The sequence below is a fragment of the Falco rusticolus genome, chromosome W (genome assembly GCF_015220075.1).
Source record: "Falco rusticolus isolate bFalRus1 chromosome W, bFalRus1.pri, whole genome shotgun sequence".
Classification (NCBI taxonomy): Eukaryota; Metazoa; Chordata; class Aves; order Falconiformes; family Falconidae; genus Falco; species Falco rusticolus.
The window spans coordinates 11,778,991-11,923,169 of record NC_051209.1 but is presented as its reverse complement, the minus strand read 5'-3'; the positions used below and the strand labels follow the sequence as shown (position 1 = coordinate 11,923,169).

At 41.7% G+C, this 144,179-nt stretch overlaps 1 protein-coding gene across 1 annotated transcript; it reads right to left on the bottom strand.

The window, feature by feature from the left end:
* Positions 1-39,753: 39,753 nt before the first annotated feature.
* Positions 39,754-136,277, bottom strand: LOC119140611 (microtubule-associated protein 1B-like). Its single transcript, XM_037372093.1, has 7 exons — positions 135,475-136,277; positions 129,778-129,879; positions 60,587-60,669; positions 56,109-56,249; positions 44,825-51,068; positions 42,346-42,584; positions 39,754-41,622 (listed from the first exon to the last, which is right to left on the bottom strand). Exons 1-7 carry the CDS (start codon positions 136,124-136,126, stop codon positions 41,467-41,469), a joined length of 7,617 nt encoding a protein of 2,538 aa, XP_037227990.1. The 5' UTR covers positions 136,127-136,277; the 3' UTR covers positions 39,754-41,466.
* Positions 136,278-144,179: the final 7,902 nt, after the last annotated feature.

The following is a 144,179-nucleotide window of genomic DNA, read 5'->3' as shown; positions in this document are numbered from 1 at the left end:
CTACTTTTTTTTCCACCTTCATAGTTTCCAGAGTGTTAATTATAGACCACCACGTAGCTCCTAATGCTTTAGCTTCTTTTCCTTCTTTACCTCCCTCGATCGTAGTACCCCAGAGGCAATTTCCCACTTCTCTCCATTCCGTAATACTAAACAATAACGCGGGCTCGAGGATCTTATTCTTTTTTCGAGCCCAGCGAACTAAAGCCTCCACTTCTGTTTCTTTAGTGCTCTCACCTCTCTTAAAGAGGGTACTAGTTAAGAGCTTAATTGCCGCGTCTAATTCCATTGCGGTCTTCCTGAGTGCTCTCCCCTCTCACAGAGGGTATTGGCGGAGAGCCCTGCCGAGGTTTTTTTTTCATCGTGGTCTTCCTTAGTGCTCCCCCCTCTCTCAGAGAGGGTATCGGCGGAGATCCATGCTGCGTTTTATTCATCACAGTCTTCGTTAGTGCCCTCCCCTCTCTCAGAGAGGATATCAGTGGAGATCCCTGCTGCGATTTATTCGTCACTGTCTTAACTCTGGCGGGGTGCGATCTGCAGCTCTACACCGAACTCTGGACTCCGCTTTTCGCCTTCCAGGTTCCGCCCACCTCCGACCTCCAGCTCCCTAATCGGACAACGTCCCTTCGGGTCCAATGCACAGAGACTTCTGCATTTAAGCGAACAACATTTAAGCTAAACCGCATTTAAGCGAATAAATGGGTTCCTGTTCGGGTGCCAGACGAAGAGGGTCCCCCGTGGAGAGTCGGCCAAGTCACGACGATCACACCAATATGGCTACATATTCTCTTTCACAAGTCATATACTTGGGTATGCAAGGAAAAGTGTGGATTTGCTCCAGACATACAGTTCCTGCCTAAAACTGTAGCTTGTTCTGCATGACTTTTTTACACATACTTGAACTTCATGTCTAATACCAACCTACAGAACAGCCATTTGTAGAAGTACTTGAAAAAAACACAGTAGCCTGATTGACAGATATGATGTGTGAGAGGCAGCATGTCCTTCACTTCCACAAAAACTAACAGGACTTAAGGGCATTTGTGCCTTTCCAGATAAAGCCTTTAGAGCTGTAATTTAGACTGTGTCTAACACTGTCATTCATGTTGTAATTACCTGTTTTCAGATCCTGTATACTGATGCCTACTAAGTAGTGTTCCTCAGGAAATTCCTTCCATCTGTGTCAATGATCAGTGGGAAAACATTTTATGACATAAATGCTAGGAACACCCTCTCTAAAAGCAGTGCTCCTTCTCTGGCTGTCTTCATGCAGAGCCATGGAGACTGCTAAAAAAATAATCAATGATTTAGCCACTTTGTGCCCTTTTGGTACCTGCAGGACATAGAGCCTGCTACTTTCCTAAATTAGTTTCACTGATCTATCACAGCAGAGCAGGGAAGATTCCAAGAGTTCAGTGGTATCAGTAATGGGTCCTGCTAGTTTCCAGTTTGTTGTATTTCTTCTGGTTCAATTTCATCCTGCTTAGGTTCAGTGCACAAATCCCCTTTTGAGCACATCCTTGGTAGTGGGTAGTAGAGAGAGTCTGAATGATCTAAAATAGTTATAAACTGAACACCTAATCTGTAAATGTGAGAATAGTTGTCAGGAATTACATTCCTTCCCAGGACCCTGACTATACTGTCTCTTCATATTTCTCACTGATGCACTGTACACTTTTTGACATCTCAAACAAAACAGAGATTAATATACCTAAATATTGTAAAGTTTGGTTTTAGTCCAGTAGCTTCAAAGCCATTTGTGGTGGGTTGACCCTGGCTGGACACCAGGTGCCCACCAAAGCCACTCTATCTCTCCCCTCCTCAGCTGGACGGGAGAGAGAAAATATAACAAAAGGCTCATGGGTCAAGATAAGGACAGGGAGAGATCACTCACCAATTACCATCAGAGGCAAAATAGACTCAACTTGGGGAAATTAATTGATTACCAATCAAATCAGAGTAGGATAACGAGAAATAACACCAAATCTTAAAAACACCTTCCCCCTACCCCTCCCTTCTTCCTGGGCTCAATTTTATTCCCTATTTTCTCTACACATACACACAGAGTGGCACAGGGGGATGGGGAATAGGGGTTGCGGTCAATTCATCACACATCTCTGCCTCTCCTTCCTCCTCAGGGGGAAGGCTCCTCACACTCTGCCCCTGCTCCAGTGTGGGGTCCCTCCCACAGGAGACAGTCCTCCATGATCTTCTCCAATGTGAGTTCTTCCCATGGGCTATGGTTCTTCACAAACTGCTCCAGCATGGGTCTACCCACAGGGTCACAAGCCCTGCCAGCAAACCTGCTCCAGTGTGGGTTCCTCTCTCCATGGGCCCACAGGTCCTGACAGGAGCCTGCTCCAGCACGGGCTTCCCATGGGTTTACAGCCTTTCAGGCATCCACCTGCTCCAGTGTGGGGTCCTCCATGGGCTGCAGGTGGATATCTGCTCCACTGTTAACCTCCATGGGCTGAGGGGGACAGCCTGCCTCACCATGGTCTTCACCACAGGCTGCAGGGGAATCTCTTCTCTGGCACATGGAGCACCTCCTCCCCCTCCTTCTGCACTGACCTTGGAGTCTGCAGAGTTTTTCTCTCAGATATTTTCACTCCTCTTTCTGGCTGCAATTGCTTTTGTGCAGTAACTTTTTTCCCCTTCTTATATATGTTATCACAGAGGCACTACCATGGTCACTGATTGGCTTGGCCTCAGCCAGCAATGGGTCCATCTTGGAGCTGGCTGGCACTGGCTCCATCAGACATAGGGGAAGCTTCTAGCAGACTCTCACATAAGCCACACCTGTAGCCCCCCCTGCTATCAAAACCTTGCCACACAAACCCAATATACCATTGGGTTTGTTTTCATTCTTTATCATAAAATCAAAAAGCTAACACCACCAGATATCCAAGCCCCTCAGACCTGAATGCCTATAATTTTAAAGAGCCTTTAACCTTCTGTCTGTCCAGTTCAGACCTTCAAAGGTCTGGCAAAGCACAGCAAAGCCTTTGCAGTTGTGTTGGCTAAGGCAGGGAGAAGTGGAAAGGCCTCAGAGGGGACATCACAGTTTCCTGTGTGAGAACAAGGCAGAACCTCCAGGCAGGAGCTGAGGGGCAGTGCTTTTGGAGAGTATTGTGAGCGTGGGCTGGGGTAAGAGGAACACTGTGGGCCAGCAGCACAGCATGTAAGCTTCCAGTGATAACTGGGAGTGGAAGTCCAGATATCTGTGTGATCCCAGAATTGCCATTTTCTTTGGAGGTGAATGATCCCTACATCTTTCCATCTTCCCTGCTGTTACTCTGGATAAGAGAAGAACCGCTGCGACACGTTCCCATCATAGCCTCCTACTACATTAGCATCTACAGAAAGACAATTATCAACATTCAAAGTGTAAACAATATCAACTTCTTTTGGATTAACATTATGCATAGGTGGAAGGGCACACCAAACAAGAACTGGTTCAGTCAAAAAGTTCGAAACATCCCATGCCTTCTCTGAACATACCTCTGGGGTCATTCCCTTCATTCCCTCTCTTTTTTATGCAAAGAGAAACACTTTTACCATAACAGAGAAGCCCATATTTACATCTCTGAGCCCAGACACAAACCACAGCTGTATGCTCCACCAGGCTCAGGGCAGAAATCATTCATGTAGTTACATAGCTACACCTATTAAACACTAGATAATCATGTTTATCTTTCCTATTCTCCTTCACAATACATAGCTGTTCTCTCATCTCTTGTTAGGTCAAATATTCTCCAGTTTCCTCTCCTATCTCTCTCTTCAGACATTCTCTATCCTCTTTTTTGCTTAATTGCGACAAGGCAAAGGGGGTGTGTAGCTGGGTGACCATGACCTGCTTTATGTTACAATCAACTAAACACTGAATACAGGGAAAAAAAAAGCATGGGAGACATAAGGCAAACATCAATAAAGTGGTTAAAGATAATTATAATAAATCCTGTAATACTTTTGAGTCATGGCCCAAAGTTTCCCAGCCGTGAGAAGAGACCAAAGGCATCCCGCCCCTGGCTCTGTTGCAGATCTTTGTTTTAAGGCTTTTGAGTTTTGTATACTATTGTAAATTAATTCACAGTGGTCACTCAGATTCACGTAACACATCCTATCAAAGTCTTCACACTTGTGTCCCTGTGCCAATAATAAAAATCAATAGCAACTCGGTTCTGTAGCAACATATGATGGACAGAATCAACATCTGTTAATAAGCCAGAAAAAAAAAGAACAGTATTTGTAGTATTACTTTGTTTAGCAAGCTAGCAGCCTAATTTACTAAGCAAGTTAAAAGCGTGTACTATTCTTACAGAAGAGATTAGAGAAGCAAAAATGTGTTATGCTGCATTCCAGAACTCAGCCTGAGAATTACAGTCTGCTGTGAGTTCTGCGTTACAATCATTTGACACATGTTGGGGTTGCGATTGTGAAAGTTGCCCGTTTACAATTTTCATTGGCATTATCACAGCCAGTTGTTTTAAAAGCAACCCTTGAGCTTCCTGATGTTCGACTTGTTGCAAAATATTCTGAAGCCAATCAATCAAGTTAGTATTAAAGTTAGTGACTCTCTAGGACCCTGCAAGACTGTGGCAAGACTCCCGCATCCGGACTGCCTTAATAGCCATCTCATTCATTTGCAAACAGTTGTCCCTGGGATACCTTGCCTGAGTCACAGAATCGGCACAGTTAATTGCTCCAGCCAACTGCTCATAGTTAACAGCAATTCCCCGATCAAGGTTTTCAATCAAGGCCACTACACATAGCTCACAAAAATCAAATAACCACATCATATAATGTATCAGTTAGTACCATACAAAGCAATAACTTCCAGTCACGCAGTGTGAGTGTATAAGGCTCTGCCATCACTTCAAGAAGGGACATAGCAAATGTATTATGAATCCTCCCTTCCTGCACTGCTTTGCTTAACCCTTTAACAGCCTCGTATAGCACAGGCTGCCACTCTGCAGGTTGATTTGTCTGACAAAATACTGAACATGCCCTAGCGACTCCCAAAACCCATCACTTAAGTGTTTCCCACTTGCATTCCTGCCACCAGTCCTTCAGACCCCCTTTCACCCTCCCCAAAAATACAATCAATGCATCAGGAGAGACGAGGGGGTGGGGGAAAGGTCTAGCTCCTTTTCCAGATCTATAGGACCTGGATCAAAAGGTTTATCAGTGTCAATGGAATCATTGTCCGAGTTGTCCTGTTCCTGTGCTTGGTCCTGTGTTGTGAGGGTCGCTGCAATCAGTGACAGAAGCTTTGGGGGCAGAGGAGGTGTGGACAGAATCGCCATCGCTGACGGTGTCTTGAGAAGAGTCGCGCTGTCGGTGGAATTTACAGCTTCCTCTGGTTTAGCACCGCTAGTAGAATTAGTCCACACTTGGCAAAGAGTAGTCAGAATTTGCCACCAAGATGCTAAATGCATTCCCGACACGGAGTTCCCCTCCGCGGCAGCATCATACAATTGGCTGCTGTATGTACACACTTTCATTCTTTCAAAGTCTCTAAAGTTTCTTGGCTGCTCACCTGTCTCGATAAATACAGGTGTTATCCTCGGGGTTTAGGTTGTCCGCCTGGTCCAGACAGCAAGACTATCGTTCAGCCAAGACGTCTCCTCCGGAACGCAGTCCTCTTCCACGAGCTGTCTTTTTTCCGTCCTTATTCTTCCAAGGCTTCGGAACACCACCATAGGGGTCACCATTTGAGGAGATTGAGGCATGGACTCCCTGATCTGACTAGAAGACCCTTCATGAGTCCATATACGTCTCTTTCTGGGGACGAAGCCTGATTCCCCATTACGGATTTCCCACAGCTCACCTCTCAACTCCGGAGGGATTTCTGGCCGGCTCCTGCTTCCTTTCAGCAGATCATTCAAAGTTCTGTGGGATTCGCTGCATGTCGCTCAGATAGGCGATTCGAGAGCCCTTCACGTTAGATCCTTAAACGCATCACGTCGGGGTCACCAATTTGCGGCGAATGAAGAGACGGGACGCAGCTTGATGCAAGCAAGATGTCGATTTATTGTATGCAATCACGAGTTTATATATGTTTTCAGAAGCTGCGTGCTTTAAACAGATTGGTTCTTTAAGCTAAGAATTACATACTAGGCAATCCCTGATTGGTGGTTAACTACAAAGGACACTTTCATCAATTAACAGCAAGGTGTTGCCTTTCCTTGGCGCCATCCTTGGCGCCATCCGTCTCCCACTCCCCTGTGCTCTGCAAACATGCCTCATCATGTTAATTGTTGTCTAGACCAGCTCGAGCACATTCCCCTCAGCTAACTGATTGCCGCGAATGGTCCTAGTTTCCAGCCCGCTCCTGCTTCATCCTGCAATGCAAAACAATAGACTTTATTCAAAGGCCCCATGAAAGAAGCATAGGTGTACCTTTCTTTAGTATACCTATTTACTTTAAATATTTCTGCAAGTGCTCTGCTCAATAAAACATTTATTTAAAAGAACAATCAGGAAAATGTGTTACTATCTAATGAATAAGCACGGGTTAAAGAATCTGTCAGTGCCACGTCATCTTCCTCCTCCAGGAAACTCCTCCCTGGTTGTCTGTGTATCTATACTTTTAAGGCAATTAATCAGCTTTTAGTGAGCCATCAGGCTAGAGTCCAGAAAGCCAGAAAGAGTGTGATTCATCTTAAGTGAATTAATATTTTTATGCTGCATGGAATCTAGATAAGTAAAGCTCAAGAAAGAAATACTGCACAGTTTCTTACTGAAACTCTGCTCTTGGTTACAGCTTAGAATATCCCTGAAGAAGTATTACATGCTTTAGCACTATTCCACAGTCTGTGTAAGTATAGTCAAGCCTCAGATAACAGTAATTAACTGTTTGGGGAAAAAATCATGGGAGTTACTTAGTATGCCATTAGTAAGAGATCATTTAAAGTGATTTGCATCTGTTGAGAGGGATGCTAATACAGGTAGTGTGGAGCAAATTGTTCAATTGTTTTGAGTTAAGACACAAAACCAAGGTGTTTAGATTGTATTTGTTGTAGTTGATTGGTCAGCTGATCTTTGTTTATATCAGATAACTGAACTTAGAAAAATAAAGAGAATTTCAATCCCTAATGAAAATGAAATGTCATTGTTTCACTTTTACCGCTCAAAAAATTACTCCAGAGGTTAGCATTTCAAGAAATTATACCAGCTACCACAGTCATAACGCTTTACTAGGGTAAAATAGTTACCTGGTATGTATAGCCCAGATAATAGATTCAAACAGCTATGTACTGGTGGTTATAGGGAAGCATTTTGTGGCTGATTATTTTATGACTGACTGGCTATGTCCTCACTTCCCACCTAATCTCTTTTTATGACAGGAGCTGTACTCTAAGCTGCATTCATTTGACAGGGTTGAATCTGAAAGCCTGTTAACCCTGACCACCCAACTTGTCAAGGAAAAGCTGCCAGCATGTGAATTGCAAGGCACTGCAAAACATGAGCAGAAGCTAAATGAGTGGGAGCAAGAACAAGCACTTCTCCCTGAGAGAGAGATATGAGAGAAAAGGCTAAGCAGGAACTGAAAGCTAGGAAGCTAGATAAAGCATCTGTTTAATACTGGAACTCAAAGACTACCATAATGGTATGCATTCCTCTGTCAGTGAACTGAAGCGCTCACCATTATTAATATTTCACTTTAATACTGCTGCAAGTGTGACTATATGTGACTATTATATTCAAATTATTTCTATTTTACCTGTTTCCTGAAGGACATGTAGTTTGGAAATCATCATCCTGTATATGATATATTTTCCTCCTATCATCAGACAGGCAGGAGGTGGAATAGAGACAACACAAAGAAACAAAGGCATAAGACAGGGGTCCTCAAACTTTTTAAACAGGGGGCTGTCGCGCAGATGAGGTGGCAGGCAGTCATCTGCGGCTGCTTGGTTTCCCCCCCAACCTCCGGCAGGGTGGGGGGTGGGGGGGTGGTGTTCTGTAAATACCGGGGGCCGGATTGAGGACCCTGGGGGGCAGTATCTGGCCCATGGGCCGTAGTTTGAGGACCCCTGGCATAAGAAGTAGCTTGCCTGCAATGAAAAGTATAGAGAGCGGAAGAAACAAAAGAAGAGAGAATTTCAAACGCAAGTTGTTTCAATAGAAGTTTCTCACAGGAAAGAATGCCTTGGCTACTCTGAACTTCAGACACTAAGAGGATTAACGTATATTGATTGCTTTTTTTTTTCCCCAAGCCATTTGAAAAATGCAGGGTACTATACATGGAATTGGAAGCCTAACTTTAGACTGTTTTAAAAATTATTTTTAAGGAGATTTAGCCTAGTGCATTAGCACTTGCACAGGCACTTAGATGTGCCTTCCCTGTAAGGAAGTTAGGAATTTCTGACTTCACTAGCACTATGCTCCACTTTTAGGGTCAATAGAGAAATGCAATATCACCTCAGCAAACACCAAGGAGCCTCATACTGCAGTGCAGTTTCCTTTTATATTCTGGGCACAGTTTCATGGGGGTTTTGACCTAATTCCCTTCTTGCCTCAGCTGCATACATGGTCCCATGCTCCATCCTTCAGATTGGTAAAACAACGTAGCTATTCACAGAGAGCACAAGGAAGTGGCAAGGGAGGAAGGGATCATAGCGTATTGGTTGTGAGGTGCATCAGCATCCATCGTGGCTTACGTTCCCTGTCACCATGGAATTCAATCACATACAGCCAGCAACTTTCTACAGCTCCTGGCAGGGCAAGTTCCTTTAAAACAAGGAGAACCTAGCAACAGCCCTGCTGTATTGCAGCTTGTTATGGCAATGACAGTGTTGTCTCATTGTGCTTTACCACAGGGGCTGATAAGCATTTCCAGTTTTATCATGCACCTGTCTAGTCTAATCCTACAGCTATAAAACTCACATCACAAACTCACTGTAAATCCAGTCAGAACACACTGCAAATCTGTGAACTTTTTTTAAGTGTAGGAAAGCATCTTATCCACATCCACCAAATACATCTCTTATTCCCAGTGAACACACTAATAGTCTGATTGCTCTTTCACATCCAAGAACACAGCATTAAAGTCCTTCATCTTGTAAGCAAGTCCCATGGTTTATCCCATACTTCAGTAAGAATGTGCTATCTCCAGGTAAGTGGATGATTTTGCAGCTTGGCCTAACTAAACCAACAGCGAACTTTCCCAAGCAACTTTTCTCTCAGGTCTCCTGAAGTTTTTTCCTCTTTCTTGGTCTAAATGCTTTCTCACTGCTAGGAGGAGTAGTCAGGGAGCCTTAAAGGACAGTGGGAGGCCAAATACACTCTTAACAATTTCCTTAAAATTGGTGGCTTCAAAGAGATTATCAATTCTAGCCCAGCCGCAAGAGACTGAAGTGTCCCTCCCCTGCCCACACATTTCAGGTTTTTTGTATCAGTGTTACAGATTTGCTAGTAAGTTAGAATTAATTGACTTTATTTGATTTTATAAAATCATTTTTAATAGAAATATAGAGGGATAAGAAATATATTTTAATGAAACTTATAGTTGCACAGTAAAAGCTGCTATGAAATCCTTTGTACTGTCCTGTACCAAGGCCAGAAGAATGGGCTAGAATCATTGTATAAAACTTAGGTAATAATTTAGGGTTTGAAAGGTTTCTTTGTATCTGACCAGTCTTCTGTATGTAGAAAGTGTATTGAAATGCCAGAATATAGAATTAATGGGAACTGGGGAGAGTCGACTGGAACAACTTGTAGTTACCTGCCAAGAAACCGTGAACTTTAGTAAAAGGTAATTCCAGCAGGGGGAGATCGCGACCACCGACTCATATACCACCTACCCAAATCGTACCCCAGACCCATTTCTAGACTTTTCCAACCTTTACTGTGCAGAATCAGATATGGGAGGAGGGTATGTTAATGATTTATGGGAAATATTATGATTATGCATGAATATTTAATGAATATGTATGAATAAGTTCTATATATGGTGTATGATTCTGAAGCTTGGTGTGCGTTGATCGTGAGAGGACTCACTCACGCACCCGGCCGTCAATAAAGAAGTGTCTGCTTATCTGCATCACATTGGTGTCGATAAGTTCTTCATTCCGAGATTTTGGTAACAGTTTTTGGCGACCCAGATGGGACCTCGCTGAAGGAGACCGGAGGAGTCGGGGACCTGATCGGTTCCAGCTGGCACCGAGGATTTCTCGGGGATACCCATCGATCCCCGATCCGTAAGGCTCTTCGCGTCGTTCCCTGGATTTTGGTAAGACACTTCTTTTTCTAATTGTAGTAAGTGGGTTAGAGTCCCACTAAAGTAAGTGCACTAGAAGAAGTGGGTTAGAGTCCCACTGTATTTGTCTGCCTGTCAGACGCAGCAAAAGCTGCGCAGGGTTGGACTAAAAGAATCCTTGTGGAAATGGAAGTTTAAGCGTCTTCCCGTAAGACATAAGCGAAAGCTATTGCAGGGTTGGACTAAAAGGATCCTTGTGGAAGTGGAAGCCTAGGCGTCTGCCCGTAAGACATAAGCGAAAGCTATTGCAAGGTTGGACAACAGTGGAAACAAGCGAACCTATATGCTATAGTGTTCTCTAAGGTAGTGCCTCTAACAAGAAGTTAGAAGGGGTTATTCTTTTGTTACGGAATTGTTTATTGTGTCTGTATATTGAGAAGAAAATTAAGAAGTGTATAATATTGTGGTTTATGTCTTTGTTTAAAGTAACTGTGGAAAAGTGTGAGTGTGGCTGTAAGGGTGAGACGTGCAATTGAGCACGAAAGCGAGTGTGGAGTGTGGATCTGCGGATCGGAGTGACAGAGTTGAATAATTGTGTATTGTACTGTAAAGTGATTATACCATGGCATCTAAGTTAACTCGGTTGTTTAAAAGTAAAAGCATGGGTAATCTTGCCGTAAATGACAAAATCCCAAAAAATTCTTTGTTGGGATGTTTATTGGCACATTGGGGAGATTTACATGATGATTTGCGAAAGAACCAGATGATTGAGTATTGTAATACTTTGAGTATTGTAATAATTAGTGGCCTTTGTATATATTGGATGATCAGGAAAAGTGGCCCATGAATGGGACACTGAATTATAACACTATTCTGCAGTTAATGCTGTACTGTAAAAGAGAAGGGAATTGGAGTGAAATGCCATATGTAGATTTGTTCTTTTACTTAAGATAGAGAAAAGACTGGCAGGATGAATGGAAGTTAACTGTTGGAGATAATTTGGTGATGGCTATAACTGCTGATAATAAGAAAGTGGAAAAAAAAAAGTTGCTCAACCTGTGAGATTGGGAGTGGATACAGGAGCAACATTTTTTTTATTAAATACCTGTAAACAAAAACAGGCCATTCCTGCAACCCCTGGATTTGAAATTTGGAAATAAGATAATTACACATGAATTCTTGTATGTACCAGAATGTCTGATACCCTTGTTAGGAAGAGATTTGTTATCCAAATTAAATGCACAAATTGTTTTTGATGAAGAACTTTTCTTGAAAATACCTGAGTCAAAAACGGGAGAAATCCTGATGATACAAGAAAAAGTAAAGGAACAAGAAATTCCACCGGAGGTGGATTTGGCAGTGATCCCTTCTATATGGGAAACAAATATTCCTGGTAAATCGAAACTAGCAGAACCTGTTAAAATAGATTTGAAGGAAGGCGCAGGAACAGTGAGAATTAAACAATATCCAATCAAATCAGAAGTGAGATGGGAATTGAAGAAATTGATTGATAAATTTCTGGAGTATAAAATTTTGGAAGAATGTGAATCTGAGTATAATACTCCTATTTTACCAGTCAGAAAACCCTCGGGTGAATATAGGCTGGTGCAAGACTTGAGAGCAGTAAAACAAATAGTCAAGGATATTTATCCTGTAGTAGCAAACCCTTATACACTGTTAACAGCGTTAAAGGAGACTTATCAGTGGTTCACAGTGCTTGATTTGAAAGATGCTTTCTTTTGTATACCTTTGGAAAAGGAAAGTAGAAAACTTTGCTTTTGAATGGGAAAATCCTCAAACCGGGCGAGGGATGCAGCTGACATGGACTAGAATACCCCAAGGATTTAAAAACAGTCCAACTATTTTTGGAAATCAGTTAGCAAAGGAGCTTGAAATCTGGAAACAGGACAAACCAAGACCTGGACATTTACTTTTACAATATGTGGATGACATACTGATTGCTACAGAAGAAAGATTTACTTGTATACAGGTGACTATTGACCTCTTGAATTTCCTGGGACTAAATGGGTACAAGGTATCCAGGAAGAAAGCCCAAATAGCCTACCAGACTGTGATATATCTGGGCTTTGAGATTTCAAAAGGACAACAACAATTAGGAAAAGATCGCAAAGAAGCTATTTGTGGTATACCTGAGCCGAGAAATATTCATGAACTCAGAGCGTTTTTGGGAATGAGTGGGTGGTGTCGCCTTTGGATTATGAACTATGGGCTAATAGCTAAACCACTGTATGAGGCCCCAAAGAATTCTCCCTTTGTATGGGGCCCACAACAACAAAAGGCTTTTGTAGAGTTGAAACGTGCCTTAATGTCTGCACCTGCTTTGGGACTGCCGGATCTAACCAAAGATTTCCAGTTGCTTGTTCATGAAAAGCAATACCTTGCACTGGGTGTGTTAACCCAGAGGATAGGAAGCTGGAAACGACCAGTCGGATATTCCTCTAAACAACTGGACACAGTGAGTAAAGGGTGGCCAAACTGCCTTCGAGCAGTGGCAGCAACAGTGATGCTCATACAAGAAGCTCAGAAATTGACTTTGGGAAGAACAATAACAGTCAATGTCCCACACATGGTGATAACTGTCTTAGAACAGAAGGGGGGACATTGGTTGTCCCCCAGTTGAATGATGAAGTACCAGGTGGTAGTGACTGAACAGGATGATGTGATTCTAAAGACAACTAACCTGGTAAATCCTGCAGTGTTTTTAAGTTCCATACAGGAAGAAGGACAACTGGAACATGACTGCTTGGCTACCATCGAGTATGTTTATTCCAGTCGTGAAGATCTGAAGGATGTACCATTGGAGCGATCAGACTGGGAATTGTATACTGATGGAAGCAGCTTTATGGAACAAGGAGTCCGATATGCCGGATATGCGGTAACAACAGAGACTACAGTTATAGAAGCAGGAGCATTGGCGAGTACCACATCAGCCCCAAAAGTGGAACTCATCGCTTTAATTCGAGCCCTAGAATTAGGTAAAGACAAGAAAGTAAATATCTGGACTGATTCAAAATATGCCTTTGGGGTGGTGCATGTCCATGGAGCTTTGTGGAAAGAGAGGGGGTTATTGTCCTCTCAAGGATCAAACATTAAGCATCAAACAGAAATTTTACGATTATTGCAAGCAGTTCAAAAGCCAGAACAAGTAGCAATCATGCACTGTAAGGCACATCAGATTGGGAATACAAAAATAATAGCTGGGAATAATTTAGATGATAAAATGGCAAGAAAGGTAGCAAAGAAACAAGCATTACAAATGGCAATAATTCCTTCTAAAACAGTAACCCTTCCTAGGGAAAAACCAAGATATTCAGAAGAACATGACAAATTGGGTCAGTTATTAAATGCTAAGAAAAACTTAGCTGGATGGTGGATAACTCCTAATGGACAGGTAGTAATTCCACCTCTTCTGATGAGAGAGATAATTCAAACGAGACACCAAGAATATCACTGGGGGGCGGAAGCCTTAGTAACATCTTTACGAAAACAAGTAATATCATTTAAAATGTTGGGAATAGTTAAAATGGTAACTGCAAAGTGTGAAGTATGTTTGAAAAATAATCCAGTGATTAAGAAAAAGGTTCAAATGGGTAGACTGAAATCTGGTACAGAACCTGGAGATTATTGGCAAGTAGATTTTTCAGAGCTGCCTAGACAAAATGGGTACCGGTACATCCTGGTAGGGGTTGATACTTTTACAGGATGGCCAGAAGCCCTTCCCTGTCGCACCACAGAAGCAAAAAGAGGTTGTGAAGTGGTTATTACAAGAAATAATTCCGAGATTTGGAGTTCCTATTGGAATTTCCTCTGACAGAGGTCCACACTTTGTGGCTGAAGTAGTCCAAAGTGTTAGCAAAGTATTGGGTATTAATTGGGATTTGCATGCGTCTTGGAGACCACAATCTAGTGGGAAAGTGGAAAGGATGAATCAAACTTTGAAACGACAAATAAGTAAAATTTGTCAAGAAACCAGTCTAAAGTGGCCTCAGGCACTTCCATTGGCATTATTATGAATCAGGGTACAGCCAAAGAGTGGAACCTCAGTCAGTCCTTATGAATTATCATATGGAAAACCATATGAGTCTCCAGAACCAAATCCAAATATACATGTAAAAGGATAACAGAATGTGTATAACTATTTGCTTTCTCTAGGGAAAACTTTGGCTGCAATTCGGAGTGCAGTAATTTGGAATAGACCCTTATCCCTGGAGAATCTAGTGCATGATTTCCAACCGGGAGACTATGTCTATGTGAAGATGTGGACCTCCGAACCTTTACAGGAATGTTGGAGAGGACCTTTCCAGATACTGTTAACCACTTTTACAGCTATCAAGATTGCAGAATCAGATGCTTGGATACATTATACTCGGGTGAAGAAAGCACCTACTCCGTGGAAGATTGTTAACCGTGACCCAGAGACTTTAAAACTGACTCTGAAACACGTCTAATTTCTCATATCAGGTTTTGATTGTTTTTCGGATTTTATTTTGTTTGGTAGTGCTGGTAGGATCATGGACTGACTTGGTGGATAGGAACAAAAGACAACTAGAAACAGAACAAGTGATTGACATTCCCAAACAAATGGCTGAGGAAAATCTGATGTTGGGATTGATTAAAGGATTTGCCAATTTGCAAAATGTTACGCAGATTACTGCTTGTTTACCAATACTGAGGGCAGTAGGTGAATCTGTTCCATGGGGAATTTTAACTATGAATCTGACCAAATTAGAATATGAAAATGGGACAATGACTTGCAAACAGGAACCTAGGGAAACTTGGGAATTACAAAAGGTTAAAGTTGGAGAAGAATCACCAGTATATTCAACTGTTTGGGAATGTAAAGGACGATTTGTAGCAAAACCGGGATTATATGGAGGTTTAGGAAACAAGGGATGGTGTTATTCCCCTAAGATGGCTACAACAAACACCAGTGTATGGATAACTGAGACAAAATGTGAAAAAAATAATCAAACTCTACAGGAAAAGGAAGTAGTTTGGGATTCAGTTTGGTCTATGACCATATTTTCCCAATTTCGGTACATGGCAAGAACTCCTTGGCGTTTTACCTGGGATGGAAAAGTTTTTGCAGTGTTACCCTGGATCAATGATAAAACAACTTCATTGAGAGAGAAGGAAAATAAAATAGTGCCATGGTGGAAATGTGAAAAAGTGTACGATTGCAGCAATGCAGACTTAATAATTCAAAAAATTCCTCCTTTGGCCGCTGCTTTAAAATATGGTTGTTTTTGTCGAGATCTTAAAAATACTCTCAGTTTAACTAGTGCCTTTACACCCAGAAGAGGAACTCTGTTTAGTTGCAGAAAATCTGCTATTCAAAGTCCAGGACATCTAATTTGGGCATTAAGTGATGGAACCTGGACAACTCATTTACCATTAGATGGTAAGGTGAAACTTTAGGCATGCCAACATTGTGTCCAATTTGGAAAAAAATCACCATTTAAAGGACCCTTGGAAAGTTTAAAATTAAAATGAACCAGGAGGTCTGAGACAGATGATGATACTTGGAATGAACCCTCAACAGGAGTAAAAACTGGCTGGGCACTTGAATCATTTTGAATCCTATAGCGTCATGTAGAAATAGAGAATGGCTTTATCAGTTAAAAGGTCAGGTAGAAAAGTTAGCAAATGTCACCAAGAAAGGGTTTAAGGAATTGAATATACAGTTACAGGCAGCTTCCAAGATGACTTTACAAAATAGAATGGCATTAGATATGCTCCTACTTAAAGAACATGGGGTATGTGGATATCTCAAGGATAGACTGGACCACTGATGCATTCACATTCCAAATGTCATTCAAGATGTGGAACTGTTGCGACGGAGGGAAGACACAGTCACTCAATATGAGTGATCAGCAGACTTTGTTTATTGTCCCTTACAGTCACCTTTTATGCCTTGTCATAATTAACTCATACATATTACAAAAGTTAAGCTCATTATTGCTTAGTTGCCTAAATACCAAGTCCGCCCCTAGTTTCTCTTCTGTAGTTATCTGTTCCCACCTGCAACATTCTTTTCCCACCGAAATTTTCCTGTTATTGTGTAACAAGGACAGCCAAAGACAGTGTATTTTGCTTTACTTCAGATAAGCTGAGAGCGATGTGCATTTTTGTCCAGCCAGCTGGACTATGTCTATGTGACCCTTTTCAGCTAGCCAGTTATCCACAATTCCCCCGTTTTTATTTTGGGCGACATAGGCTTGGTTGACCATTTTCAATAACGGCGTTTTAACACAGGAAAATACACAGCCAACTTATAAAATCTCAGTTCAGAAGTATAATTCCAGAAATACTTGAAAAATAAAGTTAGCTTGAAGCTTTAATTTAGATGCTCTTTCTGTTCCAGTGATATAAAAAGTTTAAAAACTTCAAAGGTAATTTTAAAGTTCTGAACATGGACTAATGCAAGCTCAAAACCCAAAAAGAAACCAATCTGATGTTTGACTAGGAATATTTGCAAATATTTTAGTGGAAAATCCCTGACCATTAACAATTTTCTGTCCAAATAACAACTGCCCTTATGCAACCAACCAGTCCATACATTTTCTGAAGAATACCTCATTGATATCAAAGAATTAACAAAGGGAAAAAATTAGTTCTGAGCTATATACATTCATAAGTGGATTTTTCAATAGTTACATACAGATTTACACACTAAGCCATAATGGCTTGTAGGTGATACACACAAGAAGAGTACGTTGCTTATCTGTCTGAATGTATATGCTAAATTTGACAACTATGCCACAAGCCAAGCCTACATGGGTGCTGTATGTTATGCACGTTCCTTAACAAACAGAAGTATAATAGACAAATTCCCAAGATCTAGTCCCCAACCTAATTATATTATTTTGTAGCCAATTAAGGAAAATAACAAAAATGTGCATATCTACATGTGCACGCACCTTTTAGTTCAGAACCAATCTGTGATAAAAGGCCTTAGCCTTATGGCATCATCGAATCTTAACGAGTACAGTAATTAAAAATGCAGTCTTACTGTAAGTGCGATTTATGCTGACATTCCCTCAAATGCTACACGTGAGTATTTCTCACTCAACTGCCTCAAGTTAAAATAGTAGTATTTGTTAATATGTATTAAAAAATCATTAATTCTCTACAATAGCAGTTGACTTCCATAACACTATGTAAGCAAAAGAGGCTTAAGATGGGTTTTCTGAATACTAACAATTTATTTTAGACTGTCTAAACTCAGGTCTTGAAAGATTTCACTCTGCCAGACGTAGAAACACTGTTGCACTCCAGTTGTGATATCCCTTTTCCCAAGTTGTCACATGCACATCTCGCTCAAGCAACATTATTGTCAAAGTTTCTCTCTGCTACATAAAAGCATATTGCACTTGTAGATATAAAAGACAGCACCCTTACTTAGATTATTACCTTACTACCTCATAACTCTTAGTATCTCTGGTTTCATCACTTCAAAAATTCACCAGAAGCAGATAAAACCACAGCATCAGACTAAACTACACCTTAACTGCTGATTCAAATAAAGGCATTCTCTTCAGATATGCCTAATGCTTACAAATAATTTTGGCTGGTTTTGATCAAAAACCTATTATTACAATAATGATCAAAAATAATAATCCCGTTTGCAAAATGCCTTTAAGCCAGCCTCCTAGTCCCAACCAATTTCCACATCCAGAATACAGCATAAATCCAGAATACAGAATAAATTATCTCCATCAAGGCAAAAAGGCTTCTTTTTAAACACAGAGATGTTTGCTAGTTCAAAGCAGAAACCCATTTCTTCTAGGTGACATCTGAAGCACTTTGTTTGTTTGTTTTGGTGAGTTTGTAATCAAGTCCGTATTTTTCCTTGAGAAGCTTAAGCTGTTCCTCTTGTTTCAGGAGTGTTTCCAACTCTGAGTTGTCGAATAGGTCCGTATTTCCCAAAAATATCATACATTTCCTCCGCTGTGGTTTTATACGGCAGGTTCCGAATATAAAGGATCCGATTGATCTCTGGGGGCAGCCGGATGTTAGCTCGCTTGGCCGCTTCCATCGCCATGGCGCCGATCGGAGCGGGAGGGTGCCGCCTTGGAGAGAAACCGCGGCCGGGAAGGGGCCTGCCGGGCTGCGCGCCGCCGCTCGCCGCTGCCGCGGGGGTCCCGGATGCTATCCCATACGCTAATAACCCGAGTAATTCCTTTTTACAATCTATGTCCTGAACGCTCCGCTTTTCTAAAAAGCATATGAGCGAATCATACGTCGCTTGTCTCCCCATACCTTCATCAGCGCTGTTGCAGCCTTTGCGAGACTTCGGTGACGCGTGGCCGGCGGGACCCTCTGTAGGTGCTCCCGGGCTCGGGGACTGTGCCCTTCCGCCTCCTGTGCTGCTTTCAGGACCGGTACCCGAATCTCCGTCGAACCGTGGCTCGCAGGTTCAGCCCTCTCTAGGGTCCCTGTTCGGGGCGCCATTTGTCGCGACGGAGGGAAGACACAGTCACTCAATATGAGTGATCAGCAGACTTCGTTTATTGTCTCTTACAGTCACCTTTTATGCCTTGTTATAATTAGCTCATACATATTACAAAAGTTAAGCTCATTATTGGTTAGTTGCCTAAATGCCAAGCCCGCCCCTAGTTTCTCTTCTGTAGTTATCTGTTCCCACCTGCAACATTCTTTTCCCACCGAAATCTTCCTGTTATTGTGTAACAAGGACAGCCAAAGACTGTATTTTGCTTTACTTCAGATAAGCTGAGAGCGATGTGCATTTTTGTCTAGCCAGCTGGACTATGTCTATGTGACCCTTTTCAGCTAGCCAGTTATCCACATGGAACATGATCTGGACCTATTAGGTAAAATTGAAAAAGATACAGAATCAATTTGAGAAGATATGTCAGAAGACTGGCTGGGGAAAATTTTTAGCAAACTGGGATGGAATGTGAGCTCTTGGATACAATCCATAATCAAAACTTTGTTTCTGTTACTAATTGTCTTTCTGATGATCATGCTAGTATATGCTTGTTTGAAGAAACAGTTTACCAATAGAATTGCAGTCAATTGTATGATCATGAGAGAAGTACCAACTATTCCACCAAGACATAGTCCACCACCAAAAGATGCTGAAACAAATGTTATGTAAATAATGTGAAAGTATTGAAATAATAATTTTCAACACTTTCAAAGGGGGGAAATGTTACAGATTTGCTAATAAGTTAGAATTAGTTGACTTTATTTGATTTTATAAAATCATTTTTAATAGAAATATAGAGGGATAAGAAATATATTTTAATGAATCTTATAGTTGCACAGTAAAAGCTGCTATGAAATCCTTTGTACTGTCCTGTACCAAGGTCAGAAGAATGAGTTAGAATCGTTGTTTAAAACTCAGGTAACGGATTTGGGGTTTTACAGATTTCTTTGTATTTGACTAGTCTTCTGTATGTAGAAAGTGTATTGAAATGTCAGAATATGAGATTAATGGGAACTGTGAAGAGTCGACTGGAACAGCTTGTAGTTACCTGCCAAGAAACCGTGAACTTTAGTAAAAGGTAATTCCAGCAGGGGGAGATCGCGACAACCACCTACCCAAATTGTACCCCAGACCCATTTCTAGACTTTTCCAACCTTTACTGCGCAGAATCGGATATGGGAGGAGGGTATGTTAATGATTTTTGGGAAATATTATGATTATGCATGAATATTTAATGAATATATATGAATAAGTTCTGTATATGGTGTATGATTCTGAAGCTTGGTGTTCGTTGATCGTGAGGAGACTCACTCACGCACCCGGCCGTCAATAAAGAAGTGTCTGCTTATCTGCATCACATTGGTGTCGATAAGTTCTTCATTCCGAGATTTCGGTAACATCAGGCAGGACATGGGTTGTTCCTCCAAAGGTTCTCAATTACTCCTGCAGCTTCCAATTTCTTTCTCAGCTTCTTACTACAGGCACCACCTCCGAGGATCTTCTCTACCCCACCATAATTTAAGACCCTCCTTGCTGGCCTCTAGCCACTACAGCTGTTGATCCTGTTGCTTATGAGACACTGTTTCGCTAGGCCACAGTGGGCACTGCCACATTTCTCCTTGTTTCTTTTTAGCATATGTTTCTTGGCAGCACAAGGAGCCTGTTTCTGGCCCTACCTCCACCCTCCCTCACCCTGCTCAGTAGATATGCCAGGCTGCTAATGCTAATTGAGCTCCAGCAAACTGCCAGCTGCTATATCCCCCACTCTCTCACAGAACATGCTTCACTTCTCTCACAAGTAACCCCCCTTTCCATTTATTTAGAATTAACTATTTTAGCAATAGAAAAAAAAATAATCCTGCTCTAAGCCCTGAGAAACTTATTAATTTATATTACAAGTTGCTAACTTGTTTGACTCCAAGCATTTTGGGTTTGTTATGCTCTGAGCCCAGCCTGAAGCCGAAACTCAAACACCATAGATACAACCTTTCACTCAGGCATAGGCTTTAAATGAATGGCGAAGAACAAGTTCTGTGCATTTTTGTCCTTCAGGAAAGATTTTTCCTGCACCAAGGTAAACCAGATACTCTGCATTCAGCTCAAATCTCCTCCATCTGTCCACCCTGACCTTGCGAGAGGGGGGTTTCCCTGCCAAATGCTTTGCAGGCAGCAAAGCAGATTCCTGGTGTCAGATGAAGGACATCAAACCCAAGACCTAGGGCAGTGGCCCCGGAACATTTGTGGCTTAAGGAGCCAAAAGTTTTGCCAAGTCCTCTTGTATCTCTGTATGTATTGGGTCTGGCTGGGATGGAGTTAATTCTCCCCATAGCAGCCCTCACAGTACTGTGTTTGCATTGGTAGCTAGAAAGGTGGCGATAACACACCAGTGCTTTGGCTACTGCTGAGCATCGCTCCCACAGTATCAAGACTGTCTCTCCAAACTTCCCCCCATGTCACCAGTAGGCTGGGGGTGGGCAAGATCTTGGGAGGGGACTTAGCCAGGACAGCTGACCCAAAGTGACCAAAGGTATATTCCATACCATATAATGTCTGCTCAGATATAAAAAGCTAAGAAAAAGGAGGAGGAAAGGGGGGCATTCATTATTTATGACGTTTGTATTCTGGAGCAGCCACTACACGTACTGAAGCCCTGCTCTTCCTGGGAAGTGGCTGGTCATCACCTGCTGATGGGAAGTAGAGAATACCATTTTTTGGTTTCCTTCATTTCCACACATGGTGGGCACCTGGCATGCAGCCAGGTCAACCCACCACACTGTCCCCTCAGTATTAGCCTGAGCATGAAACCATTTCTGACACTTCCACCAGCTGGACCAGCCCCAAAACAGGGTCCCTCTTGGATTCATAGAATCATCTAGGTTGGAAAACACCTTTAAGATCAAGTCCAGCTGTTAACCTAGCACTGCCAAGTCCATCACTAAACCATGTCCCTAAGTGCCACATCTATATGTTTTTTGAACACTTCTAGGGACGGTGATTACACCACCTCCCTGGGAAGCCTGTTCCAATGCTTGACCACCCTTTTGGTGAAATAAATTTGCCTAATATCCAATCTAAATCCCCCCTGGTGTAACTTGAGGCTGTTTCCTCGTGTTCTATTGCTTATTACATGGGAAAAGAGACTGACAACTACCCTTCAGGTAGTTGTAGAGAACAATAAGGTTTTCCCTCAGCCTCCTTTTCTCCTGAATAAACAACCCCAGTTCCCTCAGCCACTCCTCAGAAGTCTTGTTCTCTAGACCCTTCACCACTTTCGTTGCCCTTCTCTGGACATGCTCCAGCACCTATGTCTTTCTTGTAGTGTGGGGCCGAAACTTCAACACAGTATTTGAGGTGCAGCCTCATGAGTGCTGAGTACAGGGAGGTGATCACTTCTTTAGTCCTGCTGGTCAAACTATTTCTCATACAAGCCAGGATGCTATTTGCCTTCTTGGGCACCTGGGCACATTGCTGGCTCACATTTAGCTGGCTGTCAACCAACAGCAACAGGTCATTTTTCCACCAGGCAGCTTTCCAGCCACTGTTCCCCAAGCCTGTAGCATTGCATGGGGTTGTTGTGACCCAAGTGCAGGACCCGGTACTTGCCGTCGTTGAACCTCATACCATTACCCTTGGCCTATCAGTCCAGCCCGTCCAGATCCCTCTACAGAGCCTTCCTACCCTCAAGCAGATCAACACTCCCCCAACGTGATGTCATCTGCAAACTTACTGAGGGTGCACTCAATCCCCTGGTCCAAATCATTGATAAAGATATTAAACAGGACTGGGGTCTTCCCTCTCCTTCATGTCTCAGCCAAGTATTTCTCCATGGTACAGCAGCCTCCAATCTTGCCTGCTTTTCCCAACCCCAGGTCTTGCCACCATCTCGCTTGATAGCAACCATCTTCTGCCAAAACAGTGTTTTATCACCTAGAAAATTCTCACATTTCCCACAAGCCTATATGCACCTTCTTGAGCTTGCCAGCAATCCCCTTTACCAGCTTTCCCTGCTTCCTCTTTGACCTCCCCCTTGATCCCCTTCATTTCACATTTATTTCTTCCACCTCTCCAAGGAGGATGACCATGTATTTTTGCCCCTCCCCCCCCCCAATCTCAGACAGCAATGCGCTCCCAGCTCTGCAGACTGGGGCACCTAGCACTCAGGTGCCCTAAGGTTTCAGGTCGCTGGATGCAGCTCTCTGTCCACAGCTTTGCATGCAGTCCTGTGATAGCCATCACCTTCTATGAGGCAGCCAGCTGCATTTAGAACTGGGGCACAGATGCCATACAGTAGCTTTTGATCTGCTGCTGCTTAAACGTGAGATCTGATGCTAAGGCAAGAATGTGGATTTGTATATACATGCATATATAAAAAAATATTTGTATGCTCTACAAACACAAAAAGCTTCTGGGTTCATCTAGTCCTGTGCCCTGGTACTCATTTGATGCAAGCTCACAACCCAGTTAGCACTTACTCACTAGGACATTCTCAAACTTTTTTAAATGTTGGTGTTTCTTGCTGCAACATTACAGACAGCTGCCTAGACCTTTCTACACATGGATGGGACTATCAAAATATTTTCTGGAAGGGACAGACCAAAATCTTTCTTGGTAGTAACATTATCTCCTTTTTTTGGATCACCTCTCCTAGAAATGTTCCTTCACATCCTGTTTTCTTTTGTGACTACAGCTGTGATTTGGATTAAAGCTATTGCAGTTTCTCCCTTGTCAGTATATTTCTAAATCACAGGAGTGTATCTTTCTTAGTGAAAGTTTTTGAACAAGTTCCCTAGTCATTATCCTGGTATCTGTATAGCTAAAGGCACAGGAAATCTTCCAGTGCTAGAAGCAATGCATTTGCATGCACAGTTACAGAGTTGTGCATGCAAACAAGGTGACTACCAGTCTAAATAATACCTGTCTGCACTAACACTTATGGTACAAGTATAACTAGACTTGCACATGTTTGGCAGTGTTAACAGCTTCCCCATGTTTACCCAGGTGTGGGAGAGACACTTCTCTTGACAATACTAGTCAAAAGAAACAGAAACCAGTAGAAATGCAAAGCCTGCTTGGTATGTTGGCATGAATTTGGCTGCTGTTAGGAGAAATGCCAGCACTTTAAGGGTTAAAGCTCTTTCTTTTAATTCTAAAAGCAGTTTCTCAACTCAAATCCATGGCAGACTAAAAATATGTTGCTGATTAGGTAAGTGTCATGGTTTAACCTTAGCTGGTAATTAAGTACCATGCAGCCACTTGCTCACTGCCCCCTCACCCAGAGGGGTAAGGAGGAGAATCGGAAAGGAATGTAAAACTCAAGGTTTGAGATAAAAACAATTTAATAATTGAAATAGAATAAAAATGAAAGAACAATAATAACAATTATGACAATAACAGTTATAATGAAAAGGAGGGAGGGGGGGAAGAATAAAATTCAGAGGGAAAGGAAGAAACATGATACACAATGCAACTGCTCACCACCTGCCAACCGATGCCCAGTCCCTGAGCAATGATCTGTCTGCCCCGGCCAACCCCCCAGGTATATATACCAAGCATGACATCCCATGGTATGGAATACTTCTTTGGGTAGTTTGGGTCAGCTGGCCTGGCTGTGTCCCCTCCCAATTTCCTGTGCCCCTCCAGCCTTCTTGCTGGCAGGGCCTGAGAAACTGAAAAGTCCTTGGCTTAGTGTAAACATCACCCAGCAACAACTAAAAACATCAGCGTGTTATCAACATTGTTCTCACATCAGAGACAAAACACAGCACCTACTGGCTCTTAAGAAGATAATTAACTCCATCCCAGCTGAAACCAGGACAGTAAGCAAATGTATAACTCTTCCTCCCACAAGTGTCACTGGCAGAACACTTCCAGTGAAGCACTGAAGTTCATTACCCATTATTCACAAGAAGAAAATTACATATTTATTGCCTTGCAACTCAAATAAAAGTTGCCCAAAGCCTTGCACAGATGGACTGTATCTATGGTAACACCCAACCTTGTCAAAATAAGGTTACTAGATGCACTCGGGCCTGGTCAGACCCTGTGTTCTATGCACAGCGCTGGTATAGAGTCTCTTCCTGCAGCTTTGAGCACCTGCCCCTGTAGCCTCTCCTATCTGACTCCCTGGCTGTACTCTCTGGTCAGCCTAAAACTGTGGGACCAGGACCGTGACCTACCCCAGCTGCAGATGAAGGTTGACTGGTGCAAGGGGGTTTCTGACCTGAGCAGCCATTGCTGTGCTGCCAAGACAGGTAGAAGACAGCCTGGGGACAGGTTATCAAGTGTCCTTTCTTCCCCCACCTCCTCAGAAAGCTGGAGTCATATGTACAAAAAGAGTTGCACCACTGACTTCAAGGGATACAAGATCTGTTCCACTGAACAGCATCTGATTCTGCAAGTACTATTGCTGGTTTTACTGGGGCTGTTTATGTAAAAACTATAACTGAACCTTGAAAAATGTATTTCTAGTGAATATTTGAGCACATTTGTGGAAATTAAAGTTAAATTTAACTTCCCCAATATATAATTATAGGAAATGTTAATATGAGGACAAGGTTCTTCCACTGCAGAAGAGAAGCTACTGACAGAAGTGCCAACCTGAACCTGGGATAGCGACTATTTCTAAATAAAACTGTCGAGAATGAATTATAGGCCAAGAATTAGTCACAAAGCATTAATTCAGGAGTAATTTAAGATAATAAATGTGATAGAAAACTGTGTAATCTACTCTGGGTCAATGTCCTCATAGAAATATATAACACCTTTCAGTAATTACAAAGTTGTTACTGAATTCAGCTAGCAATTGCATAGTACTAACTCTGTTGGTGCTCTTAAAACTTTCTGATAAACTCAAGTCCACCCAAACTATTCTAAATTGCAGGTACCCCAGGCACAGAAATAACATTAGAGCCCCATTGACAAGCACATTAGATTGTTAAGACAAAATTTAGCTTTCAGTATATCTTGTTTGTTGCAAATCCTGGCAATTCCTCCCTTAAATGAACTAGGAAAGAAACTTTCAAGCCTATTCTGCTCTAATATACATGGTAACTGTTGCTATAATTACATCTTTGGAATAAGGCCCCAAAGGACTGCTGTCTGAGGACAAAGGAAATTCCATAGGGCTACTGCTTCTCCTGGGAGTGAGCACTCCTTGCTCCATGCTGCCCCAGCCTTTATCTACTTTCACAAAATTACCATCTCCCACTGGCTCACTGTTCATCAAGGAGAAAACCAAAAGCCTTGACTGTTGCACCTCGCTACAGCAGGCATCACAGTGTCAAGAATAACTACAAAGGCAGAAAGCCTGCTTTTACAGAGTCCCTTTAGCAGGAGTAGAGCACAAGTTTGCTGTTTATAAAGAAAAAAGCTAAACTGAGAGCCCAGCTCCTCCCAAATGTCCCGTGCCCTCTCACCAGGATTACTGGGCAATGGCAGTAAAGAAGGGTCTATGTCCATTGGAGACAAGTCGTGCACTCTGGTTAAACTGCAACAGCTTTGGAAAATACCTCTTTTCCAAACCAGGGTGAGCTCAATTTCATACAATCATAGAATCATTTAGGTTGGAAAAGACCCTTAAGATCACTGAGTCCAACCGCTAACCTAGCACTGCCAAGTCCACCACTAAACCATATCCCTAACTGCCACCTCTGCACGTCTTTTAAATACTCCAGGGATGGTGACTCAACCACTTCTCTAGACAGCCTGTTCCAAGGCTTTGCAACCCTTTCAGTGAAGAATTTTTTCCTAATATCCAATCTAAACCTCCCCGGCACAACTTGAGGCTGTTTCTTATCATCCTACCTCTTGTTACATCAGAAAAGAGACCAACACCCAGCTCGCTACAACCTCCTATCAAGAAGTTGTAGAGAGCAATAAGGTCGACCCTGATATTCCTTTTCTCCAGACTAAACAACCCCAGTTCCCTCAGCCACTCCTCATCAGACTTGTGCTCTAGACCCTTCACCAGCTTCGTTGCCCTTCTCTGGATATGCTCCAGCACCTCAATATCTGTCTTGTAGTGTGGGGCCCAAACTTCAACACAGTATTTGAGGTGCAGCCTCACCAGTGCCAAGTACAGGGGGACGATTGCTTCCCTAGTCCTGCTGGCCACACTATTTCTCATACAAGCCAGGATGCTATTGGTTTTCTTGGCAACCTAGGCAGACTGCTGGCTCACATTCATCTGGCTGTCAACCAACAGCAACAGGTCATTTTTCTCCCAGGCAGCTTTCCAGCCACTCTTCTCCAAGCCTGTAGCATTGTATGGAGTTGTTGTGACCTGTGGCATACAAGGCATGGACTTTGCAAGGATGGTGAAGCAAAGACCTTTATTGTTAGTTAGTTACAGCTTTTATAAGTAAATACTCTGTATATGTGCTGCCAAAAGTTTTGTTATTGGTCAAACTCTACTGTCCACATGCCCAGCTGCTGTTCACTATAGGCTACTCTCTGCTGTTCATGCTGTTTCCTTATCTTCTAGAGGTGAGATCACATTCCTCCTTTGTTTCTGTCTCACCCGGGTTTCTTCTCATACTCCCTCAAAGTTATTTACCTCTTTGCTGCAGGATTACAGCTGCACATAGTCAAAGCAAGGCCACAGCTGCACATTATCAATGTCAACCAACCCACTACTTCTGTTCCCTACAGTGACTCAAGTGCAGGACCCAGTACTTGCCCTTGTTGAACCTCATACCATTACCCTTGGCCTATCAATCCAGCCTGTCCAGATCCCTCTGCAGAGCCTTCCTACCCTCAAGGAGATCAACACCCCCCCAACGTGGTGTTAACTGCAAACTTACTGAGGGTGCACTCAATCCCCTTGTCCAAATCATTGATAAAGATATTAAACAGAACTGGCCCCAATACTGAGCCCTGGGGAACACCACTTGTGACCAGTTGCCAGCTGGATATAACTGCATTCACCACCACTCTTTGAGTTCAGCCATCCAGCCAGGTTTTTTGCCCAGCAAAGAGTGTGCCTGTCCAAGCCATGAGTAGCTAGTTTTTCCAGGAGAATGCTGTGGGAGATGGTGTCAAAGGCTTTAGTAAGGTCCAGGTAGACAACATCCACAGTCTTTCCGTCATCAGAGGGTCACCTTGTCATCAAAGGAGACATCTATCTGGACTTGTGCAAAGCATTTGACACTGTCTCCCATGACATCCTTGTCTCTAAACTGGAGAGACATGGATTTGATGGATGGACGACTCAGTGGATAAGGAATTGGCTGGATGTTCACACTCAAAGAGTTGTGGTCAATGGCTCAATGTCCAAGTGGAGACCAGTGATGAGGGGCATTCCTCTGTACTGGGACTGGTGCTGTTCAATATCCTTGTTGGCAACATGGACACTGGGATTGAGTCCACCCTCAGCAAGTTTGCAAATGGCACCAAGTTGTGTGGTGTGATCAACATGCTGGACGGGAGGGATGCCATCCAGAGGGACCTTGACAGGCTTGAGACATGGGCCCGTGTGAATCTCATGAAGTTCAACAAGGGCAAGTGTAAGCTCCTGCATATGGGTTGGGGCAATCCCAAGCACAAATACAGGCTAGGCAGAGAGTGGATTTAGAATAGCCCTAAGGAGAAAGACTTGGGGGTGTTGGTGGATGAGAAGCTCCACATGTGTTGGCAATGTGCACTTGCAGCCCAGAAAGTCAACTACATCCTGGGCTGCATCAAAAGAAGCGTGGACAGCAGGTCGAGGGAGGGGATTCTCCCCCTCTGCTCTGGTGAGACCCTACCTGGAGTAGTGTGTTCAGCTCTGGGGCCCTGTGGTGGTTCAACCCTGGCCAGCAACCAAGCACCATGCAGCCACTTGATCACTCCCCCTCGCCCAGGGGGATGGGGAGGAGAATCAGAAAGGAATGTAAAACTCTAGGGTTGATATAAGAACAATTTAATAGCTAAAGCAAAAGCCATGCATGCAAGCAAAGCAAAGCAAGGAATTAATTCACTACTTCCCATGGGCAGGCAGCTGTTCGGCCATCTTCAAGAAAGCAGGGCTCCATCACGCATAATGGTTACTTGGGAAAACAAACGCCATAATGCCATATGTCCCCCCCTTCCTTCTTCTTCCCCCAGTTTATGTAATCAGCATTACATCCCATGATATAGAATACCTCTTTGACTAGTTTGGGTCACCTGTCCTGGCTGTCCCCCCTCCCAATTTCCTGTGCCTCTCCATCCCTCTAGCTGACAGGGCCCGAGAAACTGAAAAGTCCTTGATTTAGTATAAACATCACCTAGCAACAACTAAAAACATCAGTGTGCTATCAACATTGTTCTCACACCAAATCCAAAACAGCACTGTACTAGCTACTAAGAAGAAAACTAACTCTATCCCAGCTGAAACCAGGACAGGCCCCCAACATAAGAAGGACATGGATCTGTTGAAGCAGGTCCAGAGGAGGGCCACGAAGATGATCAGAGGGATGGAATATATCTCCTATGAAGACAGGCTGAGAGAGTTGGGGTTGTCCAGCGTGGAGAAGAGAAGGCTCTGGGGAGAACTAGGAGCCTCCCAGTACCTAAAAAGGGCCAACAAGAAAGCTGGAGAGGGACATTTTACAAGGGTATGTAGTGATAGGACAAGGGAGAATGGTTTTAAACTGAAAGAGGGTAGATTTAGATTATATATTAGGAAGAAATTCTTTACTGTGAGGGTGGTGAGACTGGAACAGGTTGCACAGGGAAACTGTGGATACCCCATCCCTGGAAGTGTTCAAGGTCAGGTTGGATGGGGTTTTGAGTAACCTTTCTAGTGGGAGGTGTCCTTGCCCATGGCGGGGGTGTTTGAACTAGATGATCTTTAAGGTTCCTTCCAATCCAAACCGTTCTATGATTCAATGTTTCCATGACTGCAACTATATCATAGTTTTCCAGCTGAACAATGGCTTTCAGCTCATCCTTTTTGTTGCCTGTGCTGCACACTGGTGTAGATTAACTTTAGTTGGGCTGTTGAACTCACCACTTTTTTTGGGGTGTATTGGGTCTGGCTGAGCCTAACAGAAGCCCACATACTGCTGTGCTTGTATTGGTAGCTAGAAAGGTGGTGATAACACACCAGTGCTTTGGCTACTGCTGAGCATTGCTCCCACAGTATCAAGACTGTCTCTCCAAACTTCCCCCCACGTCACCAGTAGGCTGGGGGTGGGCAAGATCTTGGGAGGGGACTTAGCCAGGACAGCTGACCCAAAGTGACCAAAGGTATATTCCATACCATATAATGTCTGCTCAGATATAAAAAGCTAAGAAAAAGGAGGAGGAAAGGGGGGCATTCATTATTTATGACATTTGTCTTCTGGAGCAGCCACTACACGTACTGAAGCCCTGCTTCCTGGGAAGTGGCTGGTCATCACCTGCTGATGGAAAGTAGAGAATAACATCTTTTGTTTCCCTTCACTTCTGTGCGTGTGACCTTTTACTATTGTTTTCATTAAACTCCCTTTATCTTGACCCACAAGGATTTTTTTCATCTTATTCTCCCCCACATACACACAATTTTCTGCTGAGGAGGAAAGTGATATAGTGACTTGGTGGGCACCTGGCATCCAGCCAAGGTCAACCCACCACAGGGTGAGAAGCCCTAATTCCTATGTGACTGTTCTCAGGTGCTTCTGTGGTTTCTAAGACATCAATAACCCTTGTGTCTTTGCTGCCACATGGATCTCCATCCTTTACCTCCACTGGTACTGACGTACAGAATTAAACTCTATAACTCAAAAGTTATAAAGTAGGTATGTTTATTGCGCTCAGATGCACAGGGGATCGCTCCTCCACAAGCGTGCATGCCCAAAGTGATGAACCATCTCACATTTATACAATAAAACAAATGAATATTCAATTAACGCCTATACATATTCGTTACCTAAACCCACTTACTCTGGCTTCGTATGTTAATTAGCTTATCAGTCCTGTGCCTGGAATGTGGTGGTCTTGCAGGTTTGTAGGTGATTCATGTTCTTGTGACAATCCGATCTTCTTCAGCAAGGAGACTTAGCACTCCCTCCCTCTAGATAGCATTGGAATATCTTTCATCCTTTTCTCATCCTTTTTTAAAATAGCCCCTTTGTTAGGGGAAGAAGGGCAGGCGTCTCCTCAAAACTGTAGTCGTCTCCTCAAGGCTGTGTGCCTATGTGACCATACACCGCACCCATGACTAGTCACCATACCCGCATTCCTTGAGCGGACACATACAATCACAATCGATGTCCATTGTCCCTATTTCACACTATTTCTCCATATCAATCCCCCCTTTTCTATCAAACTAAGTAAATTCTTTTACTTAAGCAGTCTTCCCGAATGATATAAAGCATCATACATAAGTGTTACCCTTTTAAACATTCTCCAAACCCACAAATATAACATAATGGTTAGTATTAAGGAAATTCCTATACTGATCAATAAGATCACAATGGGGTGTACCATAGCGTTAAGAATTCCTGTTGCAGAAGGTGACCAGCCAAAGAGAGTATCCCACCAATTATGGTTTCCATCAGGAAATCATTTACATATTCATTACAATTCCGGGAATTCATTTATATATTTTGCTCCTGCGCAATGTCTTTGAGGAGTGGTCGTCTGGGGGTCTTCAGGATGAAGATCAGGAGTCTTCCTCCAGTGAACCTTTTTTACTTTTTTGTTTCTGCGCAGACTCTGTTCCTCGATAGACTAATGAGCATGATTCAAATTCCTTGTTTAGGTAGCATTATATACACAACAGAAACTTAGGACCAGATGGCCCTTATAAAGACAACGAATCCAAGGACCTTGTGTCTAGTACATCCGTGGTGCTGACACTTAAGGGTCTTGGTGTATTCATCATGTTGACAATAAGCGTCCTTGAACACCTCCCAACTTTGGATAATTATATATAAGCACATCATTTTCTAAAAAAGTAGTGTACCATTCATCACTCATGGTACGTAGCTCATTATTCAATCCCCCCTGTTCTAAAAACTATCATTATGCTCTCTGATCATTCTTCGACAGCACCAAACAGAACACTGAAGTAATAAGGAGTATGTAATTGCCAATCTATGCCCAATACTGTACTCACTTGTTGTACTATTTTGGCACAAAAGTGTGAGTCTCTATTGGAAGAGATTGTTGCTGGAACCCCAAAGCAGGGGATAATCTCATTTAACAATCCCTTTGTTACCTCTCTTGCTTTATTTGTTCTACAAGGAAAGGTTTTTGGCCAACCTGAAAACATATCAGACATAACTAATAAATATTGGTACCCCCCTTTTCTTGGGAGTTTGGAAAATCAGCTTGCCACTGTTGTCCTGGATAATTTCATCCACTAAAGTTCCCTAGTTTTATTTTATTTGCTGTATTGGGATTATTGCGTAAACACATTTCACATTGCTGAGTCACCCGTTTTATTACAGTAGACAAGTTTCCCCCTATCAATTTCTGATTTAGACTTTTATATAAAGTATCAGCTCCCCAATGCTTCTTATTAAATATAGGGCTGTGGTCCATATTAAATTGGATGGTACCATAATACGACCATCCCTTAAATAAGTCCACTTATTTATTTTTATTTTATCATTCATGTCCTGAATTACCTTTAAGTTTTCTTTAGAATAGTTTGGCTCCTGATCTGTACTTACAGTTTGGACTTTATCGTCTGGTATTAAGGATAATTCCTCTTTTCCTACCTCCTCTGTTACTCGTCTGGCCTCATGGTTGGCCAGGCGGTTTCCAATTTCCAAATCAGTGCCCCAGTGTGTCATCTTATGTTCTTCCTTCCTGGATGACCCTCTTATAACAGAGGGGGCCATTCCTCACACCAAGGTCTGGCATGGCATATGTTCCCACCGCTCAACGCCTACTGGGTTGCAGCCAACAGCGGAGCTCAAGATTCTTCTTGGTGGCAAACACAGAGGCCAACACAGTCTTGCCCTTGACTATGGTAGGAGGCACCTGACCAACCTTATTCCTTGTACTTCGTTGTCAATGCAGAGTTTCATCTGCACATCCCATAACAAGTCACTGTCATGGCAAAACACACAGATTTACATGAGTAGATCTACTACAGAGTGTATTTTATTTCACTTTTTCTGCCAATATCCCCCACAGCCTTGCTGACCAAGGGATATTGTTTTTATCTGAACTGAGCAAGCCTCCCCCTTATCATTTTACTGTAACAGGTAAAGCATTTTTCACCTTTCCTGGAATTTATTTTCAGATACACCTGGTTAAAAATTTCTTTTACTTCAGGGAGGTCCTCTTTTCCTCTTTTCTGTTGAATTAATGATAAGCTCAATATTTCAATTACTTGATCATTTTTAACTTTTAGTTTCATTTCTCCTTCTTTAAACGTCTAGATGTTCTAATAAATCTCATCCCAACAAAGATTTTGGTGAATTTGGCCTTCTTATTTGTTTTCTTAGTTTGTACTTTAAAGGTTTCAGGATGTTTTCCTGGTGGCCAGCAGCTCCCACAACTGTAACAATTTTTTTTATTTTATTTTATTTTTTTTTTACTGAAGTTTAACAAATAAGTTGGTTTTGTATTCACTAAAATTCCACCTCATACCCATTCCCTGCCCTAAAGGGGCCTTTACCGGTCCTGTTGCACTGCAAATGCTGCAGCAATTGGGGTGACATTGTCAAGTCCTTCTGCTCAATTGTCAGCAACAGCAACCCCCTCCTCCTCACCAGCAGAAGGGTTCGGGGCAGGAGATGCTCTTCCTGCTCTGCAGGTTACACAAGCCTGCCTCTGCAACAGCACTTCTGTTTTAACTCCTTCTTACCCTGAATGCAAATCTGCTACTTGTTGCTTTAATTCTGTGTTCTTACATATCATGCCTTTGCAGGCAAACAGAAAACCTCCTGCCATGCATCCCAGCACGATTCAGTCGCACCTTCGAGGGGTTACGGGGGTTTGTACAGACTCACTCCAATACTTCAACACTTTCACAAGGTCTCTGATTCTCCACACACACACACACCCGCCTCAGGTTTTACATACATCAGTACAAGTTTTTATATCTTTAACATGTTTCATTCTGGTTGCTCCACAGAAGGAACCGGAACCTGAGCTTTTAAACACAAAAATTTCAACAGGAACATCTTTCTAGTTTAGGTCTTAGTTTTTTTTCCTATCCTTTTCTAGAGCCATAATCAAAGATCAGGTGATGTTAATCCCTCACTCTTTCTAGTGCTAGTACCATAGGATCCCAAGGAGGTACTAATCCACAGTCCTTTTGCCACTCAGGTTTGTCCTGGAGGACGAAGAACATGTCTGCATATGATACTTTGTCCAATTTTCCTTCTCTTCTCAGAAACAACATTAATTGCAGGAGAGTGTTATAATCTAACGTTCCTCCCTCCTGAGGCCATTTCGCATCACTCTCCAATTTATACAAAGGCCGCCACTGATTACAATATTTATCCAATTTCCTTCTATTTTCCGTACCACCCTGTCCTACGATATCCCTCCAATGTTTTAATATACAACCCAAGGGCGATTTTTCACAGGGCTTACTCCTTCCATTTCCTATTTCGCAATTTGAATTACTTTGGTTTTATCCAGCTGCCTTAGCCACCTGATATGGAGAAATAGTGTGAAATGGGGACAATGGACATCGACTGTGATTGTATATGTCCGCTCAAGGAATGCGGGTATGGTGACTAGTCATGGGTGCGGTGTCTGGTCACATAGGCACACAGCCTTGAGGAGACGACTACAGTTTTGAGGAGACACCTGCCCTTCTTCCCCTAACAAAGGGGCTATTTTAAAAAAGGATGAGAAAAGGATGAAAGATATTCCAATGCTATCTAGAGGGAGGGAGTGCTAAGTCTCCTTGCTGAAGAAGATCGGATTGTCACAAGAACATGAATCACCTACAAACCTGCAAGACCACCACATTCCAGGCACAGGACTGATAAGCTAATTAACATACGAAGCCAGAGTAAGTGGGTTTAGGTAACGAATATGTATAGGCGTTAATTGAATATTCATTTGTTTTATTGTATAAATGTGAGATGGTTCATCACTTTGGGCATGCACGCTTGTGGAGGAGCGATCCCCTGTGCATCTGCGCGCAATAAACATACCTACTTAAACATACCTACTTTATAACTTTCGAGTTATAGAGTCTAATTCCGTACGTCAGAGAGAGGATAGGGAAACCTTTGTATCATGTGTCCTGTCTGCCTGTTGGGCCTGTCTTCAGGGAAGGTAGAGTGCAATTCCAGTATCTCTCTTGTACTCCCTGATACTCCTCAGCCTAGTCACCTCCTCCTGAAGCTCTGTCACTAAGCAGAGGAATTGCTCTACCTGGGTGTGCTTTCCACAGGTGTGCTCACTACTGCTGTCTGGTACTGGCATATGAGCAGAGCAAAGCCTGCAGCCTGGCACCTGGGTAGCAGCATGTTCCCACTGGACCTATGTCTGGGCAGCTGAATCAGTCCCGGTGGGTGCAGAGTTAGAGTGGACATAGCCTGCAGGAGGGGGCCTGTAAATCAGAACCATAAGTAACAATCAGTTAGCTGAATGTGCCCGAGCTTGTAGACCACAAAGGAGGACAAGGAATGTGAAGAGATAACAATCAATCGGATGAGTCATGCCGAGAAAAGATAAGGGAATGAGGAACAGATGGCGCCAAGGAGAAGTAACACCTTGCTGTTAATTGATGACTGTAAAAACTTACTTAAAGTTGTGAGAAACTATGGACTAGGGTATTGTTTATTAAGATTTATGTTAAGCCCAATGTAAAGGTCAGACAGTGTGAGAAACTATGGACTAGGGTATTGTTTATAAAGATTTATGTTAGGCCCAATGTAAAGGTCAGACAGCAAAAGATATAAACAGCCACAAGATACCGCTTGTGCAAGATAAGATAACCACCAGATGTCCAGGAACCTACAGAAACAGGACAAACTACCCCATATAAGGACATATGAGTGAGGGGTCAACTATGGGACAAAGGAGGAAGACTTCTTACTTCGGCCTCAACGACCACCAGAAGGCAGAAAACGACCCCCTAACAACAACTGAAGCATGCGCAGAGTACCTCCACTACCTCATGAACACGGGAGTAAAGATGTATAAAAAGGGACTGTTTGAACTGCTCAGGACGGCAGTTGGTAGAGCGCAGACTCCCCTGTCGTCCAGCGCTGTTTTTGCTCATATTCTACTTGCTATAATTAATAAAATTTTAATTGGATTATGATCCGTTGTGGTCTCAATTTATAACAAAGTGTCCTTTGTTTGTAGTTAACCAGTCAGGGATTGCCTAGTATGTAATGCTTAGCTTAAAGAAACAATCTGTTTAAAGCGCGCAGCTTCTGAAAACATATATAAACTCGTGATTGCGTACAATAAATCGACATTTTGCTTGCATCAAGCTACGTCCCGTCTCTTCATTCGCCGCAATAGCCTTCTGCTGGGTGGAAATCATTGCTCCTAGATCGAGGCGGCAGAGCTACAGCACCCTAGCTGCCACGCCACGCCATGGTCGCTAACGCTCCCCAGCGGCTTCTTTCATACATGGGGGGTCTTGGCCGCCGTTGCTCCTGGCCCCGCCTAGGTTTCGTCAGCCGCTGTGGCGCGAGCTACGGGCTCCGGACGGCTCTCGGCTCCCCCTGAGTTTTCCCCGGTTTGTGAACCTTCCCCTTTCCTCCCCCTCCCCCCCGTGCACCGCGCTAGAGCACTCTGCTGCCGATCCAGTCGGCACCGGAACTGCCCGCCTCGGCGATCTAGCTTTATTGGGTATCATTTCTGATACAGCTCCTTGAACGTGTACTTACTGAAAATGAGGTGTTTTCTCATGCTGCTGAGGGATACAGAAATGAGAACAAAAGGAAGCCACGGTTACAGGCTGCCCAGAGAGGTTGTGGAGTTGCCTTCTCTAGAGACATTCAAAACCCACACAGAGCCGATTCCGTGCAACTTGCTCTAGGTGAACCTGCTTTAGCAGGGGGTTGGGCTAGGTGATCTCCAGAGGTCCCTTCCAACCCTAACCATTCTGTGATCATGGTAATGTTTTACACCACAAGAGATAAAAGTAATCTTCAGCATTTATTTTTAAGTTTCTAAATAAAGATTGGTTCTTATCTAGCATTTAAATAGTCGTTGATCTTTTGAGGAAAAAGCCCATATTCAGGGCTTCAGAGGGGACCTTATCGATCTCTACAACTACTTGAAAGGAGGGTAGGTCTCTTCTCCCAGATAACTAGCAACAGGACAAGAGGAAACAGCCTCAAGTTACACCAGGGGAGGTTTAGACTGAATATTAGGAAAAATTTCTTCACTGAAAGGGTGGTGAAGCATTGGAACAGGCTGCCCAGGGAGGTGGTGGAATCACCATCCCTGGAGGTGTTTAAAAAACATGTAGATGCAGTGTTTAGTGACATGGTTTAGTAAAGGACTTGGCAGTCCTGGGTTAACAGTTGGACTCAATGATCTCAAAGGTCTTTTCCAACCTAAATATTTCTATGATTGTATGATATTCAGGTAATCATCACTGAAGGAAAGGGAAAACTTACAAATATGTACATAGGCAAAGACAAAAAATGTCAACACCACTTTTGTATTTTATTGTGGAACTGAGTTTGTTTCCTTTACATCAAATATCCTCAATGGAAGAGGGGACATTGCACACAAATATCATAAAAGCACTACATATTACTTTCACTGGAAACTAGTTTTCTATATTAGATATGACTGGATAGAAGTGATGCAGGATTATAAGACATAATACCATACACAGCTGCAGACTGACACAAACACCATTCAGAACAAGAGAGAGGAGGTGTGTGAGATGCTTCTCAGCCAGCAACAAGACTATTTCTTTCCATAGTTTGGAAGATGATGGCTGCATGCAAATGCATGAAAGCATATTTCAGATTTCCTCTTTTACAGTTGTGATCACAGCCCAGTCTTGAAGAGGTAGCTCTGCCATCTGGAGCTCCTAGCTAGTCTAGTGCAGAGAAGCTTCTTTTTTTTTTTATTTCAATATTTTTATGGCATTGTTTTATTTAGTTACTTATTTTTTTTAGATTTTTTGTAAAGTCACAACAAATACTTTTTTTATTTTAAATAGCAAACATTTTTAAGCCAAGTGAATAATATAATTGCATTCTAAGAAATTCTTACCCCTAGTTGCTTTTAGTGTTTTGTTCAATTAAGTGAAAAGATGAAAGCTTACAGTTTCTTACAAGTGTAAACATTATACTTTTTCTCTTGCTAATAAATCCAGACCAACAAAATTACTATTTCCCCTCAAAACATCATTACTGAGCAAGTAACCTCTTGCAACAGATGAACAAAAAGAAGCATATGACAGAAATGTCCTAAATGCACAGTAAGTGCTCTTTGGAGCTGACTTGCTTGTGGTGGGAGGGATTGAAAATTCAATTAATAAATTCATTAAATCTTAGTAAATGAGTACCAGAACTCTCATAAAATTCATATGAACCCATTCATATACACAGTTAGCTCCACTCACCACATTATGTAAGATAATAAAAAAATCAAAAGTGGATTCTATGAAAGATGGGGTGAAAAGTAGAGGTCAATGAAGTCAGGCCCACCACAGGGCATTGAAAAGACATGCAAGAGAGGCCCTGTCCAAGTTCAGGAGTGGGGTGTGATCTCTAAAGTTAATTCTTCATTGAATTTTATGAAGCAATATAGTAATAGCATAAAGATCATGACTGGGGATGCTGTTATGGGTAATACCATCATTTGAGTGTCCTGTTGAATCTTTATAAATAATCAATAACAAACCATGCTCCTAGAAATCTATGCTGATCAACAGCACTCATCGTTAATGTATGCGGTATGTTTTGATGACTGTTACTAAGCTAATTGTGTAGTATTAAGATTAGTATAGTTAGATTAGTTCCACAGGCAAGAAAGACATTAAGGGCATGAGGAGCTAATGGAGGAGTTCATGCTTTGTTACACACAGGCATGATTACCATTGAAAAGGGAATGGATAGAACAGGCTTTACAATACCTCAGGATAGCCAGACTGGGTTTTTAATATTCTTGTAGCAGCAAAAAATGAATGAACATTTTAAGATTGGCTGTAACTGCCTAATTATTATTATTTTTAAAGTAAAACAAATACTTGAGCTGTCACAAATTTACTTGGGGAGATTTAACGTTTAATTCTGATCTCATTTACAGTAGGACCAAATGACTGTAACTTCCCTGACTGTAGTGAAATTGCTCCTGATTCACAAAAGTGGCATAAGTGACATTAGTCTCAAGACCACTGCCATACTTAGATTTTCTACCAAAGCAGAGGTACAAACCATTTCAGATATCGTCAGAAAATCTGTTCCCACCCACTCAAAAAGTATGAAGACTGACCTATAAGTAGACAGTTGTAGAAATAGTACAACTGTTCTGCAAAATATTTTGCCTATAACTTTGAAGATTATGTATTACAAAAGCAATTTTAAGTGCATGATTATGAGCCCAGCAAACACGCTTGTTTTCACAATACATTTCCATCTGCCTTTTCTGCCATAGTCATTCTAAGTTATTCTTAACGACTTAAAAAGGTATAGCATAAACATAAATAAAACAGCATTGCTAGACATACCTAAAAAAAGAAGACATTAAAAATAAATACCCCCCCCACACAATTGACAAACAGTAATTCACAGCATTAAATAGGCCACAGGAGCCCACATTTAAAGGGCCCTAAAGCAGCATAACCACCCCCCCCATAAAAATTAGGAGTGTAAACATATATCTATTACACAAAAATATCCTAACAATGTAAAATTGAAATAAATTATAAGTAAAGAAAATAAAATGAGGTCATAGTTCACTATATTGTGAAACCTAATACTGGCCATAATGGTGAATCAAACAGACCAGCACATATCTTCATTTTGGAGGCCTTTACACCTTATTTAAATTCAGATTTGCAAACCTTCTATAATGTAACAAGATTTTTTTATTGGGATAAAAGTTCTGAGACTAAAAAATCCAAACTGTCTTAAATAATGGAACTGTTCTACATGCTGTTCTGCTGCAAGCAATCTAGAGAAGGAAGGGGGAAAGGAAAGGAAAGGAAAGGAAAGGAAAGGAAAGGAAAGGAAAGGAAAGGAAAGGAAAGGAAAGGAAAGGAAAGGAAAGGAAAGGAAAGGAAAGGAAAGGAAAGGAAAGGAAAGGAAAGGAAAGGAAGGCAAGGATAAAGGAAAGGAACTTATTTTAGCTTATTGCTTATTCTATCTTTTTTTTCAAGTTCTTGTGAGGATTGAGAATGTAGGCTACACCCTTGTAAATATTAGGCAATCAAAATTTCAAATCCCATTTTCTGTCATCATCAATAGGTTAATTTTACCATCAGGGTGGCCCTCCCCCACCCCCAAAAAGGTATTGGCAGTTGAGTATTTTTAATAAATCTTAAGTCAATATCCATTCTCACTGGAACCTTAAACAACCTTATTAATCTTACAAAATTACTAAAAATATTGCCTTCACCTTTCTTTGCATTTTCCTGTAAAAGAAAACTTGTTAAAAATCTATTAAAAGTTTATACAGCACTAAAATAATTAAAAAGTTCCTGTACATTTTTTCCCATATTTACTCTTAAATTAAACAAATAAGGTAAGACAAAGGAAGGTTGAATACTGTACAGACCTTTTTCATCATCCTGAATGTTTCACTAAGTTTTGTAACTCTGATACTGGACACCACTTCAATCTTGCTTCCACAGTACAAAAGAAGCTTTCCAAAAAATGATCTTGCCTTGTTGATCTGTCCTGGTGCATCAATGAATTGTTCACGGAACTAAGATATGTAATTCATAGCACCAAGGTGTTTGACCAGTCAGATAAGCTTCTAGTACCACACATGCACACTCACACTTCTTTACTGGTGTAACTATGGTCCTGCACAGATGTTTTATAAATTTTCTGTCTCAACATTAAAAAATAAGTGCATCGATTTTCTTTGTACATTCAAGTCACTTTCTAAGGCAAATTGTCTACTGTATGTACTCCCAACTGCTTTGGTATTTTGCTTCAATTAATTGACAGTGGACATGGGTGTTTAAGCATGTGGACTGGTCAGTTCTGACTGGAGTGAGTGGATTTTTAATGGGAGCATGCCTTATACCAACAATTCTGCATGATGAAAGAAAGGTTTTAGAATTCTGAATGGGTTTCAGACCATGTGCATATTTGGCCTACAATTGTTATGGTATGTCAGTATGCGGAGTTCAAATGAAAGTGGAAATCTGCTAATGAGTGTTTAGGTTGTACATCCCTTCCTAGCCACATTCTACTGCTTATTTTCTAGCTAACTTAATTCTGTAAAGTAAGGACCTCCTTTATGATAGCTTAGATGATTGATACAAATTTAGAAACCTTTTCATGTGAGTGCATAAACAAATTGCAGTAAGCAATACAGCTATTTATTGCCATGAGACTATTGGAGATCTAACTATTTATTACTTTCTCCTCCTATCCCCCTCTCTCTTTCTCTCTCTGTGTTTCTTTAGAGGGCAAATGCCTCTACCTGGCAGAAGTCAGTTGGGGTTGCTAGTACATGGTTTCCAAATGTTCATCGGAGATGAAACTGGATCTGTATTTTCGCAGTAATTTGAAACCTACTATGGGAACACTTATTTCCTTTAGCAATCAGAAAAGACTGAAAAATATTAGACTTGCATCACCATGATACAGTATAGCATTTTGCAGGTATACAGTTCAGCAGTTGAACTAGATGGGTTGAATTTTTAGAAAAGGTGTTTTAAAACTGAAGAATTTCTGGAAACAAAGGTTAAATCTTGTGGTGCATGGTCTTGTTCTTACAGTTCAATCTTGCATGCGGGAAAAGATTCATCTTGCATAACAACAGTGCTGCTGCTTGCTAAAACCATGATGTTGAGGTCCTGCTGTTTCTCATGGGTCTCTTGGTACCATTCCCTCATCACTTCTGAGTCATGGGTTGGGATTAAGGTCACCTGCAACACAAAATAGGAGAACTCCTGAGGTACGGACAACAGAAAAAAATTATAAGAAAAATGTCTTTGTAAGAGGTCTTGGCCAACAAGTATGACTCCCTTTTAGAAAGAATGGATCTTCATGCAATAAATACTTAAATAAATGGATGGATAAAAGGAAATAAATAAACATGTTGATAAGATAAAATAACTGTAATCAAAAAGACCGTTTATGAAAATAAAACCTTGGTTCTTTAAGATGCTGAGATGTAATTTTCCTGAGAAGTAGCAGTCTATAGTTTACACCGATAGCTCTTCAGATTATGGCCAAATATTTTGTTTACTTATTTATCATGTTGGAAAGGCACATGAAGTTTACAAGTGTATGTGATTACCATATAAACCATGAAACATTTACTTTTCTTTCCTACTTACAAACTGCAAGGTTTCCAAACATGGATCATATATGGTATAGCAACAAGATGAAATAGACAAATGGCCCTGTAAACCAGTTCCCAACTGGTTTATTCTCCAGAGACAGATCATAAGGGCCAGAAATGGGGGAGCAGATGAGTATGGTGCAGCTCTGTGCTTCCCTTGGGTGTCCTCTCACATCACAATGTGCCCAGGTTGGGAACTCCTGTCCCCAGCAGCCACTGTCCACTCCAGAGGCGTTCTGGCTTCCTGTAGTTGCTTCCCAGAGAAGATTAAATTTCCAGGTAGAAATACTAGTGAAGAGTTTACCTGCATGTTACTCTCCCACTGGGCCTTGCCCTCCAGTAGGGAGTCCAGAACAGCCCTGCTTGGCTCCTCGGCTGCAGAATCATTCCCGCTCACCACATAGTAGGATGACCGCACTCTCTTGAAAAACTCAACATCAACATTCTTGCTATTGCTGTGGTTGGGAATGTATACCAGATCCAAATACACTGGAGGTCCTGGAGGCACCGCTATAGATTTTGCTGACTTATTATTTCCAGGTCCTTTGGAAATCAAACATCAAAAGAATGTATCACAGGCTGTTTTAAAACATGCATTTATTAATTACCATTATAACTGCTGAGATTATATTCTTAAAATTGCTCGTGTTGGTTAAGCATTACATAGCTACAGTTGTAGTACTATGTCCCCTGAAACACTTATGGCATTACCCTCCTACATCTAATGACACATTCCAGCTTTGTTGTATGCCAGTTATGATTGTACTGGGAGGAAAATAATGGAATAAAGGTAACTATGTATATAATACAATAAAAACTCACTACCACATAATCAACATTTGACTGAACTTTTCCCAGTAATATACTACTATTATCCAACAATTACTACACAGGGCTGTGATTACTGAATTACCATTCAATAAATGGCAGTATTATTTACTAAGTTAAGAAGTATAGCTTTTTGAAAGTGTCAGGTATACATGATTATAAAAGCTAGGGTCACACAGGAAGCCATGCAGAAGTGGTCCTGAGATTTGAGGTATCAGCACATACCAAGACATAGTAGCTGTTGATATGCTCAGACTGTTTTACAGGTGCATCAGGAAGCTACTACATGTGAGCAGAAAGAGGGGCAAAGAGGAACTTAGGAAAACCTAAAATTCCTAAAGCAATTACTTCAGGAAACTGAGAACAAGTGTTTGTTTACCTGCTGGATCCTTATTTGCATACACAAACTAGCCACTTATCACAAAAAGTAAAGGGAAGCATGTTTTTGCTGTGATACATAGTGTAGTATCTGTTCTATGAAGAGGTTCAGCCAAAAGGAAGTTCAAAGTTTAAACACATTAAAAATACTACCAAAAAAAGCTTATTTTGCTACACACTGGATCATGGTCTGAACTGACCTGACAAGGACTCAACCAGTAATTGTATCCAGATGATCACCATTTATGTTTTATTTGCCTTCTCATGATGAAAGAGGATGAAGTTTGGTAAACTAAATTATCTGAGCAATACACTTTATTTAGGATCAGATAATGTAAAGCCAGGAAAGTCCATAAAGTTATCTAGTGTGACTTGCTGTTCATCATAGGGCAATATGTCAAATAAACATCATAATATGATAAGATTTCCTGAATTAGAGTGTTTTTAACTATTGGGTATGTTACAAAATCTTTTATCATCTTTCATCATAAAAAATCTGTGATATATCTTTCTGAGTTGTGGATACCAACATTGGATAAAATATTAGACATTACATTTTACACTTAAATGTCGTTATCAAATAGAGCCTTGTCTTCAGCTCTAGCATATACCTGAAAAGTATGCTTCAAGGAAGAAGTCGTCAATATAAAGCTAAAGTGCTGGAGAAATTTACAGCATGAGGAACTGTACTGCTTTGAAAAGCATCTACTAACAGAGACATGCTAATGGTGGTGTAAGAAAGGAACAGTGGACTGCTTAAAATGGGGAAGCTACAGATAGTTGAATGCTGGTTTGCTTGTACTGAATCCTAGACTTGCTCCTTGTAAAAAGCTTTCACTAGAACATCAATCCTGAAAACAGCAAAATCAAAGTAGCCTCAAAATACTCTCTAACAAGATCTGCCAGAAACAACATATTAGCACAATACCTCCTTCAGTAATCTAATTCATATTTTATTATTACTTAGAATGCACAAGAGTAATTCAAAATGACATTAATTTTCTGTATGTTTAGTCATCACTGATGGCATATGACTTTAACTGGATTATGTGCTATACATGCTCAGCTCACTGAAAGTGCTCTTACTTTAAAAGTATTTATTACTTTTAAATATTTTTTAAAACACTCTTTTTAAAATTAATCCAGCAAAGTAATAAAAGCACTGAATGTCTGATAGTACCTTTGCCTCTTACAATATTAAATTGCATTATTTTATGTTAAGAGCATTGTGCCTACATGATTCTTACAGTGAATAAAGTGATTCATTTTACTACTGATTTCATTTCACCTACAAAAGTGGTACTTTTAATTCTACTGGTTAACAGTACAGACAGCTAGTATTAAGTTCTTTATATTGGACATACTCTCTAATTCTTTACATCTTAGCAAACTGACACATCAAGTTTCTCAGATTCATTCATTTAAATGTGGCCCCAACACACTAGATTTATATTTAAAACATGGACTTTCTTTGGGGGTTTGCTACAAACTACATTCTCAGATGATATAAAGACAACCTAACTTCACTTCAACAATTAAGAAAATCTTATAATTAGGGAACTCCTATCTGTCTTTACCTGTGGTTGCAGTCTTTGCTGACTTGAACGTTGTATTTGCTGTATTCTTGGTGTCCTTATCTTTCTCTTCGACTTGAGACTTTACTTCTGGATAAGAGATATTTTTGGTTGCCTTCTCCACAGACTCCTTCTTTTTTGGAGAAGCTGTTTTGGAAATTTTGTCTAAAGATTCTTTTACAGCTGGCTTTGGTGAAGCCACTTGTTTTGATTTACCATCACTTCTTTTAACAGGAGAAGATGACTTGGTTTTAATACCCTGTTTTTTTGTCTTTGTCTTTTCTTTAAGGTCCTTCTTCAAAGATTTACCCAAATTCTGATCGGTAGGCAAAGTCTCTGGATCAACCATAGAGACATCAGGGTGCCTAGGGGAAGGGCTGTGATCCTGCATTGGGACAGGTGGCGGGTCAATTTGTTTGTACGCAATTGTCTTGTCTGTCGGAATGGTTTCTGACTCATCTTCTGAGTCAATGTTAGCATCTGCAGTGATGGAAGGGCATTCCTCAGTCTCAGGAGGAACATCTGAATCAGTCTGAGATGGGGCAGACTCACTCATGGATGTGGGAGGGGTTTCGTCACACTGCCGCCCTTGCTGCTTTCCCCCAGAAGGTGGCTGGGCTCCTCCGGATTGAGTTAATGGCTTCTCTTGATCTTGAAACTGTTCTTCACTTGCAAACCACTCAAGGGGATTTGGGTTGATAAATGAGGGTGAAAGTTCAGTTTTAGGATGTTTATATTCACAGGAGGACACAAAGCATAAGTCAACATCTTGACAGTATTCTGCTAACGATTTTCCTGGAGTAAAATGTGCACTTTCTTCATAGGGATAGCTAGTAGCTTCAGATGACCTGGTAGTTTTCCCAGTTGTCTCAAATGAGTAATCTGTGGCTTCAGGTGAGCTGGTGGCTTTCCCTGTTGTCTCATAGGAGTGATCCATAGCATTGGGTGATCTGGTAGCTTTCCTAATTCTCTCATAGGAATAATCTGTGACCTCAAGTGATTTGGTGGTTTTTCCAGTTATCTCATAGGAATAATCTGTGACTCCTGGTGACCTCATGGTTTTCCTGGTCATCTCATAAGAATAATCTGTGGCCTCAGGTGATCTAGATTTTGCAACTGCCTTATAGGAGTAGCTAATCACCTCTGGTGACCTAGTAGTTTTCCCTGTGGCCTTGTAAGAATAACTAAGTTCTTCTGGTGATCTGCTGATTTTCTCTGAATATTCTTTTTCCGGGCTGATTAAAGGTTCTGGACTGTGCTTTGTTAGGGACTCTTGGTAACCAAATGCTTTGACAGAGGACACTTGCAGTGACAACAGAGATTTGTGACTAGCTGATAGTGCTTCTGTGATTCCGGGAGGTGAATCTGGAAAACTAGGAGAGTACAGAGAAGATTCCCTTGGAGTTAATGGAGATAGGTCAGACTTTGGTGACATCTTTTGTCCTAGGCTCTGCACCTTTTCTGAGGTAAAAGAAGAATGTAGTGACATATCTCTGGGTTGAACAGCACCTGAAAAAGTTTCTTCTGGCAGTGGTGAAGTTAACTGGGAAGGTGTATGAGCTGATGAAGTTGAGGATGAAGCTTCGGTTTGAGAAACTGAAATAATTTCAGAAATATCCTTCTCCTGAGAGTAAGATGACTGTTCCACAGGGGAAATCTGTGCAAAAATAGGCTGATGTATTTCTGAAGGGCTATAATCTACTTCTGTTGGTCCATTTACAGATATGTGGTGCATACTAGTGCCTATGGTAGGATATTCTGGAGATTGCCTGCTAAAGTCCATTGCTAAAGACTGCTTGAGGGACTCCTCACCAAATTCTACCGACATAATTGACTGCTCAGGAGATCTGTGATTGTGCACCGGGGTTCTTGATTTTGCGGTTTTAGGTGAGAAATCTGGTGGAGAAATTGACATAGGCCTTGGGCACTCTTCCTTAGATGGAGACATGTCTGTTTCCTGAAATGTTGTTGGTGTTTGTACAACTGACACTGAAAGGGAATCATCAACTTCAGTAGAGTGGGGAGATCCAACCTCAGCATGCAAAGAAGGAGAAACATCATCAGTAGTTGGTTCTGGAAATGAACTAGTAGCAACAGATGCTGTAGAGACAGAAACTACTCCTTCTATATGGGAATAGGTGTCTTCTGCTACAACCTCATCAACTGGAGTTGCAGACTTGTCAGAAACAGTACCTTCAGAAATTGACATTTTGGTGTCGTCTTTTAAGGAACCAAACAGACCAATATCTATTTGATTAGGTGAGAGTTCTGCTATTTTTCGCTCATCCATGACCAGTGAAGACTGGGAGCTGCTGGGTTCTTTATCCTCTGTTTTCCTTTCTAGGCTGAAGCCTTCCTTAATTACCATAAACTCCATGTTTTTTTCATCTTGTTTTTCATGGAAAAGGCCCACAGAGCTGGCTTCAGAAGCTGGGCTCATCTGAACAGGTGATTTTTCTTTTTCAGGTTTTCCCCCAGAAGGACTTCCATAATCTTTGGTGGGAGACTTTATATCAGCACTCAAAAATGTATCATAAGTTGTCTCTGGACCTATCAGTGGTGAGCTCCGTAGAGGTGAGAGAACCTTTTCAATAGGAGATTCTGAATCTGGCACAGGCTCATCCATAGGGCTTATTCTGGGTTTTGCAGACTCATCTTTGACTTCACTGAGTTCAAAGCTAAAAGGAGTTTCTGTTGACTTTTCACTGGTTTCAGAGGGAAGCTGACTGGATTTTTCATCAGTGGGAGACTGATAATAAGGTGTGTGGCCAGCACTACCAGCAGCAGACTGAGAGGGAGATGCTACTTCTAACATTTTATCTTCAGGGCTTGCACAGTGCTCTTCAGAAACTTCTTGTTGTACATCAGGCAATGTAGCAATGGGGACAGGCTCAGCCGAGACCTTAATCTCATTGGGAGTGAGCAAAAAATTCACACTACGTTCACTCAGTGGTGTTCTGGCAATGGGTGATGGAGGGGACAAACTCTCAGCTGGACTCTTGACTGGGCTACATTCTCCACCATCTTCTGGATAGGGTTCTTCAATTTCTAATTTGGCAGTGCCTTGGATTTCACTTCCCTTTTGCCAATATGCATCTTGGAATGCAGATTTGCAGAATTTGTCTTCCTCTAATGAAGAAGGTGGTGAGATGGTAGAAGCTGAGGCATTATAGTCTTTACCTTCTGTGGCCTCTGTTTTGGATCCTTCTGATAATCCATTAAAAGCATCTGGAAGTGGAGAAATTTTAGGTCTAGCAAATTCTTGAGAGTACAGTGATGTCTCATACTTGGTAATGTTCATATACTCTTGAGAAGGTGACTCACTTTCCCCATTGTTAGTTTCATCACTCATGACATCTCGGGGCGTAGACATTTCATCCATTGGAGTTGGTTCACTGGATATTTCAATGGTAGAATGTGTATAACCTGAAGTAACAGTGAATTCCTCAGGTTGATCTTCTGTATCTTCATCAGAAACAGTGGCTTCACTTTCTGAACCACCAGGTAATGTTTCCTTATGGATAGAAGAGGCCAGTTCAACTGCTGGACACTGAGGCTCTGAGTTTTTTGTTGGTGTAATTATGAGTAGGCCATATTTATCTTCAACTTTACCAGCTTCTGCAGCTTTGTCTACCACAGCCATCACATAATCTTCTTCAGCTTCTAATTTTTCAGTCTCCTCTTCATCTCTGTCTTCTGTTTTGTCTTCCTCCTCTTCAGTCTCTTCAGTTTTTACCTTTTCTACTGCTTCTTCCCTGTCTTCCTTAGCCTGTTCATCTGATGCCACATCATCTGCCTTTTCAATATATTTTTCAGCTTTAATGTTAGCATCTACTTCAGCCATTATTTCTTCTGAACTCTCTTCCATTTTTCTTGCTTCCTCCATATATGGTTTTGTGGTGTCTAGTGGTGTCTTTACTTCCTCATCTTCACCTGGTTCTTCAGCTTCTTCTGTTTCTGCCTTTTCCTCATAATCTCCTGCTTCATATGATTCTTCCAAGCCAGTTCCCTCATCTTCAAACTTTTCGTTGTCATCAACCCTGTGCTTTTCCACAGGTTCCAATTCTTCTGGTGTTTGTTCACACTCTCCCTCAGCCTCTGTGGTAGTTATACCTTCATCAGAGGACTCAGCAGGTCCTTCATTATCTAATTTTTCTTTTTGGACTTCAAAGGCCTCTTTTTGTTCTGTGCCAGTGAGTTTCAGTTCATCCTCTATAAGTGCAGCTTGAGGTTTTGTTTCTTTTATTGTTTCTACTTCTTCAGCTTTTAATTCCTCAAAATCCTTTGTTAAATCCTCTGGTGAAGACATAAGGGATCGCTCCGCTTCAAGTTCTTTTCCACTAGCTGTAATTTCTGCAGCTGCTAGAGTTGTGGCAGTGGCTCCAACTGCTGCAAGGGCAGCTTGCACTCCACTAACTTTGATCTCCTTCTTCACAGTCTTAACTTTTCCTTTTTCCTTTGGTTTTCCAGCAGGTACTGCTTCTTTTTTAACAGGTTCCTCCTTCTTTTGTGATTTGGGCTTTGCTGCTGGCTTTTTTACTTCAGTTGAAGGAGCAGCTGTCTTCTTTGTTTCTTTAGGAACCTTTCTGATGTCCTTTTTGGCTCCTTTTTCTTCCTTCTTAATTTCCTTCTTCTCTTCTTTTTTACCTTCTTTCTTTACTTCCTTTGGTGGAGAGTCTTTCTTTACTTCCTTCTTAGTTTCCTTCTTCTCTTCCTTTTTCACCTCTTTTTTAACTTCTTGCTTGATCTCTTCTTTTTTGGGTTTCTCCTCTTTTTTGATGGGTGTTTTCTCCTCTTTTTTAAAAACCTCTTTCTTTTCTTCAGGTTTTGTTTTGACTTCCTTTTTCACTGGCTTCTCCTTTGCCACTTTTGGTTTTACATCTGTAGATTGTTTTTCAGGAGTTTCAGATTTTACTAATTGTTCTTCTTTATTTGTTACATCTTTTTCTGCCACTATAGGTTTGGTCTCCACTTTTGCTGTTTTCTCTTTTTTAACTGGAACTTTTTCTTTGCTTTCCAATTTATGAAGCTTTTCTGGTCCTGGACTAGGCTTTGCCGGCTCTGGTGTTTCTTCTTTAGGTTCTGTTCTAACAGGCTTGCTTGATGTCTTTGCAGCAGGCTTCAGACTCTCCTTGCTGTCTGTTCGTTGTTTCAACTTTGTTTGTTTCACAGCTGGACTAGCAGTGTTGCCAGTTAGATCTTTTTGTGTAACCATTGGTTGTTTAAGGAAGTCTAAGTGTTTGAGTTTTTCTAGTCCTTCTAGAATGTTATATTGGGTGCTGTTTCCAGGAAACAGAACTCGTATTATTTTTTCTGCGGGATTCGCTGGATGCCACACAATCAGGGATGAGACAGAGGTGAAATAGGATAATGGAATGTCTAGTTCTTGGCCATTGGGTAGCAGGAATTCAGCTTTATCTTTGTTAGTACCACTCCACTGTTGCATAAAATATTGCATCTCTTTGCTATTTTTGACAGGATTAAGCACATACATCTCAAGTTTGCCAACTCCCATTTTCTGAAATAAAATGATGGGGTCAATGGTATTTCCTACATTTCTGAAAAGAGGTTCTGGTTTCATAGACAATTTATTTAAATATTGGAGAGTAAAACAAGCTTCTTCTATGCTCCTTTTAACTCTAAAGTTAGGATCCATGTTCTTCAGGTTCTCAGGTACATTAAGGAATACAACTCCTAAATCGGGTGAGATCAGATTTTTCATCCAGTCACTGTTGGTAGTAGATCCTTGGGACTGTTCCTCTTCTAATTCAGCTATCTTTCGCTGAAGCATGCTATTTATTCCTGGCAGGTTATCATCTCCGATGTGAGTGAGTAGAATGGAATCTACCCTGTCCAAGTGCCGGATAAGTTTCCAAAAGCAAGAATTTCTTTCAGATCCTCCATTGATAAGCATGTTGAATCCATTCACTGCAAACAACGCAGAGTCTCCTCTTCCACCTGGGAAAATATAACAGCAGGGTTTGGAGAGTTTCAGGAAGCCGCTTGAAGTTGGAGGTTCCAAAATGTCAAAGGGTGATGGCACTTCTACTGATTCTGACAGATACTCTGTGAATTCAGAGAGTCCTTCCATTTCAGGCAGCATGGAAGCTGAGTTGAGTTTAATGTTAATAAATTCTTGAAGGTTGTGTCTGTCAAGATTGGAATTTTTCCAATCTCCTTCCTCAGGGCAGAAAAGAGTTAAGCTGGCTTTGTTGGCAGGGTGTGTGGTGCTCAATAATTCACCAATCTAGGGTTGCAAAACAAAAACACAAGAAGATGCATGTAAATTATTTTTTTTAATGGCAATTAATGTCAGAACATAATATTTTCTGATCAGATAGATAAAACCTTTTTCATTTGCTTCTGCACTATTGAGTACCCATCCTAGAAGCTAAAGGAACGTGTTAGCACAATTATTTTACTACTGTATTTTTTTTTTTTTAATACAAAGGGGCAGCTTATGAGGAAAGGTCCCTTCCACATTGCCCAAAGGAGGAAAGTACCTCAAGTTTCTCCCTTCCCTCCTCCACCCTTTATAGGAGGACAGTACAAGCTTTTATAGAGGGGATGAGGACTACAAGGCTAATGCTGACAGAGCTGCAACTATGTCTGCCATTGACTCATGAGTCTCCCTGCTGCCCCTGCCCATCCAGAAGAGCCAGCCAAATATATAAGGGAAACAGCACATCTGTTTAGCAGGCAGAGAATAACTGCAGCCCAGAGGTAGTCAGCATCCTCCTGGGGCAGCTGTATTCCTGACCCTTTCCTCACACAGGATGTATTCCATAACACCAGTATTACTACAGCTCTTTTTGCAGGCTGGCTCCTGACTCCCAGACTGCAGGATAGTTTTCCAGAATACAAAGAAATGATTTATTGCATCAAAAATCCAAACAGTTTCAAGTTTTGTATTTGTGAGATTGAGATATATATTTATCTATGTTCTATTGTGCTGGTTTTGGCTGGGATAGAGTTAAATTTCTTCACAGTAGCTAGTATGGGACTATGTTTTGGATTTGTGCTGGAAAGTGTTGATAACACAGGGATGTTTTAGTTACTGCTCAGCTGTGCTTACACAGTGTCAAGGCCTTTTCTGCTTCACACCCCACCCCACCAGTGAGTAGACTGGGGATGCACAAGAAGTTAGGAGGGGACACAGTTGGGACAGCTGACCCCAACTGACCAAAGGGCTATTCCAGACCATATGACATCAGGCTCAGCAATAAAAGCTGGGGGAAGAAGGAAGGAAGGAAGGGGGGGATGACATTCAGAGTAATGGCATTTGTCTTCCCAAGTCACGATTACTCATGATGGAGCCCTGCTTTCCTGGCGATGGCTGAACACCTGCCTGATGATGGGCAGTAGTGAATGAATTTCTTGATTTGCTTTGCTTGGGTGCATGGCTTTTGCTTTCCCTATTAAACTGTCTTTTATCTCAAGCCACGAGTTTTCTTGCTTTTACCCTTCCAATTCTCTCCCTCATCCCACTGGAAGGGGAAGTGAGCAAGTGTCTGTGTAGGGCTTAGTTGATGGCTGGGGTTAAACCACAACAAATAAATATATAAATATATATTATAACATATTATGCAATATATGATATATTTATAAAGTTTTTGATATACATATATATAAAAATCAAAATATAAACTCAGAGCTAAAGAAAGAGCCAGAAAAAAGTGTTAAGGTTAACAATGGTCATGTCCTTATTTTGATTTTAAACTCATGGACTACAAAAGTGAAAATCTAGAATAACTCCATTAATTTTGACAGTTTGTGATAATATGCTAGTACCAAAAACAGCTACTGAAATATAGGCACAGAAAACAAATGTACTATGCCATAGTAAAAGAGCTGTTGTTCTCTTCCAGTCTGAAGTAAAAACCAATATTTTGTGGTCCCAAACATGAAAAAGTATGATATAGTTTATACCTTCTCCTAGTTCCACGGATACTTTCATTTGACTTTTTTTTTTTAACAGGAATTTAGGTTAAATGTAGCCCATTTCTCTTCTATTTGCTCTTAACAAAGAGACCACCAAATTATGTGAACTTTAAAGAAATAATTCAGACATAAAATGTCAGTGCAAAATATGCCCACAAAGGATCATGCAAAATACCACAACTTCTTTGCAGAGACTCAATTGTTAGTTCAAGCTATAGGAACAGTTTTTATAAAGATGATATAAATTAGGCTACAGCTGATTAATTTGAAAGCCTTGGACCACAAGCAGAGTCAGAAGAAGAAATTGATATATAAAAAATTAATGATGTTTGATTGCAGTAGATCTCTGTGGGCTTCTGTGTGTGTATGTGTCGCCTCCTTTCTTTGTATTACATAATTTATTTTCAGCATTTACCAAAAATAAAATGTAACAAAGATACAGTGGCTGTTATCTAAACAAAAATAATCCAGCCAATACCTAAATAAAGCAGAAAATATATATTTTCTATCTTTCTTTCAGTATTTGGCATATGGAATTGTTAAATTTCATGCCATTGATGATTGCCTAATTCTCCAATCTATTTAGATATCTCTGCAAGGATTCTTGTCCCTCAACAGAGTCAACAGCACCTCCCAGTTTGGTATTGTCAGCAAATTTACTAACGGTGCATTCCATTCCTGCATCCAGATCATTAATAAATACATTGAACAGAAATGGTACTAGAATTGAATGCTGAGGAACACCACTGGTGACCTGTCACCAGCCAGGTGTAGCCTCATTCACTACAACCCTTTGAGCCCTGCTGTTTGGCCAGTTCTCCACCCAGTGCAGTGTGTACCTGCTCATCCCACAGTTGGACAACTTGTCCAAAAGTATGCTGTGAGGGACAGTATGAAAAGCCTTACTAAAATCCAGAAAAACTCCATTCACTACTCTTCCCTTCATCCACTAGGCAGGTGACTTTGAAGGATATAAATTTTTCCAGGTACGGCGGTTAGACTAACAGGTCTGTAGTTTCCTCGGTCTTCCCTCACACCCTTCTTGTAAACTGGAATAACACTGGCTAGCATTCAGTCAGCAGGGACCTCCCCAGACTCCCAAGACCTTTGGTAAAGGATCAAGATGGATCCTGCTATAACATCCAGAAGCTCCAGTACGCTGGGATGAATCCCATCCGGCCCCATGGACTTATGAACATTCAACTGATACAGTCAATCCTTTACAATTTCAGTGTCCACAAATGGGAAGTCATTGTTCCCACACTCATGGTTTTCCAATACAGAGGACTGGGCAGCCCAAGGTCTATCAGTATTATTAAAGACTGAATTTTTTTCTAATCCTTTTTCCAATTTGTAGGCCACCTAAAAATTTCCCATTAATGGGACCCTTTAAAAAATGTTACATACACAGACTGCATTATGGCAAATATGGTCTTTCTTTGCTTTTGTGAAATATTTTAGAAGCACTGGGAGCCCAAGATTTCAGAGACAATAAGCTGGAAGCCAGCACTTTAAAACAGCAATACTGGCTGGCTCGTGAGCATGCTGCCAGAGCAGAGAGAAGTCAAGTGAGCTTTACTCAAAGAGCATGGGAGTACACCCTGCACGCCCACCACTGTGGCAATCCCTCAGCAGCTGTAACTCATAGCCAACCACCACTGCTCTGCTTTCTAGCCATGGTTTGGCTTCCTAACTGTAACAGTAGGATTTGGCCCTAGTTTTGCATGTAGTCATAAAGTAATTGTGTCACTAATTAGCCAGTGATGCAAGGAGATCAGGTTTGTAATTTCACAGAAAAGTAACTGCGAACTCACAGTAACTTGTGGTGAATGATTTCATGGACCCCAATCTGTGCTCAATCAGAATCATTTTATTGCTCAAGTGAACACCTTATACACTAACGCAATGGTTACTAGAGCCAATCAGCTTTGGATTTGTGGCTTTACGGATGCCAGTAATACTGCTTGCCAAGCACATTCATGGTTTCTGTTTTTCAGGTTCTTTTGCAGCTGCATGCATGATAAAAAGCTCATAATTCTGAGTTCATGCACAAAACCACAGCCCTCGGCTGGCCCCATGCCATGTCCAACTAATCTGTAGTTTAAGTTTCCCATGTGAACAGCAAAGGGAGGAACAGGATGAAGCGTGGTTCTGTCTCGAGCTGTACCATCTCCCAAAGTAATTTTTAGGCATCACATGTGTTTCAGAGAGCAGGAATCCAGTTCTTTCCCCAACCCAATATGTTGAACAAAGAAGCTTTGAGAAAAGGTTCATAGAATCAGAATGGTTTGGGATGGAAGGGACCTTTAAAGGTCATCTAGTCCAACCTTCCTGCAATGAGCATTTCCAACTAGATCAGGTTGCTCAGAGCCCCATCCAACCCGATCTTGAATGTTTCCAGGGATGGGGCATCTACCACCTCTCTGGGTAACTTGTTCCAGTGTTTCACCACCCTCATTGTAAAAAATGTCTTCCCTATATCTAGTCTGAATCTACCCTCCTTTAGTTTGAAAACCATTACTGCTTGTACTACCACTACAGGCCCTGCTAAAAATTTTGTCCCCAAATGGATACTGGAGCTCATGCAAACTTCACTTTTTCAGTGCTGAACTTTCAAATCTTACTCCCCTGAAATGCTCCTAATTAATTTTGGAAACTAAATGTCTAGGGGTGCAGCCACATGATTTATTTAAATATATATTTTAAAAAGTTGCCAAATTAACAGCTTATTTACAATGGGTCCTGGCCCTATGGGAGTTTTCAGACACAGTACATTAAGCTAGACATAAAAATAACAAGTCATGAAAGAAACAACATTAAATATTGGTATACTTCATTCTTATATTTTTGGTATGTAAAAATCACAAACTTTACAGATTTCGCTAGCAAAATTTTAAACACTAAAGTAAAGTAGCCAAGCAGGTAGATGCAAAAAACTACAGCCATTCCAACAGATAGCCTCTGTCTTATTTAATGTCACCTATTAGCTGCCACCAGGCAAGAACCTGATTTCAAAGTCAATTTGACTGCTTTGTATGTGCACCTTCAATAAACAAGCTATATATTTTAAACACAACAGTATCTCCTTCCATTGTCAAAGTGTTCCTTGGTTTTCTATTTCTTGAAGTTACAATTCAATTCTCCAAATAAAAATGTAATTTTTTTGTTAAGCAATTTACATCAAATGTAAATTAAATAAATGTCTTGAAAGAAAGTCTATAATGAAGAGTAAAGAGCATCAGAATTAGTTGTTGGCTAACTCTAACAACACAGAGGACCATTTTTAGTTTTCTAAAAACCTGTGCCATCACATGACAATGTATGGAAGACACATTTCTGAACACACCTCTTGATCCGTGAAGATCTCAATGAAGTTCTGGAATGAAAAGGTTCCTGACTGAAGAATGAGTTCTCCTGTGTTTTCAAAGCACTGTCCAGTTAGTATAAGGAGCTTGTGTCTTGCGGCATCTGTTATCATTAAGCGCACCTAGAGTGAAAGAGAGAAACACATCAATAATGCGAGTTACCACATGTTTGCACATTCCTCTGAGAACATACAGTTTACTTTGTCTAATTTAAAACATATTTTACACCAGAGTCTCCCAGAACTGTCAAAACATTTTCAAGTTATAGTGCTGTTTACAAAAGAGAACAAGAAAGGAGCAAAAGGGAAAAAAGGAGGCACAAGAAGCAATTAAAAAGAAAGTCTGATGAATAAACCTAACTAATGATATGGGGGAAAAAAGAGCAAGGAGTAGAAGAGAAAAAAATTTGAATGAAAAAATAATATTTTCAATGAACAAATACATTCCTTGTATAATTCTTGTTGAATTTTAATAGCACTGTATCAGTACAGCCTTGGCCAACTGTGTCTCACATGCTAATGAGGGACAACTACATGAGTCAGACTTTTTAGACGGATGATCTTCTTTTCCCAGTGTACAGCATTACTTGCCATTCAGTTGCAAAAATGTCACTAAAAGGTAACAGCCACAAATCAAATGTAAAAATGGCAGACTGTCATTCTGTTGAATCATCTACAAAGTTAAAGGATGTTTCTGTTTCACCATAATCATAATCAAGCACTCAGATACAGGCATGTGCACCATTTACATCTCATGATGTCACTATGGACACAATAACATTTTTAAGCATGCCAGCCCAAGACCTTTTTCAATACACAGTAATAAATTATGTAGATATCTGATGGCTCAAAGGAGCTTGTTACTGAGAAATAAACTTCTGCATTTTGAAATAACTGTTACCTATTTTAAACTAGATCCACATTACTTTACTTGACCCTTACTACAGCTAGTAATAATTCCTGTTTCCTCTTCAGGGGAGACATGCTAAGAAAAATCCATATATTCAGTATACTCCTGTTGGTTGAATTCAACTTAAACTGAAGAAAAAAAACTAAACAAAATATTTTTAAGATTCTGTACTGTTCAGTAAACTTTTTGCAAATGTGGTGGGTTGACCTTGGCTGGCCGCCAGGTGCTCACCAAGGCACTCTATCACTCCCCTCCTCAGCAGGACAGGGGGAAGAAAATAAGATTAAAAAACTCATGGGTTGAGATAAAGGCAGTTTAATAAAGCAAAAGCAAAGGCCATGTGTAGAAGCAAAGGAAAACAAAAAAAGATTAATTCTCTACTTCCCATCAGCAGGTGATGTCCAGCCACTTCTTGGGAAGCAGGGTCTCAGTACGCATAGCAGTTGCTCCAGAAGATAAACACTGTAATAACAAATGCCCTCCCTCCTTCTCCTTTATCTTAGCTTTTATTGTTGAGCATGATATCATATGGTATGGAATACCCCTTTGGTCACTTTGGGTCCTGGCTATGTCCCCTCCTAACCTCTTGTCCACTCCCAGCCTATTGGTGAGGTGGAGGGAAGGTTGGAGAGACAGCCTTGATGCTGTGCAAGCGCTGCTCAGCAGTAGCCAAAACACTGGTGTGTTATCACCACTTTTCTAGCTACAAAAAGAAAGCACAGCACTATGAGGGCTGCTATGGGGAAAGTTAATCAACCCAGCCAGATTCAATACAAAAATATTTCAAAAATCTTGTCCAACACTGAAAAATCAATTCAAATTAAGGTTAAGAATGAATTTCAAGTGCACTAATTCCTCTGTTCAGGGGAATTAAGTTAAACCAGAATAGTGATCCCAGAATAAGGCTATCCATGTATTAAACTAAATGAGCAGACTCCATATGGAACTACTCCACATGTAGATATTTCATCCAAACTCCATCTCCATGGAAATGACATAATCACCTCAGCTGTCCTAGCAAGCCATTCTTTCAAATTTTTATATTAATTGTTAAGCAATCAGTTGTTCTAAACAATTCCCGCTCATGCCAGGGAGGTTGAGCCAGGAAGACTTGACCTAAATCTCTGCTGAACAACTCATGTTTTCAGTACGATTAGAAAAGAACCACTGAAGAGTATTTATCTGAAAGAAGATCCCAACTCTACCACATCTTCATTGTTATTTTATTAAATAAGTGGCCTTGACTTTGAGCAGCAGAAAGTTCCTTTCAGTAAATGCAGGACTAATGCTGGTCTGTCACTAATTGCACTAAATGATAAATTCAGCAATATTCAGCTGGATCAAGTGTATTCATTTTTATTTCAGACAAAAATATAGAAACGTGAAACTGGCTGTATGATGTTTGGATGAAATCTTATCTGGTTTAGTTGTATTAAAATCATAAAAGAACTAGCTTACTCTTCTATGTTTTCTCTCATTGTTGGCAGCAGTTCTGGGCAGTCTGTCAACTTATGTATAAACTCACCAAGTTTTCTAACAATAAAATTTCCTGACTTGTGAATCACTGATATGAAACTGTCACATAATTCCCCTTCAATCTGTTTTATTAATTGATGGTGAAATAGGTTCTGCAGAGCTAGAAAACTATGACAGGAAAAAAAGTAAATAAATGCTTGCAGATTACAGAGCATAATGCATGATACACATGAAAACTTCAAGGAACACATAAATTCTGTGTCTGAGTATAATCAAGGCTTTCTGAGTGGCTGCCAAAATTTTGTCTGCTGATTTCAAGACCACTACAGAAATATTGCAAGGTGATGATTCTGTTCAGTTTTACCCTTGGCTGAAGTCCCAAATTGTTTGAAGAAAGTGAACAGCAAGACAGCCTCAGTCAAAATGGAGTTAAAGACAGAGTGTGAACTAAGACAGGAGTGTAAGCAGCTCAGCAGTTCCAAAGATTTAAGGTACAGATGCAGGAGTGTTCAAGCAATGTAGTGGGACCTTCTTAAGAAGGAAGTAACTGCTCATGGGGTTTTCAGAAACTTGTTTTCTTTGGGCAAGTCCAGTCCCTCTCCCTTTGGGCTTCTCTCTTTTGGGAGGTATTTGGGATCTGACAGAACACGATAGGAGTTTTGAGCAGAACTATGCTCAGACTACCACCAGTATGGCTGTTACCAGCCAGATTAGCAAGAATTTGTTTTAATATCTTTTGCCGTTGTTCTTCCTGAACTGATAGATGAAATTTCCTCTTTTAGTGAAAGTCAGAGCTCCATGGTGTATCACTGTCTCCCCAGATGCAACCTGGAAATCTCTTGATATGTAGAACTAAGTTTTCTATTTGCCATAATGGACAAAGCATGTCTATTCCAACCTCTGATTTAATTCTTCTGCCTCTTTCTTATAATCTTGTTCTGGTTTCTGTCCAGTGAGAGTCTTGCTTAGCCAGCCAAGGTAAATCTCAGTTTGTAACTTTTGGTTGTGACCAGCCTGGCAAGATGAAAGTGAAAAAAAGATTGCCTCTCACAGTCTAGTGAGAGGAAATTGACAGAAGCAGCATTTCCCTACTTTTGGCAGTTCCTTCAGATCTTCCCCTCCCCCATTCTTTATAGCTTTTTACTCTGAAAGCTTGAGTGTAAAGACAACCCTAAGAGTTGCTACCCAGCTGACACCCTTGCTCCTCCTTACCAAGTACCTCTAACACAATGTAAGAGCTTTTCACACATTTTTTTAGTGCATGAGCTGCCATTAACTAAGGTTACTTACTTTTAAAAACTTTTTAAACCTCAGAAATTTCATTTGTTTTGGTGTTTCCTCCTGTTTGTGTTTAATATCACTTAAGGTTGGTAACAAAATAGATTTTCCACAAAGTACTGCAAGCAGAGCCACTTAATTTACTAAAAGAACTTGTACTACGTGAGTGCTTCCCAGCACTGGCTAGCAATGTAATTATCCCTATTTTTTACAACCTTCAGTCTCACTAGCTAAATCTGTCAATTTTGTCTTTGAACTACATGCTCAGTTCTTTACTCTAGGGAGTTCATGAGGAATTGGCAGTGCTCTTCTGGGACACTCTCCAGAGTCCATTGATCACGTCACGTGCTTTTTGAAGGACAGATCACATAGATCAACCTAGAGTCACCACCACGTTGATGGTAATTCTTCTTGAAGACCTAAATTTATCTCAGGGCACCTCATTTCTTTTCAGGCACTTTTAAATATGTAAAATAGGCATCGAGAGCTACCAAACAATGGAAGAGCAGAAGAAAAGCAGATGCAGTTTCACCACAGCTGCCTTCATTTCATTAAGAAGGGAATTTGGTGTGTTATGAGGGAATGAATGCTGGGATAAGTGGTGTGATTCCATCCTATGCCTTTGATGCTTTATCAGGAGTCTGGGAAACCAGGAAGAAAATCAAGGGATGGCTAATGTTTTTGATGATATTTGCTCCTAACATGTCCTTTTGTCCACTATTAGGAGCTGCTCTCAACCTGTCCACTTAATGGAGCTTTTATGACCTATCCAGTGAAGTATTCCCGACTGACATACCTCAGTACTAACTGCTTCATCTGAGGGATTGATTAGGACTACAGTTTCTAAGACATCACTTCTGTGGTGAAGAATCTTCTGACCTGCAAGCACAGAGAGAAAAAAAAAAAGACATTAAATTCAACCAGCATGGTTTAAAACAGTGCTTTCCCTAAACGAGTTATATGTTCCACTGTATGACAGCCCTTTGGTTACACAGGACAGCACACACCAGCCACAGCAACTACTGTGCTGGCTCATGTCTTCAGAAATACCCATGCCATGTGGTCCTATGGGCCAGAAACACCACTCCAGAATGTTCAAGGTAATAAAAACAAACTAGCAACAGAACTGGGACCTGTCCCTTCCACCTGGCAGGAGGAGTCCCTGTTACTCACCTTGGTCTTTCTGAGCTGGTGTGGATCAAGGACTGGAGTAACTGTCACCAGCTGAGCATCTGGCCCTGGATTTTCATGGACATATCTACACCACAGATATAGCTGATGTTACACAGTCCTTTAACATGCCTAGGTGGTTTTAAATGAGTTTTTCCAGGAGCTATTGGTAGCTTAGCCACAGCAGGAGGAAAGTCAGCATGAGCTGCAAATTTCCCCTGCAAGCAGCAAAGTGAATATTTGGGCCATATGCCAGCACTGCCCATCATGGCTAACAAGTACAATCTGTGAGACAAGCAAAGGAGCCCAAGGATGTCCCTGCTCCCCACCACCAGCAGCACCATCCTGCACAGCACACACATGCTCCCTGTCACACACTGTGGGAGCGCTCTCAAGCAAGGCAGCACCCCACACAGACCACAGGTCCACAGCTGCACCAAATGGACCAGGTAAAAGCTGGGACCTGCCCTGCCAAAACTCTCCATTCAGCTTTCTGCTAATATTGATTAACACTGTGACTGTGAGAAATTCCCTATTGGGATGGTTGAACACTTGCCATGCTGCCCTGGTTCATCTTTTTCCTGCTTACAAAAACTATAGCAATCAATGTTTGGCAACAGGAGTGAACAGATGTACAAAATACAGCTAGTTCCTGAATGAATAATGTCTGGGCAATTTTGGAGCAGCCTCACAGTCCACTGGCTTTCATATTTAGTAGTTAGTCTGTTCTCTGTATTTAATAGTGATCTGACTGGGAGTGGTTACCAGAAAAACACAACAGGACTCCAGGTTATTTCCTATGGCAATTAGCAAGTTCTTATCAGCATCTCTTTCTGTAAGAACTACAGTGAGATTAATTAGCAGCTGTATTGTCATTCAGAAATCCTGACTGGTAATTAGTCCAAAAAACAGAACTGTCCCTTCTGAGAAAACTGTAACATTAACCAATTAAAATAATTCATTAAGCTTAAAAGGAAGTATGAACAACACAGAACAAGTCACCTATTTGCCAACTTAGAAAAATTCCCCTGTAAAGAGACAAGGACGAGAACTGCAATGGTGAAAAGAGCTCTGCATTCCTGAAAACACGAGTGGCATGGAGGCAGTCTGGGAGGGTGGGTAGCCAGCCTTTCCCACACTGTCCTGGCCTCAGGCCAGGCTCACTGCTGCCCCAAGCCCTTTCTCCAGCAGGCTGTCCCTCAGGCAGTGGGCCCCAGGAAGTATAAGAGGTTTTAATCAAATGATAGAAAATGAAGGAGAAGGAAAAAAAAAATGTTCTCAGGCAAAATGAGAAATGGAGTTGTAGTTTACTCTGCTGTACATGAAAATGTCTAGAGAGTTGTGGATAATAATCTAATTCATTTGAAGAAACCTAGTTTTCTTAACACATATTCTTTTTGCTGTACTTACTTGAAAGGAGACAGACTATATCAGGGGTCCTCAAACTTTTTAAACAAGGGGCCGGCACGCGGATGAAGTGGCAGGCAGTCATCTGCGGCTGCTTGGTTTTCCCCCCCTCCAACCTCCGGCAGGGGGTGGGTGGGGGGGTGGTGTTCTGTAAATACCGGGGGCCGGATTGAGGACCCTGGGGGGCCGTATCCGGCCCGTGGGCCGTAGTTTGAGGACCCCTGGACTATATTATGAAAGGAGAGGAGGGCAAGTCTCCTTCTGCAGCATTTAGTTCTGGCATTACCCTTTGTAATTCAATTTAATAGCTCTGCTTCCTTGCCTAACAGGAATGCATATATAAGACTATATTCAATAAAACATCCAGATGGCTCTGTTTCCTTTCAGAAGATGCCCTGTGATCTGATATTTCAGTTATTCTTCAGGTTTACCTCAGATGAAGACATTAGGCAGAGTTTATTGAATCTAGTCTTTAGCATTGAGAAGGAAACAAAAGAAATTATTGCCCTTCAGCTGCCACAAATTTCTCACTTAATAGTTGGTGACAAAGAACACACACTTTGCTTAAGGCCAGACGAAGCCTCCTATATGATTAGATATTAACAGTTATTAGATATTAACGAACCAAGTCTTCCCAGGAGACAAAATCAGTGATGGGCCTTACTTTTGTGACTCATTTCTATTCTGTAACCCTGTGCTCTCCACTACATGGGATCAAGCTGCCGCTTCAGCATTTTTTTGTGCCTGTAGGGAGCTGGGTTTTCTGACTTGTTTCCTCCCTGATCTCACCCTGCACAGCACAGTGCTCTGTCATCTACTGGTGCTCAGGCAAGTAGTAGACTGGACTAATTTTTCTCTTGCTATTTGATCCTGGCTATGATAATGACATCTACACATTTCTAATGTTTAGAGGAGGAGCACTGGTGACTAAACCCTCACATTTCCCTAGGTCTAGGGTCTGCTTCTTTCCATACCAGATAATGCCTCACCCACTGTGTTTTCACATCTTTCATGCTTTATTTTGCAAGTACAAGTGCTTGTTTCCAATGAGATCTCACTTGTTTCCATGCTGCCCCATCCCTGGAAACATTCAAGGTCAGGTTGGATGGGGCTCTGAGCAACCTGATCTAGTTGAAAATGTCCCTGCCCAAGGCAGAGGGCTTGGACTAGATGACCTTTGAAGGTCCCTTCCAACCCAAACCATTTTATGATTCTATGATTCTATGAAATATAGAACCAAATGTTGTGGCTGGCCCATCAATGGGAGTGTAGGAAGTGGCATATAGGACCAGCCTGCAGGTACAGGTACCCAAAGATATGTCCCAAAGCTCTTTTTCCTGAGTATTATAAGAAACTCTGATACATCCAGTATTAAAGAAGTACCCATTATTATAAGAAACTACTTCCAATGCATTTGCATCATGCAGGTTGTTATCATACTCAGTCCACAAGAATAGTTAATTTTTGGCATTGGAAAATTGTCTTCTCTCACAGAAGAAAGCAGAAGTATTTCTCTTGGATTAGATGGAAAGATGCAGTAGCTGGAAATATCCTGGTATCAAATGAGGGAGTTCCCAAATTTTTAATGAGACATTTGTCTCAGCCTATAATGCTTTAAAAAATTGTTTACACACTGAATTAGCAAGGAAGTAGTATAACTCTGGCTATCTTTATTAATAATGAAACAATATTGTTCTCTGTTGTTAGACATATTCAAAAACCAGCTGGACATGCTCTAGGGCAACCTTCTGTACCTGACCCTGCTTGAGCAGGGGGGTGGGACTAGAGGATGTCCAGAGGTGCCAGCCAGCCTCCATGATTTTGTGATTCTTTTTTTCCTAGTGCTAAAGCTGCTACTGATTCCCCCCCCCCGAAATGAATAGATTTGAAAGGTGCATCTGTCATGTTTTTAATGAGCAATTCTCAATTTAATAGAAAACTTAAAAACAGACAAATAGTATTTTAAACTTAACATAGGGACTAGAAAGAAAACTGAGGCTTAAAATAGCAGGTTAAAGCAAAAAGACCTGAAATAAGCTTATTCATTCCTTAAAAAAACCCATCAGAATATTCTAACTGTAAGTCAAAGGAAACAGTAGAGTTCAGACACCTGAATCAGTGATTTCACCCTGTCCAATCTCTCTGTAAGGCCATCAATTTCTTTATCATTTTCCAGTTATCCAGGATACTTTGGCTACAATGACCACGTAAGAAACATCTTTATGTGAATCCTCTGTATGGTGAAAAGCAGAACTGTAGTAGCTGTAGTAACTGTAGTGAAACTTCATCTCCACTTGTTGCAAATAGATCCAAGCCCTGGAATAAATGCTGCATGGGATGAAATTTCTATGACGAGCTGTCTTGAAACAAGATTTTGTTGTGACCAGATGTCCACGGTAGTGATTTTTATAATGACAAATACGCAGGAAGAGGACAAAAATCGAAATTGCACTCTGTTGTTCTTGATGTCTGAAGGATATTTGCAAGGAAAAAAAAATCTTTTTGTGGGAATTAAATTAGAAAACACTGGCATGCATCATTAAATTTTAACACTCGACCCTAATAAAAAGGAAAATGCTAAAGGTAATCCAACAAATGATTGATGTAGGCCTGGTACACCTCAGTACTAATAAGGCAGCAAGATGACTGGTAAGCCTGAAATGCTCTCACAGTGCTACTTGAATTAACTTGCCAAGCCTAGTTGCTCTTGCAACTATGCCGAGTCTAGTAGCCGGAGTGTGGATGCTGCTGCCATGGGAAGAAGCAACACTGGCAGGTGCTCTGAGGACTTGTTTTGTGACCATTCCTCCTGTGCGGTGAGATGTCCTGTTTTCCTCTGAAGAGGGAGGTGGAAAGGGGGTAGCAGTGACAACCCTCTTCAGTTCAGAAAGCAAGATTTATTCATTCTTGACAATATTGCATTTTAGAGTAATCTACCTTTTCTGGTTACTGCAACTTGAATCTGAACCTGGAAAATTCATGATAGCTTTTTAGATCAATACAAACATGTCGTTTATGTAGTGACCAAAAAAGGGAGAGAGGACAAAATTAGGCATTTGAGCTGCAGAGCGAGGAACAATAAATATACTTTGGAGATGAAGCCTAATTTCACTACAAAATGATCCAACTGTTTGAGACTCCAACAAGAGATCACAAAATATGCCACAGCCTGCAATTATTCTTGTTTAAAAGCAAACAAAAATAGTTGGTGACAAAGAACACACATTTTGCTTCAGGCCAGACTAAGCCTCCTATATGATTAGATATTAACAGATAAAACATAGAAAAGAAATGCAATTACTCGCATGCAAAATTAGACAAAGATACATAGTGTCCACCTGACTCAAAGCATCGACTTTGGACTTTACTGAAGCTGCTCCAAGTCGTGTATCTCTGTAGCTGGGAGGAATTTGACCTGTGGAGTTGCAATCCTTGCTGACCAGCACTGATGGTGGTTTCTTACATCCTATGCTCCTGTGGGCCAGACACCCAGCTTCAGTGGTTGCATGGTTCAATGCAACTTGAGATTGATTTCCAGAGGAAAGTGTAGCGGTCTGCACCACATACATGTGCCTGTTTAGAGCTGCTTGTATGACTGCCTCCCTCTTTGACTCCTTGGCATCAACAAGTGTTACTGCTTATTTTACAGGGTGGGGACCCAGCACTGGTAGGGTGTGAGTCACAACGAGTACTCCCATCCCTTGTAAAACTTCAGAAAGGTCTCTACTTGCTGGCATCAGTAACATGGTCCTATGTCAACTGCTTGAAACGAAAACCACCAACCCTCATTTATTAAAACTGTTGACAATTTTGTAAGAGCAACACAGACTTACTGCTCAGGTTGATACTCAGATCTCAGCTGGAATGAAGGAAAGTCTTCCACAGGAAGATTTTTATCAAACAGCAATGAAGTATCACAGTGTGGGGGCAGAAAGCAGCAACAGCATTTCACAAACTGGTGAGAGACTGCGACTTAATAAACTACAGATGAAGTGGGAGAATCTGAGACTTGCATAGAAGATCTGGGGTTGCTTTAAATTAACTCTACCAGTTTTTTACAGCATATCTCTACACATTGGACAGATTTTTTTTTGTGACATGTCAGAGGAAGAAAGGAATAAATTTCCAGGTTGCACAGAAGTGGTTGGGTAGCTAGATTTTTACCCCCTTCTAGTTTCTGGAAAGTAGGTCAAAATCCTATCTAAAGACTTCTGGAAATAAATGTTTATCCTGTTTGGAAGGAATCTAAGTATCTGCTCATCCTCGATTTTATTAAGTAAAGCTTCAAATTAAAAACAGATTTAATTAAGGAGGCTTGGCAGCTGCTTAATTCAGAATCAGTCCAATAGAGAGAAGTAAACACCACGTGACAGCTTAAAGGGTGATTTCCATGTGCATCATCCTAGTTCCCACGACTATAGAATCCCATTGCTCACTTACTCAATTAAATATTGATGACATTTAATGGTAGAATTATTGAGATCAGGATGGTGTCAGTAACATTTTCTAGAGAATTGACTGAACAAGTTTCTAACTTACTGTAAGAGTTGGTCTAAAGAGAACAATATTGTCTCAACATTGCCAACAGAGACCTGGAGATGGAATGTGGTCCTCGTGGACACCAAGACCCTGGGAAAGAGAACTGCACGGTACGACGAGTACTATGCCGTTCCCTGCCACCTGGGATTGAATAAGGCCGCATAACAGCTGTCCAGAAGATGGATCACAACCGTGGTCATAACAACGAACCAGAAAACAATACAAAAACACACCTCCTGGTCTGAAGCTACCCGCCTCTGGGGCAAGATAACCTGGCTCGAGAGGGCGGAGACTGGCGGCAGTCCATGGACCAGAGGAGGAGCAAGGTGTGTTGCTTGGCATAAAAAGATGCCTTCTTAGCAACTGAACTTTGGAGATCTTCCCCACCAAGGATCACGACGATCAGAAGGACCGGCGGGACGCTGCCTGGACCTGGGACCATAGGGATGCCTTGGACCCGTGGTGGTAGCTATAATCCTCTTTCCTTTTCTTTTTACTTTACCTTTTATTCACTTTCTGTCTTTCTACCTATTGCACGCCGCTTTACGGGCAAACAATAAAATTGTGCTGTTTAATTGAAGCATAACCCCTTGGCGTGGTTGCCTTGATTTTTGCGCTTCGAGATCATAGTTAACGAACCATCACAAGTCCACAAAATATAAATGAATAGCAAAGGAAAGAAAGCAAGCCCTGCTTTATGTATTGTTTAACCAAGGATCACTACTGATACCCATCTCCTTACTAGGTATGCTTGTGCAACACCAGCCCATGGAGGTGTATGCTGTAGGCAACAAGCTACCCAACAGCAGGGTTCCCATCAGCCGTTCCCGCCACCCTGGATGGACACAAGCACTCACTCCCTCCCCATCAATGCCATTCCCACACAAATTAAATTCAGAATAACCTATCTGCAGAGGAAGTAGATGGTGTGGTGTGATGTGATGATTCTGGCAGAAAGGGTGAAGGGACAATACCTCCTTTCTGAAGACTGAAGGGGAAATTCAAACAACCTGTGTGGTTTTCTAATGGAAGACTAGCATTGGCCCTAAATAGCACAGGTGAGCTCTGAGGATGAATTTTCCACATAAACATGCAGTTTACACATTTTAGAAATCCTGTCGACTTCTGAGATCTCAGTCCTCTGCCAATAGGCCAATCTAGGTGACTTGTCTCGGTCTCCACCAGACTGCCTTTCTTCCTTGTGGCTGCATCTCAGGTTCTGAGAGGTAAGAATACATGACCCTTTAAGGCAGATTAGATCATAATAGTCTATTATGGGGCTTTACTGGGGCCTTTTTTTTGGTGGTGTTTGTTTTAGATCAGACATTGTCGGAGATAACCTGGTGAGGCAAATGAGAACTCACATAAACAGCTAGGAGAGTCCTGAGTGCTCTGTACATTTTTGAGTTCAATTATTTTGTTTCAACATCATACCATATTGAAGCCATAAAAATAAATGCACTACAATGAGGGAATACTCCAGTATAGGAGTCGTGATTATGTATGGTAGCCCTCTCCATGGTATCTCATACCAGATATAGTTGCTTGCACAATGGTGTGTGATCAACAAATGGTTGAGCAGTGGTTTAATTTTCAATTTTTTCCTCTTCCTTTCATAGCCCTAATGATGGGCATCCAAATTCTGTATATCTCTTATCAAGGGCGTGGAATAAAGTGACATGCCCCTACCCCAGCTTAATCTTGATGAAATGGTGTTGCTCTGAGCCTCCAATAAACTCTGGTAAGCATGAATTGCAGGTTTTACTGGGATGTAACCTTAACTCTCAGTTGTATGGACCACACATAAACGCCACCGTCAATTTCTTCACTGTGGTTGTTGATTACTTTTTTATAATTATTTTTTATGTTTTCAGAAACATGTTCCAGACACATCTGAATCTCAAAGCCCTCCAACTCCAAGCCTTCAGGTTCAGTAAAGATGCTATTGTTTTTCTGACTGGTGCCAAGGCCATTAGAACTTGTATGAGTTGTCAATAGCTAGCAGGAGAACATAAGCACCAGCTCAGTAGCCAGGTAAATAAGCAAAGGCCTGCTCTGCTGATCTCATTGCTCTTTTTTCATGTTTCAGCCCTTTGCCACTCTGAAGTCTGTGCCCATTTAGGGGAAGCTGCCATGGGGTTTCCTTTCTGCTGCACCCAGAGGAGTGAAGATATCCAGCAGTGGCCTCCAATGCAAGCAACTGCACACTGGCCTTGCCACTGCACACAGAAGAGCATTACCAGTGGGGTGGAGGACAGCAGGCAGAAGATTGGTTTTACCTGTGGTCGCCCTCCACAAATTACTTAATACAGTGTCAGTTTCCACCTAAAACCCTGGGAAACTGCACAGTCTCCTAAAAGGCACTCTCAGGTAGGGCTTGCTTAGCTCCAAGTCTGGGTGTGAAGAGATTTTTGTTAGGGGCATACCTGCAGCAACAGCATACATACACAAGCAGTCTCATACCTATCCCATCCTCCTGCCCTTGTCAGGGGCACTGGTGCAGAGCTCACCCTGCTCTACTGTGAACATAAAGATGCATGCTGAATATGCATTTCTTAAACTGAGAGCATCCTTTAAGCTGCTGGGAAACAATGCAGATGTTGTAAGAACATGAGTGGTTAGGTTTTAGTGAATTGTTGAAATAAAGGCAAAATGGCTTTTTTCCTCTGTTTTGTAACATGTGATGTCCCGGCACTGCTGTCAGGTCCCCACTGCCAAACACTGCTGAGTTCTGGAATTCACCCAGTCCCCTTTTGGCTTCTGAAATGCTTTGTGCAAGCACCTAGGCTCCACTAAGGAGGACTGCGAGTTGCATGAGCAGTAAAGGTATGAAGAAAAGGACAGCAATGCTTTGAAAAGACTGAAAAGTCAATAATGAAATCCATTAGGGGAGCATCAAAATGTCTGTTTCCAATAGGCCTTTGTTTTTATTTTGGTGAGGGTTTGAAGTGTGCTTGGACTTCCAAAGGAAAGTTGGGATCCTCCAGAATAAACTTCTAAGCTCAGGCAGTTTATGGTTTTCCATCACTGCTTTCCTGATACAGCTGCAGTGGATTGCAAAGCATTTCACAGATGCCAAGCCCCTGTGATTCAACCCTTTTGCCTGACAGTACACAGACAAATACATTCATTTTCAATAAAGGTCATAAGTTAAAGGGAAGCAGGAGAGCTATAAAATGAAAATGTACACTATCTGAAACACTGTGGTAGAAACAATGTAGAGCAGATACTGATAATGCAATGTAAACGTTGAATGCAAGCCCACGAACAAAGCTGGAAAAGCAGCATTTCAGTTAGCACAACTGTCCTGGTTTCAGTGATGAATGAATTCCTTGCTTTGCTTTGCTTTGCTTGCTTTTGCTTTCCCTATTAAATTGCTCTTATCTCAACCCTCGAGGTTTACATTCCTTTCCAATCCTTCTTCCCATCCCTCTGGGTGGGGGGGAGTAAGCAAGCAGCTGCCTGGTGCTTGGTTGCCGGCCGGGGTTAAACCACAACAACAACTCTGAAAGAAGAACTGGAAAAGTTTCTATGGGAAAGAGTTTTAAGCTTGTCAGCCTCTGTTTTGCCCCACTGACTTGAAATTGTAGCAGCAGGGTTTCTTGCTGAGAAAGGACATCTTTCATCTCCATGCTGCCAGGGACAGTGAAAGGCATCTGTCATGGTTGAACTCCAGCCAGCAACTAAGCCCCGTGAAGCCACTCGCTCACTCCCCCCAGGTGGGATGGGAAGAGAATCAGAAGAGTAAAATTGAGAAACCATGTGGGTTGAGATAAAGATAGTTTAATAAGGAAAGCAAAAGCTGTGCGTGCAAGCAAAGCAAAGCAAGGAATTCATTCACTGCTGCCCATCGGCAGGCAAGTGTTCAGCCGTCACCAGGAAAGCAGGGCTCCATCACATGTAACAGTGGTGTGGGAAGACCAACGCCATCACTCCAAACATCCCTCCTTCCTTCTTCTTCCCCCAGCTTTATATGCTGAGCGTGATGCCATATGGTGTGGAATAGCCCTTTGGTCAGTCGGGGTCAGCTGTTCCAGCTGTGTCCCCTCCTGACTTCTTGTGCACCCCCAGCCTACTTGCTGGTGGGGCGACGTGAGGAGCAGAGAAGGCCTTGACACTGTGTAAGCACAGCTGAGCAGTAACTAAAACATCCCTGTGTTATCAACACTGTTTCCAGTACAAATCCAAAACGTAGCCCTATACCAGCTACTGTGAAGAAATTTAGCTCTACCCCAGTCAAAGCCAGTCCAGCATCACACGTATTTTTTTCCATGGATGTTTTGAGCAGTGAGGCAAATCAGAAGAGAAGGTGTAGCAAGGACCTTTGTGAAAGTAAGGGTGAAATGATGCGGGATATTAGGTAGTGAGCTGGAAATGGGCTTGCAGGCCACTCTGCAGAGCCAGACCTGCTTTCACTTGTTGCTGCTTTGTACTGGAGGGGCATTTCCCTGGGGAAATGTCACATGTATGCATGTACGGCCTTGCTTTTCTTATTCGACTTTCCCAGGAGTAGCCCACAGATGACAGCTGAAAGCCCCTGGTGGAGGTCCTGGTTAACAGCCCCAATTTTGATTGGGAATGCTCACTTGTCAAGATTAGAGTTTATTTAAAGTTTGTTCTAAAAGTTCTTTGCTGCTTAAGGGTTAGGCACTATGATGTGAGTATTTGGACTCAGTTGCAAAACCTCAGTGTAGAATCTTAACTGTCCTTGGTTTGTAGAAAAATATTGGTAAATTTTTAATTTTATCTCTCCAAATGAATGGCAATTGTGTCTGCTGTGTTTCAGTTGGGATTAGTGACACTGCTTTCATCCAAAATAAAACTGAAATAGCTTCAGTCTGTGGGTGCTTAAATGATTGCCCAATTTCAGTAGTGTCACTTATTGTTCATATTTTGGATGAAAACAGCGCCTTCCCTTTGAAGAGGAAATTAAAATTCTAACTGCTCAGCAGTGGTAGTTTGTGACCAAGGAATGATCTGGCAAGGAGGGCAAGAAGGCCCACCTGCAGAAGCTGTTAAACTGGATGGAAGCAGGGATACCAGAGACAGCAGGACTCCCTGCAAAGGAGTGAAGTTTCCCTTGGTGATGAGATAAGGAAGAGCTGAAGCATTGTCTTGTAGCCATCTTGAAATGGGAGTGCTCAGGGGCCAAGCTCAGAGGCTGCCTTTGGGCAGCAGAGCTGGGTGGGGGGATGGTTCCAGTGCCAGGCTGAGGTGCCCCATGCAACTGCTCACTGGATTGGTGCTGGTGCAAAAGGATATAAGGCATCAGCTTGTGATGCATCTTTTCAGACTCCTTGTAGAACTGCTTATGGTGGTAGGATCCTGCCCAATGTAGTGTTCTTACATATATATATATATATAAGTACAAACGTATGTTTAATTCTTCTCAAAGGGTACAATAAAAATTCCCCAACACTCTCTTCTTATTTTTGCACATTTCTGCCTCTGAATTTGTGGTAAAGGTTCAAATGCCCATGAGATTCAAAGTGGTATTTGAGTTCATGTGTACATCTGCTGAACCTTCCTTTATTTCTGCTTTCAGAATTAGCATTTGTGTATGTGTGCAAAGGTCAAGTAATAAGTATCTAACAATTAATGTAAGAATTTGAATGAATGCATGCCTGCTTGCATACAAATATGTGTGCCTTGCATCAGTTTCACATACATTTTTAGAGGCAAGAGTTTAAAAACCAGTACTGGAAAGAAAACCTTTAAGTAGGCAGAAGTGGCTAGAGGCTGGAGACAACTTGATTTAATGAATATAAAGAACTACAGAACTGTCATGAAACAACATCTATGGTACCAAAGTTGACTTGCATAATGGTGAGTGATAGTAAAATTACTATGGGTGGTTCAGTAGGTAATGGATTTCAAGTTCTGAATGCTGTGTCAGTCATGGAATATATTATTACATGGTCAAAGGGGGTTGATAGGAACAGTGATTAAATCTTGGGACCCTTGAAGCAAATTCAGTATTAGAGATGCAAAGTGCCAAGTCTGTCAATGAGTGTTATGCTAATCTCTCACTGATTTTTGTGGCAGTTCCCCTTTCAGGGTCATGGCAAATGCAATCTTCACATAGGCTGGTCTTCTTGAGTTACCATATGATCAGCTTCACCTAGTACTTTCTAAAAGTAAAATTGCTGCAAGGGGTGATTTTAAGTACTCTTCAAGAGAGCAATCTGAGAAAATAAAGACATCTGTAAAGGAGAAAAAGAGTACACTGAAAACCATAGGAAATGTCTCTTTTGCCAGTCAGTATTGTCTTGTCTATAGAGGCTATCCATACTATTCTTAAATATATATGGAAATATTTTAACTAGGTTGACTTAGTGCATACCAATCAGCAGAATCATGCTGACTTACACCAGTGAGTGACCTAGCCCACAAATCACAGTTTTACTGAAGATTTGAACAGAAAGGCTACCAATCACTAATCAACCATTTTCAGCCATCAACTGAGTAATTAAAGCAAATTTCATCATACAAATTTCATCATGTCATGAAAAAAATTTAACATTGGCAACCCCTGTTTTTCTGTCTGAAACCTAGAAATTTACAAAATGTAAACTTAAGTAAGAGACTCATTCGCGCTAGGCTAAGTATTAGAATTACTTCCTCTGGCTTGCATCCAGTTGAAATGCTTTAGGGTACAACCAGGAAGAATGATGATCACCAACTTTTTAAAGAAATTTCATCTTTCTAATTACTTTTGGCAATTGACACCAATTAGCCTTCAGCAATGGATGGCCAAGATAAGATTTTAAAGCTAATTAGAGAGGAAGATGCACTTACAAATGTGTCAAATTTAAATCTAGAGATGTGCTGACAGAATATTATTAAAGGAGCTGATGTGTTGATATGGAAATAGGGAAATGAGGGCTCCAATTAAAGTGGAAACACTGAAGAAATAAATGTGTGGTATTATTATTTTGTATAATTTAAAAATGTGTTGTATCCATATTCCACTTTAGAATTTCATAATGATTCACACTGATAATTTATCTAAAGTGGTAGCTCTTGAGCAATACTGGGTAGATCTTAGAGATTTAAAGGTTGTTTAAATCAGAAGATCTAGAACAGTTTGGATTTTCAAAGAGAGCCAGCCCACATTCTCTTTTATAGAAGTGGTCCCTCCTGTATTGGGTCTGGCTGAGCCCCATAGCAGCCCTCATAGTGCTGTGCTTGTATTGGTAGCTAGAAAGGTGGTGATAACACACCAGTGCTTTGGCTACTGCTGAGCATCGTTCCCACAGTATCAAGGCTGTCTCTCCAACCTTCCCCCCACGTCACCAGTAGGCTGGGGGTGGGCAAGATCTTGGGAAGGGACATAGCCAGGACAGCTGACCCAAAGTGACCGAAGGTATATTCCATACCATATGACATCTGCTCAGATATAAAAAGCTAAGAGAAAGGAGGAGGAAGGGAGGGCATTTGTTATTTACAACTTTTGTCTTCTGGAGCAACCACTATGTGTACTGAAGCCCTGCTTCCTGGGAAGTGGCTGGTCATCACCTGCTGACGGGAAGTAGAGAATAACATCTTTGGTTTTCCTTTGCTTCCACGTGCATGACCTTTGCTATTGCTTTATTAATCTGCCTTTATCTTGACCAAAAAGTTTCTTTTCATCTTATTTTTTCCCCCTTGTTCTGCTGAGGAGGGGAGTGATAGAGTGCCCTGGTGGGCACCTGGCATCCAGGAAAGGTCAACCCACCATACCTCCATCTCTCTGGATCCTCTCCCCAGCAGTCTCCAGGCTTTGCCATTATCTCTGTGCACTGATTGCCCCTGGAAACATGCTACAGGAGTCCTCAAGTCTGGAGGCTCTTAGCTGTAGCCCCAAAAGAAGGCCCATTCCAAGATGGCTTGAAAAAAACCACTGGAAAAATCAAAAGAAAAAAAATTTTCCCAATTCAGACATGATGGTGTAATGCTGTGTGTTGTCTAAGAATGTATATCTACAAAGTAAATTAAAAAAGTCAAGTGCAAAAGTTCAGTACCATTAAAACAGTCAAGTGCTGTAGAAATTCAGACTAAATGTGCCTCTTAAACCACATCTGCCTTACTGCAAACAGCATGCATTAGGTCTGCACATGCGGCATTAGGTCTGCACATGCGGCACAAAGCAAGGCAATATCACCTTTGCACAGAGCAAGATTTCACTTTGTTCTCATAAGAAAAAAAAGCATTCTATTTTACTCGCATTTCTTAGGGTAACTTCTGAAGACATCCTTTTCAAAGAATAGCTAGTTTGCTGTTTGTTTCTGTTTGTTGGTTTTTTTTTCCAGCTCATACATAAAAATGAGACTCTTATTCAACTTGTAGCCTACACAGTGATGCAGGATGTGCTCCGTATACCACATTCCTCATTACCACGCAGTCCAATCTAGACTGATGAAAACCTCACCCAATCCTGAGAAATGTGTACCTTCCTTATTTGAAACAGAACTGGCATGACTCAACACTGAAATAGCCTTTGAGACTGTTTTATAAGCACCTGGAAAAAATAAATACCCAGTGATTATAAAAAGAGCTATTGGTTACCGACACAAGCCTAATAGTGCAGGCTATCCCATATGTTGCTACTCAATTTTTAATAGGTCATTGGACAACAATTCATTCATTTTTTATGAATGCTTAAGAAAGAACTGGATATGACTTCTGGTAGGCATGGGGTATGCAATTGTATCTTTACATACAGAGGTTATTTATTCTTTTCATATAGCTAAGAAACATAAAAAGAAAAACATATATGTTTGTAGTTATCCCTACTGACTGAGGAGTATATATCCTGAAGTTGCTCGTATCTATCCAGTTAAAGGAGAGAACCAGAAGATGCATTTACTGATCTGCTAGGCTTGAGGGTTTTAGAAACAAACCAAGGTCACCCTCGAGGACAACAGATATCACCCAGACATGAGAGGGCCTTGTCACAACCTCTGCATAGTTCATCAGAAATCCACAGGGAGATTAGATCCCAGTTTTAGGACTCATCCTCTCAGGGCTGCAATGATGGGCACCGGGCTTAGCTGTGTGTAAGCATCGGAGATTTGCTGAGGTCAGTAAACATGCTTCCCCATCACTTTCAGGAAAATCCTGGTGAGTCAAAGCCATGCATTCCAGTGCTTTAAGTAATGACCAACAGCATAGGAATAAATCAGATTTAGATTTCAAAACAATGTCTCTGGCCCCCTCCCTAGCATCCCAACTTGAAGGCCTCAGCAAGACACCAGGGTTTCCAACAGGTCGCCCTTTCCGTTTTCCTCAAATATTGTGAGACAGTACATATGCTTTTCTTTTAATTTAGAAGACAACGAAACATGGGGTATAGTCCAATCAAATTCTAGGCACAGATATTGTCTGGTATTAATATTAGACCCTGACAATAATATTTCATATGTTCAACAGTAAAACCCTCATGATAGTTACAATTGAGGGAAATATTTTCTCTTTCATATACCAAAGAATAGAAAAATAATCAAAGAATCCCAAGAAAATTGGAAAATTTATTTACAAACTGTCCTTGGCTCAGTTGCTATAAAATTAAAAACACAAGTTCTTTGGCACAGTTCTCACTGTACAGAGATTTAATCTATTTGCTGTTAGTGAATATTAAATCTTGATATGCAACTGTAAACACATCTCTGCTGTTCCCTCATGTCAAAGCATGTGGACTTATATTTCATAGATGTATCGTCAGACCACAGCATATTTGCTGTTATTTTAACATATTTATAAAATGTCCCCTGCTACTCTCCCTTGAATGCTATAAATCACTTTTATTATCTGCTATGGGATACTGAGAATTCAGTTGGCATTGTGACATTTCATTTAATGTATGAAACTCTCAGAAACATTTTATAACATTCAATTATGTCATACCAGACAGTCCTCTAAAAATATTAAGGGCTAATTTATATCTTCAGAGTATGGGTCATTTTTCAAGCCACATGAGCTGTGTATGCAAACTATGTTTGGAGAAGGATGTATTCATGAGCATAAAATCAGTTATGCTCCATTATGGATTGAGAGCAGCCCTGAAGAAAAGGATTTGGGGGTACTGGTGGATGAAAAGTTGGACATGACCCAGCAACGTGCACTTGTAGCCCAGAAGACCACCTTCAGTACTGTGTCCAGCTCTGAAGGCCTCAGCACAGGAAAGACATGGACCTGTTGGAGTGGGTCCAGAGGAGGGCCAGAACAATGATCAGAGGGCTGGAGCACCTCCCCTATGAAGAAAGGCTGAGAGAGTTGGGGTTCTTCAACCTGGAGAAGAGAAGGCCCCAAGGAGACCTTACTGTGGCCTTTCAATACTTAAAGGGGCTTATAAGAAAGATGGAGAAAGACCTTTTTTGTAGGGCCTGTAGTGATAGGACAAGGGCTAATGGTTTAACACTAAGAGGCTAGATTTAGACTAGATATAAGGAAGAAATTTTTTATGATGAGGGTGGTGAAACACTGGAACAGGTTGCCCAGAGAGGTGGTAGATGCCCCATCTCTGGAAACATTCAAGGTCAGGTTGGATGGGGCTCTGAGCAACCTGATCTAGTCGAAGATGTCACTGCTCATTGCAGGCAGGTTGAACTAGATGACCTTTAAAGGTCCCTCCCAACCCAAACTGTTCTATGATTCTATGAATTAGTAGGTCTGAATTGAAGTTTTAATTACACTGATACAGTTCTATGCATCTTACATCAGAATTTCTTTTCTCCCACTTGATGACTTCTATATATTAACAATCTTATATATTAACATACCTATGAGATGGTACTTCATTCTCATTTCTGAAAATTGATCTATGCCAACATTAATATGCTCACATCTTCCATATCCACTGCAAATATCTGAGCACTTATCACCCCACAATTGTCAGACTTGATATACATGCTATTCTATATCCATGTACATAATCACAGTCCCTATAGTGCCTTCCTTTATGTCATTTTAATCTCCAAGAAAAATATTAATTGCCCATCTTAGCATCAGATAATATATTAGCTAATATGTCCATTTCAATTTTGAACTGCAGTACATCTACAAAGGTTTTATGGCAATAAATTCTAGAGAAAGGTCTTAATTCTGGTTCTGAAGAATGTATTCCAGTGTTTGCCTCTTTCTGTTTGTAAACTGAATCCCCAAGGTCTGAACACCCACCAGAGGAATCGCCAGTCAGGCAGAGTCTGGTGGCTTGTAAGGATCTGTCTTCACTGGCCAAATCCATGGCAGTGCTGGCTACCTGCAGCTCCTGGTGACTTGGAAGGAAATAGGAAAGTGGTAAGAAACCAGATTCCCTGGGAAGGTTTGTCACGCTCACCTTACTACGAGGCTGTAGTGGGTCCCTCACTTGACACCATGGAATTTTATTTCCTTTGCACCACCAGCATCACAAAATGTTGAAAACTTTAGTGCTAATCAGTTATCAAAACTTTCATCTTTCTCCACTCATCCCTTGTCTCCTTTCTGTCTTCTGAGAAGTATGTGAACCAACACAGATGTGCAATATAAATAAGAAACACAAGGGCAGCACATGCTGCCCATGAACCCAGCGTGTATTAGGTGAGTCAAGGCAATGTAGACATCCAGGACATCCACTGATTGCAGGTTCCCTAGGGGAGTGGACATGAGCAGTATCAGCACATCAGGTCCTAGCTCTCACTATTGCTTATGACCTAAGTGCGTGCCCATACCTCAGCTGTGCAGACCTGAGTCCTCCTTCACCTCCCTCCCTGAACAGAGTGGGGGAAAGAATGACTTTGTACAAATATGTCCCTAATAATGTCAATCTTACACTGACTGGAAAGCAATGCTTTTCTGGTAATATTTTTTACATGGAATGGAAATTTTATACCATGGTCAATTTGGAAATTGTGGGGGCAGCAAAAGGAAGATAAGATTTGACACATTTTGCTTATATATTGTCCTGGTTTTGGCTGGGAGTTAATTTTCTTCCCAGTAGCTGGTATAGTGCTGTGTTTTGGATTTAGGATGAGAATAATGTTGATAACACACTGATGCTTTAGTTGTTGCTAGGCAGTGTTTACACTAAGTTAAGGACTTTTCAGCTTTTCACCCCACCCCACCCGAGAGTAGGCTGGGATGCACAGGAAGCTAGAAGATAAAGCCAGGGCAGCTGACCCAAACTGGCCAAAAGGATATTCCAGACCATATGATGTCATGCTCAGTAAACTAAGAGGAAAGCTGGCCAGGGGCTACTGCTTGGGAACTGACTGAGCATCAGTTGGCAGGTGGTGAGCAATTGCATTGTGCATCACTTGTTTTGTATATTCTGATTCTTTTATTATTATTGTTGTTGTTATTATTATTATTTTCCCTTCCTTTTCTGTCCTATTAAAGTGTCTTTATCTCAACCCATGAATTTTACTTCCCCCCCCCATTCTCTCCCCTATCCCACTTGGTGGGGGGGAGGGGAGTGAGCGAGCAGCTGTGTGTTTTTTAGCTGCCTACTGGGTTAAACCAAGACATGAAAAAGACTTTATCTAAGGAAAAATAAAAAAGACACTTTAGCAGAACGTGAATTTTGATGAAAGTGTATTTTCCATTAAAATATGCTTAGCTAAAATCTTTGACCAACTTTGTAATCTTTATTTTTAGTTATAGAGCTCAAAATTATCATTTTGGTTTCCTTTTAGTGCTCCTTCCAGCTCACTCTCCTAGCTCTTGGAAGCACTTGCTTGCTTTATACCTGAGAAATTTGGAGTGAGTATCATATTTCACAGCTGCATCTGTTGACCTACTGTTTCTGCCATTATTTGCATTCCAAACAGAATGAATGGAAATTAACTACAAAATAAATTGAAGTTCTGCATAGAAAACAAATGCCTTTTATTAATCCGACTCAGCTGCTGAAGTACTGAAACATGGAAAACTTGATAAGATTGCACAGTCCCTAATGTTGAATACCTTTTCAGGTGAGATCAAGAGTATTTATATGTCAAAAACTAATTTTAAAAGGAAATTTTTCTATAACTGATGGTAACCTAGTTTTCAATAGGTAATCACCTCTGTTGCCCAGCTTAAACACATTAAGATATGATTCCAAAACCAGTGTAATAGAAAAGAAATTGAGGCTTCATAACTCTTCCTCTTCTTTTCTTCCCCCAAGTGTCTTCTGCTGCTCTACCAAATGTTTCACATGCTGTAAAACTCTGCATTTGCTAGCTGGAAGTTTGTTTTGAAATTCACAGATCACTACCTGTCTCAGCCCTAGTCTCATGTCCTTTAGGTAATTTCTCACTCACACTGATCCAGAATTTGGAAACTTATTTTGGAGGATAGTGTGAGATATAAGAAGTAACTGCAGGTGGTGTTGTAAATCAAGATTCTAAGGGGAAATAAAAAAGGGAGCAAAGTCAGAAGCTGCAACATACTTATGAAAACTCTGTGGATGTTTTCTATAACAATGGTTGAACACAACCCCAGTTTAAATGCTTCATTGTGACATGGTACCACAACTGCAAGGTTTTCCTACTGTGCTAGCACATCCACAAGTGGGCAGATCTTTTGCAGGGAGCGGAATGAAGGAGCACTCTCCCATCTTTACCACAACTAACCACTCCAGCCACTCCAACTGCAAAGACAGCATTCAGTCATGATTCTCATAACAGCCTTGAATGTCATTTAATCCAGTTTGTTCTCCCCACTGTCATCCATGCTGCGCTGTACCTCCAAAGGATATACATCATTGCCTCTGAGTACTAAAGAACATTTCTGGTAAAAAAACTATTCCCTGGGGAGCAGGGCACTGGGGGAGCACTGGGATTTGAAATAGCCATACTGAGTCTGTGGCTATGACATCAGACCTCTTAAGCTGATGGCTGGGACACTAATAACAAGAGTACTTTGTTTCTTAATGGACCTCTGGTTTCCTCAGTGTACCCTCAGCGTGAATATTTAGGCACTAGTACTCCTCCAACTCGTCTTCTTCCTTCCCGCCCCCCCCCCCCCCCCCCCCCCCCCCCGAGTTCTGGTAGACCCAAACAAATCATCTTTGCAAAGCAGTGACAGAATCAGGGTTACTATTCTGCCTTCCAGCCTGGGATGAGGAATGTTCAAAGGATAGCTAGATCCTAGATCCTGCAGGGACATATCTCATCTTTTTGTAGATATCAGGATGCACTTGCAGCTGTGGTGACTCAGCTAGACACAAAGCATCCCTTGGCATCTTGCAGAATAGTTTGTGTGTCACAACCAAATACCTACCTAGAAGTAGTTTGTATTCCATGTACTAGTATCTCCCTGGCTAATTGTCATTTTTTTGTGATGAATTCCTGGGTGCTGTTAATAAAGTTGTCACACATTTTGTTCCACAGATGCACTTCAAATAAAGCAACATCTATTTGAACAAGCCAAGTGACCTCAGCCGCTCCTCATAAGTCTTGTTCTTAAGACCTTTCACCATCTTGGTCACCTTCCTCTGGATACACCCTAACAGTTTGATGTCCTTCTTATATTGAGGTGCCCAAGGCTGCACTCAGTATTTGAGGTGGGACTGCACCAGAGCAGTGCAGAGTAGGACAATCGCCTCCCTCACCTGCCTAGCTATGCTGTGCTTGATGCACTGCAGGACATGGCTGGCCCTTTTGGCTGCCTGGGGACACTGCTGACTCATATTCAACTTGCCATCTTCCCAAACCCCCAGAGCTCTTTCCACGGGGCTGCTCTCCAGCCTCTTGTCCCCCAATTTGTACATATACCCAGGATTACACCATCCCAGATGCAGAATCCAGCGCTTGCTCTTGTCTAGTCTAGTCTATCCAGATCTATCTGTAAGGCCTCTCTACCCTCAAGGGACTCCACAGCTCCTCCTAGTTTAGTATCATTGGCAAACTTCCTTAATGTACATTTGATTCCTGCATCCAGATAATTTATAAAAACATTGAAGAGAACTGGCCATAAAACTGAGCCCTGTGGAACCCCACTGGTGGCTGGCTGCCAGACTGATGTAATCCCATTTACTACAACTCTCTGAGTTCAACCCATCAGCCAATTCCTCACCCAATGTATTATAGACTTATCTAGTTGTGTGCTGGACATCTTGTCCAGAAGGATACTGTGAGAGACAGTATTAAAAGCTTTGCTAAAATCCAAAAAACCCACATCTACTGGCTTCCCTTGGTCAACTAGATGGGTGACCTTGTCACAAAAGGAAATTAAGTTGGTTAAGCAGGACTTTCCCCTCGTGAACCCATGCCGGCTATGACCAATGACTGCACTGTCTCTTGAGTGTTTTTTAATAACTCTCAGAATAACCTTTTCCATAATTTTATCAGGCACTGAAGTAAGACTGACAGGCCTGTAATTACCAGGATCTTCCTTTCTTACCCTTCTTGAAAATTGGGACAGCATGTGCCAGCTTTCAGTCAACTGGGAGCTCTCCAGACTCCCAGGACTGTTGAAAAATAATGGAGAGAGGTCCTGTGATGACATTAGCCAGCTCTTTTAGTACCCTGGGATGAATCCTATCAGGCCCCATAGACTTACATGCATCCAGCTGGAGCAGCAAGTCTTGAACAAGTTCAGTTGGCTGGGAGTTCATCATCTCCTCAGTCACAGTCTTCCAACACAGGGCTCCAGGGGTCCCAGGGCTCATAATTGGTGTTAAAGACAGGCGAAGAAGGCATTAAATGTCTCCGCTTTATCTATGCCCCTATTTGTGAGGTGACCAACCTCATAATGCAATAGACCAATGTTATCTCTGATCCTCATTTTGTTGTTAGCATATTTTAAAAAGCCCTTTTTGTTACCCTTCACAGTGCTGGCCAGCTTGAACTCTAAGCTTTGATCACAATAATTTTCTCCCTACAGTGGCAAACAGCATCTCTATAGTCCTCCTGTGTTGCCTGTCCTTGCTTCAAATGTCCATACACTTTCCTTTTCTGACTAAATTCTAGAAGATCCCTGCTCAGCCAAGCTGACTGTCTTCCTCGCTTGCTTGACTACTGACATTTTGGAATTGACTGTTCCTGCACTCTGAAGAGATGGTTCTTAAAAAGTGACCGGCATTCAGGGACCCCAATACCTTCAAAAGCAGATTCCCAGGGGATCTTGCTAATAGCTCCTTTGGCTGCCCAAAGTCGGTTCTTCCCATATCCAGGGACAAAGTTTTGCTGGCAGTTTTTCTCCTATTGCCAACGATATGAAACAACTACTTTGTGGTAACTGTGACCAAGACAGCCACCAATCACCACTTCACCCATGAGTCCCTCTCTGTTTACAGATAGATAAGAAATCCAGGAGGGCATATTTTCTAGTTGGCTTCATTAGTACCTGCACCAAGAATCATAGAATGGTTTGGGTTGGAAGGGACCTTTAAAATCATCTAGTTCCAACCCTCCTGGCTATGGGCAGGGACACTTCCCACTAGACCAGGTTGCTCAAAGCCCTGTCCAACCTGGCCTTGAACGCTTCCAGGGATGGGGCATCCACACCTATGGGCAACCTGTGCTGGTGTCTCACCACCCTCACAGTAAAGAATTTCTTCCTAATATCTAATCTAAAGCTACCCTCTTTTAGTTTAAAGCCGTTCCCTCTTGTCCTATCGCTACATGCCCTTGTAAAAAGTCCCTCTCCAGCTTTCCTGTAGGCATCCTTTAGATAGAGGAAGCCTCTGCTTCACAGGCTGAACAAAGATGTTGAACAGCGCCGTTCCCATTACTGACCCCTGAGGAACACCACTCATCATTGATCTTCACTTGGACATTGAGCCATGGACTGCAACTCTTGGAGTGTGACCATCCAGCCAATTTCTTATCCACCAAGTGGTCCACCTGTCAAATCCATGTCTCTCCAGTTTAGAGACAAGGATGTTGTGCAGGACAGTGTAAATGCTTTGTACAAGTCCAGGTAGATGACATCAGTTGCTCTTCCCTCATCTGTCAGCGCTGTAACCCCATTGTAGAAGGCTACCAGATTTGTCAAGCACAACTTGCCCTTAGCGAAGCCATGTTGGCTGTCACCAATCACCTCCTTATTTTCCATGTGCCTTAGCATAGTTTCCAGGAGGATCTGCTCCATGATCTTGCTGGGCACAGAGGTGAGACTGTCTGGCCTGTAGTTCCTTGGGTCTTCCTTATTTCCATTTTTAAAAATGGACGCTATGTTTCCCCTTTCCCAGTCAGTGGGAACTTAACTGGACTGTCATGACTTCTCAAATGTGATGGATAGTGGCTTAGCCACGTCATCTGCCAGTTCCCTCAGGACCCATGGATGCATCTCATCAGGTCCCATGGACTTGTGATGCTTCAGATTCCTTAGATGGTCTTGAACCTGATTTCCTATGGTGGGCAGTTCTTTGTTCTCCCAGTCCCTGCCTTTGCTGCCTTCCCTTCTGGAGAGGGGCCACATTTCCTTTGCCTTCCTTCTAACACTGACATATCTACAGAAGATTTTCTTGTTACCCTGACATCCCTGCCAGATTTAATTCTGTCAGGGCTTTAGCTTTTCTAACCCAGTCCCTGGATGCTCGGACAGTTTCTTTGTATTCCTCCAAGACTACCTGTCCATGCTTCCACCCTCTATAGGCTTCCTTTCTGTGTTTGAATTTGTCCAGGAGCTCCTTGTTAGTCCATGCGGGCCTCCTGGCATTTTTGCCTGACACATCACTCCTGAGCTTGGAGGAGGTGATCCTTGAATATCAACCGGCTTTCTTTGGTCTGTTGGAAGCACCATAGAGCAAGTCCTGACCCTATTGCTAGGAATACTGAATGTGGTTTTCACCTCCTGGACATGGTGGAGCTTAAAGCGACTAATTGTAACTACTCTAACCTCCGTGGTGGAAACAAAAGCTGCTCCAGCCCCCATGGCAGGCACTGAAGCTATTCCAACCCCTGTGGTGGGCACTGCAGCTACCTTGGCCCCAAAAATGAGTGATGCAGAAGACCAGCCTGTGTCAGTGTCAGTAGCCCCTGTAGATAAGTAGAGATGAAAATGGAAAGTAACTCATTTGGTAAAGGAGGATGAAGGCCCATCACAGGATCAGGATGAAGAAGGCTGACGCAGAAGGCTCAGACACAACTTACACAACCAGTGTGATCAAGTTAGTGCCACTTTATTAATGGATGCACAGAAATTTATACTCTAGCACAAAGCACACGCACTACTTCTTATTTGCTAATAGGCTAAAGTTGCTTGTCTATTCACTCTCCTGCACTCTTATGATTGGTCACGGCATGGTATCCATGCTCCTCACCTACGTTCTGTTTTGACATTCTATTTTCTTATTTTTCAGTCCAACTCCTTTATCTCTTTCCCACGTACACACTTCCTTAATAGTCCAATGTAGAGGGATTTTTAAAGGACCGAGGACATATGTTACCATTATCCAGGTTGGAACACCCAGGCCTGTTAGTTGAAGCTGCAGAGCAACTTTAAATTGTCCTGGGAACAAGCAGGGTGAGAAAGAAAACAAGCTATGCCCAAACAAGAAGCCAGGTGCACAGCAAGTCCTGGGAACCGCGAAATCAACACACTCTCATCGGCACACTCTGATCAGGCGCCTGCAGCATGCTCACCAATCAGCGACACAGACGCCCGCGTGACCAGAAACATTTATCCAATCACCTGTGTGTAAAGTTGTGTGAGCGGTTGGTTTAAGTTATAAATATGACCTATTTGTTTAATAAAGTGAGCACGGCATGTAGCCATATTGGTGTGATTGTCATGACTTGGCTGACTCTCCACGGGGGACCCTCTTCATCTGGTGCCTGAACACGGACCCATTTAGTCGCTTAAATGCGGTTTAGCTTAAATGCTGTTCGCTTAAATGCAGAAGTCTCTGTGCATCGGACCCGAAGGGAAGTTGTCCGATTAAAGAGCTGGAGGTCGGAGGTGGGCAGAACCTGGAAGGCAAAAATCGGAGTCCAGAGTTCGGTATAGAGCTGCAGATAACACCCCCGCCGGAAATAAGACCACAACGAATAAATTGCGGCAGGGCTCTCCACTGATATCCTCTCTGAGAGAGGGGAGGGCACTAACGAAGACTGCGACAAATAAAACGCAGCAGGGCTCTCTGCCAATACCCTCTCTGTGATAGGGGAGAGCACTCAGGAAGACCACGATGGAATTAGACACGGCAATTAAGCTCTTAACTAGTACCCTCTTTAAGAGAGGTGAGAGCACTAAAGAAACAGAAGTGGAGGCTTTAGTTCGCTGGGCTCGAAAAAAGAATAAGATCCTCGAGCCCGCGTTATTGTTTAGTATTACGGAATGGAGAGAAGTGGGAAATTGCCTCTGGGGTACTACGATCGAGGAAGGCAAAGAAGGAAAAGAAGCTAAAGTGTTAGGAGCTACATGGCGGTCTATAATTAACACTCTGGAAACTATGAAGGCGGAAAAAAAAGTAGCGGCAGCAGCTATAGAATCGTTGGGAGGAGATGTGGTAGAAAAGCCAATAGAGCAGAAGGGTGATTCACCTAAGCCTTCTTTCTTGGCTACATTTTTCGGAGTTGGGCATACTCGTCCTATGAAGGGTATGTCAGCCTCTGCGTGCTCAACAGTACAGGAGTTTTTAGATAAGACAGCAGACAAACCGGAAATTACTCCTCAGGGGTCTGTTGTAACTGAACCGAAACCGGAAGAGGCTGTTGAGCCTCCCCAGGAAGGAGGAGCAGCGAGTCATGCTACACCAATCGAAGCTGTGGGTGGAGCAAGACCAAAAAGGAGGGTGGCTACAGCTCGTAAATCAAATCAGGGGGGGCAAAAGCGCCATCCGATGTCCTGTTCTCCTCTTCCTGAAACATCATTGGACGGATTTGAGGAGGAAGGCGGGGAGAAGCTTTGTGATAACAATACAGAGAAATCCTTACAGGAGGTAATAGGTAAATTAAGAAAACTGGAAAAGTGAGTTGAAATGAACCTGCCTACTACTTCAAAACCTGCAGTTCCTCCTGTTAGCCCAACTACCCCTCCGATGCTGAACTCGAGAAAAGATCCAGTTCTAAAGCGTTGGTCCGGTGTTGTTCGCGATGCTATTTTGGAAGGTGACTGGCAGGTGACCAGCTTGTTAGCCTGTCCAGTAGTGGTTAATAATCTTGATGCAGATAACTGGGACATGATTTATGGAAGGTTAATGATCAGATTTTAGCGATGGGAGCATTGCAACCTGGTCTTCCAACTCCTAAGATGATCCCTCAGAACTGGCAAATTGTTGTGATAGACTTGAAAGACTGTTTCTTTTAAATCCAACCCCAGAAGGTAACTCTTAATACACAAATAACTAATCTGCATGATGCTCAAAGGCTTTTAGGAGACCTGCAGTGGGTTTGTAATATAGTTGGCCGCACTAACGATGATTTGCAACCATTCCAATCCTGGTTGCATGGCACTGAAGCCAACAGTCCTCGAACTTGTTCACCAGAACAGCGGGCTGCCCTAGAAGTTGTGTCCCGCAGGATTCAGACTAGCTGGTGTGGTCACCAAATGGCGAACCATCCGTTATCTTTTTTGGTTTGTAATGTTGCCACTTCACCTTTTGCCCTTATTTTGCAATGGCAAAAGAAAAAGGGGGAAAATACGGCGATCATTATAGAGTGGTTGTTTTTGCCATTGCAACCCAGACATTGTATTTTAAGTCGCCCTGAAGCAGTAGCAGCCTTGGTGAGAAAAGGAAGAGACAGGATTCTTGAAACTGATGGGATTGAACCAGCAGATATCAGTATTCCAGTCCGTGGTGATGATTATGAGTGGTTCCTGAGACATTCATCAGCCATACAGGAAGCCTTGATGGGCTATACAGGTGTTGTACACAATAACCGGCCAAAAGGACCTCTCTGGAAGATGTTAGAACATTACCAGTGGATTGCGAGACCGTTATGCTCAAAAAGACCAGCTGAAGGGCCAACGGTGTTTACAGATGCAGGACGAAAGATGAAGAAGGCTGCATGTGTTTGGCAATCCGATAATCAGTGGCAGAAACAAGTCATCACTGGTGAAGCACGGGACAACCTTCAAACCTTAGAACTGAAAGCAGTGTGTTGGGCATTGGGAAGCTGGAACAATACACCTGTAAACATAGTATCAGACTCATTGTACATAGATGGTGTAGTACAGCATATTGAAGATGCCTTGTTGAGAGAGACAAAGAACCAACATCTTGGCTAAATGTTTATACAACTGCGTAGTACTCTTCGACAGAGAAAACGTGAATTTTGTATTATGCATATTAGAAGTCATCAGTGGACCGTTGGTTTGGGCGAAGGTAATGCTAGAGCTGGTGAAGCAGTCAGCTGTCTGGCAATAACTCCTCCAACAAATAAGTTTGAAGAAGCTCGTAACAGCCATGAGACGTTTCATCAGAATGCAAAGTCTTTACATCGACAGTATCAAATAACAATAGCAGATGCAAAGGGTATTGTCCGCTCCTGTCCTCAATGTAGTCATCATGGACCTGGTTTAGGGGTGGGCACTAACCCAAAAGGTCTGAAGGCACTTCAGGTTTGGCAAATGGATGTAACACATGTACCTGACTTTGGGAAGCTTAAGTATGTGCATGTCACAATTGACACCTATTCTCATTTTATATGGGCCACTGCACAAACCGGTGAAAAGGCATTACATGTGGAGAGACACTTAATGTCTTGTTTTGCTGTCATGGGAGTACCTGTAGAAATAAAAACAGACAATGGTCCAGCGTATAGTAATCAACGAGTCGCTAGGTCTATGACAACTTGGGGAATTAAAAACGTTAAAGGGATTCCTCACTCCCCAACAGGGCAAGCAGTTGTTGAAAGGGCAAACTGTACCCTGAAGGATTATCTTCAGAGACAGAAAGTATGGCAGGACATAGATGTAACTAAAGGGTTGACTAAGGTGTTGTTTACCTTAAACTATCTTTCCCTTACGGAGGATAGAGAGGGACCACCTGTTGTTATACATCACCAAACAGCGCAAGGGAACCAAACAATTACAGTTCCTGGTTTGAATGTTCTGTATAAAAATATGGCTTCAGGTGTATGGGAAGGACCTAATCCGGTGTTCTTTATCGGTAGAGGCTATTTTTGTATCTCCACAGATAAAGGACCTATATGGGTCCCTAGCAAGTTTGTGCGACCTGTATGTCAAGATCAGAAGACGGAAGAGAAGACTCAGAGCGAGCAGACGGAATAAACTGTCTATGTTGTAAGGGATGTAAACTGTGGGTATTATGCCAATGTATGCTATGTGGGGTAAAACGGTTCTGTAAGCCAAAGCTTAAATGTAAATGGTGTAAAGAGTGTATGTGTTTGATTAGTAACTGGGCATGAAGCAAGAGAAAGCATACGACTAGTGTAATACCATGCTGATTGGAGACAGCATACATCATCAGAATCTGTGAAAGCACAGATTTGTGGGGTGGAACGTAAAAAAAAAAAAAAAAAAAAAAAAAAGAGAGAGAGAGAAAAAATTGTGGAAATTGTAAGATTAAACATGTTTGAGTGGTGGACTTGGTTTACGGTCTTGATGAATTTTTTTCCCATTGGCCAAAATATTTTTGACATCTTGCCTAGGACAAACATATGGGTGACATGGGCAAATATCACGGGAGTAACAGACTTTTGTTTAAGTCTGCAACAGGCAGACAACCCCTTTAGAACTTGTTTAATTGGTATTCCCCTGCAAGAGAATGAGAAAAATTTTGATGGTTTTTGGAATGTTAAAGCAGTGGATCTGACTTCCAATCAGAATGGTACATGTATGAGTCCAAATGGGCAATATGTTTGTCCTTCTATGCGTTATGCAGCGTGGCAGAATACGGTTATTGAGAATTTAAATCGGCCACATCATTTACCTTGGCAGGAGTTAGACCTATTGGCTAGCGTTGTACCTGTTGAATGTGTTAATGTTACTGCAACTGGTATGGCAGACTGTACCCACATGTCATCACCAGTTCAGCCTGTGAATGGCACTGGAGTAATTTGGTTTGGTGACCCATGGCAGTTATGGCTAACACGTCAAAGTGAACGGGAGTTTTATACAGGGTTTCAAAATCTAACCAGTTCACCCATTTGGGGTGAATTGAAAACCGGGGGTTTCCATATAGATGTATCAGGGGGTTATCAGTTGCCACCGGGAGTCTTTTTGATATGTGGGGACAGAGCATGGCCAGGGGTTCCTTTGTATCCTGTCGGTGGACCATGTTATTTAGGGTGTTTGACTTTGTTTGCTCCACGTATGAAAGACTTATTAAAAATGACTCAACAACCTCATAGGTCACGGAGGGCACAGCGCACCTTTGATGAAACATGTAATGACCGAGTCGATCTACATCTAGCGTCCATATTTATGCCGGGGGCAATGGCAGCATTAAATGTTAAGAATATACGAAGGTTAGCGGGCTGGGGAGAGAAACAATTTAATCTTACATCGCAGATTTTAAGTTCGTTATTGCTTGATGTAGATAGTGTTAGGCATGCTACGATACAAAATAGAGCTGCAATAGATTTTTTTGTTATTAGCACATGGACACGGTTGTGAGGATTTTGAAGGGATGTGTTGTATGAACCTTTCCGATCATTCCATATCGATGCACAAGAAGTTGTCACAACTGCAGGGAAATATGAAGCATATTCTTGCTGATGATAATCCTTTTGATGAATGGTTGAGAGGACTGGGGATAAAAGGTTGGTTAAAGACGTTATTGATGGAAGGAATACGCTTTGTTATAATTATTGTTGTAATGTTTTTAGTTTTTAGTTGTTTATTTTCTTGTTTGAAGAAAGGTTTAACATCTATTGTGAAAAAGACATGAGTTGTCCAAAATGAAAAAATGGGATATGTAGAGGGATTTTTAAAGGACCGAGGACATATGTTACCATTGTCCAGGTTGGACAACCCAGGCCTGTTAGTTAAAGCTGCAGAGCAGCTTTAAATTGTCCTGGGAACAAGCAGGATGAGAAAGAAGACAAGCTATGCCCAAACAAGAAGCCAGGTGCACAGCAAGTCCTGGGAACCGCGAAATCAGCACACTCTCATCGGCACACTCTGATCAGGTGCCTGCAGCATGCTCACCAATCAGCGACACGGATGCCCGCGTGACCAGAAACATTTATCCAATCACCTGTGTGTAAAGTCGTGTGAGCGGTTGGTTTAAGTTATAAATATGACCTATTTGTTTAATAAAGTGAGCACAGCATGTAGCCATATTGGTGTGATTGTCGTGACTTGGCTGACTCTACATGGGAGACCCTGTTTGGTCCAACTTTCTTATCTCTCTGCCAGTACACAGTTTCTTTGTCTCTTGGCCTTGCATATGTCCTTCACAACAGCTGCGGCCTGCTGTTACGAGGCCACTCGGTCTGGATTGCTCATAATATGTCCGTTCTCATCCAGCCACTCCACAAAATCCCCCTTTTTGTTTTTGAGCGATCCAGACCCCTTTTATCATTTGGTTCATAATTCTCATAAAGTAATTCCATACACAGCCCAATGTCATTAAAAATATTACAATGACAATTAATACCTTTATCCCGTGTAAAAACAAATCCTTTAACTATCCAGTAATTCCTAAACTCTGTAGCCTGTCCGTTAAACTGTTCTCAGTCTTTATGGCCTGTACCTTTTTTCTTAAGTCAGCAAGATGCTTATGAATAGAGTTTGAGTAAACAGTCAAATTCATACAACACTTTCCTTAGCGCTGTTCACTATAGGCTACTCTCTACTGTTCGTGCTGTTTCCTTATCTTCTAGAGGTGAGATCACATTCCTCCTTTGTTTCTGTCTCATCTTAGTTTCTTCTCATGCTCCCTCAAAGTTATTTAACTCTTTGCTGCAGGTTCTCAGCTGCACATTATCAAAGCAAGGCCAAAGCTGCACATTATCAATGTCAAAACAACCCACTGTCTCTGTTCCGTACAATTCTACAATTCCCTCCTTTTGTTTTTTTTTTGGGGTTTTTTGTTTATTTTTTTTTTAATGCAACCAGAGACACTTTACCGTAACAGAGAAGCCCATATTTACATCTCTGAGCCCGGACACAAACCGCAGCTGCGTGCACCACCAGGAACAGGGCAGAAATCATTCATGCAGTTACATAGCTATATATCACTACAAGCATGCAGACACCTATTTACCACTAGATAACCATGTTCATCTTTCGTACTCTCCTTCACAATACCTAGCTGTTCTCTCATCTCTTGTTAGGTTAAATATTCTCCATCTTCTTCTCCTATATCTCTCTTCAGACATTCTCTATCCTCTTTTTTGCTTGTTAATTGCGATGAGGCAAATGTTGTGTGTAGTTCAGTGACCATGACCTGTTTTATGTTACAATTAACTAAATGCTGAATAGAGGGAGAAAAAAGGCATGGGATATATAAGGCAAAAATTAATAAGGTGGTTAAAGTAAGTATAATACATCCTGTAATACTTTTGATCCACGGCACAAAGTTACCCAGCCGTGAGAAGAGACCAAAGGCAATCTGCCCCTGGTTCTGCTGCAGATCTTTGTTTAAGGCTTTTAAGATTTGTATGCTTTTGTAAATTAATTCACAGTGGTCACTCAGTTTCACATAACACATCCTATCAAAGTCTTCACACCCCTGTCCCTGTGTTAATAATAAAAATCAATAGCAACTCGGTTCTGTAGCAACATAATCAACATCTGTTAATAAGCCAGGAAAAAAAAATAGTATTTGTAGTATTACTTTGTTTAGCAAGCTAGCAGCCTAATTTACTAAGCAAGTTAAGAGCGTGTACTATTCCTACAGAAGAGATTAGAGAAGCAAAAATGTGTTATGCTGCATTCCAGAACTCAACCTGAGAGTTACAGTCTGCTGTGAGTTCTGTGTTATAACCATTTGACACATGTTGGGGTTGCGATTGTGAAAATTGCCCATTTACAATTTTCATTGGCATTATCACAGCTAGTTGTTTTAAAAGCAACCCTTGAGCTTCCTCATGCTCGACTTGTTGTTGCAAAATATTCTGAAGTTAGTATATGACTCTCTAGGACCCTGCAAGACTGTGGTGAAGGACTCACTAGAGGCTCGCTCAGACTCCGGCATCCTGACTGCCTTAATAGCCATCTCCTTCATTTGCAAATAGTTGTCCCTGGGATACCTTGCCTGAGTCACAGAATCGGCACAGTTAATTGCTCCAGCCAACTGCTCATAGTTAACAGCAATTCCCTGATTAAGGTTTTCAGTCAAGGCCACTACACGTAGCTCACAAAAGTCAGATAACCACATCATATACTGCGTCGGAATTAGTACCATACGAAGCAATGACTTCCAATCATGTGGTGTGAGTGTATAAGGCTCTGCCATCACTTCAAGAAGGGACATAGCAAAGGTACTATGAATCCTCCCTTCCTACACTGCTTTTCTTAACTCTTTAACAGCCTCGTATAGCACAGGTTGCTACTCTCGAGGTTGATTTGTCTGACAAAATACTGAACATGCCATAGTGACTCCCAAATCCCCTTGCTTAAGCGCTTCCCACTTGCATTCCTGCCACCAATCCCTCAGACCCCCTTTCATCCTCCCCGAAAATACAGTCAATGCATTGGGGGAGGCAGGAAAAAGGTCTAGCTCCTTTTCTGGATCTATAGGACCTGGATCAAAAGTTTTCTCAATGTCAGTGGAATCATTGTCTGAGCTGTCCTGTTCCTGCACTTGGTCCTGTGTTGTGAGGGTCGCTGCAATCAGTGACAGAAGCTTTGGGGGCAGAGGAGGTGTGGATGGAGTTGCCATTCTTCACAGTGTGTTGAGAAGAGTCGTGCTGTCGGTGGAATTTACAGCCTCCTCTGGTTTAGCACCGTTAGTAGAATTAGTCCACACTTGGCAAAGAGTAGTCAGAATTTGCCACCAAGGTTCTAAATGCATTCCTGACGCAGAGTTCCCCTCTACGGCAGCATCATACAATCGTCTGCTGACCACTTTCATTTCTTTCAAAGTCTCTAAAATCAACCTCCACATTGTGGAGAATTTTGCACGCTCTTTGGAGCCTAAACTAATGTCTTCCCACAGTGCTGCACTAATCTTATCCCAAGTCGTTAACTCAAAAGCCGTGCTCACTAAGGGGATCAGTCCTAGCTATCGAGCCCATGACAGCAACTTTCTCAGGCTTCCCTCATCATAAGATAACCCTCTCTTAGAGAGGATATGTTGGAGGAGCTTAACCACTGCTGCTTCTTCTTTGCTTAGCGTGGACCCCATCTCCTCCCTGACCGCTCACCTGATCAGGGCGAGATTCTGATGGTTGTGCGCGCGCATCTTCCAGGCACCGGGGCAGTGCCTGCTACGGCTGGCTTCTTCTGCCCCCTCTGAGTCATCTCTTTGCTCCAGTAAGCATTGACAAGAGGGTCCCTGTTAGGGCGCCACTTGATGCGGAAGGCTCAGACACAACTTACACGACCAATGTGATCAAGTTAGTGCCACTTTATTAAGGGATGCACAGTAATTTATACTCTAGCACAACGCACACACATTGATTCTTATTCGCTGATAGGCAAAAGCTGCTTGTCTATTCACTCTCCTGCACTCTATGATTTGCCACGGCGTGGTATCCATGCTCCTCGCCTACATTCTGTTTCGACATTCTGTTTTCTTATTTTTCAGTCCAACTCCTTTATCTCTTTCCCACGTACGCACTTCCTTAATAGTCCAACTTTCTTATCTCTCTGCCAGTACACAGTTTCTTTGTCTTTCTTGGCCTTGCATATGTCCTTCAAAACAGCTGCAGCCTGCTGTTACAATGAGGCCGCTCAGTCTGGATTGCTCACAATATGTCCATTGTCTTCCAGCCACTCCACAGAAGATGAACAAGAGGTAACCTCTCGATCCCTATCTCTGAATGAACTGCGGGATATGTGGAAAGATTATGCATGTCAATCAGGTTAAACCATGACACCATGGTACTCTACCAAGCAGATCCGTGAAGAGGCCAAAGTCTGCTCTCCTGAAGTCCAGGGTGGTGATCTTGCTACATACCATCCTCATTGTTCTAAGGATCTTGAACTCCACCATGTCATGGTCACTGCAGCCAAGGCTGCCCTTGAGTTTCACATTCCCCACCAGCCCCTCCTTGTTGGTGAGAACAAGGTTCAGCATGGCATCTCTCCTCGTTAGTTCCTCTGCCACTTGGAGAAGGAATCTATCATCAATGCATTCCAGGAACCTCCTGGATTACTTATGCCCTGCTGTGTTGTCCCTCCAACAGATATCAGGGTGGTTGAAGTCCCCCATGAGGACCAGGGCTTGTGAATGTGAGGCTGCTCCTATCTGTCTATAAAGGGCCTCATCCGCTCGGTCTTCCTGGTTAGGCAGCCTGTATCAGACCCCCACTGTAATGTCACTTGTCCCTGCACTCACTTTAATCCTGTCCCATAAGCTCTCAGTTGGCTCCTCATCCATCCCCAGATGGAGCTCCATGCACTCCATCTGGTCATTGACATAGAGGGTGACACCCCCTCCTCTTCTCCCCTGCCTGTCCTTTCTAAAGAGCTTACATCCTTCCATTCCACCACATCTCTGTGATGCCGATAAGATCATAGCCCTACAGGCATGTGCAAGTGTCTAACTCCTCATATCTATTCTCCATGCTACATGCGTTTGCATAGAGGCATTTAAGTCGGGCCCTGATGAAGCTGATTTACTGGCTGGAGTGGCTGGAATTCCTTTGTGCTGCTCTTCAGGTGCTCTCCTACTGACCCATGATCCCTGTCCAGGCTCTGGGATCTCTTGCTGGCACTGGCACCAAACTGGTAGGTGTGGAATGGATTCAGGTTCCCCTCCCCTGGCAACCTGATTTTAAAGCCCTCTTCACCAGCTTGGCAAGCCTATGACCAAAGTTGCTCTTCCCCTTCTCTGACAGATGGACCCCATCAGCCCTCAGTAGACTGGGTTTCTCAAAGCGAGTCCCATGGTATAAGTAGCCGAATCGTTGTCTGTGGTACCAGTCCTCTAACCAGTTGTTGATTCGCAGGATTTGACTGGCCCTTTCAAACCCCTTCCCTTTGATGGGGAGGACTAATGAAAAAAACACCTGCGCACCAGAGTCCCTTACTGCTGCTCCCAGGACTCTGTAATCTTTCTTGATACTCCTCAGACTACTCCTAGCTGTATCACTGGTGCCCACGTGAAACAACAGCAGCAACTAAGTCAGTGGACTGTACAAGGCTCGGTAGTCTCTCAGTAACATCCCTGATACAAGCCCCCAGTATACAGCACACCTCTCTAGAGAGCACATCAGGTTGGCAAATGGGTGCCTCCGTACCTCTCAGAAGAGAGTCGTCTACTACTATTACCTGTCACCTTTCCTTAGTTGTGCTGGTTGTTATATCGGGAGCAGATGGGGCTGCCTTCCTCAGCTCCAATGTCTCTCCTGATGTGATGGGTCGTTCCTCTTCATTCTGAAGATCAGTGAAGTGGTTCTGCAAGGGCACCTCAGGCTTCGAGGAAAGTCTCTTCCTCCTGATGGTCCTTGCTGTCACAAGCTTCCATTCTGCATTATTGGCCCCCCTCCCTTCTGTGTGTGCTGGTGGGGGAGTTTTTGGCTGGCTGGTTGTGTGCAGGAGCGGTCTGGAAACTAGGACCATGTGTGGCAATCAGTTAGCTGAGGGGAATGTGCTCGAGCTTGTCTAGACAACAATTAACATGATGAGGCATGTTTGCAGAGCACAGGGGAGTGGGAGACGGATGGCGCCAAGGATGGCGCCAAGGAAAGGCAACACCTTGCTGTTAATTGATGAAAGTGTCCTTTGTAGTTAACCACCAATCAGGGATTGCCTAGTATGTAATTCTTAGCTTAAAGAACCAATCTGTTTAAAGCACGCAGCTTCTGAAAACATATATAAACTCGTGATTGCATACAATAAATCGACATCTTGCTTGCATCAAGCTGCGTCCCGTCTCTTCATTCGCCGCAAATTGGTGACCCCGACGTGATGCGTTTAAGGATCTAACGTGAAGGGCTCTCGAATCGCCTATCTGAGCGACATGCAGCGAATCCCACAGAACTTTGAATGATCTGCTGAAAGGAAGCAGGAGCCGGCCAGAAATCCCTCCGGAGTTGAGAGGTGAGCTGTGGGAAATCCGTAATGGGGAATCAGGCTTCGTCCCCAGAAAGAGACGTATATGGACTCATGAAGGGTCTTCTAGTCAGATCAGGGAGTCCATGCCTCAATCTCCTCAAATGGTGACCCCTATGGTGGTGTTCCGAAGCCTTGGAAGAATAAGGACGGAAAAAAGACAGCTCGTGGAAGAGGACTGCGTTCCGGAGGAGACGTCTTGGCTGAACGATAGTCTTGCTGTCTGGACCAGGCGGACAACCTAAACCCCGAGGATAACACCTGTATTTATCGAGACAGGTGAGCAGCCAAGAAACTTTAGAGACTTTGAAAGAATGAAAGTGTGTACATACAGCAGCCAATTGTATGATGCTGCCGCGGAGGGGAACTCCGTGTCGGGAATGCATTTAGCATCTTGGTGGCAAATTCTGACTACTCTTTGCCAAGTGTGGACTAATTCTACTAGCGGTGCTAAACCAGAGGAAGCTGTAAATTCCACCGACAGCGCGACTCTTCTCAAGACACCGTCAGCGATGGCGATTCTGTCCACACCTCCTCTGCCCCCAAAGCTTCTGTCACTGATTGCAGCGACCCTCACAACACAGGACCAAGCACGGGAACAGGACAACTCGGACAATGATTTTATTGACACTGATAAACCTTTTGATCCAGGTCCTATAGATCTGGAAAAGGAGCTAGACCTTTCCCCCACCCCCTCGTCTCTCCTGATGCATTGATTGTATTTTTGGGGAGGGTGAAAGGGGGTCTGAGGGATTGGTGGCAGGAATGCAAGTGGGAAACACTTAAGTGATGGGTTTTGGGAGTTGCTATGGCATGTTCAGTATTTTGTCAGACAAATCAACCTGCAGAGTGGCAGCCTGTGCAATACGAGGCTGTTAAAGGGTTAAGCAAAGCAGTGCGGGAAGGGAGGATTCATAATACATTTGCTATGTCCCTTCTTGAAGTGATGGCAGAGCCTTATACACTCACACTGCGTGACTGGAAGTTATTGCTTTGTATGGTACTAACTGATACATTATATGATGTGGTTATTTGATTTTTGTGAGCTATGTGTAGTGGCCTTGACTGAAAACCTTAATCGGGGAATTGCTGTTAACTATGAGCAGTTGGCTGGAGCAATTAACTGTGCCGATTCTGTGACTCAGGCAAGGTATCCCAGGGACAACTGTTTGCAAATGAATGAGATGGCTATTAAGGCAGTCCGGATGCGGGAGTCTTGCCACAGTCTTGCAGGGTCCTAGAGAGTCACTAACTTTAATACCAACTTGATTGATTGGCTTCAGAATATTTTGCAACAAGTCGAACATCAGGAAGCTCAAGGGTTGCTTTTAAAACAACTAGCTGTGATAATGCCAATGAAAATTGTAAACGGGCAACTTTCACAATCGCAACCCCAACATGTGTCAAATGATTGTAACGCAGAACTCACAGCAGACTGTAATTCTCAGGCTGAGTTCTGGAATGCAGCATAACACATTTTTGCTTCTCTAATCTCTTCTGTAAGAATAGTACACGCTCTTAACTTGCTTAGTAAATTAGGCTGCTAGCTTGCTAAACAAAGTAATACTACAAATACTATTTTTTTTTCTGGCTTATTAACAGATGTTGATTCTGTCCATCATATGTTGCTACAGAACCGAGTTGCTATTGATTTTTATTATTAGCACAGGGACACAAGTGTGAAGACTTTGATAGGATGTGTTACGTGAATCTGAGTGACCACTGTGAATTAATTTACAATAGTATACAAAACTCAAAAGCCTTAAAACAAAGATCTGCAACAGAGCCAGGGGCAGGATGCCTTTGGTCTCTTCTTACGGCTGGGAAACTTTGGGCCATGACTCAAAAGTATTACAGGATTTATTATAATTATCTTTAACCACTTTATTGATGTTTGCCTTATGTCTCCCATGCTTTTTTTTTCCCTGTATTCAGTGTTTAGTTGATTGTAACATAAAGCAGGTCATGGTCACTGAACTACACACAACCTTTGCATTGTCGCAATTAACAAGCAAAAAAGAGGAGGATAGAGAATGTCTGAAGCGAGATATAGGAGAGGAAGCTGGAGAATATTTGACCTAACAAGAGATGAGAGAACAGCTAGGTATTGTGAAGGAGACTAGGAAAGATAAACATGGTTATCTAGTGTTTAATAGGTATCTGTATACTTGTAGTGATATATAGCTATGTAACTACATGAATGATTCCTGCCCTGAGCCTGGTGGAGCATACAGCTGCGGTTTGTGTCCGGGCTCAGAGATGTAAATATGGGCTTCTCTGTTATGGTAAAAGTGTCTCTCTTTGCATAAAAAAGAGAGGGAATGAAAGGAATGACCCCAGAGGTATGTTCAGAGAAGGCATGGGATGTTTCGAACTTTTTGACTGAACCAGTTCTTGTTTGGTGTGCCCTTCCATCTATGTATAGTGTTAATCCAAAAGAAGCTGATATTGTTTACACTTTGTCGATAATTGTCTTTCTGTAGATGCTAATGTAGTAGGAGGCTATGATGGGAACGTGTCGCAGCGGTTCTTCTCTTATCCAGAGTAACAGCAGGGAAAGCATTAAAGAGTTAAATCACCTTGTTTGTTAGGCAGTTAAGAATGTGAGTCAAAATTGCCACTGCTTTTTGTTGTTGGTTCAAGGACATGGCTGTGAGGATTTTGATGGTATGTGCTGCGTGGATTTTAGGCGCCCCATTGCAGCAACATGTTATCAAAATCTGAGAAAATGTCAGCCTTTTTGGCATCCATTCACTCAATTGGCAGTATTGTTTGTTTGCTATTACCTTGGTTGCTGTCATGTTTGCAAGGGCCCTGCAGAACATGGCAAACCTGGTATTAGCTGTTCAAAAAGCAAAAAGGGGAAATTGTAAAACTGTACGGAACAAAGACAGTGGGTTATTTTGACATTGATAATATGTCTTAGTTGCTTTTTTATTTGTTCTATTACTTATACCTTGGTTTTACTCGTTCGGTTTCAAAGGTTCTTTTCTGCAACAGGAAGGGGGAGATGCAGGAGCGGGCTGGAAACTAGGACCATGCGTGGCAATCAATTAGCTGAGGGGAATGTGCTTGAGCTTGTCTAGACAACAATTAACATGATGAGGCATGTTTGCAGAGCACAGGGGAGTGGGAGACGGATGGCGCCAAGGATGGCGCCAAGGAAAGGCAACACCTTGCTGTTAATTGCTGGTAGTTAACCACCAATCAGGGATTGCCTAGTATGCAATGCTTAGCTTCAAGAACCAATCTGTTTAAAACGCGCAGCTTCTGAAAGTGTATAAAAACTCGTGCTTCTGTACAATAAATTGACATTTGCTTGCATCAAGCTGTGTCCCGTCTCTTCATTCGCCGCAGTTGTGGGCTGTTGGGTCCACTGTAGACTGTGCTTGGAACCAGCTATCTAACTCCTTCTCAGCCTCCCTGATGCTACGCAGCCTTCTCACCACCTCCTGCAGCTCAGCCACCTGCCGTGGGAAGTCCTCCACCTAGGCAAACCTTTTGCAGTCTGGTCTGCTGCCTGTCCCTGCCCCAGGAAAAAGGTCTGGGCACTTCCTGCAGCCTGAGGTCTGCACTGCAGCCACTGCCAGGGTAGATGGTACAGACCCCCCAGTCAGAGCTGCAGCCTTGGCTCTCATACAAGTGCCTAGCATTCTGTCTTGAGGGTCAGGTAGGATGAGTGCCCTTGACCTGTGCAGATGGTCACAGAACAGTACCTGGTTGCTGGGTTATGTGGGCTTCAAGTCTCTTCACTCAGTCAGTGGAATGTCCCTCCTTCCAAGAGGCGCCTTCCCTGTGAACTGCTGCACTGTGCCACACCCTGGCTAATGCACCACACCCTGTTTGCCTATCATGGTAGCAGCACTCCCTAGGGCTGCCTATTGTAGGAGTAGGGGGTGGCTGCCATTAGTCCTGGCCCTCCCCACACCTTATCAGCCCCTCTCATGTGAGCTGCCAGCTCCTGGTGGGTCTCTGCACTCCCCTGGGTTTCCCTGGTTCAGGAAAGCCCCCTGTACTTTGTGATTCTCTGCTACAGTGAGGAATGCACCTGCACTGGAGTTGCCTTGGTGAGAAGTTATCTTCAACGTGTTTCAGGAATGTCCTGGACCTGTCTGTGTCTCCTGTGTGATACTCCCAGTTGACATATGGGAAGTTAAAATCACCCATAAGGACAAGGGCAGCTGATCTACAGATATCCCTTAATTTCTTGTAGAACAATTCATCAGTGTCATCATCCTGGCTGGGTGGTTGATAGTAGACTCCCACAACAACATCCACTTTATTTGCTTTCCCCTTCATCCTTACCCAGAGGCTCTCAACTGTGTTGTCACCAACTGCAAGCACCATACAATCCAGCCCCTCCCTTACATACAGCACCACCAAACACACACATACCCCACCTCACCTGCCTTGACTATGCCTCTTGAACACTCTATAACTGTCCATCATGACATACCAGGCACAGAACTCATCCTACCAGGTTTCACTTATGCCAATGATGTCATGGCTCTGGGACTGGGCCAAAGCTTCTAGCTCTTCTTGCTTATTTCTCATTCTGCATGTATTAGTATAAAGATATTTCACGTGTTTCTGATATGCAAGGGTTAAAAGAATAAGAGACTGGTCAACTTTGGTGAGTTGGCAGGGGTTCCCTAAACTTTATACAATGTGCTAACATATGTAGAATGTAGGGAAATAATTAGTTGCTACATATATGTGGTCTGGGAGTTTAGATTAGGGGATGTAGAACCATAAGGGTATGTCATAAATAACCTTGGACAACAGTAAATAAGCACTGCAAAGGAAGATATAGGTTTTCTGTAACTAGAGAACAGGATGGTGTGTTCCAGAACGGTAGGATAAGAAGTTTTTAAATCAGTAGAAATGAACTGCGCATGTGCAAGAGACCCCGGGTTGAAAGTTTATGCAGACAAAGACTTCGAGTCTTCATCAGAAGATCCTCTGAGGAGACCCTCAAGGTGGCAGCACGCATGCACAAGGAGGCAGAAAAATATGTAAAACATTTTGGGGAAATAGTTTGAATATGTATTAGTTTTCCAGGAAATGTTATGCATATGTATTAGATTGTAGCATAAAAATAGTGAGAACCAGAGCTTGGGTGTGCATACTAGGAGGAGCGATCCCCTATGCACCCGGCACCACAAATAAAGAATACCTGCTTAAAAACTACTGTCATTGAGTTTTATCTTGGAATCCTGGCCCAGCCACACCTAGCCTCCCGCTTCAGCAAGGAGTGCTAGAAAGCAAGGGGGCTCGGAAAGTCCGATTTTTGTACTCAGCATATCATGAAGCAGACTGAAGGACCTCGCTAGCACACTGTCCCTCAAACACTGGCATGCCACCCCCAGGCTTATCTCTAGTGGGCTGGCTTTATCTCTTTCTCCCTTCAAATGTAGTTTAAAGCTCTTTCAATGAGCCCTACTAACTCCTGCGCAAAGATCCTTTTCCCCCTTTGAGACAGGCGTACCCCATCTGTTGCCAGCAAGTCTGGTGGTGTGTAGACCGACCCATGATCAAAAAACCTCAAAATTCTGCCGGTGACACCAGGCTTGGAGCCAAGTATTGATCTGCTGGCTCTTCCTGTTTCTTCCCTCATCATTCCCTGCAACTGGAAGGACAGAGGAGAATACTACCTGTGCTCCTGATCCCTTAACCAGTTGTCCCAAGGCCCTGAAGTTTCTTTTGATCCCATCTGCAAGTTACATGGAAACTACCCCCTGGCTCAAATTCCACCTAATGTAAAATGGCATAGCAACAGTGAATTTACAGTTATTCTGTGTTTAGCATGCACTTAGCAATAGGCCTAAGAAATTCTATTCAATAACATCTTTAGTAACTGAGCAGCTCCTGTGGACATATGCGTGCGGCAGCAATCTCAGCATAAACTCTGGTTCATCTATCAGAAGACTAAGAGCTGTAGCAAACAGTACAATGAAAAAAAGAATGTTTCAGTATAATACTTAAAAGCAACCCAGGCGACCTTCTTTTTTATTTAATTAAAGCCATTTCTTGCTTTTGTTTTCCATCTGACCTTAACAAATGGAAGAGGCTCTCTTCTGTCTGGCTGTTACAAATAAGTGAAATCTGATTTATAGAAACAGGCACATTTAACATTTTGCACAGGGTTGAGAAATGAATAGAATAGAATAGAATAGAACAGAATAGAATAGAATAGAATAGAATAGAATAGAATAGAATAGAATAGAATAGAATAGAATAGAATAGAATAGAATAGAATAGAATAGAACAGAACAGAATAGAATAGAATAGAATAGAACAGAATAGAATAGAATAGTTGCAGTTGGAAGGGACCTAAAACACTCATCCAGTCCAAATTGCCTGACCACTCAGGTCTGACCAAAAGTTAAAGCTTGTTATTAAGGGCTTTGTCCAAATGCCTCTTAAACACTGACAGGCTTGAGGCATTGATCACCTCGCTAGGAAGGCTGTTCCAGTGTTTGACCAGCCTCTCAATATAGAATTTTTTCCTAATATCAAGTCTAAACCTCCCCTGACACAGCTATGAACTGTTCCCACATGCCCTGTCACTGGATCCCAGGGAGAAGAGCTCAGCACCTCCCTCTCCACTTCCCCTCCTCAGGAAGTTGCAGAGAACAATGAGGTCACTCCTCAGCCTCCTTTTCTCATAATTAGACAAACCCAGAGTCCTCAGCTGCTCCTCATAGGACATGCCTTCCAGCCCTGTCACCAGCTTTGTTGCCCTCCTCTGGACACATTCAATTGCCTTCACATCCTTAAATTGTGGGGCCCAGAACTGCACGCAGTATTCAAGGTGAGGCTGTAGCAATGCTGAATACAGCAGGATAATCCCCTCTCTTGACCAGCTGCTTATGCTGTGTTTGATGCACCCCAGAATGCATTTTGGCCTCTTGGCTGCCAGGGCACACTGCTGACTCATATTGAGCCTACTGTCAACATAACAAAAAGAGATAAGAAAAAGAGATCCAATATCCTTCTGACAGTTTAAGCTTTCCTTTCAGTTTATATACTTGCACCTTGCAACGGAGCACACTGATTCAAATCCTTGGACCGTGATATCTGTTATATTTCTAGACTGGGAACAGTCCGAAGGTAGCATTTTCCAAATAACTGTTTGAAATGGAAACATATTTTCACCCATCAGCATGTATTTAGCTTGTGAGATCAAACACTGACACAACTATTACTCCTGAAGTTAAACAAGTGAGATTTAGATTTCTCATAGAAATCATAACTTGGATTTCTTGGATTAAGAATATATTCATAAGTATTATTCTGAGGGAGAATAAAACAAGTGGGATGAAATCACTGGAAATGTTAGTAATATTTAAGGAAACAAACCTTCAGTTTTCATACTTCTATATTTGTACATTACGTATCATTGCTATTACCATTACTGTGAGAAAGTTATCTTCACTGCTGACTAGCTTTCCAAAGAAGGCACTTAGGAAAAGACCTTGGACAACATTTAAGACTGGAGATAGTTAAAAATACTTCTCACTGTTTCTGTATTTTTCATATACTTCTGGACAATGAAAATATATAATTTTGTCTCGTACTTATGGTCAGTATCTGTTCTTTTACGTACTAAAGCAGGGCTACAACGTTCAAAATACCAATACTACAAGGGACTTCAGAAATGCAAACACATTTTATCTGTAGCATAAATAAAACATAATTTACCATCAGCAACATGGGCCTGATTGTCACCATGAGTTTAGCCAGAAGAAAAGACCCTCTGGGGTATGAAATATCTCCTTGTAGAGAAGAAAGCACTGGTCAGCTATCTCTAGGATACCACATGCCACTATTTGAGGCCTAGCACAGTTCTGGATGGGTTCAGGGATGTGTGAGGACACATTGCTCCTGGTCCCAACCAAACCCCAGGGACAATCTGCAAAGGAGGCAACAGAGCCTCCAGCTGGAGTGTGCATTTTCCACATATTCAATGCCTCACATGGGCAACTGTCAGCAGAAGATCAAGAATGACCACTCATCATGCCACTGCCACTTGAGTCTGAGGAGGAGCAGAAAGGAACTTAGACTTAGTAAGACACAACAAGGCCTCCAAAGCCTTGAGCCTCTCAAAAGGGTTTTTAAGTTACAAAGGAATAACATTTTAGTACATCAGAGCAGAAGTACTTTGAAAATGAATAGAAATCTGATCTTCCATCCTGTTTGAAGACATGTAAAAACAAAACCCCCCAAAATTAGGGACTATGCATTTTTGCATTGCAAGATCTGAAATATATTGAGATGTAAGTTTCCCTTTCCATTAATAGTTTTTAATCACATATTCAAATCAGGATTCATTTAAGTGTTCTCTTGAAAAAAGGCTTGAGTTTCTTGTACTGTTATCTTGTGTTCACTGTTTATCATATTATTGCACAATTCTTCTAAAAAATCATTGCTACCTTTCATATAATGCATCAAAAAGTTTTAGTAAGACTTGCATGTAGACTTATGAGCTGCCATCTCTGCTTTCTGTGTGGAGTAGAGAATGAGTGTAAGATAATGTCTGAATCCATGGCAATATATGCAAAGTCATCTAATCTAGCAAAAGTTCACAGAACCAGATATAACCATAATGTAATTTTATGACAAAAAATTGTTTTCTTTCATTTCCTCCTGGGATCTGGGCATATTTTCGACTCAGAAGACATCTGATAGTATAAGATCCTTTGTAGTATACCTGTCACAGGAATGGCCCAGCAGTATAGATACAAAAAAGACATTTTCAGCATTCTTTTCATAAGCTGCTAGTTTTTTGAGTGGTTTATAATTTGACTATTGTAATTTGCTTTCCTTAGGAAAAAAGCATGCAAAGAAAAGTATTGTACTATTTTTAAATGAGTACTGAAAATTCACAAAAACATTGGGTTGTAGTTACATTTCTAGTGCCCAAAATGTTTTTTTTTTCTTCTACAAATAAAGAAAAAAACCCCAAACTCTCATTTAAAATTATTTCCCTCAGATTCAAAAATTTCCTGTGAATCATCTAGTTCTGGCCTTTATAATAATTTGGTGGTCTTTTCTTTTATGAAAATTATATATTTCTGATGCTGACAGGCTTAGAGTTGAACTAGATGAGAAACCCACAAAGGAAGCGGAGAAACATTAAGAAACATATGAGACAGTCTAAGGAAGTGTTGAAAAAGAACACTGCAGACTGGGGATCCTTCTCCATTGAAAAGGAACTGGGTCAGCAGCTGCCAGGAGAAGGATCCAGCAGTCTGGGAGTATCAAGGGTTTCCAAGAGGATAAGCACACACCGTGGGCCCCCAGGGCCCCAGACTCCTGCATCCAAAACAAGGGCACACCTGGATGCTCTGTGGGGGGAATCAACTCCCCTATATGCCTTCATTTCTATTAGTGTGCATTATGCTGTGGTCCACATAACTACATGGGCCATAAGACCAATGTGGCATCAGCAGTTATCTGTAGATATAATGGCTTGTAGCACCACTCATTAGTCATATTTGGTAATACATGTACTATATTGAGTTCCTCTGATATTAATGACAATTTTCTCAGTCTACTTTCTACAGAAATTCAGAATGGAAATCTGTTTAAACAAGACACAAAGGGAAGGCTTGGCTTTCCATCTTTTATGTTTCATTAAGGAGGAAGGGACTTTCAAAGCCTCTTGTGTCAACTTTAGCATTTACATAGTTTATGCAAATTATATAAACAGTTGTTTATGTAGAGTAAGCATTCCTTTGCAAGATTAGTAGCAGCATGTATGGTTTCCTGCTTGGGGACTTATTACCTATTTCTGCATTTTATTACTTTGTTAACAAATGCAGATTTCTTAATTATTAAAATGGCCATTTAAAGTTCTGAGGTATGTGACCATGTCAAGATTTCCTGAAATTTCTCCTTAATTATCAGGTTAGTACAGTAGAAGGGAACTGTTAGCAAAGGAATGAGATAACCTAAAAAACCGCAAACCAACCCAACTATAAAGAAACAAACACAATACTGATTTATCTCGATCCTCAAATATTACACTGACGACTTGTCTGTACAAGTTGTCGACTATTGAAGAGTCACCCACCTAGTAAAATTTTAAACATGTAAGCTTTATAAGAATTCTCCTTTAGTACTGATTAACCTGAAAAAGATGTTTGAAGAGTACATGTAACATGGAGTATGTAACTGCACTTTTTTTTTTTTTCATGGGAACACAAAAGCAGTTTCCAGGTTTGAATTTCTATTAAGTTTTACCTCCAGGGAAAAATCTGTATTACTTTGGAAATAGCAAGATTTCCCTTGGGCTGATATAAGTGAAATAACACACTTTTTTCAGGTCTAGATTCACGAGAATATTTTGGTTTTGTTTTTGCAAATAACAGTAATATGAAGACAATATTAGTTACATTGCAGTTTGATATAAACAACAAAACATTTTCCCTAGTAAGGAGCAAAGCCTGCTCAGTGAGTGTCTGAGTAATACTCAGGAAAAGGAAGTTACCTCTAGTCCCTCTTATCACCTGCTTCTCCTTTTCTTCTCAGTCAGCATTAGCTCAATTCTCTTCTAGGGCTGGCTACAGGGTAGATGGACATGCCAAGTCTAGTGCTTTGGGATGGTCTTGTTTTAAAAATTATCTCAAAACAAAGCTGACACAAGAATCGAATCCAAGTATTTTCTATAACATCCAGAGTGATTCTGGAGCTCTTTTCTTGCAGTCTTACCTAGATGATGCTCAATCAGAAAATGCAGAAAAGTACTGGGCAAACTTGGCTCCTGTTTTTAATGCCTGGGTCAACTCTGGCTTCCGTGATCTGTACTTATCACTGAGAAAGCAATAAAACAGCTGGTAGCTGTGAAAACTGAGGGGTCTCTGACTAACCACATCTTAGGATTCTCATTAAATGCGTGAGCTTGTCAGGAGATACAGAGCTATGTGACCAGGTACCACAGGAGGTCTGAGGAAACCACAGCTCCAACCCCAGGAGGAAGTGACTGGGAACGTTTTGCTGGAAAGAGCACATTGAAGGGCAGAAAAGGAAGCAGAAACTCCCTCTCTCTCTTCAGAGCTTCTGCTAGCAGCAGCCACAAAAAAATATTTTTCTTAATGGTGTTTTAACATGAAAATATTGGAAAACTGGACATAAGCAAATTAAATGAATTATTCTTTTGGCCCATGGATTAGTGAACAATGCAGTGACAGTAAATTTCTGCCATTTTATTCTTTTATAGCCATTGGGGACATCCAGAGGTTTCATAGAAAGTGAGTAAAAGCCATCCAGTCTGTTTACCACTGATCTCCTTGATATATTCCTCACCCCCTATTGTTCTTCCCCAAGAGCTGAGGTCACTAACATATCACTCCTCTGCCTTAAAGGAGGGTATCTACAGCCTTTGAAAGACTGTGTTAGTGCTGATCTATTAATCATCTGGCAGAAAGCTCTCACAGGCAATTCCATTAGCAATATCCACCTCAAAGACAAAGTATGACTTTTACATGCCTGGTTTCCAATCACATAGTAAGTGTTGTGCTGGGCCCCTTTTCATTGGCAATGGAAATCATGACCCTGTACAAGTTGTGTTAATTATCCATTTTATTTCAGTCACTTGTGTTGACAGAGGTTTTGCCTAAAGAATGATCTGTAGCCTTTGGTGACAAACACTCTGCTTTGGTTGAACTAAGAAAACTAGTAACAAATATTCAGCTTTCCACATAAGGAGAAAAAAAAAATTAAGATTCCTGTAAAGTATGCATCTAAAATATTGATCTGACTTTGAAATCTGAAGCATATATTAAAATATGAATCTTTCAAAATTAGGTGGAGAATATTGGGAAAGGAACCTTACAAGATATTGGAGCTCTGCCTTTAACTTTACATTGTTATTGTTGTTTAAATAAGAAAAGCAATCCAGTGAAATTTAAATGAGCAATTTTCATGGAATGCCTCCAGGCATTATTAAGATTCTCTGTACTAGGTGTCTTGCTGTTTCATAATAAATTGATCTGAACAAAGCAGTAAATACCTACTGCCTTTATAATGGAGAAAACATTTTGCCTTACCAATGTTTCTGAAACAGGATGGCTGCACTGATTTTTTTCCCCTAAACACATAGCCACAGGTTAAATGCTCCAGTATTTTCCAGTGGCAGCATCCATCCTCCTATACTTTGGCAACAGGCAAAATAACCCTCATTAAATTAATCAGTGTCTTCACCTATCCTCCTCCTCTGCGGTGCGCGGCAGGCGAGAGGCGCGGGCATCTCCTCTGCCGGGCAAGCTCAGTCGGCCACTTCGAGGTCCAGCCAACTCGGGCGAATCGCCAGAGCCCCGGCGCGGCAAAGTCCCTTCAGTCCCTTCTGGCCACCCTGTCCGGACTGCGCGGCCGGGCTGAGGAGGGGGGCGGCGGCATCAGCGAGGGGGGCGGCTCCCCCGTCTCTCCCTCCCTCCCTCCAGCTCCCAGGCAGGACAAGCAAGCCAGCACCAGTGGGAAGCCCGCGCACCATCATGTCAAAAAAAAAGAAAAATTGACTCCGAGTGCGGGGTGTACCAAGAAAAATGGGCTTCTGATTATTTTTTCACGGAGTACAAAGAAAGAGCTGTTTGATATGCCAGAATTCAGTGTCTGTGTCAAAGGAATACAATTTGCGTCAACACTACAAAACACAACATAAAGATAAATATGATTCTTTGGTCGGACAAGTGAGAAAAGATAAAATATTAAGACTGAAACATGGATTGGCAACTCAGCAAAATACTTCTGCGAAGCAAAAGCAGCTCAGTATATCATCACTTCGAGCAAGCTATCAAGTTGCCAAGCTCATAGCACGCACTGGCAGAGCATTCACAGAGGGAGAATTTGTTAAAGAATGCCTTCTTTCTGTGGCCAAAGAGATGTGTCCGGAGAAGACGGATTTATTTAGTACAGTGAGGCTTTCAGGACCTGCAATTACACGAAAGACTGAAGAAATGGGGGAAAATTTGAATCGGCAGTTGCAAAACTCCTCAAAAAAACTTTACTATTTCTCATTGGCATTCGACAAAAGCAATGATGTTCGTGATTCTGCACAACTTCTAATTTTCATTAGTGGACAAATGATTCTTTTGAAGTCATAGAGGAGCTTGCTGCACTGAAAAGCATCAAAGGAACAACTACAGGAGAGGATATCTATGAGAAAGTTTGCCAAACTATGAACGATTTGGAGATGGACTGGGGTAAACTATTCAGTGTGACAACTGATGGTGCTCCTAGCATGGTGGGGGCCGTGAAAGGAGTGGTTGCACGCATTAACAAAGAGATGGACAAACACAACCATTCGCATCCAATAGCCATACACCGCATCAATCCACCAACAAGCCCTGTGTTGTAAATCACTGAAGCTGGACTCTGTCATGAAAACTGTGGTTTCTTGTGTTAACTTCATTAGAGCTCGTGCACTAAACCACAGACAGTGTCAGGAATTTCTGTCTGAGCTAAATGTTGCCTATGAAGATATTCTGTACCACACAGAAGTCCGTTGGCTGAGTCGAGGGACAGTTTTAAAACGATTTTATGACTGACTTCCACAGGTTTATGATTTTGTGCTTTCTAAAAACAAAGAAGTACCAGAGCTCAAAGATGCAGAATGGAAATGGCACCTTGCGTTCCTGACAGATGTAACAGAGCTACTCAGCAATTTCAGTGTCCAGCTTCAAGGAAAGGGGAAGCTCATCTGTGATACATATTCACATGTGAAAGCATTTCAAGTCAAATTAGACCTGCTCATTAACCAAGTAAAGGAGGAAAACTTCTGCCATCTCCCCACAACTCAAAACCTGTCTGCAGAAAAACCAGCAGTTGCATTCCCAAACAAAACATGTATGGATGTACTAAAATGTTGCAAAAGGAGTTTCAAATTAAAGAGCTTTGTCTCCATGAACAGGACATACAGCTTTTCCGGAACCCATTTTCTGTTGACATTGAAACTGTTGATCCGATTTACCAAATGGAATTGGCCGAACTACAGACTTGTGACTCGCTGAAAGATGCATTCAAATCAAGCAGCCTTACTAATTTCTATGCATCTCTCCCCTCAGAGACATATCATAACCTCAGGAACCATGCACTCCAAATTGCAACCATCTTTGGCAGCACCTATGTCTGTGAGCAGACTTTTTCCCAAATGAAACATCTGAAATCTCCAATCAGATCCAGACTAACTGATGAACACTTGCATCACTTGTGACGACTGGCAGTGACAAATATGGAACCTAACATTGACCATCTCATTAGCCAAAAGCAGGCCCATAGTTCACATTGAAATATTAGTTTTTGTTGATTACAATTGTTCTTCATTTTAAATATTGCATTCTTTTTCCTGGTTTTTGTGCACTACTACAAATAAGATATGTGCAGTGTGCATAGGAATTCGTTCATTTTTTTCCAAACTGTAGTCCGGCCCCTGACAGTGTCTGAGGGACAGTGAACCGGCCCCCTGTTTAAAAATTTTCAGGACCCCTGCACTAAAACATTATATGTCCTGAAGATAGATCCTTAAGGGCAATAATTGTAGGCATCAGTTCATTAGCAAGTATGATCAATATGGGTTATCAAAAGCATTTTTCATGAATAACGAATAGAACAAATTACTAAACCAATAAAAGAAGTATCTAAGATCTACAGCAGGTTGATCTATGTGATATAGTGTAAGAAACTATGGACTAGGGTATTGTTTATTAAGATTTATGTTAAGCCCAATGTAAAGATTAGGCAACAAAAGATAAGATAACCGCCAGGTGTCCAGGATGCCGCTTGTGAAAGATAAGATAACCACCAGGTGTCCAGGATGCCGCTTGTGCATATGAATGAAGGGTCAACACCTCCACTACTTCATGAACACGAAAGTAAAAAAAGTATAAAAAGGGACTGTTTGAACTGCTCAGTACGGCAGTTGGCGAAGCGCAGACTCCCCTGCCGTCCAGCGCTGTCTTTGCTCGTATTCTACTTGCTGTAATTAATAAAAAATTTTAATTGGATTATGATCTATTGTGGTCTCAATTTATAACATATAGTATTTCATTAACATAATTAAAAGCAGATTTATAACTGCAGATTTATAAAAGCAGATTTTTTTTAAAAAAAAATTAGTCAGAATGAGTTTGGTACAATGCTCCAATGCTCTGGGCTATGCTCTGTTTGTGTTGAGAAAGGAATGTACTCTGAATAATTAGAAAAAGTTCCACTGAATGTACTCTGAATAATTAGAAAAGATGAGCGGGCAGCTGAAGGAGATAAGGAGACCATCAAGTCAGGAAATCATTGAACAAAGAAAATTGAAAGGTCTATTCCACCTAGATGCGACCTATAGTGAATGAAATGAATAGGCGTCAAAATCGAATGAATATGTATGTAAGATGTTATGTAAGCTTTCACGAAAACTGTATAAAATACTTAACTTTTCACTGAAAACTTGGGAGCCAGTTTTTCCAGTGCGAACCGGCTAGCTCCCCAACATTGCACAAAATAAACACCTTTGCTGCTTAAAACCAAAATTTGTCTTTGAGCAGTTACTCTGTGCCGTTCTGGCATCACTTTGTCTAAATGAGACCAGAAATACTCTGCTGCTGCTTGCAGAAAGCTTGTGCCCTGGCTGGCAAAATGTCAGGTGAAATTAGACTATGCAATGCAGAAACTGTTATTTTAGATGTGATACACTCCCTTTAGAAATCTTGCTGATTACACACAGACTGTGTAAATGAATGATGAATGATGTACCACTTATCTATAGGATGATGTACTTATGTTTATCTAAAAGTTGGGAAACGTCCAAGGACCCTTATTGCTAACATGACGGATGTAATAATTGCTAAGTCCTTGGATTTGTCATCTTTAAAAAGGCTATCTGGTCCTAAGTTCCTGTTGTTTATACAACATGGCAAAGACAAGGACTGAAATCATGGTCACTAGTTTAGTGAGATATGTGAATGAGTTCCTGGAATTGTAATGAATATGTAAACGATTTCCTGGAAAATTAATGAATAGGTATGAGTTGCTTGTATAAAGAGGGGACTGAAAAATCCCCTTGGTGTGCATGACTTTGGTGGAGCGACCCCCCATGCACCCAGCACTGCCGAATAAAGATAACCTCCGCTCACTCGAATATTGGTGACTGATTCTTTAAATCAGTAATTATAGTCACTCATTAATTATACTTTATTAGAATGACAAAGTGTCAGCGTTGGTGAGAAATTTAACCCACCCAGTATTAAATGAGTACAACTCAAGTACACTTGTAGGATCATCATCACTTGAAAAAACAACACAGGGGAATGTGTAAGGTACTGTAAGAAATGGTCCAGCAATTCGTGTCAATAGAGGGGTTAAAAGGTAAATATTGGGACAAGGATCTAGGGGACAGAAGAACAAAGGAGTTTCAAAATGACTGTTAACTATTGCAGGGGATGCTACACAAGTCTCTGACATCCAGCCAAGAGATTACCAAATAAGGAAGAAAAGGAAACTGAAGGACGACTGGAGGACAAAGCCTGGGAGGAAGACTGTGAGCCTTCAGCCCAAGAAACTAATTGTAATAACCCTGCCTTTCTTAGAAGTAGTGATGAATATGTATTAACTTAGGAACATAAAAACCAGCCCGCCCAATGTAACACCTGTGCCCTGACTCCCAGAGCACCCAGTGCTGTTTACTTGCCTTTTATTAACCCCATAAATAAATCATATAAAACTAAAAATTGACTCAGAATTTATAACAGTACATAATATAGGGGTTTTCCACACACACAGAGATTAAAATAACTCAGTATTTAAAATATTTTCTCTTCTTTGGGAAGAGAAATCCTGTGAGTTTTAATATTTTGTGTTGACAAAGAAATGTAAAGGTTGCTATTAGATTTTCACTGGAAGCTTCCACTGTCTTGCCTTACAGTGGCATTCTTTTTCTTTTTTTTCATATGAACCACAAGACATTTTAAGTCTGGCACACTTAATTTTCTAAGGAAATGACACTAAAATGAGAACTCTTATTAGATGTTAACCAACTGACTTATGCCTGATGATAGTAGTACAAATGCACAAGAAGATTCTTTCTTAACTTAAGAAAAAAGTACTTACCTATGGAGAAAAGGAATAATAAATAATGTTGGGGCTGATCCTGCCTTCATTGGGATCAAGAACAAAATTCTGACTGATTTCCAACAGAAGCAATTTCAGATATAAGACTTTTCTTTCTACAAATTCAGTATATATTTGAAGACTCCAGCAAAGAAAAAGCAGGTCTGTGTATGCCAGACTAGTCAAATCAGCTGTATTTGCCAGTTTGGGCATACTTTTTAAATTAGTGATTGTGGTCCTTACTGCATTTTTTCAGATGGCTACATTTCTACAAAGCTACATTACTGTGTAGTTCATAAAACAAAATAACCTAAAAAGAGCACATTTAATAATATGAATATATTAAATTATACAAATATATAAAATAAAGTAACATATAAGGAATATACATAATATGAATAGCAAACTCAGCCATGTAAATGAATCCAAACTGCACAAAACTTAGAAAGGAAAATGTCTGTTTTCTATACAAATTATATAATTTCTTCTTATTAGTTGACATCAGAAAGTCTTTCACCTTGCCTTTTTTGAAAAGTTTTTGATTTACGGCTTTTATTTTGGGTCCTTTGTGAATCCTCACAAATAAGCAGATATTGCATATTGTTCCAACATGCTCCCTCACAGGAAAATTGCTTCCCTTGCACATAACACTAAAATCAATTTTTTGGAAAAAAAAAAAAAAAGAAAAAGAAAAAAGATCAATGACCTGATCATGCAAGTTCTCCTCATATAACCTTTACTGAACAGCCACTGTAAACCTGGCTACTCACATGAGTTTAGAAGACTGGACCACTTCACACCTGCTTTTCACTTCAAATTTGGATAACCAGGATAAATTTATGGAATTAAGCTATCAGAAGTTCCTCTCAGCACAACAGTTGTATACTCCTCTACAGCTCCATATTTCTGTTTGGGCTTGATCATTTTTAGCCAATGTTTTGACCCATTTTACTTCTCCCCTTACGCTTATGCTGCTGCAAGGAATGGGAAGCAGTCTCTGAATACAACTCCTATCAAACCTACATATCAAATTAGAATAGCAAGCCATAGGAACATAGCAGAAACTAGTGAGAATACATGGTCTTTCAGTTTTAAATCTTTTTAATATTCTGTTCCACACCAGAGAGGATTTAATGGTTTCTTAAATGGCTCCAGGACCACTGAATGAGCAAACTTATCTAAAAGAAAAGACATTTACTTGAAAGAATCTTTGTAATAAATATTGATCTATCATATCAGTAGATCATTCTGGAGCCACAGCAATCACTCCTTGCCTAATTAAACTGTGCTAATATGAAAATGCAGGCCAAGCCCATAAGGCACAACAGATCTCTCAGAGTGCCTGGAAACCATAGGCCTTTTGGAAGAGAGGTGCTTATGCTCTGTCTGCATGCTAATGAACTCCACCAGATCATAATTCATACAGATGGAATTTAAATTCTCTTCCACAAGTTCATCCTTAAAGTCTTCTAATTAACCCTCTGCCATGAGATAAGCAGCCATGCAGAGATGGGGATGGCATAGCAGAGGTGCCAAAGACTCCTCCTTGCCATTTCTCTTCCCCCAGGATTTGAAGGTTGTGTCAGTCACTAATCCAAGCTCTGAGGGGAAATCAAAATGTCATTTATTTCATATCCCCATGGCATTTTAACTTTTACCCTTTAAGTATTTCTGCATTTAGGACTGGCAAAAAGGTTGTAGTAATCATAAAGCACACATATTTCCACAAACATGCAGCAACGCTTAAAAGCATTTCAGTCCCACTTGAATCTTTGTTAGAGATAGTAGACAATATTTCACCAGCTTGGCTTATGCCATGCACAAACACTCAGCTTCCTACAGGGGTTTAGGTCTAATGGAAGTCAGCTGATTTATAGCCAACTCCAGCATCACCCAAACTAGCAAGGAAACCATCCAAGAGAATTTCTGGGATTTATTTCAGATGGTGCCACAGCAGCTCAGCAATGCTGCATTTCATTTTATGTGGAACCCTGTTACAAACTATAACCAATTCCCTCAAACTATCTATAGATGGGAGCTAGAAAATTGCAATTCTTCAACAGCACTCCAATATTGCCCTAATATATAATGGGGTATATCAAAAGGTTTTGTCCATGAAAATGTATGTAGGTGTTCAGTTTCATAAAATGGTCCTCACTTTTTTTTTTTTTAAAAAAAATCAGAAATCTGAAGGAGTTATACAAATTGGCAAATGACTAATCTCAGCTTTTCATCTTTTATGTTATTTTCAAATCAAGTTCAGTGATCCCTGTAGTGATTACTTTCTGACATCTGGCTGGTGGCTTATTTGAAGAGAGTTGGTGGCCTCATTTTGAATTCTATTGAAGACCACACTGCATAAATCACTGACATTAGATTCCCTACTAGCACAATTGGCAGAGCAGTCCTTGATGGGAAGCTGAAGCAAGACAAAAAAAAAAATTAAATGTCATTACATCTCTGCAACTGAATAATCCAGATCAAAGTTTGTCCACAACATCTGAGTTTGACAGTCACAGTCTTTATGTAGTTGAGGGGCAAAGCTAAGAACTAAACTTTAGGTCTCTTGATTTAGGATATATCATTTGCTCTACAGTCACTTAGAAAGCCATGAATTTTTTTTCCATCCCTAATAAAAGCAAAAGGCCACAATGAGATTTAACTTCTATAAACAAGTATTTTTAGGTAGACAATACTGAAATGCTTTGTCAAACTACAAGCTACTGTATTCCTATATTCCCAACAGACAGTCATACCACAGATTGAGACAGGGGAAAAAACCTGAGATATACTAAACCTGACAAGTGAGTCAGAGTCTACTTGCTTAGGTCTCAGGTCTTTTATTTCATGCTGTACTCTAAATTCAGCAAGGGAGAGGAGGAACTACTATATGTCTTGGTGTGGTTATATCACAGCTTCAAAAAAGGGGAAGCTCAGGTCTGTTAGAGGCATTCTGAGAATACAGAGAATAAATTATATGTAAGGCTGATTTAACAAGTATTTCCTCAGATATATCTACAACATTAATTTATACACAAATATAGCCATATGTATAATTGTCTTGCTTTTTTCCCTACTGGCTTTGCAGAGTTAATGGTTAATGTAATGTTAAGCATTTTCATAAATTATCACTATCTGTGGTCTTCAAACTGAGAGCTCTCACCCTGCCTGAGCTATAGTCTGCTTCTATGAGAGATCTGAAGTTTGCTGAGCTCATTTCACATTGAGGGATTTGTCTTTCAAAGTCAAAAGATCTGAATTGTCTGAAATATAAAATCCAAGCAAGATCTCAGAGCAAAATAGAAACATATGTATCACATTAAGTACTATGACCTAAAAACAGTAAAAAAGTATTCATACCAGTTTTAGTATGTGCTTGTTTACTGCACAGCAATGAGTATGGGCATTGAGAATGCTATCTACTGGCAAAAAAGCATGAGTGCGCATAATTCCATGGCAGGCTATTTCCAAAAAAGGGAAAGGGTAAGAAAATGATGAGGGTTGTTAGTTTGGTGGGTTTTGATGTGTTTTTTTTTAATTGCTCATTTCACTTGTTTTTTTTTTTTTTTAAATCAAGTAGTTGTAATTTCATGATATGATGCTGAATTTTATGCATAAACTTTGCTGGGAATGAGTTTTGAACCCGATTAATATTATTACACATTAATTTTGTAGCAGAAAAGTGTAACATTTGAAAATAGTAACAATTTTAAAGACATCAGAGATAATGAGAAAATATTAATAGAGCTGCAAGCCTGAAATTCCTTTTACTTTCCTATGATGCCTCTTATTTCACAGAATCTAAAAAAAAACATCTCAAGACTTCTTTAAATATTTGGTGAGAATAACCAGTGTCTAAGCTTTTGACACTAAAATATGCAAAAGCATCAAACTTGGCAGTGAAACTGTTATGCTGTCAGCTATAGCAACCCTGATTCCAAGCTTTACACAGCCAATTCATGATTTACTCACAAATAGTCATCTTAGTGGAGAAGATCTGTTCTATTAACTCCACTTAGAAAGCAATAACTGTTGTCATAGCACTATGGCAAGGCAGAAAGGCAGATCCACTTAAGCTATATCTCTGCTGGTTTGAAAATATTTTATTTTTTTTTTGCAATTCTTGATGAGATATTTTTATGATGTCCAGTGCACACTTAGCCAACAACCAGGTTACCTAGACTATCTAATGAAAAACAGTTGGCCTAAAACTGAACCAATATTCTCTGAGAGTGTCCCATCTTTTCAAGTAACAGATGTGGAGTAATATTTGGTAGGGAATACATTACTAATATTTGGTGGGAGAATATTACAGGGAGTAATATTTGATGTGTTTCAGAAAGGACTTTATGCAATGACCAGATTAGATTTAGACCAAAGTAACAATCACTGACAGAGAGACAGGAATCTGCTCAAAAGGAAGACCAAAAAAAACCCCAGTGGAAGTGCCAGAAGTAGCCTCCAAAGTATTTAATAGCAGAAGGAAGCCAGGAGTAGTAGTAGACAACTATAAAACATAATTTGGGAGCAGACATCCCTGATCACAGCTTTTTCTTAACTCATCTCTTAAAATTAAAATTCCTTTCTTGATAGCTACAGCATGGTTCCAAGAAAGGGAGCAAGCCTGGAAGTGACAGTACTGACAAGGTACCATTCACATTTTACTGTTAAATCACCTTGACTTACCGTGACATATAGGAAGACTGCAGGACGAAAAGCAACAGGGAAAGGAAGAAGAGGAAGTGTCATCTGGGATGAATACAAGCTTCTCTAAGTCTTGAAAACATTTAATATCAAAACTCAGCATTTCACTCATTTTAGGAAAGTAGAAGGGAATAGGATACAACTTCTAAAATAAGCTGAAGAAATAACAAAAATCAGAAAAATGGGAAAAATAGTTTCAGATGTCAGTGTCACAGAATAAAGTCTTTGATCTATGTTTTGTCCTTGCAGAGACACCAAAGCTGTCTCTGAAACATGGCAGTAGGACCCTGTCAACACAGTGCTGTGGCAAAGCTACATACCAATGTGATGAGAAAGACAATTCCTCCTGATGGTCTTCTCAGAAACCCCATCACCAATGTGTTCATTCTGCTCTCTGGGACTGAAGTCTGGGGCTGCACTGTCCTGGGTAGAGGTACCAGCTCATCTGGCGCTGGTAGGGTAGCTCTACATAGGGCTGCCTTGCACCACTACTCTTTCACTTCTGATAGTGAAAAAAAAGCTTTTAGAGTGGCCCCTTCTTTTAAAGTCATCCCTGCTTTTTTGTGACTACAAGTCAAGACAAGAAGGGAGAAAGTGTTACCATGCCAGCACTGAGCATTGCCCTGGGCTGAACACACCACAATAACTACCACATCCCTGGAAAGCAGCAGGCACTGTATTAAAAATCTCATTTGACTCTCAGAGTACTTAGGAAGGCCTGAAAAGCACAGGAGGACACAGGTAATTTCAGAGATGCCCAGCTGTGTCCAACATCAGCAGGGAAAAAGAATCAAGTTCAGAATGGACTGAAAGTGAGAAGAACATCAACTCTGCAAATCTAAAACATGCTGTGGGAAACTAAGAGAAGTAGAGACCTGTAAAACAAAGTAAAACTCTAAGATTCTTCCAGATTCTCTGCAAGAAACTGATTCCTTGGCCTGGAATTTGCTTTTAGATTAAACTAATTACAGAGGGAGCACGCAGGCCATGAAACAATCCAGAGGTCAAAACTACACCTTTTTAGGTAAGTGTTTGTGTGAGACCATATTGTGAGTTGACTGTCTCAAAGCTCCGAACTCAGCAATTGTGGACCAGACAAGGAGCAAACAGCCACCCAAAACCAGACATCGGCCAGGGTCAAAGAACAGTCATGTTGTATTGGGGGACACATCCAGACATGACTGACCACCTCAGCCTGCCAAAGCATGCACAGTCCATAGCAAACGACCACACAGCCATCATGTGTGCCCCTCAGAACCAGCGTGCCAAGACTGGGAGCATGCATGGACATGCAGTACATGCCATTGTCCAGGAAACAGTCTCTCCAAATACCTTATAAAAGACTGCACCATCGAACAGTAAGGGACACGATTCAGAGACCACCACCACCAATGGACAAGGAAACTACAACAGGATGCCACTGGATCCATAGTGGTGACTATCTCTTCCAACTCTATCCCAACTGCTTGCTAGGTTTCCTTCTTTTCTATTCTTTCGTCCCTTTCCTATTGCTATTTTCTTATGAACACTTTGTTTCAATAAACTTTCCTGATTGGCGGCATTTGACCTCATTTGAGTCTTCATCTCACTCCAGGTGTAACATCAGACCTCCCCAGCTCAGGCTGTCCCAGATCAGAATAGTATAGCTTTAAAGCATGATTGTATTATACTATTCAACGGACTGAAAAGTCTATACTGTTCAAGGAAATCAGAATGCTTTGCATCTCCTCTTTCCTGTGATCACGGTCAATAAATGGTTGTGAAGTACCCACACCCATTAGCATAGCCCAGTAAATGGGTTTCCCCCACTGTAGCAAGGCAACAGCTCCTCTTAACAGATTAATACTCCTGTTCAGCATGAAATGAGAATGTCAGCAAGGTATCTTTCCAATCTTAATTTTGTCTTGTATCAGTAACTGGGTTTGAATCATAAACAGACTAATCCCAACCAGTAGAACAGCCAGAAACCAGAAAAGTCATGTCCTTACATTTATGAGTCTATGCACACAGACTCCACGCAGACAGCATGCAAACCCAGGTCATCAGGAGCACTGGCTTTTCTTCTCAACTCTAGGAACAGATTGCAACCAGCGACTACAAGCCAAAAGTACCCATCATGTCTTTTTGGTGGGACCATCCTGGGGGTTTGATGCAAAAGCATGGATCTCTTCCAGAACTAGCCAGCTTTCTATTTGTGACTTACTGACTGAAGTGCATATCTTCCCTACCTACTCATATGGACTATGAGGTACTACAGGATACTCCCAGCAGTCTACAGACAGGAGCACCTGGATCTGGAGGTAGCACTAATGCATCTCTTGCAATGCTTTCTGCATTTGTTTCTGCAAGGTAGATGATGGCTGGAGCTCCCCATGCTGTTGTGAGACTGATGGCACAAGTTAGTGGCACCTCTCATGCTACATTTGGCAACAGGGATGAACATCTGTTCCTCATTACACTCAGTCTAGAGACAAGGAGTGTCTAAACTCTTCTGCCCAGTGAAGGCTGGATCTGGTCCTATTACTGAATACAATGGTAGGCAAATCACTGTGAATAAAGCACCATTTTTATGCAAGAAATAGAAGTTAAAATTTTCCCTTTCTCCCTCTTTATGTGAACATTTGGTCCTTGTTCTACCTTAAAAATACTAGATAATATTTCCTCCAATGTTTAAGGCTCAATCCAAAGCCCAATCTCGTTATTTCAGTGGCCTTTGGATCAAGTCTTTTTTTATTATAAAGTCCAATTACAAATATTTAATATTTCTCTCAAGTCATTGATAAACAGTACCAGAAAGTAACAGAAAATTCAGGAAATTCAAAAAGACAAATCTTAAAAAGAAAAACAGACATCTGAGAAAAATGTTGCCCATGACAACCAGAAACTAGATGAAAAAAATGACAATTATGTTCTAGTTACACTTTTATTATAAATTCATGATGGAAGAGATGAGAGGTAGGTCAACTGTAAATGATACTGGACAAGGGTAAAAAATAAGATATTGTTTACATCTGCAGTTTCAGACAACCAACACAGACAAAATGTTACCAAAGAAAGACTGAGGAGTCTTGTAAGGGACAAATTAAGAAGTATAAGTCTGCAAGTATTTCTTAAATAACCCTTAACAAAGTAACCCTTGTGAATATACAACTAGGTATGCTGAATTATCCTTCAAATAAAGAGGAATGGGGATTCAAATTTCACAATGGAGTTAAAATTCTGTTGTTACTTACCACTAACTTAATCCCATGCCTGTGATAACTGCCTCACACAGGTCAAAAATCTGTTCCTGTAAAACATGGGCTATTCTAAGAGAACTGAACTCATTGTATACACTTGTGATACAAGGCATATAAAAATAGCCTCTGAGTCATTTTGCTGATTCATACTAACAGCTTAGCATCATGCAGGTACTGGTGTTTTGACAAAAATGTAAATTCATGCTAATTTTCTTTGAGATCATTCCTAAAAAAGCAGAAATGGAAGTCAGTACCAGAATTATTATCACACAAGCGCAACAATTTATTATCTGAAAAAAGATAGTTACTTATTATCCCATCTCTGGAATTTTGATTAGTACTAAGAAAGGAGAGCTTTGACAATTCATCTATCCAAATTTATAGGCTGTTGCACTGTAATCCTTCCTGAGCCACCAAATTCCTAGCATCCCACAACTACAACAAAATAAAAGCTTGCAAGTGGATGAGTGCACCGCATGTGCTCCCCTGCCAATTGTCCTTGCAAGGACACCCAGACTTCCCTGCCTTTGTGCTGCTGCGCAGCCCTGTCACTGCAACCTTGCACCGCTCACAGCAACAACCTACGGGAACACCAAACAGCCACAGCAGCATAAGTCAGCTCAATTCCCTATTCAAGTCCTATTCTGTATCCATTTTCATTCTGCCAAGACAGAAATACTTTAAGACACAAAAAAAAGTCTGGTAGCCAACTAAAACTAACTTCTCCCAACATATAACGAGCTAAAGTCATAGAATCATTTAGGTTGGAAAAGAAACTTAAGATCAATGAGTCCAACCCTTAACCTAATACTGCCAAGTCCACCATGTCCCTAAGCACCACATACAGACATCTTTTAAATACCTCCAGGGATAGTGACTCAATCACTTCCCTGGGCAGCCTGTTCCAAGGCTTGACCACCCTTTCAGTGAAGAAATGTTTCCTAATATCCAATCTAAACCTCCCCTGGCACAACTTGAGGCTGTATCCCCTCATCCTATCACTTGTTACTTGGGAGAAGTGACTGACTCCCACCTGTCTACAACCTTCTTTCAAGTAGCTGTAGAGGGCAATAAGGTCTCCCCTGAGCCTCCTTTTCTCCAGACTAAACAACCCCAGTTCCCTCAGCAACTCCTCAGAAGACTTGTGCTCTAGACCCTTCACCAGCTTCATTGCCCTTCTTGGACATGCTCCGATACCTCAACATCCCTCTTAAAATGAGGGGCCCAAACTTGAACGCAGTATTCAAGGTGTGGCCTCACCAGTGCCGAGTACAGGGGGACAATCACTTCCCTTGTCCTGCTGGCCACACTGTTTCTGATACAAGCCAGGATGCTATTGGCCTTCTTGGCTACCTGGACACACTGCTGGCACATATTCAGCTGGACGTCATCCAGCACCCCAAGGTCCTTTCCCTCCAGGAAGCTTTCCAGCCACTCTTCCCCAAGCCTGTAGCATTGCATGGGGTTGTTGTGACCCAAGTGCAGGACCTGGCCCTTCTCCTTGTTGAACCTCATACAACAGGCCTCAACCCATCAATCCAGCCTGTCCATATCCCTCTGCAGAGCCTTCCTACCCTCAAGCAAATCGACACTCCTGTCCCACTTGGTGTCATCTACAAACTTACTGAGGGTGCACTCAATCCCCTTGTCCATATCATTGATAAAGATATTAAACAGAACTGGCCCCAATACTGAGCCCTGAGGAACACTACTTGTGACTGGCTGCCAACTGGATTTAACTCCATCCACCATCACTCTTTGGGCCTGGCCATCCAGCCAGTTTTTAACACAGCAAAGAACATGCCCATGTAAGCCATGAGCAGCCAGTTTCTCCAGGAGACTGTGGTGGGAAATGGTGTCAAAGGCTTTACTAAGGTCCAGGTAAACATCCACAGCCTTTCCCTCATCCACTAAGCAGGTCACCTTGTCATAGAAGGAGATGAGGTTAGTCAAGCAGGACCTGCCTCTCATAAACCCATGCTTACTGGGCCTGATCACCTGGTTGTCCTGCACATGCTGTCTGATGTCACTCAAGATGATCTGCTGCATAACCTTCCCCAGCACCAAGGTCAGACTAACAGGCCTGTAGTTCCCTGGATCCTCCTCCTTCCAGCCCTTCTTGCAGATGGGTGTTATATCTGCTAACCTCCAGTCAGCTGGGACCTCCCTGGTTAGCCAGGACTGCTGATAAATGACTCTACTCAATATCTATTCCAGCTATCACAGTCTCTAATAGCTGTAGAATCATATTTATGTTGCCCAGAAATGTGCATACCAGACTACTGAGTCTTTAAGCTGAATTAATTCCTAGGCACTTAGTAATGGTGCTTAGATACTAGTTGAGAAATCTGGCCTTGACTTCTTAGCTCTTTTTTTGTGTGTCTTCCATTGGAAGTGATAAGTTTTGCTCAAGTACCTATGTCCTCTTACTTGACAAATTTTGATTAACTGCAGTTTTCAGTAAGATAGCACTAAAATCATGCCCTTGAGGATTTTATCAGCAACTCCATGAGCTGACATTGCAAGTTACTAGGCATGATATTAACTGGGCATAGATTTGCTTTGACAAAAGCAATGGGACTATGCATCATTTTGGCAAACTATGGAGTTATGGGTATTGATGACCAAAATTCCAAGACACTAACAATCCTTAATTGTAACTTTTGAACTTATAACTTTCAGAATTAAATCTGCCAAGGCTTTTTGGGGTAATGACAGTTTGAAAGAACAATAAACTTCTCTAGGGAGCCCGAAGGTGGGAAGCCCACTGCCACTGCTGAGGCAAGCAGCTGTCGCAGAGACACTAAACACATCTTGCACTTTGCCAAAGTCCTCCCAGGCCACATGCAGGCTAGTGAAAATAAAGTCTTGGGCACAGGTAAAGAAAGACTCAGTCAAGCCAGTACAGTCACCGACCACTGACTTATGGGCAACAAGAGACCTTTTGGTACTGCTCAGATAGGAAACATGCCTTCCACAGATACACATTCTTCATAGCAACAGGACAAAATACAAAGCAGCCACAGTGCATTGCTTGAGCAGTATTTCTTAGATTTGGGGTGACTAGCTACTGCACAGCTATTGAAATAAACCAGATTTTAATCTATACAAGGACCTGAATATACACCAGTGAAACAGTCAAGTGAGTAAGAGTCGGTCTAAAGAGAATGATATTGTCTCAACATTGCTAACAGAGACCTGGAGATGCAATGTGGTCCTCATGGACACCGAGACCCAGTGACCCTGAAGGAGAACTGCATGGTACAAGGAGTACTATGCCACTCCCTGATACCCGGCACTGGAAGGAACAACTACGATAAGGCCACATAACAACTGTCCAGAAGATGAATCACAACTGTTGTCGTAACAATGAACCAGAACAAGCGTGATAACCTTGCTCAAGAAGGCGGAGACTGACAACATTCCATGGGCCAGAGGAGGAGCAACGTGTGTTGCTCGGCATAAAAGATGACTCCTTAGCAACCGAATTTTGGAGATCTTCCCCACCAAGGATCACGACGATAGGAAGGACAGGCAGGATGCTGCTTGGACCTGGGACCATAGGGATGCCTTGGACCCATGGTGGTAGCTATAATCCTCTTTCCTTTTCTTTTTACTTTAGCTTTTCTTCACTTTCTGTCTTTCTACCTATCGCATGCCGCTTTATGGGCAAACAATAAAATTGTGCTGTTTGATTGAAGCATAACCCCTTGGCGTGGTCACCTTGATTTTTTTTGCGCTTTGAGATCATAGTAAACAAACCAACACAAGTCCACTGAGTGGACTGTGACAAAGTGTCCCCAGGTGGAAGCTGAGGGACAAAATGGCAGATGTAGGAGTCTTGCAGAAGGGCCCTCAATGGCTTCATTGACACACAAAATCCTTTTACTCCATCTTTTGTGAAGCAGGATATTCAGCTTTATGCAGTTGAAACATATTTTTTTTAAAAAATAAGATTGGTAGCAACAGCTGCAATTTCAACAGAGGTCTTTCCAAGACTCTCCACTTGGTCTGCCTCACTACCAGATACACAGTTCCTTTTTCAGCTTGTACATGTTACAACTTGTTTGATTTTTTTGTCCTTGTAAGGTTAACATAAGATGGAAGTTATCAACAGTACATGACAGAGAAAACAGAGGCAAGTGCTGGAGTACCAATTTTAAGTCATGCTGCCTGTTGTCTTGGCAACCAGTTAATAAGCTCTGTTACTCATTTTTCACCAGCACCTGACGACGTCTGCAAGATTTGATATTATTAAGGAGTCTCCTAACTCAGTTGCTTTACAAGGTATCAGAAAACATCTGCTGGAATTTCCATTCTGAATCCTGTTTCTCAGGGAATCATAAATCATCCCTAAATTGCCCAGCAGCTGAATATACAATGCACAAATACCACTAATGACAATCCAATCCCTTGATAAGAGCACAAAAAGAGTGTTGAGATCTGATCATGCTCCCTGCAATATCAATATGTACGTTACTATTTGCTACACATGGAAAAGGATTAGACCTCAAATTCCTCAAGTGAAAACACATGAATACTTTGGCTTTGACAGACCTTCTCTTGCATGTCTCCCCTTCAACAGTGCAGGCATATGTCATGGAGACAGGGTTGGCCCTGTTTCCACCAAGCTTCCTTTTGGAGAAAGAGTCCTACCCTTCACATTGCTGCTGCATGTATTCCTCAAGCTGCTTTGAGAAGCATACAAGCATGTACTGAATTGGCACTGCAATTACCATAATAAACATTATAATCAAAAAAGCTTCAGTCAGTAGTCATACCTCACTATACTAGGAGCTGTGCAGACACACTAAATGACTCTACCCTTCTTCAAGAGTAAATTGTCCCTATGTTTGAGTTGCACAAAGAGTTCAGTCTTAAAAGATGGAAAAAAGGCTGTTTAACTAAATCCCACAGACTAACCCATCATCTTGTATGAATACTTTCCTTGAACAACAGGTTACCTAGTTACCCAAATTCCTGAGAATTTCTGAGTTTGGGACCATAATAGAATATGTACTTACAATCCTCTTTAGTATAAATGTTGCCAGTTTGCCTAGTTAAACACTCAAAATTCAACATTTGTTGAACAGAAATGAAACATTCTGAATTTTTTTAAACAAATGGCAAGAAAAAACCCTCCTTTCCTATCAAACAGTAGAGAAGACACAAAGGAGCCTCATGCAGATTCAGCATTAGAGAATCACAGAGGCTAGAAAGATTAAAATATTGTCCTCTCATTTGTGCAGTGGGAATCTGAAGGTGTCAATGAGCTTCTCCACAAAATTTGAGAAATGAAACTGGTCAAGAGGGCTAGTTTTATTCCTGGATGTTCCTGCTTTCCTGGTTTCAGGCTTCCTTAATACTCTTTCAAAGTAGATTTTAGAAGCTTATTGTTTAAAGATTGAGCAGTGCTGAAAAACACAGTCATTACTGCTTGTCATAGAGATGTTGATTAATTCCAATCACATGCAATTAAGCTGCAGTTCAACACAATGACAGACTAAAAATAGGCAAGTCTAGACAAACAAGAAAAAACAACCAAATTCCTAGAAATTTCCTAGAAGATTCTATAATCTTCCTGTTGAAAAAAGAGATGCACAATTTTATTTCATTTATCATATGAAAGCAGAATATTTGCTTTATTTTAATTCATGCAATGCTATCAAGAGGTATCATCTAAACAAGACAGCAAAAAAAACCCCCAAAAAACTAGACACACTGGAATATTTTTGCTAAACAAGAAGCACAAGATTTTTTTTCCTGACATTTAAAAATAAAACACATACACGTTAAAAATAAGTTGCACTGCATATTGCATTACTTAAAGATAAATTCTGCTAATTTCACTTATCAGAATACCCTCTCTGTATAATGAGACAACTGATATCACTGAGAAGTTGAATTGGCTTCATGATATTTAAATTGAAATGAAAGATATGTATTCTAGGCCTGAGTTTACTTTATGTAATTCAGGAACTACTGAGTATTCTTGTATTGGTTCTGTTGTTTTACAAACCAAGGGAAGAATCATAGAGGTATATTTTTTTCTTAAATCTGGCAATGCTTTACTCTCTCTATATATGGGGAGATATGGCAAAATCTGCTATAATCTGTGCTGCAGGAAGAAGAAGACACAAGACATTTTGGTATATTACTCAAGATGATCAGGTGAATGATGTCATGCTAGCAAGATGTCAGGATCTCTTTGTCAACAGTGTATAACTAAACTCAGGAATGTGATGCAGTAGTATGATACAACATTTCATAGCTCTTTCCACCATACTTAAGAGATGTTCCTGAAGCCAGAATTTATAACATTCATCAATACTAGGTTGTAGTAGTCAATGTGCACATGGCCACAATAATTTCACCAATGAAAGCAACCTATACTCCTTGGAGAAGGCTATATATTTTTACATGAAAACCAAGATTAATTTCACACATACTCAGCATTTGTGTTAAAGTAATGAGATGTTAGAAAAATTACCAAATACTTGACTCCCATGCACTCAGAATAAAATCAGTTTTTACACTTCACAAAATTTTGTTGTTTTTTTTTTTAATTTATTTTATGAATCCTCTAAAGGAAAGACAGGCTTTGTTAAAAAAAAAAAAAAAGTATTTTGAATTAAGAAATCTAAAGTGCTGAAGCTGCTAAATGGCAGAACCTGGCTTCGGCCCTTGTATACCCCTAATCCAAGGCTGGTTTAAAACCCAGTCCAGTTAATCAGTGGGGGAATAGAGAAACAATAGATGATCAATTTGTATACACAGGTGCTCTCAGAAACACATGTGTTTCTAGAAAAAAGTAGTATATGTGAATAGGAATTGCTTGTTCAAAGACTAAGTGTGCTTGAAGGATTGTGTGAGTTAAAGCAGGCAGAAGGAAGATCATGATCTGAGGAGGACCTTGGAACCGAGGCAGAGACTGGAACTGAATAGATGAATCAACTGGGACTGGGTCAGATGATGGATTTGCAGAACTGACAAGACCAAAGGAAACTTCTAAAAACTTCAGACATTGACTAATGATTTGATAAGTGTATATAAACTGTGCTGTATCCCTTTGTTCTCTGCCACTCACTGAGGTGGTGGCCCAAATCTGAGTTGTGATTAAAGCAAGCCTAGCATTACCCACATCTGTGTGAGTTTTTCCTTTAACAGGCTTGAAAAGCCACCAGAAGAGAAGATTTAGTCTCATGAGCCCTGTAAAATTCTAATATCTTCATACAAGCCAAAGAAAGTTCCTGTGAGTCAAAGTACACTCTCCACTCCTCAGCTTTTTCATACCAAGAAAGAGTCCAAGCCCTTTGGGAACAAATAACGGGCTTGAGCCACACTCGTACAACAGCCGTGACACCATTTCTGACTCTATCAAACTGTAGAGCTAACCTTTCAGGTTAATTTCTGTATGTGTTCTACCTACCACAGTGAGGAACAGCTTCAGTCTCCAGGACTACTAGATTGGTGCTACATGAACAAACTGTTCAGTCAAAAAGTGAGAGTTTCACTTAATTTTAATGGGGCCCTAAAACTAACATCTATTGCCAAAGTAATCATGGTAATAAAAGTAAACATGAAGCTAACCTAAAAGTCTGATTATTTTAAAGTTTCAGACATTTCCTGTTGTCAGAAAGTTAAAATAAACTATTATTTTCAAGCCATATTTTTAAAAATAGAAAAAAGTATTCATTGTAAAGAATCACAAATGGAAGTGGGCCATCCAATACCTGCAAGTATTTATTAATGCTACTCTTAAAAAATACATACAAAACAAAACTGCCAAACACTTTCAAAAACTCACCTCGAATTTCAGGAGAGAATCGAGCTGAATGGCGAGACACAAAAAGTTTCAGTTCTTGATCCAAGTTGCATTCAGTCAAGTTTGTGTCCCATGATCGGATTCCTAAAATTCAAAATGCAAAACACATCTAGCTTGATATATGAACACTGGAAGTTTTAATTGATTATTTCTCCATTGACATTAATGTTATTTGCATATTTCTAAATTCCAAAATCAGCCTACTTTCCCTTTAAGCCATGCAGCTATCCTTTGCAAGGTGCTGATTACTCAGAAGAAGCACTCTGGACAGGGATCAGTCACAAGCAAGAGGAAATCTGCCTTTCCAAAAGGTAACAATCCTTTAAGGCCTCTGCTTTAGGACTGCTGGTTCCCACATCCTAGCAGTCATGTTATGGGAAGTTATTGATGCCCTGGAATTGAATTTAAAATAGCAATACACTGATTTATAAAACTGAAAAGAGTGAATCACTCCAGGGATACATTAGCTCTATTACAACACCATTGTATTTGTCCGTCCAAGGAAAAAAAGACAGAATCACATAATATGTTCCAAATTAATATTTAAATACTAACTATTAAACTGATGACTTCTTCATTCAAAAGCTTTGAAGCATCCCATATTTTAAATTAAAATTTAAGTGATCTGTTATTTATGAAATATCAAAATTCTAGTTTTGAGATTTTAAAATGCTATGCTTGACCTTTAAAAAAAAAAAAATCACATCACTATTCCCTACCATTTTTCCTCCCAGCTACTTAGAAGGTGAGACGCTTGACACGTACATGATCATAAAATGTATTATTCCAAAATATATTTTTAAGGATTGAAATCTGACCAGGAAAAAAAAATACCATAGCAGCCAAGACAAATTTATAGTTTCCTACCATAAGATTTTGATGACTAAATTTTAAAAAAAACCAACAATACAAAACCACAAAAAGCCCAAAACAAATTAAAAGTAGAACATGTTGCAAGATTTTTCTATAGTTTTCTTGCTTTGATTCGAAAATAACGATCAGGCAGTTGCACTACTGGTAAGTCCAGGTACTGCTGTGATTTTTAACACCAACACACTGCATCAAAAAGAAGCATAGCCAACAGGTCAAGGGAGGTGATTCTCCACCTCCGCTCTCATGACACCCCACCTGGAGTACTACATCCAGCTCTGGGGCCCCCAACAACAGGTCATGGACCTGTTGGAGTGAATCCAGAGGGCCATGAAGAGGATGAGAGGGCTGGAACACCTCTCCTGGAAAGACAGGCTGAGAGAGTTGAGGTTGTTCAGCCTGGAAAAGAGAAGGCTCTGGGGAAACCTTCCAGCAGCCTTCCAATACCTAAAGGGGGCCTACAGGAAAGCTGGAGAGGGACTTTCTACAAGGGCATGTGGTGATAGGACAAGGGGGAATGGATTTAAACTGAAAAAGGGTAGATCTAGATTAGATATTAGGAAGAAATTCTTTACTTGTGAGAGTGGTGAGACACCAGCACAGGTTGCCCTGGGAAGTTGTGGATGCCCCATCCCTGGAAGTGCTCAAGGCCAGGTTGGACAGGGCTTTGAGCAACCTGGTCTAGTGGGAGGTCCCTGCCCATAGCAGGGGGGTTGGAACTGGATGATCTTTAAGGTCCCTTCCAACCCAAACCATTCTATGATTTGACATTTATGGTGATTGGGGGTGGGTGGGGTGGTTTCCTAAAGGAATATCATTGCACTTACACAAATTAGCTTGCAAATGCAGAAGGGATTGGAGATGAGGAAGTGTCTAGTGGCCTGTCCTCACATGTCTGACCACATCTTTGCATGAAAATGTTGAGTTAAATCACTTTGGGGTTTGGTACCTTTTGGAAGAGGCGTGTGGCCAATCCCTTACCATGAGACTTGCACTAAGACTTCTGCTGGTAACTCTGTCAAGATTTCAGGCTGTGAACTTTACTGCCAGTGCTGCCTCTCATGCTTTATTCTCTTTCAAGGTAGCAGTAATGTCAAGCCTCGAACTGGAAGAAGCCATGTTGTAGGGCTTAAGGATGAGGAGGAAAAAGAGGGGGAAGAACAGAGAAACCAGATCTGTGCTGCTAGTCTTGCATTGCAGCTCTAGGTAGGTTCTCCATGCAAATATGAACATCTGTATTTCAAGAGCATGTTCAGGGAGAATTCATCCAGGGCTTTTCCCTGTCAGCATCCTTCTGACAGGCAGGAGCATGCTTCTTACTGGGATATGGTACCAGCTATTAAGTAGATGCCATTTGAAACTAAATACATTTGGAAATACAGTATTGCCTGTGTGTTTCATAACCACTCGAGAAAAAAAACAAACCCTGAACTATAACCAGCCACTTACACTTCCCACTTTATGCATCATTGTTCAGAGGCATAAGCAGTGAGCCTCTTCTGTAAGTCTCCTTATTTTAATTTATCAAAAATCGATTGGCCATATGGTGCATTTTTAGAGCATAGTTTTGGCAGGCAAATATAGCTCAGCAGGCTTTAACATTATCCAGGTGTTGGAATATTTGAGAGCAAGAAAGTAAAGATGATATAATACCACATATGTGCAGCACATATGAAAACTATGACTAGTAAACTGACATTCATCACAAAGGTGAAGTACATTGAATGAACGAGTGCTGAACTTCAAGAAGCTAGAAGATAAACAGCTCACTGGCCTCTGACAGCAAGCTTGTGTGGGCAGACTACAAAGCTTTCCAGAGGTCAATTAAGTAACATGGACTATATGATTCAGCAATACTGCTAATGATAAGATCTGTCCAGCATCCATCTCTAGCTGCTTTTGTCGTGAATCCAAATTTGCAGTAGGTTTAAGATTCTAATTAGGCATAATCAGACTGCTGATCCAGACAATATCCAAAATACAGGACTCAATGTGAAATAATTAAAATAACAACCAGAAAAAGCCTAGACATACCATGCACACAGTAGTCCTAGAAGCTGAAGTTGGGATTTGAATAGAATATCCCAAATCTGCAGCTGCATGATTCAGCAGTCTGGATGCAAAAATTATGCATATACATTATAATATAGTATAATTTATTATATAACCAAATCAGGTTTGGGTAGAACAGAGGTAATTCTGGAATTAAAATCCAAGGTCAATCCAATGATCTATCATTAACAGCATGGAAGTAACTACTGGAAGTATGACTGAACTTGAACTATTTCTTTCTGCACGCTTAGGAGTGCAATGCCACCAGATACAGGACTTGGCAGACAGGGCACACCCAGTGGCATCTGCTGAATCAGTGGAAAAATCTTGAAGCTTCACTCTCTCCTTTTTTGGTGGACAGTGGGTTGGATGTTCCCTTAGCAAAGTGACATCCTAAACGTAATTACTGAAAATGCAGCTTGCCACACCATTCCCTCTTCATGATATATTAAGAAATGATTCTGCATTCCACCAGGTTTCATAGCATCACACCACTGATGTGTTACCAGCAGATGTTTTCTTTGACATGTTGTGCTGCAGTTTAGCGCATGAATCCACACTTTTCAGTGATGGTACTTAGGAGATGTACCAGAGAAGACTGTGAGGCAGAGTTATCAAGAACCCTAAACACATTTAAGGCTTTGTTGAGAATAAATGCTAAAATAATCCATTTTTTCCAAACCACAGCATACTTTTCAATGAGAAGGAGATTAGTCAAGCCCATATTTGCCTCGTACAGATCGAGCTTCAGATTCCCAGCATACTCATCCAGAACAATGCACCTCAAAATTTGATCTAAGGTTTTTTCCTAGCAGGCAAAATCCTAATCAGATTGTCTGACACCAGGAGCAGTGAGGTGATTTCTAATCCAAAATGATAAATAAAAAGGTCAAAGCATTCCCTCTGAACATCTAAAACTGTAAGTGGGTGTTATGCTTAGTGGCAGGAGGTAGCAGCAGCAGAGCTATGCAGCAGCAACTGTACAATAGAAGCTTCAAGAAGAGACTGAAGAGCATTTCTTCAGAGGAAGGATGACATCAAATATCTTGAAGGCATAAGTTATCTAATTGCTCCATAAATTTTAATAATTTAATTAAATGCAACCAATTTACTTATGATGCAACCAAAAAATAAAGAGCATTAGCAAAGCGCAATGCTGAAGAGGCTTTGAATGACAAAGCATCTGTCTCAGTTGTTCTCCCTAGGAGACAATGGTAGCAATAAAGATGAACAGGTCACAGTGAAGCTAGTTAGCTGTGACAAGGCAGCCCTTTACCACAAACAGTCAGGAAAAAAGAATCAAGAGAAATAGCCAACTAAAGCAACATTAGTTGAGAAAACAACAATAGAGGTGAATTAAGTCCTAGCTGGACTGCTGAACCACACCTACATGGCAAGGCTGCTACCAATTCCCCTTTCCAAGGTCTTTTTCTCCCTTCTAACAACGGCAGGTTTCTGTTTTCACCAGCCCAGCCCAGAACAAAAATATATTACAAAATCATGTATCAATTGAGTTTAACAAGCTATAGGGCCCAGCAATAATTTTCTTTGTGCTTCATACAACTATTATGGCAACGATGCTTTTCCCCCCCCTCTCCATGTACACTGCAATCTATTGTATCAGAAACCACATCAAGAATTTATAAAACTCATTTCACTTGTGATAACTTCCTGTATTGCCATCTTAGGAAAAGGACAAATAAACAGTGGGTTATAGCATCCCGTAGCTGGACAATAATGAGGCTGAGCACTCAGGTATTAGTCTTATTACCCATATCTTTTTCTTTATTGAAATATATATATGCATATAAAACTTAGGTCCTGAAAAATTTTCCAGCCAAGAGAAAAGACTCGTTGTCGAAAGTTAGACACAATAGGCACAGCTGCATTCCTGCTCAGGGAGTCTTTGCCACTGAGAAAGAAAACGCCTCGAATCCCGCTGGTTTGGTTTCGCGGTGGGGGTAAAGGGTTTGATGGGGAACAGAGGGAAACGCCGAACAGCCGCCCCCCAGCCCGGCTGCCCCAGCCTCAGACGCAGGTTTTTCTCGGCGACGCAGCTGCCCTTTGTCCGCTCTGGGCTGCCATAGGGACCGCAGTGCGGACTGCGCCACGCCCACCCGCCGCTGTCTCCGGGCAGACGGGCTCAGCGGCGCTGCGGGCGCTCGGCTTCTGCCGCAGCCCCTCCGCACCAACAATGGTGAGGAGGGGGCTTGCCCCATTCCCCGCTACTAGCGGCGGGGAAGACGCTCCTGGGGATGAACAGCGGTGCGCAGTACGCGCCGAGCTGACTGCGGATCTTTGTGCGGGCGACAGCAGGAAGCCGCCGCCGCCAGACGCTGCACGGGGCCCGGTCCGCAGCCGCTGACCGCTGCGGGCGGCTCTCCGGCGCTCCCACCCGACGGAGGGGCTCCGAGTTCGGTGGGGCGGGAGGGGCGTGCGCGCAGACGGGACGACTAGCCCCTCGTAAAATAAAAAGAAACCACAACATCGCAGCTCGTGTGTGTGTGTGTGTGTATGTATGTATATGTATCTGTATCGCCCAGATCATGAGCAAGGGGCAGCCGGGCTCCCCGCCTCGCCGGCCGAGCCCGGACAGCGCCCCCACTCGCCCCGCGCGGAAAGGGAAGAAAAGGGGGGCGGCTGCCTGCCCTCCGCGGCGCCCCGCCGCGGCCGCTTCCGAGGGGAAGGCGTCGGCGGGGTGGGGGCTCCGGGGGGCTGCGGCGCTGCCTGCGGTGGCCCCGCTCCCCACCGCCTCACCTCGCTCGATGTTGGCGATAGCCCGCCGCAGGCGCTCCTCGGTCACCAGCTCGCCGATGACCACCAGCAGGTAAAATTTGCTGTCCAGGAAGCGATGCGAGAGGGAAGTAGGGTTGAGGATGCTACAGGATGGTTCCGAGTCCACTTCCACCACCACCACGGTGGCCATGGCGGGCGCCCTGCTCCTCCCCGCGGCTCCGGGGCGCTGGGGAGGGAAGAAGGGCAGCTCGATGGTGGGTCCGCTAGAGGCGGGGGGTGAGGAGGCGGCATCCCTTTTATACGGAGACGGTGCAGGGCAGGGGCCTGGCGAGGAGGAGGAGCACCAGGAGGAGGAGCAGCAGCAGCAGCAGGAAAAAGAAGAAAAGGAGGAGGAGGGGAAGCCGGCGCATCCCCGCACAGCCACTTTTCCAGCATCCACAGCTGATGTCATCTGCGGCAAATCCTCCCCGCAGCGGCCCCCAGAAGCAGGAAGGACGCTGGTGGCCGACAATGCTCCGAGGGCCGCCGAGAGGGCGGCTTCAGGGTGCGCTCTGGACCGCTGGTGTGATCTCTCCGCTCGCGCTACCCCGGCCGGCGCTGCCCCCGCGGCCCTCACACACGCCCTTCTCCTGTGCCCTCCTGCTGTCTTACCCTGCTGGTTTGGTCGGCCCATGTCCTTTGTTTCCCCAGGGCCTCATTCTGCTGGCTTAGCCATCTCCCGCTCCTCAAGGCCCTCCCAGGGTTTCAGCCTTGAAGCATGGTGGCTGTGCCATGAGGAGCTGCAGGTGATACCTTGGCAAACCTGGTGAGCTCATCTGGGAAAAGCCAGCATCAGGGCTACAGCTGTACCACTGATGCTGGATGTAAAAAGCAGCTCCACTATCCAAGGCCAAGAGTCCAATCTGCATCTTGCTGTAGCACTGCAGCCAAATTTGAGCCATGTTTCCCCCCCTCTGAACTAGCAATCTAAATATTCGTTACCTTTTTTTTTTTGTTTGAAAGCAGTTCATTTAATAATTCAAACATAGGTTTTCTGCACGTATTCAAGGCCCGTGGATATATGATTTACCCCAGAAAAGCACTGTTTCTGGACAAGCTGCTAAAATCCATACTTTGAAGGCTCCAGAAGTTCGAAGGGCTTTAAATAACTAATTTTGACCAGGCTCAAGCAACTCCAGGGAGCAATGGTATCAGAAAACATCTACAATTACCAAAAGAAAGGCTTGATTTCCTTTTGATTACCACATAAAAGTTAGATATCTGCTCCCCAATACTCAGAGACCCACTGAAGAGAGAAATTCAATCACCTCCTAAAAGTGTTTTATCCTCCCCTAAAATGGGATAGAGCAGTCTGAGATAAATCAACCTCTTTAAAGTGTTCCTCTTGCTTTACTGACAGAAACTAGGTGTCACGACGGAGGGAAGACACAGTCACTCAATATGAGTGATCAGCAGACTTCGTTTATTGTCTCTTACAGTCACCTTTTATGCCTTCTTATAATTAGCTCATACATATTACAAAAGTTAAGCTCATTATTGGTTAGTTGCCTAAATACCAAGCCCGCCCCTAGTTTCTCTTCTGTAGTTATCTGTTCCCACCTGCAACATTCTTTTCCCACCGAAATCTTCCTGTTATTGTGTAACAAGGACAGCCAAAGACAGTGTATTTTGCTTTACTTCAGATAAGCTGAGAGCGATGTGCATTTTTGTCCAGCCAGCTGGACTATGTCTATGTGACCCTTTTCAGCTAGCCAGTTATCCACAATTCCCCCGTTTTTATTTTGGGCGACATAGGCCTGGTTGACCATTTTCAATAACAGCGTTTTAACACAGGAAAATACACAGCCAACTTATAAAATCTCAGTTCAGAAGTATAATTCCAGAAATACTTGAAAAATAAAGTTAGCTTGAAGCTTTAATTTAGATGCTCTTTCTGTTCCAGTGATACAAAAAGTTTAAAAACTTCAAAGGTAATTTTAAAGTTCTGAACATGGACTAATGCAAGCTCAAAACCCCAAAAGAAACCAATCTGATGTTTGACTAGGAATATTTGCAAATATTTTAGTGGAAAATCCCTGACCATTAACAATTTTCTGTCCAAATAACAACTGCCCTTATGCAACCAACCAGTCCATACATTTTCTGAAGAATACCTCATTGATATCAAAGAATTAACAAAGGGAAAAAAATTAGTTCTAAGCTATATACATTCATAAGGGGATTTTTCAATAGTTACATACAGATTTACACACTAAGCCATGATGGCTTGTAGGTGATACACACAAGAAGAGTACGTTGCTTATCTGTCTGAATGTATATGCTAAATTTGACAACTATGCCACAAGCCAAGCCTACATGGGTGCTGTGTGTTATGCACGTTCCTTAACAAACAGAAGTATAATAGACAAATTCCCAAGATCTAGTCCCCAACCTATTTATATTATTTTGTAGCCAATTAAGGAAAATAACACAAATGTGCATATCTACATGTGCACACACCTTTTAGTTCAGAACCAATCTGTGATAAAAGGCCTTAGCCTTATGGCATCATCGAATCTTAACGGGTACAGTAATTAAAAATGCAGTCTTACTGTAAGTGCGATTTATGCTGACATTCCCTCAAATGCTAAAAAATCATTAATTCTCTACAATAGCAGTTGACTTCCATAACACTATGTAAGCAAAAGAGGCTTAAGATGGGTTTTCTGAATACTAACAATTTATTTTAGACTGTCTAAACTCAGGTCTTGAAAGATTTCACTCTGCCAGACATAGAAACACTGTTGCACTCCAGTTGTGATATCCCTTTTCCCAAGTTGTCACATGCACATCTCGCTCAAGCAACATTATTGTTAAAGTTTCTCTCTGCTACGTAAAAGCATGTTGCACTTGTAGATATAAAAGACAGCACCCTTACTTAGATTATTACCTTATTACCTCATAACTCTTAGTATACCTTGTATCTCTGATTTCATCACTTCAAAAATTCACCAGAAGCAGATAAAACCACAGCCTCAGATTAAACTACACCTTAACTGCTGATTCAAATAAAGGCATTCTCTTCAGATATGCCTAATGCTTACAAATAGTGTTGGCTGGTTTTGATCAAGAAACTATTATTACAATAACGATCAAAAATAATAATCCCGTTTGCAAAATGCCTTTAAGCCAGCCTCCTAGTCCCAACCAATTTCCACATTCAGAATACTGCATAAATACAGAATACAGAATAAATTATCTCCATCAAGGCAAAAAGGCTTCTCTTTAAGCACAGAGATGTTTGCTAGTTCAAGGCAGAAACCCATTTCTTGTAGGGGACATCTGAAGCACTTTTTTTGGTGGGTTTGTACTCAATTCCGTATTTTTCCTTCAGAAGCTTAAGCTGTTCCTCTTGTTTCAGGAGTGTTTCCAACTCTGATGTGTCGAATAGGTCCGTATTTCCCAAAAATATCATACATTTCCTCCGCTGTGATTTCATACGGCAGGTTCCGAATATAAAGGATCCGATTGACCTCTGGGGGCAGCCAGATGTCAGCTCGCTTGGCCGCTTGCATCGCCATGGCGCCGATCGGAGGGGGGGGGGGTGTGGGGGGGTGCCGCCTTGAAGAGAAACCGCGGCCGGGAAGGGGCCTGCCGGGCTGCGCGCCGCCGCTCGCCGCTGCCGCGGGGGACCCGGATGCTATCCCATACGCTAATAACCCGGGTAATGCCTTTTTACAATCTATGTCCTGAACGCTCCGCTTTTCTAAAAAGCATATGAGCGAATCGTACGTCGCTTGTCTCTCCATACCTTCGTCAGCGCTGTTGCAGCCTTTGCGAGACTTCGGCGACGCGTGGCCGGCGGGACCCTCTGTAGGTGCTCCCGGGCGCGGGGGACTGTGCCCTTCCGCCTCCTGCGCTGCTTTCAGGACCGGTACCCGAATCTCCGTCGAACCGTGGCTCGCAGGTTCAGCCCTCTCTAGGGTCCCTGTTCGGGCGCCATTTGTCGCGACGGAGGGAAGACACAGTCACTCAATATGAGTGATCAGCAGACTTCGTTTATTGTCTCTTACAGTCACCTTTTATGCCTTCTTATAATTAGCTCATACATATTACAAAAGTTAAGCTCATTATTGGTTAGTTGCCTAAATGCCAAGCCCGCCCCTAGTTTCTCTTCTGTAGTTTTCTGTTCCCACCTGCAACATTCTTTTCCCACCAAAATCTTCCTGTTATTGTGTAACAAGGACAGCCAAAGACAGTGTATTTTGCTTTACTTCAGATAAGCTGAGAGCGATGTGCATTTTTGTCCAGCCAGCTGGACTATGTCTATGTGACCCTTTTCAGCTAGCCAGTTATCCACAACTAGGCACTGGTTTACACTAAGCATCTTGTTTATATGGCTAAAGTGCTGTGGGAGAAATTTCAATGTGACCTAGGAAAGGATATAAACTTTTATAGCCTGTTTTTTAAGATAACCTCTGGTCCCACTTTCTCTGTGTACAACTCCTTCCAGTACTGACTGCTCAAATTCCCTGCCTGCTCCTGAGAAACACAGAGGACTTGCCTGGATGAACCAATACATCAGTCCTGTTTTCTTAGGATATGTATTTTGTTTCAGGGCATACTGGACTTACTCTAATTAACATGTCTTATTTATCTAGAGGAACCTACAAAGATTGAAACCCCATTGTTGTAGATGCTGGTTAATATTATATAATGTTATATCTGCCTATAGCACCTAGTGGTTTTAATATGAATAGTTCCTCTGTGTAAATACAGCATTTAGAGCCTTAACTAATAGTGTGATGTATTTGGATGTTGCATCCAAAGTAGAATATTTTTCTGAGCTGCCATTACACTGAAGGTTGTAGACTGCAGACAAACATTTTTACAGCCAGGTCAGGTGGCTGAGATGACACAGTGATAAAGAGCAGTTGTGCTCATTCTTCACTAGAGCTGACAGTGCTAATAGAACAAATGTAATGGCATAGATGCAGAAGAACTAGTAGCGGTTCTAAAGTTGGCAAGGCATTCATGGGTATAGTGTTGCTCTTTGGGTACCCCCATTTGTCTGAGCCCAGCTGTGACTGGTGTTTCGTTTCTTCACTGAGCCTGGCAGTTTCCATGAGATAGTATAGATGTCTACCTAGAAATAATGTCCACTCCTCTGTGGCCATGTCCTATATATGACCCCCGCCCTAATAGTCTGTATTCTAATTATAGATACCCTCAAGACTTGCCACATGGTGCCCACTGGAGGAAGCCAGCTTCTGGCTTCTCCCACTGCAATACATAGCTTTGGGATATGCCTTTATTTCAATCACCAACAAGAGCATCTGGTCTCTGGAGTGTGGAAGGGACTTTCCAAGGAGACTTGCTAACTGGTTATAGAATAGACTGGTAGTGGTTCCCGGACATAAAGGTAAAAAAATTACCTGCCTTACAAGCACAGCAAGTTAAATGCATTACTCTGAGTAACTCATGCCAGTATACAAAATGCATTATATGTGCTTTTTAGCACTTATTTTAAGAAAGAATGAATACATACATAACTGGAAAATTGTCTGTGGATTTGAAAAGTAAAAGGTGAAATGAATGTATTGTGTCAAAGAATAAAATGCTTACATACAGGTAGGTAATACAAATATACTTGAAATAGCCTGCTGAGGTAGTCCTCTATTTTATATTGCTCTGTATAAGAATATGCAGCTAGAACACGGTATGATAAAAGGGGAACTGTTACAGTCAAACTGTATTGTGACGGGAGACATTTCACACATTAAAACCCTAAGGACAAGAAGCTGCCTTGGAAGAAAATGGTCTTGTGCTACAGTCTTTAAGGGAAGCAGACCTCTGCTCTCATGTATTCACAAGCATATGCTGCTTCATCTGAGATGGAAGTCAGACAAGAAAAGATGCTTTAACCTCATGGATGTGTCTCTGAGAAAGCTGTAGGTTCCCAGCTCCATGGTCAGTGTTGACACTATAACTTGCTCTGTTGGAGTCTCACTCCAGTAGTTTTGTTTGTCATCATCTTTCTGTATCTGGAAACCCATTTTTATTCTGCAATATGGAGCATATCAACAGATCCGCTACTGGGTGAAATGTGGAGATATGCTGTATAAAACTGACTCAGTGTCACGTGACCCTCAATGTTTGAAAGTGATACCAGCTTCCTAGCTGCAGCTAAATCACATAGATATGCCACTTCAGTCGATAAAATAGCAAAACACATATGGACTATGGAATATGTCTTTCTGTTTTAAAGAGACAATGATTGATACCCACTACTGTCTGGATTTCTGTTTGCTTTGGTTTGGTTTTGTTCTTTTAGTATGTTTAATACCAAATTGGTATCCCACAATTTAAAATAGTCAAATATTACACATAGAGCTGTATTTTTCTTCCAGATCTGGTATTTTTTTAAAGTAAATAGGAAATTTTAAATAAAGTGCTTGAAGTCTAAAACTAGAACGTACTTCCTGATGGTGTGTGCCATTTGTTACCTACTAATACTCAGGTTTTATTCAAGTCCTATCTTCAAGTTTTAAATGAGGTTTCAGTGATGCACAAACCCTTAGGCTGGCCCTTTGTCCAAGGCAAGATGTCACTCCTAGCATAAAAGAAATACATATCCATGTGCATTACTTCAGACCAATTTAAGAACTTTAATGACAGCAAAGTGGTTCAGAAGGTTCTTACATAGTCTGTCTTCACTGAGTGAAATGTTAATCTGAAGACTGCACAATGAGTCATGAAGTGAGTTCATGAAGTAAGTAGATTTTCATAAGGCAAGGCAATAAGACATAACATTTTAGAGACGAAGCTTTGTCATCCTACACCAGAGATCACAGAATCACATAATAGCTGAGGTTGGAAGGGACCTCTGGAGGTCATCTGGTCCAACTCCCCTGCTCAAGCAGGGCCACTTAGAGCAGGTTGCCCAGGACCATGTCTAGATGGCTTTTGAATATCTCCAAGGAGGGAGACTCCACAACCTCTCTGGGCAACCTGTGCCAGTGCTTGGTCACTCTCACAAGTAAAAAAGTGTTCCTGTAGCATGATGAAGTCAAGAATATGCAACCAATATTATAGCAAATACAATACCATTTTGTACCTCACCTGATGTCTTCCCAGTGTGACCTATCATTACTCTCAGTACTCCCACTCCCTCATATGTGGCCCTAGACTCCTCATTTCCTGCAGTCAGCAACTCTACCATCCCCACATGGTTCAGCCTTTACCTCCCAGACTCACCTCCTTGTGTTGCTCCTTTATGACAACTCAGCAGAGCACGCAGCAGCAGCACAGGCACAGAGGGACAATCAGCATGTCATCCTGACCCTAGCAGAGCAGATGTGTCATTCTGCAGCCACTGACCGTGACATTAGTCAGGAGCCCTGTATATCCCTGCAAGAGCCAAGACGTGTGGTTCATAAAGACAACTCCCCTTCCCCCATATTTTTAGACAGGGAGATATCCTCATCCCTAACAAAAGTATCCTCAAGCTGGCACTGCTGGAGGAGCTCCTCCTGCAGCAGTAATATAGCAAAAGCCAGGAGCATGAGAGTGCTGTACCTCAGTGAGCAGCAAGGGACTCAGACTCAGGGAAAGACATTTTAAGAGGGGAAATACCTACTTTACTTTTTAAAGATGGCAAGGTTTATGTTTAACTACATGCTAAATAAAAATTACTTGGCTGACATTCATTTCAAGTATTTTAAATTATATTACTTCAATTTTAATGGCTATTTTTAAACAACAAAAGCAAAGGGTTTTTTTGCTTGTGGTGAAATATCCATTCCATTTGGTATTTCTGCTGTTTCCTACTCCTCCCACTTCCCCCATAGAAAAGGGGGAGTTAAATATTTTTTAAAAAAATAAAGCAACACTATTGCTTTTAAAAATAGCATTTTCTTTCACTTTCAACTTTCTCAAAGTGAGATAAAAATAACACCAAGCAATATTTTGCTTTAGTTTTTAATGGAAAAAGTTAATATTTTTTTTTCAGAGTAATTTCTCCCTTTTTGTTCAGTGAAAAAAAAGTTAGAAGTAAAAAAAGGAGGAAAATGGAAAAATACTTTCTTTCACTTTAGTGAATATGAAATGGATAAAAAAAGGGAATTTCCTCTTGACTATTAAAAAAAGACAAATTCGAAATTAATTATTTTGAATAAATTTATCCTGAAATTTGTTATGCAAAACACATAGTTTTACATGAAAATAAAAATATTTCTTCTCCACTGTTGGAGAGAAAATAGAGCAGTTTTAAGTAATTAGATCCTGTTTTCTAATTGGGATGACACTTAGAAATCAGTGATAAATGATAATAAAGACATTGAAAGCAATGATATCCATTGTACTGCAAAGCTGGATGTATAATTAAAACATCATCATCAACAAAACTAATGGCAAAAGACTGTGAAACATCAGGCAGTAGTTTTGAGTTTCCATTGAGCAGTTTTGAACCCTTCTGAACAAGAGAGAGAGTAATGGTCTGTTGATATGGAATATAGTTTGGGTTTAAGGCAGTGGGTTCTATTGTTTTTTAATTCTTGTTGAAGGACTACAAGTTACAGAATTATATTTGGCTTCTAGGGACAAAATATAATTTCTCTCCTATCACACCAGCCTGAGGAGCACTGCTGTGCAGAGGCTGAACATATGCTTCTTTTCAAGCCAGTTTTAGAGCTCACTCAAGAGGGAGATAAATCAATCCATGGGGTTTCAATTGCTACATTTATACT

Bases quoted from the DNA above. Each gene is read 5' to 3' on its own strand.
- LOC119140611 (XM_037372093.1), bottom strand. From the start codon at position 136,126: ATGGGCCGACCAAACCAGCAGGGTAAGACAGCAGGAGGGCACAGGAGA. The intron at 56,250-60,586 runs GTATGTCAGTCG...CTTTCACTCTAG, and splicing joins ATGAAGCAGTTAGTACTGAG to GTGCGCTTAATGATAACAGA. The intron at 42,585-44,824 runs GTAAAGACAGAT...TGATTTCCAAAG, and splicing joins AGCAAAGACTGCAACCACAG to GACCTGGAAATAATAAGTCA.